This window comes from Diabrotica undecimpunctata, chromosome 5 (genome assembly GCF_040954645.1).
Source record: "Diabrotica undecimpunctata isolate CICGRU chromosome 5, icDiaUnde3, whole genome shotgun sequence".
NCBI lineage: Eukaryota > Metazoa > Arthropoda > Insecta > Coleoptera > Chrysomelidae > Diabrotica > Diabrotica undecimpunctata.
In genome coordinates this window covers 24613588-24757766 of record NC_092807.1, presented here as the reverse complement: position 1 = coordinate 24757766, position 144179 = coordinate 24613588, and the positions used below count along the sequence as shown (strand labels likewise).

The 144179-nt window shown below is 33.5% G+C and overlaps 8 protein-coding genes across 10 annotated transcripts in view; 4 read left to right on the top strand and 4 right to left on the bottom strand.

Annotated features, from left to right (window-relative positions):
• foi (solute carrier family 39 fear-of-intimacy) overlaps positions 1-20207 on the top strand; it is a 72889-nt gene extending 52682 nt beyond the window's left edge. The window contains exons 2-8 of one of the 3 annotated variants that reach the window (XM_072531760.1): positions 5437-5578; positions 7809-8140; positions 14024-14295; positions 14379-14758; positions 15095-15317; positions 17781-18004; positions 18942-20207. In XM_072531760.1, coding sequence (XP_072387861.1) covers positions 5446-5578; positions 7809-8140; positions 14024-14295; positions 14379-14758; positions 15095-15317; positions 17781-18004; positions 18942-19168 — 1791 coding nt within the window. In that variant the 5' untranslated portion in view covers positions 5437-5445 and the 3' untranslated portion in view covers positions 19169-20207. Of the gene's footprint in view, positions 1-5436; positions 5579-7808; positions 8141-14023; positions 14296-14378; positions 14759-14998; positions 15318-17780; positions 18005-18941 lie in introns of all 3 variants that reach the window. The other 2 variants (XM_072531759.1, XM_072531758.1) reach the window with 2 other exon arrangements.
• A 5789-nt stretch (positions 20208-25996) lies between these two features.
• Positions 25997-37504, bottom strand: Prosbeta1 (proteasome beta1 subunit). Its single transcript, XM_072531756.1, has 5 exons — positions 37344-37504; positions 37215-37282; positions 37029-37160; positions 29674-29948; positions 25997-26193 (listed from the first exon to the last, which is right to left on the bottom strand). Exons 1-5 carry the CDS (start codon positions 37413-37415, stop codon positions 26066-26068), a joined length of 675 nt encoding a protein of 224 aa, XP_072387857.1. The 5' UTR covers positions 37416-37504; the 3' UTR covers positions 25997-26065.
• Positions 37505-37813: 309 nt separating this feature from the next.
• On the top strand, positions 37814-91450 carry LOC140441190 (ribosome biogenesis protein BMS1 homolog). Its single transcript, XM_072531755.1, has 12 exons — positions 37814-38001; positions 38943-39791; positions 40584-41076; positions 43828-44150; positions 44355-44548; positions 44976-45471; positions 49167-49456; positions 53229-53364; positions 53419-53565; positions 58265-58440; positions 60636-60791; positions 91202-91450. Exons 1-12 carry the CDS (start codon positions 37950-37952, stop codon positions 91409-91411), a joined length of 3522 nt encoding a protein of 1173 aa, XP_072387856.1. The 5' UTR covers positions 37814-37949; the 3' UTR covers positions 91412-91450.
• Positions 84006-85983, bottom strand: LOC140440564 (uncharacterized). Its single transcript, XM_072530944.1, has one exon. It carries the CDS (start codon positions 85858-85860, stop codon positions 84250-84252), a length of 1611 nt encoding a protein of 536 aa, XP_072387045.1. The 5' UTR covers positions 85861-85983; the 3' UTR covers positions 84006-84249.
• Positions 91451-96819: 5369 nt separating the features above from the next.
• Positions 96820-98994, bottom strand: LOC140440563 (V-type proton ATPase subunit G-like). Its single transcript, XM_072530943.1, has 3 exons — positions 98801-98994; positions 98383-98582; positions 96820-97085 (listed from the first exon to the last, which is right to left on the bottom strand). Exons 1-3 carry the CDS (start codon positions 98883-98885, stop codon positions 97017-97019), a joined length of 354 nt encoding a protein of 117 aa, XP_072387044.1. The 5' UTR covers positions 98886-98994; the 3' UTR covers positions 96820-97016.
• An 835-nt stretch (positions 98995-99829) lies between these two features.
• LOC140441189 (dymeclin) lies at positions 99830-131411 on the top strand. The gene is made up of 10 exons (XM_072531754.1): positions 99830-100106; positions 102834-102980; positions 107786-108039; positions 109491-109649; positions 113322-113519; positions 124301-124482; positions 125546-125671; positions 126604-126903; positions 128868-129194; positions 131146-131411. Exons 1-10 carry the CDS (start codon positions 99967-99969, stop codon positions 131284-131286), a joined length of 1974 nt encoding a protein of 657 aa, XP_072387855.1. The 5' UTR covers positions 99830-99966; the 3' UTR covers positions 131287-131411.
• Positions 116785-118049, bottom strand: LOC140440885 (uncharacterized). The gene is made up of 5 exons (XM_072531252.1): positions 117714-118049; positions 117481-117661; positions 117098-117422; positions 116873-117041; positions 116785-116817 (listed from the first exon to the last, which is right to left on the bottom strand). The coding sequence occupies exons 1-5, from the start codon at positions 117825-117827 to the stop codon at positions 116785-116787; spliced, it is 822 nt and encodes a 273-aa protein (XP_072387353.1). The 5' UTR covers positions 117828-118049.
• A 6001-nt stretch (positions 131412-137412) lies between the features above and the next one.
• LOC140440562 (mitochondrial GTPase 1) lies at positions 137413-138785 on the top strand. The gene has a single exon (XM_072530941.1). It carries the CDS (start codon positions 137557-137559, stop codon positions 138511-138513), a length of 957 nt encoding a protein of 318 aa, XP_072387042.1. The 5' UTR covers positions 137413-137556; the 3' UTR covers positions 138514-138785.
• The last annotated feature ends 5394 nt before the right edge of the window (positions 138786-144179 follow it).

Here is a 144179-nt window from a genome sequence, read left to right as displayed (position 1 = left end):
CCGTCAAAAAAAGTTTTTACCCAATTTAATCATCAGAAATCATCTATGTGACGCCCCTGTCATAAAATATAAAATAATATTCCTTCTTTAATGTTATGCCTATTTTGATAAGCGTTTATAAATATTCGGTGACAATATTAACAAAAAAACAAAAAAAATAACTTATCTTTTAACGCATTATATCTTTTTCCACAGCAACATTTTATTAAGGCATATTTCATTCAAAAGTGTTATGTCCCAATACTTATAATTCACCCTTTATACTAAAATAATTAATTTATATTGTTATGCTCTTGTTTCTAAAAATTAGGTATTATAATTTTTTCGAGTAAATTAAGGCGAATATCGTGTAAAGGCAGATATTATTTTCTGTTGTCGGACAGAGCTTAGATGTTATTACTTCCTAGTAAAAAGAAGAATTTAATAACTTTTAATCATGCATTTTATGCATTTATTAGAAAATATATACATTGGCTGTTTTGGAAACTAGTATCACTTTCACCTACGACAAAATACTTTATTCAAATCAATTGGAATATATGGAATAGCCTTGACCTAGCTACCGAACTTATCTCGATATATCTTAAGAAATATCTCAAGATTTGTTGTTATTTTTCGAAGAAAAGCATTTAAAACAGTTCAAATTATGACAGTGAATAAGGTAAGTGGTATTGTCATAAAAAAGTTCTAAAACTGTTTTCTTGTGGTATGTCTAATTAAATATTGTTTATATGGGGTTAAGCCACAATTATTGATTGTAATGAAAATTACATTGTTAAATTTTACAGGCATGTTTGCGTATCTGAGATTTGTCGAAGTCTCTGTTGATGTATTTTTTCATGCTCGTTTATCCTGACACTTAGTATACTTGCTGTTTCTCCCACATAAAAATTGTTACATTCATAGAGTATTTTATTGGTGCAGTCATTTGATCTTTCTTGTGTGTTGTTGAGTTTGATTTTGGATCGGATCTAGTGTGTTGGTTGTTTTGTTATGCCATGTTGTCGTGATGTACTTATATAATTTTCTATCCTTTTTAATTTTTCTGATAAGCCCTTTACATATGGTATTGTTGTCTTCTTTGAATCCTTTCTTGGTATTTGTAGATTACTTGTTATGTTTTGTTGTTTCCTTTCTTCAATCATGTGAAATTCCTTGTTTATAAATATCAATGGGTAGATAGTAATTTACAACGTCAGGTTCCCCAAAACTTCTATATATGTAACTCAAAGTTGTAGCGCCTACCCCACAAACCCTGTTCTTGGATTCCTTCATATATTTTCCTTAGAATTTTTCTCTCGAAACGTTTAAGCAATTCTTGGTCGTTCTGTGTAAGTGACCACGTTTCAGACCCGTATGTTAACACTAGCCTTATTAGTGTTTTATGGTAACTTTAATTTTTCTGGGTAGTTTTGGGGCCATATGTTTCCTCGAGCCATAATAGCACTTATTGGCAAGCACTATTCTTCTTTTAATTTCTTCGCTGACATTGTTGTCTTTGGTCAGCAGCGAGCCCAGGTAGACGACGGTGTCCACACCTTCCAGTTCCAGATCATCAATTAATAGTCTAGGTATCTGGTTGCCTGATCTAGTACAATACATATACTTGGTTTTCTGTGCGTTTATTTTTAATCCCATTCTAAGTGCAACCGCCCTTAGTGATCGAAATGCTTCGATCAGAGATTCTGTGGACCTAGCAGTAATGTCTATGTCATCTGCATATCCGACCACTTGTACAGATTTATTAAAGATGGTGCCATTCGTATTAATATGGCACTCTCGAATTACTTTTTCTAGTGTAAGGTTAAATAAGAGACACGACAGTCCATCTCCCTGTCTCAGTCCATTTTTACAATGGAAGGGTCTGGAAAAGTCGTTTTGGATTCTGACTACACTCTCTACGCCTGTGAGTGTAAGTTCCGTTAGTTGAACAAGATGAAGCGGCATTTGAAATTCTACCATAGCCTGTAAAAGTTTTTGTCTGTTGACTGAGTCGTATGCGGCTTTGAAATCCACGAATATGTGGTGGGTGTCGACTCCGAACTCAAGCGTTCTCTCAAGAATCTGCCTGACTGTGAAGATTTGATCCGTTGTTGATTTATTGGGTCGGAAACCGCACTGATAGTTCCCAACTATTTGTTTAGCATAGGGGATCAATTTTCTGTACAATACGTTGGACAATACTTTATATGCCACGTTAAGTAGGGTGATGCCCCTATAATTATCACACACCATCATATCTCCCTAAATTAGCGCGCCTTCGATGGATAGGACATGTAATTAGGCGAGATGAAGATGCAATGATCAGAAAAATTTTCGACCGAAGAGGACCAAAGGGAAGACAAGCAAGAGGAAGACCAAAACTGAGGTATCAAGATAACATAGAGGATGATCTAAAATCCATCAGAATTAAAGTACGGAGAAGAGTTGCCAGAGACAGGGGCGAATGGAAGATTGTTCTGAAGAAGGCTTTGGCTCATAACGAGCTGTAATGCCACTGATGATGAGGTAGTAATTTGTTGTCAAAACCTTTATTAGCAGATCTTCCTCAAATGCGTCATTGTATCAAGTGTCTCGGGCTCTAACATATCAATAATGATTTGATAATTATTCCATTTTTGATTTAGAAGAAAGATAGAAGCCACGAAAATAAGACAATGATAATATAAGACATGACAATAAGGCATTAGAAATGAAGAAATCATGGAATGTATAGGGTTGGAAGGCACAATAATAGACTATATACAATGAAACCAGCTCATATGGTACAGGCATGCATACATGTTTTTTCAAGGATTAATTTTTGTTATCAACAAAACAACTCATTAAAGGCAGAAAGTTTCTTTTGTCTCGTATGTTGTGAATGGGAAAGAGAACGGTTTGATTGGTTAAAAAGAAGTTATGAAAGGGAGGAGAGATTGGAGAAAATGTTTGGAAGCCGAAAGGATGGGGAGCTGCTGTTTGACTTTAAGCGAGAGAACATCGAATCCAGGAGAAAAAAAATAGTGCCGATGCCAGTAGTTTTTTTTTAACGGAGAAAGAAAATTTTAATTTGTGAGAAATCGTGTAAATAAAAGGGAGAACAGTACTACTATTTGAATCCTGAGTTGGAATCATAATATAAATATGTATATATATATATATATATATATATATATATATATATATATATATATATATATATATATATATATATATATATATATATATATATTACATTTCAATTGTACTATTGTGATTTTATATACTTATACACTTGTCTTTGACATTATCTTACATATTTTAGTATATTTAGTATAGAACGACTGTGTCAAAAATCAATATTGGTTACATTTAAGTGGTAAATAGATTAAATTGTCTAATTGAACTTTTCTCGAGATCGATTACAAGATTGATTCGACTTGAGAGTCTGTAATGTATGCAGACACAATATTCAATCACTTTATTTTGATGGAAGGATTGTATCGTTTTATAAATTCATGAATACGATTTAATAAACAAATTAAAATATTGTTGACTTGCAGATGATAATATGGGTAGTATTCTTAATAAACGTTAGAATTTGCAACGCTATCAGAAAAGAATTTATGTTTTGTCGACATAGAATTCCTGGATATAAATATTGGGTGTACAAAGTTCAAGTAATTTATTTTAAAAACTAATTATATAAAAGTACTGTGCTATTGACAAAATAAATATAAACAAATCTCCCAAGTAGGTGATCAAGTCCTTTTTCCGCGTAAATATTTTTTTACTTTTTTGCAAAAAACCGTTCCTTGTTAATTAATTTCATTAGGATATTATTCTTTTAAATGTTAGTATAAGTATAGTTAGTATGTTCCCAAATAGGTTGAACAAAGTGAAAAAGCTATCAAAGCATAGACACACATCTGATGACCGTACGGTGTTGGCTAGAGTTTCAACAACTCGTTCTCCTAGAGTTCCAGTAGTTGGTGTGGATTCTTTTCAAGAGTAAATACCTATTGAAATCGTATACATGTCCTGTGAAAGAATCACTTTGTTGCCACATTTTTCTATCTCTTTTTACTGGCTTTATAGGAAGTTACAGGGTAGATCTTCCTTTGAACTTAGTCATTGATTCGTCGATGGACTAATGGGAACTCTCAGTCCTCGCCTTTACAAAAGTTTGTTTCAAACAGTATGTGTTCGATGTATTACCATTTCTTTCAGGATTATTGTAGTAGGACTTAGATAGCAGAAATACTGTCAAGAATCGAACAAGCAAGGAAAACATTCATGAGCATTAAAACATTTTTTACAAGATCAGACCTTAGTCTACAGCTTAGAATCCGAATGATCAGATGTTACGTTTTTTCTGTCTTACTGTATGGCTGTGAAAGTTGGACAATGGACTCTGAAATAGAAAAAAGAATAGATGCCTTTGAGATGTATATATACAGACGAATGTTGAGGATTCCATGGGTACAAAGAGTTACTAATGTTGAGGTACTTCGTCGCATGTGTAAACAAAAAGAATTACTAAGAATAATCAAAGAGAGGAAAATGCAATACTTGGGTCATGTGCTGAGAGGCGAAAGATATGAATTACTTCAAGTTATACTGGAAGGAAAAGTACAGGGCAAAAGATCAGTAGGAAGACGCCAGAACTCGTGGCTGAAAGACCTGAGGAGATGGTTCGACCGCTCATCCGCAGAGATCTTTCGCGCAGCAGTTTCCAAAACTACAATTGCCATTTGGATCGCCAACCTTCGAAAGGAGACGGCGCAATGAGAAGAAGAAGATAGCAGAAATAAACAGCGATCTCCTGAAATAGTTTTTTTTTCATTTTGTGACGAGTAGTATGAGATAGATGGTACTTTATTGTAACACATAACCATAGTACAACCAATCACTGTCATCATTTGGTACATATATGTTTTTTTCGAACAAAAGTTTGTATTTGGTATATTCCATTGTGCAGTCAATTCATTCCTTTCAGACTCGTCTTCATGTATTTCCGCGTTATTAGAACTTTCTTCGTCGGAAGCAGTGATGTTTACATCCACACGGTCAGGAGTATTATCAGGTACTTCATCAGAATCTGGGACAGAATCGTCACCAGGTAGATAATCAGACTCTGAGGCAGCATAAGATTCTTCCTCGGATTCATTTTCAGAAATATTTGAGAGGTTTTCAATTTCTTCTTGAAAATCTTTTTGTGTTAGAAAACGTCTACATATCATAGTAAGTCTGCAACCAAACAATACGAATGGGATAAATACGACCCGGTATAAACTACTTCTAGGACACTAGAGTCCGTTTAGAAATTATGGTAAAATCGATGAAAAAATATCAAAAATAAACAATTTATATCACTAACGTGTGTTAATCAGCAACTAAATTATATAGAATCGATTAAAATATATTTATTTTATATGCATTTGTTTATATTAAAACGTCTTTTTTCTTTTACAGATCCAGATCATGTCGTCTCATCATGTCATATCTGTGTGTATCTTCTGCTTCATATGCGCAACACATACGCCCTGTTCTGCTCATGCAGCTGTGAAACATAACTCCCTTCATCAGAAGGATTATGGGCAACCTTCTTTACTAGGTATGTATTTTTGGAACTCTGTCAACTATATAAAATAATATAAATATATTAGATGTAATGAAAAACATACTGTACTTGCCAGACATGTATCGATATGTTTCTGCATTTAAATACATACATAACATAGTCACACAATTAATCATCATCCGAACATTTTCTAATGTTTCTAAAATGCCGAATATATTATCTATACCTTCATAAAAGTCATTAAAGGGATTATATTGTTATTTTTATAGGGTGAAATTAATATTAACAGCACCATTTATTTCCATCCAAACTACGAATAATGGGTACTTCTCACTGTTATTAAAGGGATTTTTATCTATTGTACCGGGTGGTCCAATAAGCCGATCTCTCGGCTATATATCAGAAACTATTCATGTTATAACTTTAGGAGAAAAAATTCCTTAGTAAAAGTGGCCAAGAGAAATCGCTAGAAATAACTTTCAAGTTTCTGGGTTAACCGCTAGGGGGCGTAACCTGTGAAGAAAACTTTGAAAACCAATTTTTTGGGAAATATGCCCAATTATACAAGTGTTAAATTATCACATAATCATAATAGAAAGAGGCCTAAATTATGCACAAAGTTGTTCAAGTATTTTATCCTTTTATCCGTTTCTTAAAAATACTTATGCACGATTTATCTTGTGAAACAATTGTGGATTTTTCAAGATTTTTTGAGTTTTAGTAAATATAGTGGTTTCTTTTTCACCAATATTTGTTGTTCTCCACCAAGCTTTACATGAGAGAGATTTTGATGCAAGGCTGGATGACTGCAATTGGATGTTAGAGAACTTTAAATGGCAAAACATATTTGGATTTTCTGGAAAAACAGTTGCCTGTTTTATTGGAAGATATTTCCTTACAAACAAGAATAGATATGATATTACAACATGACGGGTGTCCTGCGCACTTTTCAAGACGAGTTCGAGATTATTTGTATGCAAGTTATCCAAATAAATGGATTGGGAGAGGAAGTATATTTTCATGGCCAGCTAGACCTTTAGACTTAACATGTCTGGACTTTTATCTGTGGGGAAGATTGAAGGACTTAATGTACCAAACTCGACCAACCACGCGAGACGACATGAAACAGCGCATTATAAACGCAATAAATAGTATATCAACAGATGAAATTGAAGCAGCTGTTATGTCTACGCGCGAAAGATACATCTTTGTGTGGACAACGATGGAAAACAATTTGAACATTTAATTGGACATTAAGTTTTAGTGATCGAGATATTTGTATGATCTTTCACATATTTAATTTTAAGTTATAATAAAGGGTGAGTCAATACTATACTTACTTATGTTTATGCGTTATACTTATGTTTATGTTTTATTCATATCTCGTGTTCGACAACAGCTATCAACATGCGGTTTGCGCCATTTTGATACGAATTTAATCCAGTTCCATTATAATTTACAATAAATAGGTGTTTCCATTAAACATTTTGAAGAAAAACAAATTTTAATTTTTTCTATTCGAAAGTACCCTCTACCCATGACAATTAAAACTAAATGCAATTGGTTTATAGTAGATGTAAATTAAATCATCCACACTCTTTCTAATAACACTAATTTCGTTAAAATCGTTTGATCCAAATCAAAGTTATAGGTATTTATCCACAAATATTTTCCCACTTTCCCCCACCTTTTATTTGAAAAAATAAAAAAAAGTACTTGAGCAACTTTGTGCGGAATTTAGGCGTCTTTCTAGTTTACTTATTTAACTCTTGGTATAATTAGGCATATTTCACAAAAAACTGGTTTTCAAATTTTTCTTTACAGGTTACGCCCCCTAGCGGTTAACCCAGAAACTTGAAAGTTATTTCCAGCGATTTCTCTTGGCCACTTTTACTAAGGAATTTTTTCTCCTAAAGTTATAACATGAATAGTTTCTGATATATAGCCGAGAGATCGGCTTATCGGACCACCCGGTACAATACCAAGATGATATAAACGGATTCTATCCCAATGCGGGCATTACTTTAGTTTTTTTATGATGCATTTTACTTCGATTTATATAAAAAGATGCAAAAAGTTTACTTGATGCATAAAATATGCAAAATATGCTCTGTACATATTTGCCTAAGTCTGATAATAAGTCTAATGACCAGAGAATAGCTACCATAATAATATGACGTTATATATAATAGTTGTTCCAATTAATTAAAATTAAGTGTTCCTGTCTTACCACTTAAGGGATAAAAATATTCTATTTTTTTAGAAAAATATCAAGAAAACAACCGAGATCTACCGGTCCTTGGTAAAACGGAAAACAGTATTATAGACTTAAATCATAGAAAAGTTCGACGGAGTAGTGAATCGGGCAACGATAATGTAAATAACAGTGACAGTGACACAGATCATCTTAGGAAAATATTTCTGAAGTATGGCGACGGAGAATACATGACGAAAGAAGGTTTCAAGAAGTTCCTAGGCGATTTAAACTTATCCAAACACATAATAACAGACGACAACCCCGGCCACGATGGCCACGAACATCATGACCACGAGCATCATGATACGCACAACCATTCTGAAGATAAAAATAATACGGTAAGTCATATCATCAGTTGTTTCACTAATATTGTTTTAAATTATAGTACGGCTAGGAAATATGTGGAAATTAAAAGAGAAATATTGTTAAACAAAAATTTTTATATGGGTCACAATTTGACGTTTTGATTTACACTTCGGAAATTATTTTCAAAAATATTATAAGAGTTGTGTTAAAAAGGATGTATAACTCCCAAAGTTGTTAAAGAGGTCATGTCTTTTCAAAATTGATAGTTGACAAGTTGACTTTTACTTGACCGCGGTGTTTGTAGACAACAGTCATGCTTTGGCTGAAAAATGTGAGGGTGGATTTTTCACCCCATGGAACTTCAAATTCTGATTATTCTGTGTTTCTACATTATTTTTATGTGCTTTATGCGTTTGTGTATTGTGTGTTGCATTGTATTGTAGACGATGTGTCCCAGACTTTTTTAATCCACTATTGTTGGTATATTCTTGTTGTTGACTTTTTCTTTTAATATTGACAACCAAAGCCTGCTACATTCTGCTGGTGGTTTTGTTACACATTGTTCTTCATTGAGGGCGGCTTTTCTGTTTAATATGTACAAAAAGGTGAAAGAAATAACTGGAACATATAGATCAACTGCAAGTAGTTTACTTGATAAACAAGGAAATATTATAGGCAATGAACAAGACAGACTAGAGAAACGGAAAGAATATATTGAGGAGTTGTGTGATGACGATATAACAGAAATTCAAATCGAAAATATATCGACTGGTCCAAACATAACACTCGATGAAATGGAAAATATACGAAACAAGACATATACCAACAGACTGGCTGCTGTCAACATTTGTAATGACACCGAAAACAATAAATACCAAACAGTGTAGCAATCATCGCACTATCAGTCTGATGGGTCATGTACTGAAAATTTTCCTAAGAATACTGCACTCGAGAATTTACAACAAAATAGAAGTACAACTAAGTGAAACATAATTGGCAGTGAGGGGGGTTGCTTTTTCTTCCTTATCATTATCATCTTCTAGACTCACGACGCCATCTAAAGTTAGATCTAAAGTTTGATCAATTATATCATGGTCACTTAATGCATCATCCACAAGTAATTCATCTATATCATCGTGGCTGAAGGTATTAAAACCATGGCCGTCAATTTCATGTGCCAAATTAATTATATCATCTGATGGTGTCGATGCTTAAATGGTTGCATTGCTTGTTACATATGCTGGCCAAACTTTTTTCTAACAGGCATTTAAAGTTCTTGGTCTTATTTGAGAGGAAGCAGATGCAACATGAATCAAACAATCAAAAATAGAAAATTGCTTCCACACGTCTTTTACTGTTAAGGGCTCATTTTCTAGTTTACTCACGATGGATTTGTAAATTGCCTTTATGTAATATTAAACTTTGCAAATATGTCTTGATCTAGGCTTGTTGTATTGACCGGAAGAATTTCTGTTTAAAAGTTTGGATGTTCTAAATGTGGATGACCTGCTGCATTGTCAATAATTAATAAAACTTTAACATTGATTGATTTTTCCTTCATATATGCTTCTACTTCTGGCACGAAGCAATTATTGAATCATTCTGTAAAAATAGCTGTTGTCACCCAGGCTTTCTTGTTAGCGATACAAATGCATTGGCAGTTGTTTTAAATCTTTGACTTTTAAAGCACTTGGTCTAAGATATTTATTTAATAAGAGTGGTTTCAACATCCGATCTCCTGATGCATTGCTACAAAGTAATAATGTTACTCGATCTTTACTTGCTTTATGTCCACGAGCAGTTTTTTCATCCTTTGATGATCGGCGCAATAGTCCCCATCTTCAATAATTTTCGCTAGCACCTATGGAAACATTTTTGCTGCTGCTTCATCTGCTGTAGTACTCTCCCCTGTAATCTTGATATTATGAAGTGCATTTCTTTTTATAAACCCAATTAGTCATCCTTTGCTAGCTGAAAATTCTTTACCAGTTTGGAAAGTGAAAGTTGGTGGCTCTGACTGTTTCATTAACTCATAAAATTGAAGAGCTTTTTCCTGGATTAAATAACCGCTTACAGGAATTCTTCTTTGAATTGATTCCTTGATCCAAATCGCGATGGCTCTTTCTGTTCTTTCTAATAATACATCCCTTGAGTAAGATGAAAATTTGGCGCTTAATTTTGAACCAGAAATTAAGTATAGATTTTCTTATAGCAACTTCATTCTTTTTAATTGCTCTTACAGTCGACTCGCCTAAATTAAAATGTTTTCCAATTGCCGTAGATCCTTCTCCTGTTCCTAAGCGATCTAAAATTACAATTTTCATTTCCAACGAAATTGATTGTCTTTGATGTTTTTTGGGTCAAATAAAATCTTAAAAAAAAAGAAATAAAAAAAAATTAGACTTACGGTATTGAGATGGCAAAAACCTCTTCAATGGAAAATAAAACTTTACGATACTTACTTGAAACGTTTCAATCCGAAAACCGTGCTGCTTATTATACTGCAACTTGGAAGTAACAAAATTTTAAACAACTTATAAAACGAAGCCCCACTAAAAGAAAAATTATTTAACAATAACAGGTTATGCGAAAACAGGAAATGCGAAACTCGCAATGATGTAATAGGGACATCATATAACAAGGGAATCCACGAATTGCAAACGCTCACTTCAGTGGCGCACCCAGGGGGGTTTTGGGGGTTAAATCCCCCCCAGGACCCTATTTCGACACTGTTACTCACACATTTTAATGACTCAAAATGGAGGTATCATCATAAGAAAAATTTCGGTGACCAACCAAACCCCCCTCCCCCCAGAGGCAAATTCTGGATGCGCTACTGGCTCACTTTACTGAGATCTGGATGTGAATAGTTAATATTTAATACAATTACAAAAGTACAAACCGCACAACTATAAAATCGTATAAAAAGAGACCTTACTTTATTTGTTAACTCCGGAATTTGCGTTTTAAAATTTTTAACTTTATCTTGAATACCTTCTTTATATTCTGTTGAAACATAGTATGATGTAAAATATGTGCAAAAATTTAAATGCGATAAAAGTAATATTATCATGCATTTTATCATGTTTAGTTTCATCCAACTTATTATAATTTATTTAAATAAAAAATTTAATTTGCTAGATAAATGATTCAATATTTTTAACATGAAAAATTTTTTTCATGCTATTAATTTTAATTGACGCTCTTTACGGGAATTTTCAATTAGACGAATATTTCGCCAGTCTGCCCTAACGGAATTTTATAAAATCGTTTTATGTTTTAAAAAATAGCTTCGTTAATTACCGACCTACATTTGCACTGGTTTATGTTTAAAAATATATACTATGTGTCCATCTTCTGCAATAATGGAGTATTTTTAGTTGTCGTACAAGCTTTCGACAAAGTTTGGCACGGAGACCTCATTTCGCTAATTGAATTTTTATTTTATACTTATTAATTTTATAATTGAATCACAAAGTAAGAAAAAGGGTTTCAGATTTTATTTCTGAAAATTTTGTTGGGTTTCATTAAATTGCTTTCAAATCATTTAAAGAGATACCCATTTTTGTATGTGAAAGGTTTTTTATTTAAAAAGGTTTTGAAGTATATGGGAATCTTGTAAAATGAGCTAACATAAGAAACTAGTGGTGGCTCGGATACTAGTTTGCTGGGCCGGAGGACCCGGGTTCGATCCCCTGCACTGACACCAGAAATTTTTCAGTGTCTAATTTAACTCAGCCGCCACCGTGCTTCGGAGGACATGTTACGGGCGTTTTTGCGACCTGAAATGCCCTTATACTAGACCCGAGCCAGAAGGTTAGTGGAAGATGTACAGGTTGTCCAGAATTGGTACGTTTTTCAGGGTATGCCGAAAACTAGAGGAGATAAAAAAAGTAATTAAAGTAACGATTGTCCAATTAAATTATCAACAGCTCCCTACATTAGCGAGATCCATGCATCAGTTGGCGCTACAGCCCTTCGTGAGCCCTGGCCTACCTCAAAACATTCCTCTATTCTTTTCTATCGATGTCTTCTCCATCCCCTTACTCCAAGCTCCCTTAAACCGTCCTGCACATCTTCCAGATACCTGAGTTTAGGTCACCCTCTTCTTCTTCCGACCGGCCTATTTAGCATAGTTATTTTAGAAGGATCACTTTCATCCATCCGCATAACGTGGCCCACCCATCTTTGGCGATTAATTATAGAGTTCGAAATTAGATCGCCTTCTTCACAGACCCTATTCGTTAACTCCGCGGTATATGGTCCTCAATACTTTTCTTTCAAAGATTTGTAGTAACTCTTCATCTCGGATCGTCATTGCCCATGTTTCCAATCCATAGGTGAGCACTGGGCGTATTATTTATTGTTTTATACAGTTTGCACTTTGTTGGTCTTGACATATTTTTCGTTCTTAGTTGAGGATCTAGGCCAAAATAACAGCGGTTAACCACTCATATTATTTTTCTTATTTCTTTGGATGTTCTGGTGTTGCGGTCAACCAGTGACCCTAAGTAGCAGAACTCTTCCACCGTTTCTATAGTTTCTTGTTGCACGTCTAAGTTATTTTGTTTCATTCTTGATATAGCCGGCATATTATTTAGTTTTCTGGGTGTTAATCAGATGTCCGATGTTTTCAAGTGCTTCATTTCGGGTTCTTCCAATGATCACGGTCTCGCTAATGATTCCAGTGACATTAGCGAGATATAGAACGATTATTGAAATATGTCGAAAATGACTGTTATGAAAGGGTTCAGTGGCGTACAAGAAAAATTTAGGGGCTCTTACTAAGGAAAAATGATACCAACTTATGTGTTTTATATGGAACAAACTATATATCTTTACATGTTTTGTTTACATTTTTAATTCTCTTTCACCTGATATGGCAAACTTTGGCACGGTTTCCTTTAATCTTTGAAGATAAGGAACAAAAATTGGAAGCTGCCCTAAATTTGATGTCCGATTATTATAAAGAAAATACACTAAGATCAAGTCCAATTAAAGCATGAAGTGCATCGAAGTATAGATAAATTAATTCTAGGAAGGTATTCGGAACACTGGATATTTGCAATGTTCGTAAATATTTAAATTTTAATTTTGTTGTGAGCTGAGGTCTGATGAATCCTGCCGTACTAACGGAGGGTTAATCGACTTGCATAGCACCGACAAGTTAACGTTATTAAAGGGAGCCTGCCGCATAGAAATGACAAGTGTGATTGCGGAGCAATACAGAACATGGAACATCTACTACTTACGAAACAAATTTAATCATAGTGTTGAGGATCTAAAATACCAAAAAGCAATCATTAATGCCGCAGATGAAATTACTAGTCCAGATATACTAAGAAACGCTTATAATAAATGTAGTCTCTGTCATCTCTGTAGTGCATGAAACCAACTAGTGTTTGACACGATCATGGGTAATATTATTAGAATGGAGGAAACTGCTTTTGATTTCAGTTCAGAACAAGTTATGATGAACTCGTTTAGGCTTTCGCCTGTTCAAGATAAGGCTTGTTTTTTGTTGCGGAAGTCTGGAATAGGAGTCTAGATACGTTAATTTATTAGGAGTAGCGCAAATGCTAAGGGACTAGGGCAGAAGAGACGTTGGGAAGGAGTGGGTCAGCCCTGTGAGTTGTTCAGGGGATGTACGTCAGTATTACCAGCTATACTTGATTAGAAACGGCTGCTAGATTAAGCGTTTTTGGCTTAGCAGGTTGTTATCTGCGATGTTTTGGGGGAGTAGCTGACATGAATGGAACACAGCTAAGTGAGATGTGCCCAATACGGTGGCAAAGAGTTTTTAATTTAAAAAATAACCATAGTAACTATGTAGCTGAATACCTAATAAAATACCTAATTTAGTATTATAAAGTTATGTTTCATTGTCTGTAATATTTTCTTTTGTTATTTTGCAGTGCTTAGAAGTTGAGGAGATTCCGTCGTCAGTGGGACTAAATAGTTCTTACGAAAAAATAAACGAAGACTCATTCTACAAAATGTGTCCCATTTTACTATATAGCTTAGTTAATAAAGACTGTACCAAAATGTTAGATGACCATCATGATATGGACGACATTGCTCCTATTGTAAATAACGGATTTGTCTGGCTGTGTTCTATTCTTGCTATTATAGTTATAAGCGCTTGTGGAGTCTTATCTCTAGTTATTATCCCAGTTATGCAGAAGAGGTAAGTTTAATAAACACTATCAAAAGTGAAGGAAAGTGTTTTTCACCAATATAACAAATAAGTACCATTATTTATGTTTTTAGGTTCTACAAGCCTCTCATACAATATCTCGTCGCTCTCGCCGTCGGCACTTTAGCCGGAGACGCTCTCCTTCATCTTCTTCCCCACGCCATGAGTACTACACACGGTCATTCTCATCATCACACCCATTTGGCGGAAGACTCCTCGCACGATGAAAATATTCAGAAAGGTTGTGTTGCTATGTTGGGCCTCACGTTTTTCTTCGTCATGGAGAGACTAATTTCGTTGTGCGTTAAATGGAGGAAAGGAAAACAGAAGAAACATTCCCATATAACTGTCATCAACGATAGAAGGGAAAGCATAGACCAGAAAAATGAGACACAGTGTATGGACAAATACAATTCCTTTCCTTATTGCTATAAGGATATAATGGATAATCCTCGTAAGTTACTCAATTTACTTAAAATGTACTGTTATTATCTTACTCTCCCATAAGCCAAATAAGTTCTTATGTGAGATTGACTAGGTACTAATCCATAAAAAGCAAAGGCTTATTCCATAAACTATCTCAATTACGGTTTTTTTCGATGCTCGTTTTAATTGAACTATTTAAATAGATGTACTTTTTATATCACTGATTATCATTAACCTATTGTACAAGGTTTGTATTTATTTGTTAAAGACAATACATATTATGACACAGACAGAACGGCCACTACTGTCCTGGACCCCGCTTCCAAATCAGATACTCAAAAAATTTCTAAATCTTCTACCCTAGAGAAAATGGAACCCAATAACCAGAATCTGGATTGTCCGTCTGATATGAACATCTGTACCGAAGCTAATAAGATGTTAACACCTGAACACAAAAATGATGATTATACTGTAATTGTACGAGAACATAAGAGCGAACACCACGGACATTCACATAAACACGGACATGTTCATGCAGCACCTAAAAATTTTTCGTCCGTAGCCTGGATGGTCATAATGGGTGATGGGTGAGTATCAATAATTTGAATATTCCCTATTGCAGTCTATTTGTAAATATTTTAATAAAATTAACGGCCCTCTTTCAGTGCGTAATAGTTTTTAGATGTCTTTCTAGCGCATTAAGTTGGATGTGACGGAAAAAGCGTTCAGATGTATTTGTTTCAATGTCTATGATTATAAAGAAAAGTAGGCCCTTCTAACACCAAGTGGGTCTTTGCTCTCCGGTTAATTTCCTTCATTCATATATCTCTTGTGCCCTTCTCTTCCATTCTCTTATAATTATCGTTCTCAAGTCATCCTCCACATCATCCATCCATCTGGTTCTAGGTCTTCCTTTCTTTTGTTTGTTTGTTTGTTTGTTGGTTTTCAGTACACCATTTTCATACTTGCTTTTGTGTCTTCTAACCTCTTTACATATCTAGCCATGCCAGCCTTTGAGTTTTTCAGCAGTCGTACAATACAATGTCCTTAATTGGGGGCAAATATAGTGGACATAAAAAATTTCTATTGATTGTGTGTAAGAGAAATTGGAATCGTGAGCGAATTCAGTGGTGCCACATGAAGTCAAAGAGAAATCATTAGATCGGGAAAAATAAATCGTGAGATTTCGCTACAGTCGAAATCTGAAGGGGACGGGGATTTTTAAATGATAAATAAAAGATAAATAATCCTATAAAACTATTTTAAAAATTATTTATTGTCAAATATTATGAAACACATAGGTACATATTTAACAAATTAGTGTTTAAAATATTTTAATATATTTTTCAAAGTTGTGTAGAACACCTCACACAAATTCACTTTAATGAAGAAAGAACTGCGTTTGTGCGTTTAATAATTGCGTATTCACCTTATATATAAAAAATGTTGTGGTTCCCCCAAAACAGATTGTTACTAAAATAGAGAAGGTCCTATTTTAGGGGGAACCACCAGTATCAGATATAATTTTAGGAAATTGCCTAAGGGACCTATATTCTTTTATAATATTGCTATGGATTTATCCATTTAATATTGAGCAATGATTGTAAACATTCTTTATAGTTTAAACTTCAATGAAAATTATTAACTGTGTCTAAAGACATATATGATATGAGGTATTTTACCCAAGAGTATTAAGTATAATGAATATACATAAAAACATAATTTTGTTTTCTTAGGATTTAACATTTTGTCAGCACATTATCTCAAATTCACACTTAAATCAATATGTTTTTACTATTAGGTCTGTTGAATGTTTGTTCTTTACACAAAATTCAGTCTATACTTCATATTTATTAAATGCGGTAAAATATACATTACAATTCAGTTGTTTATAAACCACTTTCAAAGCATAAAGAACCTTTTAAGCTTTGTTTATATTATTTTGTGTATATTAATTGAGTTAATTGGAGTAGCCCACTTTGATACAAAAATACAGTCAATTTATGGATATTTCAAGGTGACAAACTAAAAAAAGCTGATTTCTTCCCATGCATTTTATTAGAAACACTTAAGATTTAAAAAAAATTTAAAAATCGTAAGATGTAAGACCTTAATCGTGAGATCGTGAGGAGTGGCATCACTGAGCGAATTTAACAGTACATAACCTTAAAAAAGCAGAGAGAAGTGAAAGTGTAAATAAGATGGATCTCAATAATATGCTCTACTTAAATCATATGTTTAATGTGTTGGAGACAGTTGAAGATCTCCAAAGTGGACTTCTCATACATGCCAATCAGTTTATAAATAAATCAATATATAATTTTTTTATCAATAAATCACTGGTTTGAGTCTGCCTCTATTTCTCTTATTTGCTCTAATTAGGGTTCTGTAAATGATCAATTTAGTTTTTCTATCTTATGATTTGGATGTGACCTATGTGAGTTTCTATTGAATGTCCTCTAATTGGAGACATTCTGTAATATTTTGGGAGTATCTGTTTTGGGGAAAATATAGACAGATCTATGAACATATTCTTGCCAAGAAAATATTTGATGTTGCAATAGGTGCTCGTAACAGTGACGACCTCAGTCCCATTGAGCATATATGAACCGTCCTAGAGTCTAACTTTTCAACCAGAATTAAGCTGTGGATGCAGTAATTGGAGAATAAGTATAAAATATTATCCGGCTAATATTTATAGGTGATTGGGTGTATATATATATATATATATATATATATATATATATATATATATATATATATATATATATATATATTTATATGGTGTATACATAGAACTTGGTAGCTTTCGGATAGTCTTTAACACTAGCTGTCGAGCATCTATTAGGTCAAAACCATATTTCAAACCTCAGCGTTAACCCGGCTAGTCTTACTATCATTTTAGTTTTGTTTTGTAAGAAACAATTACTAGAATTTTATTTTTATATATGTCATTTCTTCGTTGTCCTCTCTCATTATCTTTTTGTTTTTATCTATATTTAATAATCTCTAGGAGTTCGTTACATTTATTAATATTACCTATGTTATAGATTACACAATTTCACCGATGGAATGGCAATTGGAGCAGCGTTTTCAGGTAGTTTAGCCGGTGGGTTTTCAACAACAGTAGCGGTGTTTTGCCATGAACTACCTCACGAGCTCGGAGATTTTGCTATGTTATTAAAAGCTGGAATGACCATCAAACAAGCTCTTTTCTACAATATACTCTCCAGCGTTTTGTGCATATTTGGAAATATTTTCGGACTTATGCTTGGTGAGTATTACAGGCAATAAAATTACGAATATTTGGCAATGTCATTCCCAATCAATATAAAAACTATTGAAACCATATAGACTTACGTGCATAAATTTTTTTAAATGTTATTGTTTAGAAATTATAGGTCAAATCAAAAAAATACTTGAAAATTGTATTAGATCATGTAGTATTCGCTTTAAGATGATAAAGCTGTTTAAATTAATTCAAAGTTAAGTTAGCAGTTATCGAATTAAATGAAAAAATTATCATTTCATTATCAAAAGAAACAGTATTTCAAAAAATATAAAAAAACGTTATACATAACAAAAATTAAAATTATGAGAAACATGTGTGACTTCCTCTTTCTCGAATATCAGCTTGCATAATATGATTAGGAATAGACCCAATCAAATTCAGTATTGTTTATTATGGTGGGCTGCACCACTCTTCTACAATAATAAAGAGCTGTGGGATCGATGTTGGGACAGGAATCTTATCTCCATTTAGCTCATCCCATAACTGGAGGCTTTTCTGGAGAAAAGAGAGTATGGGCTACAGCTAAATAGGAGTAGGGCAAAAATCATTTTTGGTTATGTTTACTGAAAGTACAAGCTGAATAAAGCCGCAAATGTCAACCATGAAATAAAACATTTCGTAATATTGTGATTTACAGTCCATAAGCTAATTCTGAGTAATCGCTTCAAAGGCATTGTTTTTATAGTAAGGTATGAAAATATCTCGTCTATGTCTCTGACAAGAAACATTTACAAAGAAGTAACGTTCTCTTAAATTGTATTAAAATAATAATAGAGATTTAGAAAATACAGAAACACAATTTTTATGTTTCATAAAAAAGATTTTAAGTTGTTAGGGTTAATTTTTGATATTATTTTGAACTATTAAAATTTATTTAATGCTTTATTTTAGATCATGTATAATTCTATTATTTTTGTAGGTAATACTGAATACGCCAGTTCGTGGGTATTTGCTGCAGCTGCCGGTATGTTCATCTACATCGCCTTGGTGGACATGATCCCCGAATTAAGCTCTGCCCACGAAGATGAAGGCAACGTAGGACAAGCTCTGTTACATTTGGGCGGTTTACTTACCGGTTTGGGTGTGATGGCCCTTATCGCATTTTATGAGCATGATCTAATGACGGTTTTCAGCGAAGCTCATTAGGTATGCGACAGTGATATTTTTTTTCTACTTATCAATAAGATTTAAGAGTGGTCTAAAGTGGTATCAGCGATTTTTTAAAGATAGTTGAACTGGTGTCGATAAAAGGAAACATTTTAAAAATGTAACAATGCTGTCTAACGTTATTTGATTGTAAGTTAATTTAATGATTATATAGAGACTGTATGAAGACATACTTGAATTCATGCTTTCTTATATATATATATATATATATATATATATATATATATATATATATATATATATATATATATATATATATATATATATATATATATATATATATATATATATATATATATATATATATATATATATATATAAAAACCTGACAAAAAAAACGATTCAAAATAATTACTTTAGTATAATGTAATACAGGAAAATTAATATTATGTTAATAAAACGATTTCTCTTATATTAAGGCATTTATAATTAAAATTTTTAGCTTGCTCCACCTACTGTGGAAACACTGCATGTGGATTATTACTGTGAAGGCAGTTTTATCAATCGTTTTTCCGAAAGATGGCGCTAGTGCAATATGTGCCAATCTGCAAGTGAAAAGTATATTTCGTTATAAACTACCGTACTGTTTCACTTGCTCGTATTTAGGTCCCCATCAAAGTAAATGTCCATTAAAATTCTACATACGTTCTATATCTATAATATTTAGATAAAAGACACACTATAATATAATTTTTAAAATACATACACCAGTTTAAACCATCTTTTAAAAATCGATATATTTTTTACTTTTTTAATGTGAAAGTAGCTTATGCAAGTAGGATGTTCTATTTTTTTTTATTTTGTATTAACTGCACTTACCTAGACTTTTTTTAAGTTACCGACTGTTTTGTAACATTTTTTTTTTTGATAACGTTAATTATTTTTAGGAATGTTGGATTTATTTTGCCAACTTGTATTAGAATAGAAGTTAAATTCTATTTATTTTACTTTTTTATATTCTTTGTCTTTCCTGAAATAATTCATGTATGTGAAATCTCAATAAAGATTTATGTGTAAATCTAGTTTTTTTTATTTATTATTCTAATATACATTTATACATCAAATATGCAATCATGGTTTGCATAGAACCACTTATAACTCCAAACTTGCCCCTCCATATGTTTCGTCTATAGTGAGTTAGAATGCAGTGCAGGTAAGACAGGCAATGTCTTACGGGAGAAGGACCGACCACGTTGCCGGTTTGCCCCGAGCGGCGCATCAGGACCGGATTTAAGAATCATAGCACTGGAATATACGCGCACACAACAATTGCCTATTGTTCATTCGTTTACCAAATTCCTATCAGTAAACATGAGCACGTGTTGATATTCGCCGTCTCATTCGTCAAGAGGCTATAAAATATACTTTATTACCTTAAGCGAGACAGATTCTCATGTTACAGATCCCAACTTGCCAGCTTTTTAAATTCAAATTGTATCGTGTTAATTTTTAAGTTAATATATTGTGTTATATTTATGTTATAGTTATTGTTAAGTTATTTACTGGTCGTGTTATTTTTTAGTATTTTTAAAAGTGATATAATGATTAAATTTCAAGAAATTCTTACACCAACAGTTTCAAAAGTAAATATTTTTAAAAATCATATGATACATAGGTCGTACATCAGTACGACCCTGTTTGGCTTACACGTGGTTCTATTGACGATTGGGAATTTGTAAAGTGAATACGGTTTACGGTTGTATAAAAGACTATCATTATCGTTTCAACTAAAGCATGATTTAATCATCGATGTATATATCTGTACCATCTGTGAATAAGTCAATCAATCAAAAATATATACTTTTCAGTATGGCCATTTTAAACATTTTAATAGTTTTGAAGAAATTTAAGTTTAATTTCCTTTTCATAGAAATTGGTGGGTAATCATGCAACGAATGACGTACATAATTATGAGCTTTGAGTATTTCACTTACGCTTAAAAACTAACTTGCCTACTTATTTACTCCAAATTTCTGTGTCCTTATTGAGTTACCGACCTATTGTACGTACATAATTTAATTGGAAAAGGAAACTAAAAACTACTGATTATCTGCATCAACCTCTTCCAAATCGAGGTCCAGTCTTAAACTTCATGGATAAGCGGCAAAAGATCAAGTAGGTCTTTCTTTTTCGCCTTATTAATTGGCAGAAGTTTATTTGTGTACCGTTCGCGTCATAAAAAACTGGTACAACTCTTATAACCAGAAATCGTGTTTTTTAAGTTGTGTACGTTGATCTTGTCACATGTGTCATTTTAATTTCTAGGGCACTGTTGCCAGTTAAACGAAAATATATGAAACCAGCTAAAAGCAGTGTTTTGCGACAGACCGCCAGTTTTGAGTATACTAAAAACTAAAACATTATTGAGCATTTTCGATCAGTCACATTAAATTTGTTTGCATCCTAAAAAATTCTCATATTAATTTTGTAATTTTTCATCATCTCAATTAAGTACCTATACATTGATTTGTGTTTTATTATAATTTATGAAAATATTTCAATTCAAAAATAATGATAGATAATCAATCTAGACATAACTTTTAATTGTTATAATAAAACATTACAGTGAGATATTGGATTGTAACTGTCACGTTTTGAAAAGCGTTTTTTTGCCCAGGAATTTTATAATTTATAATACGTACGATTAAGTATAACGTTATGTTTTTCACATTTATTGTTCTTATAATAAATAATAATTTAATCTTGGTAGTTTGCCTGCTACTAAACTTATTGACACAAAGTACAGTTCCCTATCTCTGGTTATTAAATTTATTAGATACGGTTTTTTGTTGTTAATGATAAAAATAATACCTATCTAAAAACTTACATTTTTGAACGTTATTTTTTAGATTTAGATTTTGTGTAATTTTGTTATCTGTAATGGCAACAACGAATTGATTCACGAACCATTGTGTCCAGTCTGAACACAGGTTTACATTGAGAAACAAAAGTGTACCAGTTTTATATGACTGGAAGTGTACAATGTGTTTTCCTCTTCTTTGGAAATTTACAGATTTAAAAGGATTGAAGACATCTAAACTATGTTTATAATGCACTATTCCAATATTACTATTATATTAGAACCACTGCACTGGCTGCCACAGAACCTTTTATCCAAACTTTTTTAAAGATTAATGCTCCTTTTCCTATACTGCTGAAATCCAAGAATTCTTATTGTTTCATTACCACTACTTTGAATGGTTTCTTCATTTTGCACGATCTTACCAGCTGATACCAGTCATTAGGGTGATTGATCTTAATGTGTGTTCTCTTCGTTTCTTTCTCTATAAGAGCATCATCCGTATCACACTCCATGTGAGTATGCTCACTGACCAAAAACTTGTGATTTATAACTTTGAGATTTGGTAGTTGTGTGAAAGCGAAAGTGAATATGAAAGCGACTTTCTGGTTCTTATTTGGCCTCCGCAAGTATCTGAGTAGAAAGTTACCTCTTCCATATCATGATGTTCCGATAAAAGGCGGTAAATACAAGAAGCTATCTGATTGTCACCTCTTCCAGCAGTTGATTCGTCCCACATGAAACATGCAACTAAATTTGTTGCTAAATCGTGAACGGTAAGGTTAAACGTCCACATTTGTCGCTTATAAAAGACAGTGTTCGCTGTTAAAAAGGGGGTTGGAAGGTACTGGTAAAGATCAAAATGGTATGCTCTTTTTTTAGTGTCTGAAGACGCAACCTCCTTATCCACCTGTTTTGCCTTGTAAGCATCGTCTGCGAGCTGATGGTGTTTATCCCTCTTTTGTCTCAAATTCTCTTTCTCCTCTCCTTCTTCAAGAACTTTTAATTTTGTTTCGAAAATATCACATTTAGAACAAGTATCATATTTAGGTTTTTTAAATGCAAATACCTAGCTAATAGTTGTTAAAATACCGGCTCGCATGTTAACTGAATAAAACTAAAACTGACGGACTAGTCTTGAATATCTAGTTACTCCCTATTCAAATGTAAAACCCCTACTATTTTGTTATGTTGATAAATAGGTAATTGAAGATACCAAGAAAAATAAAGCAAAATGCAACGTGCCCAAGTGGGTATTTCTATATACCTAGTTATTCACTGACTGAATATTATGTACACGGATGATCAAGTCAAGATACACTATTTGAAACAAATATTTAAAACTCTTTAATATTAGACAAGTCGATATACCGGTTCTGATACTAAATAAATCGTCAAATCCAAATATTCACGGGCTCCTATCAAGTAAACTCTTTCAAATTTAAATTCCTCAATTATTCACCTGACGAAATTGAAAGAGAACTATTTCAATATTGAGATATCTTGTTTTTACGAAAATTTGACTTATCCACTTCACGGATGGTACAGATATAAGAGAGTTACATTGTCGAACTGAACAATAACATGAAGAAAAATACTATAAAAAAAGTAAAATATATATAAAAAAAAACTCATTTTCGATAGCTTATATTGATAATTTTCAATAGCTTCTATTGTAAACACATTCTTTGGGAAATAAAGATTATTATAAAGTCATTAGGAGAAGCGAATCAATTTTAATCCCCATTGTCGACGCAAAGCAAACATGCCTCTTTGTCGATTTGGGTACTGGCCATTAGACCAAAAATTTTTTGGCAAAAACTATGAAAGTTTAGTTTTGTTTCATTTTCGCCATCGAATGAAACTACATAGATCATGGAGCCGTTGTGACTGGTCGCAAAATTTGTAGTTACCGAAACCGGTACAAAAAAAGAAGAAAAACAGTTTCCAGTCCAATTCACGTGAGAATATTTACGATTAAGGAGTGAAATCTCGAATAAGGACAATTGTCCATGATATTTTTGTTTGGAAAACATACCACCAACCGTCGACAGCATAATGAACAGAGTGAAGGATGCTGAGGACAGCTTTTTCAAAAACCACATTTCGTAGGCTACTAAATGACATGGGTTTTAAATATGGTAAAAGAGGTCGAAATTCGATAATGACGGAAAGAAACGATATCATATCCTGGAGACACAAGTACTTCTCTATTTTTTTTTTTCTAATAACTTTGTAATTCTTGTTGCCAAATCATATCACCACTTACAGGCACATGTTATCGCCTTTGTTGCAAAATGCACGTAAACAAAGCATCTTCTAAAACGGAATTTTCAGATTTCTTCAGTGTTTTACGTACACTGGGGCCACAGTTGACCTGCCTATACCAAACTTCCTTATAATGATAGGGTAGCTGTCACCTTTATCTAACATTTCTATAACCCGCAATCTTTTATTGTTAATGTTGAATGTTTACGTGGCGGCGTAAACAAAAGACTGACGACAGGTTGCCCGACCGGATTAAAGCGATCACCGAACAAGGAATCCGGATTAGCGAGGCCCTACTGTATAAAAAAAAAGATGCGATTTAGAAAGATACAAATCTTTTAAGAGCAAAAATAGAGAATATAAAGAAAATATAAACATTAAACAGACTAAAACATAAAGACATAAATGAGGAGTGCGAAGTTTGCAGAAAGATCATAAAACAAACAGCTAAAGAAGTACTAGGGATCGAAGTTAATACATGAGCGGGTGATTATGATAATGAACAAATTTCTGTAACTGCCGAAGCTGAACTTTATCATTGAACATAAAAATGATGTTATTTTGATACAAACGACGTCATTACATGGCATTTAAATCCTTCTGCAACTTTCCATTTTAGTGGATTGTTTGAAGCCGTTATAAAAAGCGTAAAAACACATTTGTCTAGAGTCATAGGCGAACAGGTTTTAACCTATGAAGGATTTAATACACGACTTAGAGGCTGTCTTAAATAGTCCTTTATGTCCTGTTTATTGGTAATGATCCAAATGATTTTTCAGTGTTAACACCTGGACATTTTCTGACACTAAAACCTTTATAAATAGATAATTCCCATCTGGATTACAGGGATGTTCGTTTAAATAGACTTAAGTCTTTGGCAATTACTGAAACGATTAGATGCAGACTTTTGGTGAAGATGGAGCAGAGAATATTTAACACTCTTCATGAACACATGAAGTGGCATAAAAATGAGGGTAACTATAATATTAGTACACTCATATTAATTAGTAATGAGACCAAGCCTCCCTTACAATGGCAAATGGGTTGGATTATAACTTTAATTTTCGGCCAAAATCGTATTGCTCACTTAGCTATAGTATAAACCGCAAAAGATGAACTTATGTAGGTGATTTTTGGTGGAGATATGCCCTCTGCCATATATTGACTAAAAATGCAAATACGCATTTCGGCAGGTGCGAATGTTCCTTACCTCCACATATGTTTTTGTATTATTTTATTAATTATTTCTTTGCAATATGCTTAATGTGTGTGTGTGTGTGTGTGTTTACGTTACACAACTAATACGGCCCTGTAGACACCGCCCCAAGCATACTTAAGGGACGCTAAGCTATTTTGGCATACTCAGTAACTGTATAACCACTGCCAGAAACACTCATTCACCCCCAAGTGTAAATAGATGCTGTCCAACCAGTCCATTCCAAAGACCAGTACAATGGAAAGAAGATTCATTCATCATCACAGGTTCCATACTTTTAATATGCATATACACAAAATATTGAAATTAATTGATAAAATCACATTTAACTTATTTCTAGATAAAAAATAATACCAGTACTGTTTAAACATTATGAATAATTATAAACTCATAGTTAATTAGTATAATTAATTATTTACGAAGAACTTTTAACATTGAACATAAATATGATTTATTCATATGATTAAATCTGATACCTACTTGTTTAATTTAGGGGCGTAAAAAAGGAATAAATGAACTAAAATTAGTGCAAAACTTATTTTTTTTTATTTTAATATATACCAAAACATACCAAAGCTTAAAAAATAATTAATTAACCTTCATAAAATTTGGGCAATTCATTTCCTAAAATAACTCTTCGTTCAATACCAGCTTCATTGATGATTCCCAGTCTGACTACACCTCCTGAAGAACCATCTCTGGACATAGCAAGTGCCAATGCTAAAAAAATTAATAAATATTAGTATATGAGTTCGCTAGATGCAAAACTTTGTATTTACTGTATAAGTCAAACTGAGTTATTTGCAAAAAACTGATAAATTTTGCAAAAAACCTTAGACATAATAAATGGCACTTTTTTGTGATAGATAAATGCTTTATTAGGTAAAATATAATGATTTTTTTCTTAGAAAAGTTATTGGGTTTGCTAGAAAATGAAGAAAAATTTGAAAATACCGAGTTTTGCAAGTGAACTATGTAAATACAGATTTATGCAACTAACATTTGCAAATACATGATAATAGTCAACCATTAACGATATTAGTAGTTGTTATATTAGTCTGTTTTCTAAACCTAGTGTGTTAGGAATAAGGAAGAAAGCATGTGGAAGTAAACTTTTAGTGAAGTTTATTTTTATCCAAAGTAAAAAAGGTATTACAAATTATAATATGTATATATTTATTGGGCCTGCGTAGCGCAAGCGGTAGGATGCTTGACTCGCAAGCCGATGGTCCGGGGTTCGAATCCCACCGCCGGCAAGAACATCTAGACATTTTAAAAATGTCTATAGGCCCCAGGTCGACTCAGCCTGAATAAAAATGAGTACCTTGGGTAAAACCAGGGGTAATAATAGACGGTTGAAGCGTAGCACTGGCCATGTTACCTTCCTTGTATACCGTAGGCCCTAGATATAGCAGACTACCCTGCTATACTCCCAAAGCCGCGACAGCGGTATAAAACGGGAGACTATTATTATTATATATTTATATTAATCCCTAAACTCAAAGTTCCTATGGGTCCTCATCATCAATATGATCATTTTCTGCAGCACTCTCGTTATTATTTGCTTGTACGACAGTATCAATAATTTTATAAAATTTGAGATCCGGCTGGTCTCTCCAATTTTCTCCAAAATGGTTTCTAAGGAGAGTGCCTATCGACGATTTATCTCCTTTCAATGAACATCCAATCTGTTGTAACTTTGGTTTCAATAAAGAAATCTTTTTCCCTTTTCGTATTATAGACTTGCTGAACCCTATGTCAGAACGATAAAATATTTCCCCCCTTACCGTAGCCATATAATCTTTGTCCTTAGAAAATATAAATCGTTTCGTTGCATTACATTTAAAATGCCACTGGGAAGGTTTTTTAACAACAACGTCACTCGTCTTTCTCCAGTCTGATATCTGCCAGTCTTTACCAAGTCTCAGCATCTTTGAGTGTTTTCCAATTATGTCTTCATATTCTTTTCTGTTTATTACAACGTTCTTCTTTTTTATCTCCCTTTCTATCATACCGAAAATCCTATCTGGTGGCAAAAAGGAATGACCAACAACAGGAAAGTAAACTCCACTTCCTTGATGTGACCAGGTGCTTCATAAACCAACCAGTAGATTATCATAGACATCATCGTGCTATTTTTGTTCTGTCCACCACATCCATCTGCAAATAGGTGAACTTTTTCGATTTGATTTTTAAAGTTGAATTTTATGAGAGTATCATGTACAGCAGAGGCAACAGCATTTGAATCTTTTGGATGTTCAAACTTCAGCCACACATATGACGTCACATTTGCAGAAGAAAGATGGGATTTCGAATTTCCAGCCACGATGGTGAAATTATAAAAATTTATTTGCTGTGAGAAATAAGCCGCCTGGTCGGGAAGCTTTGTCAAAGAAAGATTTTTTTGACAATCAAAAGAAAATAATTGTATGTTATGATTTGATTCATTTTTTAACAAAGAATAAAAGGCTTTAGCTCTTAACGTATGAACTCTCTGCTCTGTTATAACCTTTAACTTTTCTTCTTCTGAATTTTCTTTTCTCAAAATTTCCTTCGCTCTGAGACACGCAGAACAAGCAGCTACTAAGGGAGTGCCGAATGATATGTTGTAGTGTTCATTAACGTATGTTCGGAAATATGATAACTTTACGGAATGATGTGGATGACGTTGACAATACATTCTGTAAAGCTTTGTAAAATTCAGATCACATGGTAAATACAATCTAGTCGATCGTCCTCTATTATAATGACTCTCTGCACCGTTCAAACGCCCCATAAATGTTTGGATAGATAATTTTATTGGATCAAATCTACCTTTTGTTGTATCTCCCTCTCTTCTCTCTTTTGGTATTTCACCCCGGATAACAAACGTTCTTACAACACGCTCTATTCTTTCAGAACTTAAATGAGTTATTCCAAGAAATGCTGTCTTGCATACTCTTAAAAGTCCACCCTCTACTGTAGGAACAAAATATTTAATTGAAATTCCATATAGGTTTGTACCTGATCTCTTGGGCTTTTGACCTTCACAAAATTTCAGCAAAAAAATATCTTGTTTTATTTTGTCAGTTGTTGAATACAGATTATTATGGAAACGCTGAATGTCTCGCATCTTTAAATCTATACAACAATACACTTTCTTTGTATGGTTACAGGTGGGAAAACCGGGTAAATCCTTAGGTTTATGCCTAAAAATATTGACAATAAGTCCCAAACCTATCTAGTTAATTGTAGACACCTCTTACCTCTTAAGTTTCATTACATTTCGTTTCCGTTTTTCTGTTTGTACAACTCGTTTTCTCCCTTTTCCTTTTTCACAAGGTCTAATATGCACATGAAGATCCATAATGTTAATTATTTGCAATAAACTTGGTGTTTTTAGTACTCAAATAACAAACAGTGAAACCGGTAATGGCGAATGATCGAATAATTGACATGTGCACATGAGACGTGTCATGTGACTCAAACAATGTAAGCGATTGGCCAATTGCAATTACACAGTTAAGCAACTGGCATAGGCTGACAAATACAGAGTTTTGCGTCTGATTCAAGATTTCTAATGCCTTTTTCTTAGTAAATACCTTACTTTGCTGCTGAATTTCTACATCAGCAGATAGCTATAACATGTGACAAATAACTGTCAGCTAAAACTCAATTTTTACAATTTTTGCAAATACAGAGTTTTGCATCTAGCGGACTCATATAATGTATTTTCCAAGTAATTTAACACAAAAAATACTATCAATACAATTATTTCAGTTATCCTCTTTACTAATTAGGAAAATTAGATGGCATTCAATAAATGAGATGCTTAAATATACAAATAATGGGACTCTGCGAAGTTCGGATGACAGTTTGTGGAATATATAAAAAAGAAGGCAGAACACTATTGCTATTCCGGAGATAATCAACACCATCAAAATGGAGTAGGCCCATAATATACAAAATATGTGAAAAATTTTACACTTATTTCTGATAGAAATACTCTACTTCACTTAAATGGCAAAAAAAATTGATATTAATATCTTACTAATTTATGCCCCAACAGCTAAAAGTAAACACGATAATGAAGTAGAAAAACTTAACTCTTTTATCAGTAGAACATTTAAATCACTAAAAAATAACCCAATCACGATTATAATGGAAAACTTTATTGTGAAAATTGAACTTATTTATGTAATTCATAAGAAAATTACTTACTATTTGTGACAAACTTCACACATTCTTCTTTGCTCATATTGGGTTTGAAATTGGCATCTACATAACCATAAACATAACTGGAACCTGATCCTCCTATTGACACTTCTTGCCTCACACACATCCCACCAATTGGTATGGAATAGACTTGACCGCCTTTCTTCTTATCCCAACCTGCTACCAGTATTCCAGCCATTAGTGAATCTCTATAATTGTAGCAAAGTTCTTGGAAAATGGCAGCACCTACTTCTACTTTGGGTTCTTCACCAAGTTCCATACTATGAAAAGAAAAAAACGTTAATTTGGAACAGAAGTTTTATAGTAATATGCAATTTTTTTTATTTTAACAGCAGTATAGATAATATTAAAAAAAAATGTTAATTTGGAACTGAAGTTTTATGGTAAAATGTTAAATTTTCAATATAATAGTAGAATAGAACTATCAACCTATTCAAAAGAATCATAATTACAGGAGTCTGTGCAATAAACTCCTCGTTGGTTGGAATGTTATGACATTTTCACACCAGGTTACAAATACAATGTCATGTGTTTGTGGATGTTACATGTGAGAAACAAATAAGAAACATGGGCCTGGTCATCAAGCACAGTGCCTGCTAGCTAAAATAATAGTGCATTAAAAGCAGCATAAGAATGTATCTTTACCCAGAAACTACCAGCCAATCTCTCTCTAATGTGATATTTTTAAGGTATACAAAAGACTCATCCCAAATATATTAAAAAACATAGTCGACCAGAATCTCATAAAATAGCACTACGAAAATAAACAAATAACAAGACTTGCAACTAGTCGACCTGAGCTCACTGATGATACAGTGACTCACATAAATCTGTTGTGAAAACTTTATGATAGCTCATATTTTACCACCTAGTAAAAATTGTTGAGTAGTTGATGTAAAACAGGCAATTCTATATCATGATGAAGAGAAAGGATAGCTGATCCCTCTCCCATCCTCTTTAATATAAACACAAATGAACTACTATCACTGCCCAAGAAAGAACCTTTGAGAAAATGGAAGACAAACTAGAACAGGCCCTCGTTACCATGGTGAAATACTATCTGAGCAACTCATTTAAACCAAAACCAACCAAGATACAAATAAGCTCCTTCCTCCCTGAACCTAATTTTGATTTTTGACGTGACAACGTCTTAAATTAGGTTGTGGCTCGGAGTCACTCATGAAAAAGTGTAACGCCCGCTCACGTCTGTTACGATGAGTCACCGAACGAGAGAGAGGCCCGCCGGACCGGCGAATGCCTTGCGTCTCTCTCCCACTCAAACATGATCGGTCCGCTGCGCGCGCAGCACTAGAGAATTAGGCGCGTGCTTGTGTCTCTGTCTTTCTCGAGCGTTCTTGGCGTTCAAGACACATTACAGCAGAAACACTTCCTTTCATTTCATATTTCTCCTATCATCGTCCTATCCTCAACAAAATCACTCAAATAGAAATTAGTTAAGTTTAAGTTTACATGTACAATGTTTTAGTAAACAAAATATATTTCTATAGTTAAAATTTGTGCAATTCATATTTTCATTCAATTCCTTGTTCCTATTGTGCAATTTAATAATATTCATATCAATAAATATTCTACCGAGAAAAAGACGTCACGTAAAATCTTCGCCCGTAAAACCGACTTTACAGGCAACCGATTTTTTTTTTTAATTTCTATAACCAATCTTTACATTGACAAGTCATAAATGTCATTTCACTCAAGTATGTCTTCAAAAACTGGTATAGTATTACCATCTTTCTAAGAGACTCAATATTCAGCTCAGCAGGGTGCTATTATTCAAGTTGTGAAATTCCATAAAAAAGGGATCCAGTTGTTTTCATAAATTTTGATTTTTACTCTATAGTAGTAATGAAATACATACAATCTACATGAATTATTGTTATTTTTTTCCTTTCTTAACATGTTTGGCCCCATTTTCTCATTGACCTCACAGTATTATTGTGTTTAAATGTAGCCACAGTATGTTTGGTCTAAGACAAAAGGAGTGTCATATCAGTAGGTTATGATTACGGTCACGGGGCTCTAGGCACAATGTATGGAGACTCTTTGTCAGTTGTCACTACTTGTCAAGATCATTGTTAGAACATGGGTTTTGGGACATTGTTGATTCTTGGAGACTTTGTTAAAAAGTATGTTTAAATAAATGTATTAAACCCAATGAAATATTATTACTTGGCGCAGTCTAGTGGAAATTAAACAAAAATCATGGAAGCAAGGTTACCAAATCCATTATCATTTGAAGGCAATGTGGCCGAAAATTTTAAACGATTTAAGCAAAGTTTTGAAATATATCTGATGGCATCAGGAAAAAGTGGTAAAAGTGATGAAGTTAAGGTAGCAATTTTACTCAATTTAATTGGAGAAGAAGGCATTGAGATTTATAACAGTTTGGAATTAACAGAGGTCCAACAAGGAAAGCTAGCAGATGTATTGGAAGCATTTGAGTCTTATGTTACCCCTAGAAAAAACGTGGTTTATGAAAGATATTTGTTTTATAAGCGCATTCAAGAAGAAGGAGAGCCTTTTGACCACTTTTTAACAGATTTAAAAAATAAAGTAAGAAATTGTGAGTTTGGTGTTGAAGCATTTTCAATGGTCAGAGATAGAATAGTATTAGGCACCAATAGTAAGGATGCACAACAAAGCATGTTAAAAACAATTAATTTAGATCTGACTAAAGCTATTGAAATATGTAAAATGCATGAAGTATCCCAAGCTCAAATAAAAGAAGTTCAGAACAGCTTAGAGAAGGTGAAAATTGAATCAATTGGAAGTAAAGTCAAGCAGGGGCATAATTCAATCCAAACAGTCAGGGGTGCAAGTTCTTCTAGAGGTGAATTTAACTGCAGAAACTGTGGGAATGTCCATGGACCAAGGAGGTGTCTAGCATATGGAAAAAAGTGTAGGAAGTGTGGTAAATATGGGCATTTTGATAAAGTGTGTTATCATGGTAGGTTAGTAAGAGAGGTACAAGTGGAAGAAAGTGAAAATAATGAAGTAGATGATTTCCTGATTTCATCAATCACTGTTAATGAAATTAAGAATAAAAATAATAAAGACTGGATGGAAAATTTAAAAATTAATAACATTGATATACCTTTTAAAATAGATACAGGGGCACAGGTTAACATTTTACCCAAGGTTTTTGTTGAAAAAGTTTGCAAAATTAATAAATTAAAAGAAACTAAGGTCATACTTGAGACATATGGTGGTTTTAAGATCATTCCTTTGGGTATAATAAAACTTGTCTGTAAATATAAAAATATTGATCATTTATTAGATTTTGTTGTTGTAAAGGAAAGATCAACACCTATCTTGGGTTTATGTTCTACCATAGAGCTTGATTTAATTAATAAAATTGATAACATAACACTGCATTCTAAAGAAAAATTTGTAGAAATGAATAAGGATGTTTTTTCAGGTTTAGGTAAATTTCAGAAAAAATGTAGTTTAAAGCTTAAAGAAAATGCAGTGCCAGTGGCTAGGCCACCTCGTAGAGTCCCACTTACAATCAAGCCTAAACTTAATAATCAACTAATTGATCTTGAAAAGCGAGGAATCATAGCAAAGGTTGATGGTCCTACGCAGTGGCTTAGTAACCTGGTAATTGTTGAGAAAACTGATAAATCATTACGTATCTGCCTAGATCCTCGTGACCTGAACAAGGCATTGGAACGGGAATTTTGTATAATACCTACTGTTGATGAGATTCGTTCAATGTTACAGGGTAAGTCATTTTTTACAGTTCTAGATTTTAAGGAGGGTTTTTACCAAGTAGAACTGGATGAGCAATCCAGTAATTTATGTGCTTTTGGCACTATATTTGGCACATATAAATTTTGCCGCCTCCCATTTGGTCTTAACATAGCACCTGAATACTTCCAGAAATTAAATTCTGAAAATTTTGCAGATATTCCAGGTTGTATAGTCTACTTCGATGATCTATTAATTTGTGGTGAGTCAATAGAAGAGCATAATAATACACTGAATAAGGTGTTAGATAGGGCTAGAGAACTAAATGTGAAATTTAACCCAAACAAAATACAATATTGCGTTGAAAGTGTTAGATACTTGGGTCATATCTTTGATAAAGATGGGATGAGAGCTGACAACAAAAAAGTAGAAGCGATAAGAAGATTGAAGGATCCAGAAAATAAAAAGGAATTACAACAAATTTTGGGAATGGTAAATTATTTAAGGGCATTCATTCCAAACTTGTCAGAGATTTCCACGCCCTTAAGAGAACTCTTAAAAAAAAGTAATGCATGGGTATGGACATATAGACATTCTGATGCACTAAATAAAATAAAAGAAGTAATTATGTCAAGTAGTGTGCTTGCCAATTTCAATGAGAAGTTACCAACCGTGATACAGACTGACAGTAGTAGTAATGGCTTGGGGTGCTGTCTCTTACAGAATAACAGACCGGTAGCATTTGCATCTAGGGCGCTAACAAAAGCAGAGTCAAATATGAGTCAAATTGAAAAGGAGTTCTTGGCAATCCTTTATGCATGCAATAAATTTCACAATTTTATCTACGGAAGGAAAGTGCAAATTGATTCTGACCATAAGCCTTTGGAGGCATTAATGCATAAAGGCATTGCGGACATAATGTCGCCGAGATTACAAAGGATTAGGGTAAGATTATCTAAATATGACATAGAGGTAAAATTTAAGCCAGGCAAGTTCATGCATGTGGCAGATTTATTATCGAGGAATTTTATAAAAGATGAAGTGGATGATGATAAATTTATTACAGAAATAGTTCATACTATTGACATGACTGATGAGAAGAGAGAACAATTTAGGACTGAAGTGGATGCTGATGAGGATTTGAAACTAGTAAAGAAATATTGTATACAAGGGTGGCCCAAAACTTTGTCAAGAGTAAGCGATTCAATTAGGTATTATTATTATATAAGAAATGAACTATATTTACTTGACGGACTAATATTTTACAAAGACAGAGTTATAGTCCCAAAAATATTGAGAGAGAGCATGCTAAGATTATTGCATTCAAGTCATTTTGGCATTCAGAAAACCCAACAGAGAGCAAAACAGATATTACATTGGCCACAAATGAACAAAAGTATAGAAGACTGGGTAAGAAATTGTAGCAAGTGTGAGATATTTAAAAGTCACAATGCTAAAGAACCACTATTACTTAGAGAGTTGCCTCAAGCACCTTTTGAAAAGGTAGCAAGTGATATATTAGATTATGGTGGACAGTCATATCTAGTTCTGATCGATTATTTTTCTAAATGGCTCGATATAGTGAAAATTAATTCAAAAACTTCACAGGTGGTCATCAAGGAGTTAAAGAAAATTTTTTCAACACACGGAATACCCTATGAAGTCATATCAGATAACATGCCTTATAATTCGTGGCATTGTCAGCAATTTGCTAAAGACTGGGATTTTCGGTTTGTAACGTCCAGTCCCCGCTATCCACGGTCTAATGGGCAGGCAGAACGAGCCGTTCAAATTGCAAAAAACATGCTTAGAAAGTGTGACGACTTAGATATGGCGCTCCTGGAGTATCGAAATACTCCAATAAATGGAACAGATAAAACACCGGCCCAATTAGTGACTAACAGGGTTCTTAGATCGAAGCTACCATCAAATAAAAAGCACAAAGACGTTAATCTAAAGGAAGAGTGGGAGAAACTAGAGGCAAAAAGAAACGAATATAAAAATTATTATGATAGAAACACCAAGGTAAGAAGAGAAATAGTGCCAGGAGAGAATGTAGGTGTCAGAGAGGGTAGAGAATGGAGACCAGGTAAAATTCTGGAAAAAATAGATGAGGCACCCAGATCTTATTTATTGCAGAAAGAAAATGGGGAAGTGGTCAGGCGAAACAGTTATCACTTGAGGCCTTCCCTAGTTAAAGCGGAAATTAAGAAGAATACTGATTTCGCACATAATGATAGATCATTAAACTCCTCATCTGGAAATCAGAGTTGTGGAGTAGAGGAACCTTCAACCTCCCAGATGAATGCTGAAAATAGAACTAGTGCTAGAATCAAAAGGCCTCCAGTGCGTTTTAAGGACTATCAAATGTAAGGGGAAAGATGTCATATCAGTAGGTTATGATTACGGTCACGGGGCTCTAGGCACAATGTATGGAGACTCTTTGTCAGTTGTCACTACTTGTCAAGATCATTGTTAGAACATGGGTTTTGGGACATTGTTGATTCTTGGAGACTTTGTTAAAAAGTATGTTTAAATAAATGTATTAAACCCAATGAAATATTATTACTAGGAGCACATCAATGCTTTGGAGATAACTGTGTTAGGGAGTACAAGGTCAGTTCAATATTTGGATAAACAGTGTGTGAATATAACATAATGACGGTATTAGATTTTTATTTGAATTTAGTTAGTTATTTGAATTTTATTGAATTCAGTTTCGCCAGGTAAGAAACCTTATGATTTCTCTTGTTGTTAGTGTGTGAATATGTAGTTCCAAGTGTGGGAATTTATAATTTCATAAACACTGTGATTATTTTTCATCTACAGCATTCCATCCTATTTCTTCTTATTAGAGGTTTTTTTGTTTCTAAAACTATTTCAATTGTCCAAATACAGTTTCATTTTATATTCACATCTGTTTTGTGCTGTCCTTTTTTTATTAATTGTATGTGTTTATTTTTTGAGACAATAAAGTATTTGATAAATGAGTCACAAATTGGAATTAGTATTGTAAACAACAACTTGCTATAAATTTTGAATATTTCATTATCAGTTGCTAAAAATAAAACACCATAGTCATGATCAGTTATAACTAGGAAATCAAAAATAAATATTGTATTGCAGTTAAATCAATTAAATATGAAGCATTGCATATTCTCTACTACTTAATGTTAAATATTGTAAGAAATCAGTTTTTTTATTAGTTAAATAAAATTTTAAAATATAATAAAACCTACATAATATTAGACTGTTCCCACAGGAAAACCGAACTAACAAAAGAATCATTTCCCCTTTACTATATTGATCTGATAAAATGTACTGTGTCCATCCCAGCAATTATAAAAAAAATTTGATTTGTAACTAAATCTATAGAACATATATAACATCACCAAATCAATCACAGAAATATAAATATTAATCACCAAAAACAGTTTCGTTTTTGAATTTAGCGCTTTGACAAATCGAAATCCAAATCTACAGTATTGTATTCAAACACTGTTCCACAGAACAAATTAAAAGATACTTAGCACACTTTTATAACTATTGTATTTGTCAGAATATTGAAAATGCATATTATGGATGATTTTCCATTATGTTTAATACAGCTCAGCTCCCTATAAAAATCTTACCCATGAAAATTAAGATGATAAGCAACAATGTCTGCAATTGCTTGTGTATCTGCTGCAGATCCGGAACGACAACAGTAGATATGGTCAGTGACTTTGGTGAGTTTGTCTGCTACACGGTTTGCTATGTAAGCCCTAGAAATATAGATCTAAATTATGAGGGTTTTGGCTTAAATTTTTTTTATTTACCCAGTAGTTGTGCGAGAATCTGCTCCTATAACAACGCCGCCGTCAAACTCTGCGGCCATAATAGAGGTCTGAAATATTAGTTTATAATTTAATAGATGATAAATAAAATTATATCGAAATGTAACTTACGCCTGTACTGTGAGCAGCATCTCTCCAATCATCAGGACCAGTCATTGCACCAAACTCATTCATAAGAGGCATTTTTATAAGTTTAATTTCAAGAATACAAGCTGAGAAATTTACTTGTAATTCCTCAATGCAATATTATGCCAGTAATCACAATTTGACATTTGTCTTTTGATTGACAGACGACAGATATTTAATGCATATTGAAAAAGCAAGGAGTCGTGGTTAATTTAAAGGAAAATTTTGGCTTAATCACAGCGTTCTATTTATTATTTATACATCAACAAGCTCAATTAAATTGTCATGTTTTAATTATACTTTCATGAATTATACTTTTATGATTTCCTTTCATGAATTTAAGCTACAGGAAGTTTCTGAAGACACAACTGATCGTAGTTTAAATATATGTAAGCTTACATAGACATGTATTATATGTCTATGGATTTTAACGTCATATTTGTAACCTAAAATTTGATTATATTTTTGACGGAAAACATATATAACCTCAAAATATTCACGTTGCATTAATAAATAAAGTAACAGGAACAGGTTTAATTTAATTTTGCTAGATTTGTAGAGACCTACGTTATTTCCTATTTTTCCTTTAAAATGGAGGACGATACATCAACAAAGAAAAAAGCTCACAGAGATAGACATTCAGGTAAATTATTTATTTTAATAAAAATAACTTGTTTACTATTTTGTATTTAACTTTGCTATCGGAATATTAAAAATTTTGTAGGCTGTTGTGCTTCCCTTAAACGAGAATACGTAGATAATATTGACCTACTTTTATACATATTTATTATGTATGTTATTTGATAATGCATACTTATTTAATAGCTTTCCATCAAAAATTCATCTGTTTGTGATTTTAGAATCCATTTATATTTCATACTTTATCAATAGTATTAAGTTTCTATCTATAAATAATATTAAATATGCAAAGGTTAAGTCAGTAGTTAATTAAAAGTTACACACATGCTTTGCAGATAGGAATTATAAAACTAGATTTCCAATACATAATCAGAGAAGAGAGAAAGACAATGGATAGGAATGACTACAGAGGAATTCTTGAGGAGGTTAGGACTCACACAGAGTTGTAAAGCCAGAATTATGATGATGGATTAGAGAAAAGACCAGTGTTCAGAGACTCATTAAAAATGATCTATAGAAGCTTTGCTTGATTAAATGCACATTTTTTTTAGAAAATAGGGTGAACACTATTGGGACCAGGTCATTTTGCAACCTTCAAACTTGCTAGCTCAGTATAAATGTCAGAAATACCTGGAATTAAATGTATTTAGCAAATAGATCAGATTGCATCTCAAACTCATCATTGTCCAAATGAAGGACAGAGGGTATATAACAAAACTTGCATCTAGAATTAACAAAACATGGTAGTACCTGTTTGGGACTGCCATCAAGTGAGAGTTTAATATTAGGAACATAATTATTATAACAATGTCTAGAAAGTAATTTAGACTGAGACCACAAGTCTAAAAAATAGATTAATTTACAGCACTATCCAGGAGTATCATGTTGCAATTATGACATTTGAGAGCTTTAGGATATATTAATATATAATTTTATTTGTTTTAGGTAGAAAATTGGAAAAGAAGAAAGCAAAAAAAGTAGCTCAAAATGGTGAAGTGGGTGCCAAAGAACGTAATCCAAAAGCATTTGCTTTTAATTCAGCTGTAAGAGCTGAGCGGCGCTTTAGAAGAAAGGAAGATATAGATACCAAAAAGCAACATGTCCCTCTTGTAGACAGAACACCTATTGAACCTCCTCCCATAGTAGTTGCTGTGGTAGGTCCACCAAAAGTGGGAAAAAGTACAGTAATAAATAATTTAATCAAATTATTTACCAAGTTACCATTAACGAACATAAATGGCCCTGTTACAATTGTAACAAGTAAGAAAAGGCGAATAACTTTTTTTGAGTGCAATAATGATGTGAATTCAATGATAGATCTAGCAAAAGTTGCTGATTTAGTATTATTATTATGTGATGCAAGTTTTGGTTTTGAAATGGAGGTTTTTGAGTTCTTAAACATATGCCAGGTTCATGGCATGCCGAGAATAATGGGTGTATTGACCCATTTAGATTTGATTAAAAATAGCAAAACACTAAAAACAACAAAAAAAACTCTTAAACATAGGTTCTGGACTGAAGTTTATCCTGGAGCTAAGCTGTTTTACTTATCTGGAATAATACATGAGGAGTATCTCAGAAATGAAATTAAAAATCTTGGAAGATTTATTTCTGTAATGAAATTCAGACCTCTACAGTGGAGAACAACTCATAGTTATTTAATAGGAGACAGGTATGAAGATTTGACAAATCAAGAGTTAATAAGGAAAAATCCAAAATGTGACAGGAATGTTGCTTTGTATGGTTATATTAGAGGAGTACCCTTAAAGAAGGAGAGCTATGTACATATTGCAGGTAAACTATCAAAGCTTTAATACACTTTATTAAACTATTTTACTCATATACATTCAGGGATTTTGAATGTTCTCTATTATTTTTATGTGTATGAGCAAGGAGCATCTATGTATGTGATCAAATCATTGCTCATTCTGGGGTTCTGGTAAAACAGATAAAGTGCAGTGCATGTTTGTCATGAAATGCAAAGAAACTTATTGAAAAGTACGGGAAACACAAAGTAATCAGAGTGTTATTCAAAAACTAAAAATAATAGTGCAAGTGAACCTCTTATTTGTAATTTAAATATACCAAAATCACAAATTATTAGTGCTGTATGTGTGGCTCTTCAAGGTATTAGCATCATTGGCTGCAAAGAAGTTTTATTTGTGGCTATGTCTCGTCACAATTTGCCTTAAACGAATATGTTTTCATTTTCAATGTTCCAAAAATTTCGGGTCATGCAAGTATTGTGTGAACTATGGTACTACAAAAAATTGAGAAGGTAGGAATCTGTAATTTTTCTGGTTGTAAAGAAATAGGTTTACATAATATCCTAGAGACTGATAGGGACTTTCCAAAATCAAATCAACTAACACCTCAATTCTGTGTTTTATGAAAAATACGCTTTTTTCTAGCTTTAAAAAGTTTATCATTCCCAATTTCTGCCATCAGATACAATTGGAGCAACAGGAGGTTTTTCTTTGTGTGTGCTCACACAATCTAAAAGTTCAGTTTCAATCTCATCAGTTCGTTCATACTGAGTCTGAAAGTCCCTTAGAGCAATATTTAATTAAACATTTTTCTTTTTAGGGTTTGGTGATCTAAAAATTCATGATCTGTCATTCCTCCCAGATCCCTGTCCACTGCCGGAAGAACTCAAAAAACGAGCACTTATAGAGAAAGAAAAACTGATATATGCTCCATTCTCAGGTGTGGGGGGTATAGTATACGACAAAGATGCTGTTTACATGGAACTTGGTGGTTCACACAGTCACACAAAAAGGGAAGATGAAACGGATAACTTTGTGACAAACTTGATAAGTGCGAAGGAGACTTTAGATGAAAAATTAAAGCATTCAGAGCTTCAGATTTTCACTGGTGGTGAGAAGATTACAGCTGGTGATGTTAGTGATAGTGAAGATGAAACTGATAATATTCAGTTATTTGAAAAGATGGATAAAAAAGGTGTGAGTTCTGAATTAGATGATGAGTTAAATAAACTAAGGAAAAAATATGTAGAAGTGGAAGAGGAAGGCAGGGTTAGAAGAAAAGTAGTTTTTGATGATTCATTAGAACATTTGGAGTAAGTTTTTATTTGTAAGATTTTATTAATATAAATAGTGAAATTTTTATTGGAATTATAATAAACTGCTAGTGTAGTATACATTATATAATATACATACTAATTAACTGAGGCTAAGTTTTCAATCTTTGTCTGATATTCAACAATATATCTAACATGTTAGGGATTAAGAGTATAAGTCAAAAAAGTATATTTTTCAGTATCGCACTTTGAAGAGTTTACTGACCAGTGATATTTTAATGGTTTGATTTTATGCAAATCTCCACATCCCTATATTATTAAAAAGTGGCAAATAAAGTATAAAAAGATGAAAAAAATCATGTTAAACTTTAATATTCAAATTACCTGACTTATCTTATTAGATTTACTCTGTTTACTGACTTGTACAATTAAGACCAGCTCTTGTACTAATCAGTCCAAACTTTTTCTAGTAGATTAATATCAAAATGGTATTTGTACTAAGTAGAAAATTTTCTAAAGTCTTGGAAAAATATTTTCCAAAAAGGTAACTTTATAAAAAATCATATTTCGTAAAATAACAATTTACTCTTTTTATTCATACCCATAAATGATTAAAAAAAATATAATATTAGCTACATGACAGGAAAAATATTAATTTTTAGTCACCAAACTCTTCAATATCTGGCAAAGAAGATTTTTTTTTTCGCATTAGTGTGTTTTCAAATTTTTATAAAAATCATGGAAGGTTGGATTAATAAGTGGCAATAGATCCAAAACATTTTTTTTCTTTTCGTGTGTGATAGGAAGGGTGGTTTTATAACATGGCACGGGCATTAGGTTTTCTGGGTCCACAGAGTTTCGTTTAACTAATTTTAGACATCTAAAAGGTTGTTCTTCTTCCAAAGTGCATTTAAAATAGAGAGTGGCCTTTTCATGTGTGTAGCGGAACCATCTAATCTCAGTCCATTTGAATGGGTTTCCATCTTTGTTGTTAAGGTAGAGACCATTTTTATACAAATCCGCAGAATTTAAAAAATCTATATGGTTCAATTCCACAACATCAAATTTTTTTTTGCCTATAGTACGGACAAGCTGGTACCAGTCATGGGAAATCGAGATTTGTAATTTCTTTTTTTGCTTTTCTATCAAGCCATCATCAATATCACACTCTAAATGGCTATGCCCGCTTACCATAAATTTATGGTCGATTACATCTAAATGATTCGAGTTTTGCATAAGGGTTAAAAACATAGCAGATACATGGGAGTTTCTGTTCTGACCTCCACATGTATCGGAATAAAGTTTTACAGATTTAACATTTTCTGGAAGACCAGACCAATTTAATATTTTTTTGAATAAGCATGTTGGTATCTGATTTGCACCTCGAGCACCTTATGCCACATGTAACATCATACACTTCCTAGGCCGGTTTCATGCATAGTGAGATTGTAGGTCCACAATTGCCTTTTGTAAAATGATACAGAAGAGTTCACAAACGGTGTTAGTAGACACTGTTGTAAGTCAAAAGTGTAACACCTCTTGGTGCTAACTTCTTTTGAATTTAGTTTATCCGCATCTTTCATTAGATAAGCAGAATCAGCTTCCTCATGATGTTTATCTATTTCCGACTGTATTATCAATTTTTCTTCATCACTGGACACTTTAAGTTTCATTGCCATAGTGTCAACTTTGTGGCATGTGTCCACTTTTGGAGTTTTAAATGAAATGTTTATTTTATAAAATTCTTTTTGGTAAATACTGCGCAAACAGGATTAGACACAGAGTCTTTATAAAGAGGTAAAGAGGCACATTGTGCTGAGGTTTAAAAATGCAGGTAAGTACTTTTTATCATTATTTCTCCTGGTATAATGGGATTCGTAGACAGGAAATGACTCTATGTGCTTTCGTACTTCATTAAGCTTTTCAGGAGACTTCTTGTTGGCAGTTGGGTCTTTTGCTTTATTGTCGGTCGAAGGTATACCAGAAGTAGAGCTACTTATGCCATTTTTAATAGTCAATGTAATAAAATATTGCATACTTTTATGAGCTCCTCCTGGACTTTAAGATGGAATGTGTGCGTTACCATTCGAAATTTTTCTTTTTCAGGATCCAGAGTTCGTTTTCTTTTCGTTTTATGCTCCCTTGTTTGTACAAGATTAGAAATAAATGTAACTCTTTTGTCCCTACTTCCAAGAGCCCAGTACTCCCTAAAAATATTTTTTCGTACTTCCTCAGGTAATTTATCTTTACATTTCTCATGACAGAGGTCAAGCTCTTTCATTTTTCTAGCTCTATTCACTTTCCCGTCTAATGTTGAATAACCCTCACCTGCATTTCTGGCTTTATATTTTTCTAGTTTTCTTTTTCGGGAAAATTCATATTACGCGACTTAGACGGTACTTTAAAGTAAAAATGACGAAAGTCACTTTATTTTTAGTTCACTTAACATCTTAGAATCCTTTGTCATTACCGAGAAGCTAAATTCTAAAAAGCAGCTAAAAATTTCGGATTTCTTTGGAAAAAATTAGTATGTCTTTTTTCATTAATTGTAACAAATATGTATTCTTATCTTCAATAAATTTTTTGAGACCAAATGTTTTATTGTTTTAATGATGCGTTCTCACTGGGCATTTTTATCGGCCGATTATTTCGGTCAAGATTTGGCAGAAAATACCAATGAGAACACCTGCAAATGATAAAAATCGATAATAATTGACAAATTTTTATAGCTTGCAAATGTTTTCACTGTATTTATATGTTATAAAATAATACAACGTATCTATTTTCTAGGAATGACGATGACGAATCAACGGATGAAGATACTGAGGAACATCAAGATGGTGATATGCAATTTTCTCAAGGCAAAAGTAACAATGAAATACATTCGAAAGTAAAAGATATCTTAGACAAAATAGAGTCTAGCCAGAAAAAGAAGCAAGAAGATGATGAAGAAAGTGAAAATTCGGATGAAGATCAAGACAATGGATCAGAAAGTGAGGGAGAAGATGACGAAGACACCGGAATGAAATGGAAAGATAATTTATTGGAAAAAGCGAAAGATTCATTTTTGGATCGACAGAGTACAAATAAAAACTTAATGAGACTAGTCTACGGTATGTTTCAATTTTTTTTTTTTTTTCTCTAAGAGTTCTAAGAGTTTTCTAACTATAAGATTTAATTCATTAACAATTTCCAAGCCAGTAGCAAATAAAAGAATTTCAGACATCTTTGAGTCAAGCTTTCGATTCATTCCTTGGAGTTATCCTCAGATTTTCTTGTTATGTTATTGTTATCTTCATTAATTTGTGATATTTTAGATTTCCAAGAAGAATCAGCAGAATCAGAAATAAAAAATGAAGATGACGACGAAGGCAATGAAATTGGTGGTCTATTTAAAAAGGTCTCGAAACAACAACATGAACTAAAGCTAAATAAAGATGTTATGAACTTAACTGAGAGTTCGTTAATGTTACCTTGGAATGCTGTCATGAAAGATTGGACTGAATCAGATGTAAGTAAGTTGTTAGGTTTATCTAATTTTTAATTACAATTATTAAAGCTATTTCATATTAACACTAGTTTTTAAATTTATCTATTTTCACTGTTTTCTTCATTTTTATTTATTTAGCAATGAATTTACTTCTTCATGTATAAAGAGAACTTTTGCTATCTTGTTTTTGTTCTTTAGAACTTTTTGGATTGGAAGTCTTGGTTTATTTTATCTATTGTTTTTACTTTTAAGTTTTCAATGATTATTGGCTATAAGCATGTACGGTATGTTTTATAACATCGTCCAGTCTCTTCTAGTCGAAGTCGAAATTTAACCAACATAGCACAAAATTAATTACCAAATTTACTAGACAGTTGGCACTGAATACAGTGAATAGCGTATATATGAATAAGGACTTAAACGATTAACAATTGGTATTTTATTTCAGAATAAAGAACTAATAATAAATTGTTTCGTCACTGGTAAATGGAAAGATAGTGAGGACGCGAATGAACTACTAAAGCTAGACGATGCAGCTGATTTAAGTGATGATTCTGAAGTTTTTGGCGACTTTGAGGATTTAGAAACGGGCGAAAAACACACGGGCGATTCTTCAAAACCCAAGCAAGTAAAAGGCGAAAAGCGTAAACGAGAAAACCCGGAACAAGACACTAAAGAAGATTCCCAAGCCTTAGCTGAAAAGAAGAAAAAACTTAAGGAGAAATTTGATGCCGAGTATGATTCTCAGGAAAAACTTAATTATTATGATGAGCTGAAGTTATCAGCTGAGAAGCAAGCACAGTTAAATAAAACGGTATTTGAAAATATGCCTGATGATATTCGGGTGCAAATTGAAGGTTATAGACCTGGAATGTATGTAAGAATGGAATTTCAGAGCGTACCTTCAGAGTTTATAGAACATTTTGACCCCACTTATCCACTAGGTAAGTCACAAATTCACAGTTATTTAGTTATTAATAAACTTTTTATGCTTTTGCGGGTACAAACATTTTTTTTTAAACTTGTGATTTATAATTTTTATCTATGGATACTTGTAAATTATCCACAAGTAAAGCATGACTATTACCATATGTCTGTTCTGGGATGGGCAAATATCGAACCACGTAGTAATCTCACTTACGTTTTCATTTAAAAGCTTCAGTCCACTTCAAAAATCCTGAAGCCATTTCGCTTGCTTACCCCACGTCCAGACTTTGATTCATCCCATATCATGCAAGAAATAACATTACCTGAAGTGTCTGAAATCGTATAATTGTATGCCCATAACGTGAGCTTATAAAAACTATGCTGGTTACTTAGGACAGGCGTTAGCAGAAATTTCTGTAAACCAAGTGTCAATAATTTTATTGTTCCACCACTTGTTGCTGCTCTTTCCTTATCAAGTATTTTTAAGTCATACCTGTTACTAGCCTCCAGAAGATGTTATTGATAATCTTGTTCAATATTTTCTTTTCTTTCTATGATCTCAATTTTAGCCAAATTTAATCTGTCATATCACACGTGTCAATGTATGGAAGTTTACAAGAACGATTAAATTCTATGTGAAATATTTCGGAATACAGCCAAGGTTTAGCAACGTTTTCTTCGGGTGTATTTCTTTCCATTAACTCAGAATAAACAAGCTGATTACAGTGCCACACCGCGGTTTACGTCGTTACATGTGCAGGTGATATTAACTCCACTAATACTTTTATTTTACTGGGTATTAAGTGTAAACGATTGTTTAGCTCGGAACTACTGAAGGACTTAATACACTTTCACGTTGTCTATCTTTGGAACCACATTATATAGGATTTAATATCGTATTGCATATGAAAGATGTGAAGTCTGTTATGTACAAAGTGAGATAATACTATTTAAAAAAAAAAGAAGTTAATACTGTTTAGCTCTGAGGTACAGATATATAAGTGTGTGATATAGTCCACCTCTACTATTTTCGGTAGTCAAATGCCTTGGAGAGTAGTTCCGTAGTATTTTCCAATTTTAGGTTTGTAGGTACATTTTTTCAAACTTAAAGTGTGATAATAATAATCAGTGTAATACAAAGTAAGAAGACGAATAAAACTTTACAAGCCAACTGAGATTTAAGTTCGAAAAATTGACTAAAGTTTAAGTATAAACAACACAGTAGTGTTTTTAATGGTAAAGGGTAGATAAGAGGTAAAGCTTTTGAACTATCGAGGTGAGCTTTACTCAACTGTCTGAAGACGTTACAAAATAACTTGTCAGTGAAATACAGCTGAACAAGTACAAATGGATGAAGTTTAAACGTTAAGACTTTGCGATTAATACAACACACATGACAGAGCTAAAATCAAAATGGAGTTCAGGAAAATTACAAGAGATGGAGAGGTCTGGAAATCGAACAAGACAAAACAAACTTTAGAAGCCATGTAAGCCAAAAGGGAAAAAACTATGCTTTAAAGAATTGGCAATGGAAAGGTAAAGGTAAACAAAGAAAAAAATTATCGAAAAAAAAAGACAAATAAAATAGTACTGGCTTTACAAGAAACACATCAGAAATGGAATCTCACAAACGTAGAAGATATAATGCAGCAGGGGAGAAGATATAATGCTCGGAGTCGGTTTTTCGTACAAAAAAAAATACAAAATATAATTAAACATTTCAGGAATATTTCACAAATAATATTATGTAGTATAAGAATAAAAATGGAAGATAGTTTTTTAAGTATCCTGAACATGCACGCATTTAGTGAAGATAACAAAGATGAAGAAAATGAATTGTTTACGAAAATGTAGAAAAATATTTTAATTTATTACCAAAACTTCCATTGATTCATTTACCCATTCCAGAAAGCTGGAACCCTGTATCACCTTGTACAGGTCTAGTGGATTGGTACCATATGTTTTTTGAGTTATTTGAAAGTCTCCAAAAAGTGTTTGCAGCTCGTGATCTAGTACCTCGCAGTAATGCAAGAGATGGTGCACTAATTTAGGTTCTCTGCTATGGAATCTGCAAATTAAGTTTCCATGAAACAGTATCATCAAGTGTCCAATGAAAGGTGCATTTCCAACAAGGAATCATGTTATGATTCTGAGCTGATTCCTGATCGAAGTATTTTGTAGCTATTTCATTGCCGTTTAATCCCCCCATGACCTGGAACCCAAACCAGTGTAACACTTTTATCTTTCGCCAGTCTCTCGAGTTCTCACTATTGATTCCCATACTACATCAATTGCTGCCAATTTATCTTGCAATATCTCACTAGCTGTTCCATATCCATTGGTGATGGTTGTTGGGGATCATCATATGAATGATATGCTAATCCAAGAATTATTATCTCCTTTATATTTACTCCCTCTGTGACCTTCATCTTGCAATATCTCACTAGCTGTTCCATATCCATTGGTGATGGTTGTTGGGGATCATCATATGAATGATATGCTAATCCGAGAATTATTATCTCCTTTATATTTACTCCCTCTGTGACCTTCATCTTTACCATCGTTAAAGATCTGGAACAGAAATTCATCAAAAGCAGTATTTTAATATCTCGTTTGATTATTATACAGTTCCTCGCGAATTTGGCAGATCAACTATAGATAAGTTCTCAGGGCTCTTGTATCAAAGCTACATCGAACCTTCTCATAGAAACAGTTCTACCTGCGCTTTCGTACTATGCTCAGTTCACCTGCAGGACTCTGATTGGAGTCATCGAGGCCTCTGATGGTTTTGAAGGATACTTTTTTGTCTGTAATACGCCTTGAAATGGGCAGCCCTGAATGTTTTGTAGGAGACCTCATCGATCGTGTAGACTAAGATTTGTGCATCCTCCCTCACCTTCCGATTGTTCAACAATCAGTATTCCGTCTTAAGGCCTTGATTTTGTTTCCTTGGACGGGTCCTAATTACTTTCATTGTTTCTCGGGGACGCGGGTGAGGACCATAGGACACCTAGATATATTATTGGGATCGACTACAATCAAGTCTGCCCCTCCCTCAAGCACTATGTAGCCTGTTTGTTGATGATCAAGTCTGCTTGATCCTGATCTAGTTGAATATCAGGATGATATCTGTATTACCGCCATCTTGAATATTTTTGCTCGTTAGAGTTCCTAGGTTTTGTAGTGACTCTTTGTTGCGAGGTATAAGTATTCACTCCAAGTCTCTTTTTCCCCTTGGGTTTAAACCAGTTCCCCGCTTTAGTTTTGTGTAGATTTTCTTTGGTCCACGTCGCAGCAGTCGTTTTTACCTCTCTACTGATCTTCTGTTAATGGGCGTTTTTTAGTAATTATTGACTGAGAGTCTGTTAGTCTCCGGTTGTGGATCGAAGTGTTTTGTAGCTGATCACTTTTTCCAATTTTGCCACTGTTCAGCCAGAACTCGCGTCTCTTCACTATTTTGTGCTAGTATACACTGTTGCAAAAATAAATAAGGCAACAAATAAGCAAGAAATTAATGAAATAACAAATAATATGTAATGTTAAAGATAAGACGATCACAAAAATAGTGAAGAGCAGAGTGAGTTGGTGTTTAAAATAAATATAAAGGAAAAGGTACCAATTAAAAAATATTGTACTTGCTGTATATTTTATATTTCTATTATGAATATTAATTTATATTTTTATGTACTTATAGCATTTATTAATTTTTCAGTAATCGGCGCCCTAAATATGGGAGAAGAAAATGTAGGTTTCGTGAATGTTAAAATTAAAAAACATCGTTGGTACAAGAAAATTCTGAAAACCAATGATCCCCTGATAATTTCTTTGGGTTGGAGGCGATTCCAAACAATACCACTCTACTCGAAGCTGGAAGATGATTTAAAGTTTAGATATTTAAAATATACCCCGGAACATTTAACTTGTAACGCTCACTTTTGGGGACCGATCACTCCACAAGGCACAGGATTTTTGGCGCTTCAAACTGTTGATTCCGAGAGCAACGTAAGTATATTTTATTTATGGAGGTATCTTATTTTTCCTTACGCCATCTCATTGAAGTTGTGAAGACCAGAATCACTGAATAAATTTTTAATGGACGTCTGCTGCATAGAGGAATCAATCAAATGCACTATGCAAACCACAAGATAAACATCAAAAATGGAATTATCAAATCTATATGATAAGAGCCCAAAACAGCTGCTTCAACGAAAACGCATTTCAGGAAGGAAAAAACTGCTAACAAAGGTATTAAGAAAAAATGATTATCCATTGTCATTTACAAACAAGGAATTTCACAAGATTGAAGAAAAGAAGCAACAAAACACCGAAAACAATCAAGAAATGCTCACAAGAAGCAATTTGAAGATAATAACAATACCATATGTATTAGATATAAGGTCTTATCAGAAAAATTAAAAAGGATAGGAAATAAATACAACATCACAACAACATTCAAAACAACCAACACACTGATATATATTCTGTCCAAAACCAAACTAACCAACACACAGATTGGGGAAATGCATCGATAGTATGGAAGAAACATACACATCAGAAAAGAATCAAAGAATCATCTCTCGTTTGTTAGATGAAAAAAAAATGTGCAGCAGAGTATGGGCAAAGAATATAGACGCATATAGAAGGATCTTTCACTGTCATTTTTTAGTCTCTGCAAAGGTTATATACATATTATAGAGAAGAAGACGAAGTTGATCAAGATTTTAGTTCCTTATTTGTACCACTAGGGAGCGGTTATGTCAGCGCTATTAATGCTTTCAAAATATGAAAGAGTGGGACAACAAATGCAACTTTAGATATTTACATAGATACCGCGTGGTCGTAGAATAGCATTAAAATTTTGCATTTTATAAAATTAGAGATCAAATCCTACTTATGCACCATACATTTTTTTTAATAAAATAAAATATTATTAAAATAACTTTTAATAACTGAATCTTTTTAGAAAAAATATTGTGATTCAAATTTTTAATTTAAATATGTACAAATGTACAAATAATATAATTAAAACTCTCTTCTTATTAACTATAAATAAAATTAATTAAAACTCAATCACCGGGAGACAAAGCCCAAAAAATTGTAAGGTGTTTTGATCAAAAAACAATTCCTGGTCTCGTTAGTACGCTAGAATTGCTTTTTAGCACATACACCAAAGAATTATTTTTTACGATTTGAAAATTCGAAATTGTGAAGTATAATTTCGGATTTTTAAATTTAAGAAATAAATAAGTAAGTCTCAAATAACGCCTTTCTAGAGCTCAACAAAGGAAGATGAGGAAAAAGGCAAAAATGGCTGCTGGGACATAGACCATAGCAAATCCCAAGAAATCCAAATCAGCAACACCCCCCTCCCAACTTCGGGAGAATAGCACCCCCCTCCCCCACCCACGCAACAAAGTTGCTAAGAAACCAAGTAGCTCTAACGAGCAGACTAGGTCATATAGCATCGTGACAGAAGTATTCAGAATGGTGGTACCACACAGACACCATCCTGATACTCAACTAGATCGGGCTCAAGCAGATTTGATCATTAACAAACTGGAACAAGCACTTGATGAGGCTCCTGTCGGAGGTGAGAATGAACTTCTGCAGTTCCATAAAACATCGTTTAGCGAAGGGACCCTGTGGGTGAACTGTGTTAACGAGTATACAAAAAAATGGACGACTGAAGTGATGAAGACTATGAAGGGCCTGTGGGAGGGAGCAAACTTAAATATAGTTAATCCAAATAATATGCCCAAGCGCCCCATGGGCCTCACTCGCGTCGCCGAGAAAGAGGTTGATGAAGAAACCATCAGGACCCGTCTAAGGAGGCAAAATCAAGACCGTAAGACAGAAGCCTGGTTGTTATCTCTGTTCCACGAACGTACTGACAGTAAAGATAAAGGTCATAGAGGGGGGAGGTATGAATGAGATAGTTCTCGTATCAGCATACCTCCTATATGATGATCCCGAACAATCATCAAGGGAGTTGCAACAGCTAGTGAGAGATTGCGGGAAAAATGAACTGCAATTAATCATTGGCTATGATGCGAATGCGTACCATCTGACCTGGGGCAGTACAAACACCAAACTGTTAAAAAATGGCATGTCTTAGATAAGGTGTCTTGTTCAGACCATCGAGACAGGCAATGAACATATCAAGGAAACTTATCGTAATACTCGTAGAACAAATTGAGAAGCATCAAGCAGACGTGGAATATTGTTTAGATAAAATTAAAGGGACGATAAGGCATACATTGAACGTAGGCATAGCCGCCGAATAATTTCAAGAGGTTGTCATGTCAGCGTTTGAAGATAACTGTCCGGAGAGAGTGAGGAATTTCAACGGGAAATTAGTTAATTTCCATTTCCATTAATTTAAAGTTATAATTAAAGTTATATAAAATTATAATATATTAAAGTTATAAAATTTTATTTACATGTACGAATTTACATACAAAAAAAGACAGTTTGCAAATCAATGGCATTGAAATTTTATTAAGTGTTGATGCATGAGTTAAATAGCTCTGTTCATAGTCCTTTCCCATTTCCCCCTAACTATATCTGTCATGAGGGTTTTAAGCCGAAGGCCACGGTTTGAGTTTATGCACGCCTCTTCAGGAGTGTTTTGAAGTATAATAACCGTGACCAAATCGCCCATTTGAAATGTCCTATATGCGTCTATATCCTTTGGTATGGGGCACTTGGACATGGGAAATCTGTCTGAGTAACAGATAACACTAACGCCCAGTTCCACCAACGAGATTTAAGTGAAAATTTGATCTTAAGAAATAATTTTCACTTAAGTCCGTTGAGTTTTGTTCTACCAACTAAAATATTTACTTAAGTACAAATATTTTTGCTTAAGCTTAAGTCACCTACTATGACGACTTAAGCAAAAATTTTAACTTGGAGCATGCATTGAAATTCATCTTCTGTCATATATTGACAATTGACACATAAGTGAGGTTGATTTTCTTCTGTTGATCGTCGATGTTAGGTTAACTCGCATTTTTTCGGTCTAATTTGATTTTTTATTTTTATATTATTATTTAATCTGTAGTATATTATATCGTAGTATAGTAATCTATAGTATAAAAGTAGTATATAGTATATAATAGTTTATAGTGCATAGTTGTTTTTGTGTTGATGAGATTTTTATTTTTATATTTTTTTTTTGTTGTAAATATCACCGAAATGTATAGTTTATCGTGTATATATAGAATATAGTGTGTACTATAGTTTAAACTATATTTATTTTACACTAGCTACAAAATAAAATATCAAAATACACAAGAACATAGGTCACCATTTACATTTACAATAAATATTGAAATGACATTGAATTAAAGACACATCAACATGACACAAATGTTCTTCTTTTTCTTCATTTTTTGTTGTTTCTGTATTAATAACGAATCAACAATTTAAGAATTTCTGACAATTTTGCAAAGTTGGTATTTCTGAGAACTTAAGTTTTTTCTTGGTTAAGTTAGTAAAAACTTGTATGGTGAAACGTAAATTACAACTAAGAAATTTTTTTGACTAAGCAAAACTTAGGTAAGATTTTACTTAGATCACATTGGTGGAACCGGACATAATACTTTACTAACGCAGATTAATTGTTGACAATTAATTAATACCGACCTCTCGTTCTTTTCGCTAATTGTTAGGAGTCCGGAAACTCGAGGCAAAACATGTCATATCGCCACCTCACCATAAATGACGTTCACTGTAATTGTGATATATTATTGATTTATAATTTTTTTTTCAGGTGATTAAAAAACTTGGATTTAGGATAGCAGCGACGGGTTCAGTATTAGAACTGGATAAGAACACAAGGATATTAAAAAAACTAAAACTAATAGGACATCCGCTAAAAATTTACAAAAAGACTGCATTTATTAAAGGTACTTAATGGTGTACGTTTCGAAAACTATTTTAAAACAATATTATTTTTGCAGGAATGTTCAATAGTTCGTTAGAAGTGGCAAAATTCGAAGGAGCCCGAATAAAGACAGTTTCTGGTATAAGGGGTCAAATAAAAAAGGCTGTTAATAAACCGGAAGGTTGCTTTAGAGCAACCTTTGAAGATAAAATACAGTTGAGTGGTAAGTAATACATGGTAGAATTATAAAAGACTGGGCAAACGGTAACGCAACATTTGGAAATAAGGATACCTTTAAATGTGTTGTCTTACGAGTAGGTTTTAAAGCTTGTTAAGAAAAAATCTTAACAATGGTAAAATACTTTTATTTTCTCGATAAAAGCAATGCATTTTTGTACAAGTCATGACGTAATTTTTCAATTGTTTTGAAATTTTACAGCTAATGTGACAATATTTTGTTATTCTCGTTAATCCTTTCGAAATAGTTTTATTTAATCATGTAAATACAAAACCTACCTTTACAATTAACTATAGAAAGAAGGTTAAATGGGGAGTTGTACGATGATATGACGAGTGTAATAAAGATTGGACAAAAAGTGACAAAAAAGATAAAAGTGACCAAAGGACTTCGCCAAGGCTGCTGCATTGCACCTACACTCTTTAAGATTTATTTGGAGGGGGTTTTGGATATTTGGAAAAGAAAATGTGAACCTATGGTTGTTAAAATTGGAGACCATACACTGTACAGCTTGCATTTTTCTGATGACCAAGTAATACTTGCAGAAGATCAAGATGATATCCACTACATGTTACGAAAAATAGATGAAGAATATACTAAGTGGGGCTTATCAATTAATCCATCAAAAACAGAGTACGTAGTAGTGGGAGGTGAAGGAAAGCACTTAGAACTAGGAAGCAAACAAATTCAAAATACTGATAGCTATAAATATCTCGGTGTAAACATTACAAACAATGGTCGGAATACAAAAGAAATAGCTACTAGAATTGGTCAAGGAAATTCAGCAATACGTCAACTGAATAGTATACTTTGGAATAACCACATCACCCGAAACACAAAAATTAGGATATACAAAACTATCATAGAAAGCATTGCTACATATGGTTCAGAACTTTGGGTAATAAATAAAAATGACTCATCCAAAATAAAAGCAATGGAAATGAATTATTGGAGAATATGTTGCCAACTCACTAGAAGAGATAGAGTAAGGATGAAATCAGAGAGCGTATGGGCATAGACATTGACGTCCTGGAAACTATAGAATGCAAAAGGCTGAAATGGTATGGCCATGTAGAAAGGATGAATGATCAACGATGGCCAAAGAGAATATTACAGTGGATCCCCACCAACCGCAGGAAAAAGGGAAGACCAAGAAGATCGTGGAGACAAGAAGTAAAAGGTGCAATGGAAGATAGGGGTCTACAAGTAGATGACTGGAACGATCGCAAGCGTTGGAAGCTAGGTTGTGAGAAACGGCGGCAGCTGTAATAAACTCGTTATATATATATATATATATATATATATATATATATATATATATATATATATATATATATATATATATATAAGAAGGTTAAATAATTACAAGAAAGAAGAATTGAAAGTTTTATGATAGTTCTGTACCTCTGGGGCATTAAAACTTAATAAGAAAGATTACCTAGGAATCCTTAGTTATTTTTCGTATGTCACTGTTTGAACAACTTAAATTTTAAGCCCTGATAGTGTTGAGATGGGATAAGAGTGATTATTTAAATTTATATATATATATATATATATATATATATATATATATATATATATATATATATATATAATATAATATAATATATATAACCGCGTTGAGAATTTAAAACTCGACGTTTCGGCACCCATTTTGGAGCCATTATCAAGAGTGATACGGTTCGGTTCGAGTTCGGGGTCTCAATCTGCCTACTCCCCTCACTCGAGACGTACCAGTATCGTGTTCTATATTGCAAGAACTGTCTCTCGGCACTGAGGTCTCAATCTGCCTACTCCTCAGTGTCGAGTGACAACCGGTCTTACCCTGTGTGGCTGCTTTTATACTCGCTGTATGCGCGGGAACGGTATGCGCTGACGTGGTCTGAACTGACGTGGCCTGAGCGGTGTGGGCGGGAGGTCGCTGAAGCAGGGGTCGCCATGTTGCCGGCAATCGTTTCGCGTCATCGCGCGTGTTCAAGCTGTTAGGCCGTTTTTCGATTTCGATAGCTTCACGGATGATTCTCGCTTTTAATGAGCGGATGGGAGCGATGGTTTTTGCTTTTTCGAAATCTATTTTATGGCCTGTCTGAATATGATGTTGGGCTAGGGCTGAAGTGGTATCGGAATGTTTGACTGATAGAGTTCTTGGAGATCTTCCCCTAGGTCTCTTTCCTTCAACTCTACCCTCGACTATCAGTTTTTCCATCGTACCTATTCTTCTAGCAATGTGTTCAAATTACTGCAAATATCTCTGTTGCATTTGTTTAAGCAATATATCCTTTACTTTAAGTTGTTCTAATATCGATACGTTAGTGCGATAATCAATCCAGGATATCCTCAACATGCGGCGGTATACCCACATTTCAAAAGCGTCCAGTTTATTTTTATCCGCTTTCTTTAAGGTCCACGTTTTGGATGCATATGTCGCTATGGAAAAAATGAGCGCCCTTACCGCTAATACTAATATTACTTAAACTGTCAACTTCTTGAGTGTACATACAGTTTCTGACATTCCATACATTACTAGACATTTTGGAATTTTTCGATGACATCTCGATCTTTCTAGATTTCTTTAATACTCCTTCTTTTTCGTCAAGGGACTTTTTCTGTATGGAATAAATTAACAATGTGTCCAAAATTTTGGGTAATATGAACAGAGCACTTTGGATCAGTTTTAATTCCGTCTGTGGAAACGATATGTCCTAAATAGTACGCCTCTTTGAAATAGTAAACATTTTTTATATTATTTCTTATATATTTCGTATAAACATATCTTATAATGCTTTAAATTGGCATTTCTCAATCTGTCAAATATCTCACTTTTTCATATGCTCATCCAATGTTTTAGACTTAATCATTATATCATCAAGATAAGTTATTCCAGGTAAGTCCTCTTAAACCCGTCTCCATCAGACGTTCAAACGTAGCCGGAGCATTACAAAGACAAAATGGTAGAACCTGAAACGTGTACAGACCACTGTCAGTTAAAAAAGCTGTTTTGTCAAAATCATCAGGATGTACTGATTGATGGTTGATGTAACCTGGTTTAATCTTCTGGAGTCCACACAAAAGTGAGTAGATCCGTCTTTCTTAGTTACCAAGACTACTGGCTAACACCAGGGGCCCGAAGCTTCTTCGATGATATCGGCATTTATCAGGTCTTGTATTATGTTTTCAACTTCTTTTTGCCATTAATAAATTCATTAATTTTGTCTGATTCTTCAGTTGTTAAGTAATCAACATTTCTGATTAGTTGTTTCAAGATGCTAGCGTCAGCTGAACAACTTGAAGCTGTATTCTTTTTTAAATATTTTTCGCACTTGATATTTTTTCTATATTGGAGTACAGAATGCTATTTGTTGTTATTTCTCTAATATAAAAGGCTTTTTAGACAAATTAGCAATGCTTACTGGAATCATCTCATCTACATTAACGAGGAACTTGGCTATCAAAATTCCGTCAGTAACGAGTCTTTTCCTTTCCAGAACGCCTAAATGTAGTCCAAAACGTCTCGTCAGGATGAGGATTTTCTGTATCCTCACTCATTATAACTCTTACTTGAGGTATAGATTCTTCCAAATTTATTATGATAACTTCTTGTTGTCTGGCGAGTAAGAAAGAATGTGCCGTATAAAAAGCAACAACGTGCTGATCGTGATGTATGGATAAGCTGAACTGGTTGCGAAGATAAAGGCAGCGGATTATATGATATATTTGTTTGTATTTTGAGAACGATTTCCGAAGTGGAAATTGAAACGTCAATAAACGTACTTTAACCTTTAATTGTGGCTTATTCCCATTTAAATAGTAATTGATTATATGATATGTCACAAGAACGGCCAGTGAAGAAACTACTCTAAGTAAAAAGATATTATCGACAGTAATTTATATGTTTAAGATTAATAAAGTGTTGCGTTCCTTTTATCCAGAAGTTCAGAATTACTTTTACATTTTCAATATACAGTATACTCCCTCTATAACGAACACGGTTATTACGAGGTTTCGCTTATAACGAGATACATTAGATGTCCCGTGAAATTTCTATTGAACTATAACCGTCTGTAGCGAGGCAAATTTGGTTATAACGAAAGATATATTATAAATAAGATCCAAAAACGTGTTTTTTGGTAAGTGTTTTTTACGTTTTTAGTCGGGTCGTGGCTATAAATAAATACCTTTTCAAACAGCCCCTCAATAAACTTAACTGCAGCCCGCAATAAACTTCTTTACAATGAATAAATACAACTGTTTCACATCTTTAGAAAATATATGATAGAATGATACTGGACCATTTAAAGCAGTTAAAAATAACAGAGTTCTTAAAATTGCAGAAGCAATAGTTTATGTTATCCTTGAAAATACGATTTATACATTATGTAATTGGAAAAAAATTTAAGTACAGCTTTTTTGTTCTAACGTATATCATTTATAATAAAAGTAAATAACTTTTTTTCAAAAACGCCATTCAAACAATATTTATTAGCATCTTATATTGCTCCGAATGGCTTCACTATAGGAAGTTAATGGTTTAGAAAACTACAGATTCATATGTATGCACAGTATTATGATTGTCTGATATAACGAGATCGGCTTATAACGAGGTAATTAGTCTGTCATTTTAGTTCTCGTTATAGAGGGAGTCTACTGTATTTCATTTACTTGTAAATGTATCTGTTTGTTTCAGATATTGTTTTCTGTAGAACTTGGTTCAAAGTTGATGTACCCAACTTCTATGCTCCAGTAAATACGTTATTATTACCGCCAGAGAAAAGAAACTCGTGGAGGGGTGTTAGAACCACTGGTGAAATTAAACGGGAAAGGGAAATCAGAAATGAAGCTAATAAAGATAGTCTTTACACGGTAAGTTAAAAACCAAATCACAAACACCAATAACATCACTGAAATTCTCGATTCTAAAGTAGTCAGTTACTACAACTAGACATACATTACCGGTTATTCCCCTCTTTACATATGCGGATGAGATTAATGCGTGTTTAACACAATCGTTTTTACGGAGAAATGTCGAAACAGTTCGATTGACCATTAAGATAAGAGTACAAGTGTAAATTGATCTATCGATGCAAATATTTTTCAAATATTTGCTAAATATTGGAAACGGTAAAATAAAATTGCATCCAAATACACAATGCATCAAACTTCTATATAATTTCTGCACTTTTGTTGAGACCAAACATGAATTAATTGTAAGTGTCTTCCCGGCTATACTGAATAATTACTTGAATCATAATTGGCTCAGTGAGCGCGCAATTTTGACGGCAAAAAATGTTGATGGTAACGAAATTAACTTTCAGATTCAACAGTTGTTACCAGGTGACCTGATATCTTATAATTCAGTCGACAGTATTGTTAATGAAGACGAATTTACGTCCAATTTACGAATTTACATGAGACAATATTGTCCCAATTTGGAAGTTATTTTGATAATAATTATCTTTCTTATTTTTGAAGTTATACTTCTATACGAGCGTTCGACGTCGGAAATTTGTACGGGAGTGAATCGGCAAAATCATTACGGTTCATTATATCAATCGGCATCATCAATATGTAAGATATAGGTAAGAGAGAGACAGAAGATATATTTTCTCTCTCGAGAATGTATGAGCAAGAACTGTCAATTTTGAAATACATTACTGTTATATCTAATTGGCAAATTTTTTGCGTGTTTTGTTCATACGCTGGTATATGCGAGTTCGAATCCCAATACGAATTTCCTTTTTTATTTTTGAAATATTTAAAAACCCCATGTTAATCTTATTAAATATATGTAATATACGCAAAAATGCGAAATTTTAAAATAAAATGAAAATTTACAACATAATTCGAGTTGTTGGTTTTTTGTTTTTTTCTTCCACGAACATTTTTTGAAGTTATACTTCTATACGCGCGTTCGACGTTAGAAATTTGTACGGGAGTGAATCGGCAAAATCATTACATATGTAAGATATAGGTAAGAGAGAGACAGAAGATATATTTTCTTCTGTCTGAAAAAAATGTTCCTTTTGTAAATATATTTAATATTTATTAATATTATATATATATATATATATATATATATATATATATATATATATATATATATATATATATATATATATATATATATATATATATATATATATATATATACCCGGTATTTAGGCGTTCGACGCCCTTCCGGTAGGGATCTATGGAGGAGTATCACCTAGCCGCAAGCCCTTATCTCTTGCCGTACTGCTCCACCATAGGCCGATCAGATACCAGCATATTCTAGACTAAGCCGCAGATTCATTGTAGAATTTTAAACTGCTGCGTTAGCCTTTTTGTTTTCTGCACACCGAGCTGGGGATCGAACTGACATCTCTCGCATTGAAGCGAAGGAGAAGCCAGCCGCCCAGCCCGCTTGGCTAATCCGATCGACTTTATTAATATTAATATTAATATTATTATCATGGTAAATTAAACATATGCGTAAGTAAGTTATATATTGTCATTTTTAAATACTTATGAATATTGCATTTTAATTTGTATTGTATTTTATATTAATAACAAAATAAACAATGAATTTTACTGCCGAGTATGTTTTAAAAATTTTTTTGCATTCAACTCCTTTCATATATATAAAAATATACATTTTCATCAAAATATTGATTCAATCTTTCATTTACTATACTCCTATTACAGGTCAAATATTGTTTATATACAGCAAACGATGCACCATGTACCTATATACCTAATTTTGTTTCTCTTTCTGCTCTCTCTTACCTATAGCATTACATATGTAATGATTGTGTAGATAGACGTCCATATAAATTTGTAACGGCGAACGCGTGTATAGAAGTTTAACTCCTACCGGCAGTCCCACTGGACTGCCACACCCGTTTTTTTTATTGTTTTTATATATATTATCTTTTTCCAGTTACTGTACTAAATTTAGTTAATTTTAACGTAGAACTGCATTTAAAATTTTTAGTATTGTGTAATACGTTCATAAAAAACGCACAATAAAAGTCAAAACTTATTTTAAATATTCTTAGAATTTCTTTTCTTTGTTACAGACGATTGAAAGAGAGCCTAAACCGTTCAAGCCGCTTATTATTCCCAAAAAGCTTCAACAGGCTTTACCATACAGAGATAAGCCAAAACATCTGCAGAGGTCCGGTAAAAAGGAGATCGATAGGGTAGCAGTTATAGCTGAACCAGAAGAGACAAAGGTAAGTCGTTTTGTTGTATAGTGAAATATAATGCAGACAATTATGAGAACTTAATGAAGAATGATATTAACAATCTGTAATTTTAGGTTGGCAATTTTTTTTTATATTTGTGTATTAGAGTTGGTGCAACAAACCTCATGTACATTGGAAATACGCATGACATAAAAAATGCATCCTAAAAACATTGACTGTTTTAGTTAATACCGAATTTCTCATGAACTTCAAAAATTTTCCATTCGAATTCTGCATTAGGGAGCTGTTATAAGAGCGCTAATGCAGTCGCGTTTATAATGCGGGAAACAGGGCGCATAATTTCCAAGTTACACGTGACTGTAGTTGCGTCGCGTTGACAGAGCTACGCTTAACTTGTCGTTCGTAAAATTTACCCCTTGGTAGTTCAAAAATAATGACAAACACAGATGACCCCAGACGTATAACTATAAATGGCAGTGAGATAGAACAAATCCAGGAATATATCTACCTAGGCCAAATCCTGAGACTTGACAAAGAGAACCAAAGTGAGGAAATTACTAGAAGAGCAAGACTAGCATAGGCAGGATTTGGAAAACTTAGTTGGATACTTAAGAACCGCAAAATACCCCAATACTTGAGGAGCAAAGTGATCAACAAATGCATCCTTCCTATCATGACATATGGATGTCAAACCTGGACCCTAACCAAGACAAACATGAATAAACTAGCCACAACAGAAAGAACAATGGAAAGAGCAATGTTAGGTATAAGACTGTCAGATAAAAAGAGGAACGACTGGGTAAGATCCAAAACAAAAGTCGAGGACATAGCAACAAAAATCGCCAAACTTAAATGGAGCTTTGCGGGCCACACTGCTAGACAAAAAGACCAACGTTGGAATACTACAATACAACATTGGAGACCTTACGAAAGTAAACGACCAAGAGGAAGACCACAGATGAGATGGGTTGATGACATTAAAAGAATAGCCGGAACAAATTGGAAATATGTTGCTCAGGATAGAGACCGATGGAAGGAGTTGGGAGAGGCCCATGTCCAAACATGGACGACAGAAGGCTGAGAAGAAGAAGAAGTGCTATTGTCCAGTTGGCGCTGCTAACGCGACAACAGTAGCCCTCGTATAACAGGGCCTTTAGATAGGATGCGGATGCATTAAGATACAATTTAATAAAACTATTACGTAAATGAATACGATTACATATAAATTTTAAATCGAAATACAGGGCGAACAATCACAGGCATTTGAAACGCATGTTGGGCTGCGACAGGGAGATGCGCTGGCGTGTCTCCTTTTCAACATAGCTTTGAATAAGGCGGTCAGGGATGCCCAAATAGACAGCAGAGGAAACATTTTTAATAAATCATCCCAAATTTTGGCATATGCAGATGATGTTGATCTAGTTGACCGCACAACACGCAAGCTAGAAGAAATGTATACCACCTTGTCAAACGCCTCAAAAAATATGGGCCTGCAAGTAAATGAAAATAAAACTAAGATAATGGCATCAACACCCAACAATAGAGCCAGAAACACCGGCCACCAATTCACGGTTGATAATTCTACCTTTGAAGTGGTGGACAAATTCACATACTTAGGCTCCCTGATCACCAAGGAGAACGTCATGACGGAAAAAATCAAGCGAAGAATAATCCTAGCAAACAAATGCTATTTTGGACTGAGTAGACATATGAGAAGCAGAAACTTAAGCCAAAAAACAAAAATAACCATATACAAAACCCTTATACAACCAGTGTTGACATATGGGTCGGAGACATGGACCATTTCCAAGGCAGATGCAAATCTCCTGCTTATATTTGAACGAAGGATCCTGAGAAGAATATTTGGTTGCATCTGTGAAAATGGTGTTTGGAGAAGGAGGTACAACTACGAGATATATCACAGATATAAACATATATTTGGTGGTAAAGACGTAGTATCCTTTATAAAAATAGGAAGACTAAGATGGGCAGGACATCTGGCAAGATCACAGCAGAACAACCCTCCTAGAAGAATCCTTATGTCACAACCTGTGGGAAGTAGAAATAGGGGTAGACCAAAACTCAGATGGAGGGATGGTGTAGATAAGGATGGTAGACAAATAGGCGCAGCAAACTGGCAACAGTTGGCAATGGATAGAACTGACTGGCGTAATAGACTTGGGAAGGTCGAGGCTCTTTTATAGGGCTGTAGCACCAATGATGATGATAAATTTTAAATAATTTGTGAGAAAACCTATTACTAAGACAGGTTATTTTTAATATAGGTAATCCACATACGGAGAAAAACGTTACTCTTTATAATAATGTTTATGTAAAATATTTACAATTGATTTAACTATTTCATCATCATCATCCAGCCTTCATTTATCATGTTCACTGCTGGACATATGCCTTGCTTAAACTCCGCCATTCTTTACGATTTTGTGCTCTTTGTTGCCAATTTTTGGTGATACGCCTGATGTCAGCCCAACGTGTAGGTGGTGTTCCTCTACTACGTTTGGTCTTTGCCTCCAATTTGTAATTTTGCTCGTCCATCGTGAGTCGTGCATTCTCGCTCCATGGCCTGCCCAGTTCCATTTCAGTTCCGCTATGCGTTCCACAACATCAGCAGTACTCGTCCTTATCGCAGATCTTTTCTTATTCGGTCCCTAAACGTCACTCCTAGCACCGTTCCATTCGTATCTGTGTCACTCTCAATTTCGAGAGTCATAGTTTCCGCCTCATAGGTCATGACCGGTAATATGCAATGGTCAAATACTTTTGTTTTGAGGCCTATTGGCCCTAATGTGTATGTTGGCCCTACTGAGGTATATTGGCCCTAAGTGTGTCTCGCAGTTTTCCAAAGGCTGCCTACACTAAAGTAATTCGCCTTTGGATTTCGCATGTTCAGTTATCCCTATACGTATATTTCTCCACCAGTTCTACCAATTTGTCTTGAATAGTTAAATGGTTTTGGTTGATAGTTTTGGTCAAGTTCATTTTGAGGCCCATGCAAAGTACAATTCATTTAACATATATCTGTGGCTTCTAAATTATGTGTGATAAGGACTGTAACGCTACCGTGCTACAATAATATTACAAGGCCAGAATCGCTCGTTGTCGAAGAGAATTAGGGCGGGGTTATAGAAACTATATCGTATTTTAAATTCAAGCACAATTAGATAATATGAAATTATAATTTATTATTGGACGCCACCCCTGGTTTATCCTCAAAGGGGAAGAGCAAAAAAAAATTAAGATTTATTGAAAGTGTACAAGAAAACTATTCTTTATTATTTCTTAGCAATGAACAAAAAGAAAACATTAAAAGTTACGTCATCCCAAAGGGATTCCAAAATATTATTTTATGTTAACATTATCATAAACAAAAAATCTTTGTATCGTATTAAATTAAGAATTGGTTATAAAGAAAATGAATGTATATATATATTAACCCCAAATTTCGAAATTTGTTTACATTGAAAATAATATAGTTATTTATCAACTAGGAACAATGAAGAAAATAAACCTTTAAATTAAATTAGAACACTTCACTATATTTTCATTTTTTTTGAGTTCATAATCATTTCTGTTGTCTTGAAAGTAGGTATAATAAAAATTGGTACAACCTTAATCTGCTCTGTTTCTCTTCTTATTTAATGTCACCAAATAAACCATTGATTCAGCTACGTACTATATCAAATCACCACCATCCTAGATAAGAGGGGTTAGGGATTCCAAAAAAAGATACTGCTACTGGGCCATGATCTGGAATAACTCCATAGCAATACTATCTTGCGACGAGTATTAGAAATATAATAGCAGCATTATAGCCTCTCCAATAAGGGTCTAAAAAAATAAATATCTATCTGAAATATGGACAAGAAAAGGATTTATTAACTCACCTCTGAATTGAGACCCACTTTGGAAACACGTCTTAACGGTTGGACGGTCTTAACAGAAAAGAGCGAAGCGCTGTCATGGCGCCTGAATCTGGAAATTGGGCGTGAGTGACAAGTTGAAAAATATGCTCATCTACCGGATATATTTGGGAATTACAGAAGAATCCTTGAGTCGGCTACAGGTAGGTACTTGACAGATAGATGGGGCTATTAGTTTTATTAAAAAAAAATATAATCGAAATATATAATGAGTTTCTTTTAAATCTTTTGAAACGGTTACACAGCCCTCCCCACGATTTCAACTGGGTACCAGCGTGGAATCGGACTAGGCATGGTGGCACACCATACTAACCTTTTCAAAAGTGGGAATAGATATACGGAGAGGTAAGACAAACAGAATGGACAAATGTAGCTACAATCTGGACTCACAGAATCCTTCTTTCACAACTCACGTGGGAACAACTCAAAGATTTCAGAACAAAGCGAAACAGAACGCATAGAATATTTATGACTCAACTATAAAAATGTAAACAAAAAAAAATTGCATTCTCACTCTCAAAATGCATAGGGTATTTCACCTATAACCAATATCATGAACAAAGCGGAATAAAACAAAGCATATCTACAAATCATTATTTGAGACCAAATGCTCGCATTCAATCGAAACAATATAATTAAGATATTATTATTTGAAATTTCATAAGTAATATAAAGCAAAACATACTAGTGTTGTCACCAAGATACAAAACAGATAATTTACTGCGTAGTCGTTATGAGACCTAACACAATAAAACACAAAAAAAAATAATGTTATCGTTTGTTCGGAAGCGTAGAGTCTTTCATCTATGACTTAATCCACGAATAACATAAGAATAATAATACAATCGTATCATTAACGCCATAAGATACAAAATACAAATGTGTCATCGTTTGTTCGGAAGCATAGAGTCTTTCATCTATGACTTAATCCACGAATAACATAAGGTAATAACGCAGCGCGTCATTATAGACACATTTAGAAATACACAAATAAAAGGAAAGAGTTACTAATAGTTCAAAATTGGGTACATTAAAGTTCTACAAAGACAAGCCTTAATAAGTTTACTGGGAAAGGTAGACATCAGAATTTCTGTAAGACACATCTATATTTAGAAACAAAAAAAAGCTGATGTTTAGTTATTAGTATGACAACTAGAATTTGTGATAACTAACGTGTATCATCCGCCTATAATAGGGACAACATTGGTAGGTCAACTTCGGGTAGGGTCAACTTCGGGTAGGGTCAACTTCGGGTAGGGTCTAAATAATTCTAGATTACATAACTAAACAGGTATTGGAGAACTAAAAAAGTTTCCTGACGCGGTAGGCTGTTATTCTAGATTTATTACTGAAATACAATTATGAATGGCTTATCATTCCGACGAGTCAACTAGCGGGAATCCGCTTACTTCATCCCTAGCCTTCCTCAGTGTCTGGCCATTCAGAATATAGGATGTTAGACAGCAATAATCTTTTCAAACATTATTTTGGGGAGTTTCGAATAGAGAGTCGAAATTCGAAGGTCTTCACACTAAGAGTAAAACTTAGGCAAAATGAACAGATACTATAATGAACTATCATTGGTAACTAGACAGAGGAATCTTGATATCTTTGGTATAGATACCAAAAAAAATTACTTGGATTTATAAATCCATAAAATAAGATAAATTGAATTTTGTATCCACTTGAAGACAACTAAAGGTATGTACAATTCATTGTAATATAAACTACCATAAGCATAAAAATATCACATTCTACCAAGGCATTCTAAAAATAAAATGAGATTAAATTTTGCAAACACCCTTAAAATCAATATAGGTTCTTGGTCGGGGTAGCACAAACTCAAGATCTCGATCAATACAAACTAGAGAGAGAATAATACGAAGTAGAATAAGATAAATAAAAATAAAATTTATGTCGAAACGAAATACGACATATATACATATATATAGACATATTGAACACAATAAATGATCAATATTATAATAATAAAAAGTAAAACAGTTCAACGAACTGGGGTGCGAGCCAAACTGAGTTGCTCTGGAGATCGACGTGCGGAGTCTCCTACACTACTTCCAGAGGCTCGTCTCTTTGCGACAACATCTGAGATACACAAAATTATTAATTGGAATAGGGATAGGTCCACTAATCCACTTGACTATAGCAGGATGCTCCCTGACTAATAGTCAACACCACCGACATAAAACAAGGGTTGTCGAGACAGCTCAAAAAAAAAAAAAAATTGAAACGTGTCAACTTCCTGAAGGGAAAGAAGCACTAGGGGACAGATTTGCCGAAGCAAAGTGGTATTCAATGTACTAAGTACTAGGGTATCAGTGCTGTACTGACCCCACGCCAAAAAAAATTTGGAAAGGAAACGAATCCTCTCCAGGATAAAGTTCGCGTTAGCGCAACTCTTCCTGTACACGGGCCACGGAGGGGTTGAATAGTCGCTGGAGAAGGTAGCAAAGATTAAGTACGCAAAGGCGTAAAGGGAATCAACTAAAAAATTAAAAATTAAGAATGGACTGAACATTTTAGAAGAAAGGTATTAAAATTTTAAGAAAACCGATTTATTCGGTTTCAGACAAATCTGAATTATCCGACGAAATACTGACTTTGATAAGTTTTAGGTCTGAATAAAACAAAAAAAATAAACAAAAATCACGACATATTTACATGCAAAATTAAACTGGATGCTCGATTTGATGAATCGACATCAGGTACAGTTCGTTGGCTATTAGTCACAACGACCAATGGCAGATTTCTATAAATATGGCTCTAACCTAACCAAAAGTGTGGAACAGACCAGTGTTAAAGTTTCTGGGAGCGAAAAGAGGGATGCTTCCAGCTCAACATAGGCGGGTGGCCAACTAAATAGCTTTAGCAAGCTTCGCTATGGTTATCCACTAGGTAGACAACCTAAATAGCATCAAACAATATTAAAGTTGACTATGACAGTCAAGCAATGAATGAATTTCCAACCACTGGTTGAAAATTGAACTAACGCAAAAGAAGAAAGACAGGATGGCCATAGTTCCATAAGAATATCCTCTGGGATTGATCACAGCGGAAAATTTCCAAGCAAGAAACTTCCAGAAGGACAAAAGAAGAAAATAAATCCAAACCGTTAATACACAATCTTGGAGAAGAAGAAAGAAAATAGGTTTATGGCATACAAACCATAATCGATACACAAACAGTTTAGTCTAAAACTGTTGTTTCCAAAAGAAACAAAAAAAAATCATAAGAGTCTTCCACGAAACAAAAATTACGATAAGACTTAAAAGGAACGGAAGAATCATTACAATCTTCCAAAGAAATAGAAAAATATTACAGTCCATCGTCAATAATGAAAAAATCATGATGTTGGATGTAACACACCACAACAATAAAAAAAGTTGAACAGTAAAACATTTTTGACACCTAATTGAATCCAATATGGTCGTCATACAAATCACAAAGAAATGTTTACCATTCTTTAGCAGAACTACAACAGAGTCAAAATAATATTAACTTTTAATTCTCAGTGGGTCATTTACGGTAGTACCAGAACTATTTCAATTGTTAAACAAACGTGGTCTTAACGTCGACATAAAGATAAAAGATAAATTCACAATAGGCGGCAGCGGGTTGTTTCACCTCTGTATATACAAAGAGTCACAATAGACAACAGCAAACTACTTCAACCTCACTTGTGCCATATCATGAACACAAGATAATAAATGAAAGCTTTTGAGCCTTAGCCAAAAGTCTCAAAGCAAAAAGATATATGTGGTCTAATAAACTATTAGAAGACCGCAAAAATGTCAACGACAAAAAAAGAAAGCTGCTGCTTATACAACAGTCTGACATCACACAAATAACTCAAGATACAATAATACAGGTCACGTGCCTGTACGTCCTACAGGACATCTCGAGAAAAAAAAGGTAAAACCACAAATAACAATAAGTTCCAGTACCAAAAACATACTTCTACTACATCTGACCACACAAAGACATAAAATTAACATAACAGAAGGAGAATAACAATATTTCCGCTCTATATTCTCAACAAAGACGCCTTAGGCAGAGAGAAACGAAGTTATATCATTACTTCCTTATACATTCAAAACAAAAGAACCATGGACTGTAAAATATAGAAAGCATTTTCCTTTTCAGGAAATAAAATTTTCTTTTCAAAGTACGAAAAAGTTAAACTATGAAAAAATAAATTTTTAAAATAAACGAAAACAAATTAAAAAGAAAATTTAACAGATAACAGATATTATATCAAAAACATCCAAAAAAGTATTCTGCAAAAATCCAGATAACACATTTTAAAATTACGTAGGTCGGGACAGCCTGTATATAGGTATAATTCCCAGCTGTGTGCCGCAAATAAAAACCATGAATCAAGGTCAAGAAATAAAATTCACTTAATTGATTTTTCAAATAACAAACGCTTAGAGCCATTTCGTTTATTTAAAATAAACACAATAAAATAAACACATTGAGGAATATAATTATTATGGTTCTATAAACAAAAAGACTGAACTGCAAGGAAAAAGAATTGAGGACTATACAAATTGTCGAGACATATTAGCCGGAATAATTTCAAGGTTTCAATCAAGCTAAACACTTCGAAATATGGACATAAACAAAATTCATTTCTCTAACATGGAATGTTTATTTTTTAGACGAGTCTGTAAATACACAAATTAATATCGTTCGCATTAAGAATACCGACAAAAAGAAATTAAGCAGTGAATGTTTACATCACATCATTCCAAATACGTTTTAAGTATTTCACAAAATTAAAAATACGACGAGAATATTTCTACGCAATTTTACGAAGATTAAAAACGAATACATATAAATACTTTGCAAAAAATTCTAAAATAGTAGCAGTGTTGATTTAATGAAAAATTGGATAAAACAAATACACAATTTAACCAAAAAAATGGTTCAAAACATACAGACTTAATTAACCACATATACAGGGGGGTACAAAACAACTAATAATATTGAAAAAAAAACTGAAGATACAGGAATATTCAAAAGCCCCACACGCTGGGCGACATTTTGTAACGAAGGTACAAATGGAGCAAATCTAATACATGCCCCACGTCGGAGGGTGCCATTTTTGTAACGCTACCGTGCTACAATAATATTACAAGGCCAGAATCGCTCGTTGTCGAAGAGAATTAGGGCGGGGTTATAGAAACTATATCGTATTTTAAATTCAAGCACAATTAGATAATATGAAATTATAATTTATTATTGGACGCCACCCCTGGTTTATCCTCAAAGGGGAAGAGCAAAAAAAAATTAAGATTTATTGAAAGTGTACAAGAAAACTATTCTTTATTATTTCTTAGCAATGAACAAAAAGAAAACATTAAAAGTTACGTCATCCCAAAGGGATTCCAAAATATTATTTTATGTTAACATTATCATAAACAAAAAATCTTTGTATCGTATTAAATTAAGAATTGGTTATAAAGAAAATGAATGTATATATATATTAACCCCAAATTTCGAAATTTGTTTACATTGAAAATAATATAGTTATTTATCAACTAGGAACAATGAAGAAAATAAACCTTTAAATTAAATTAGAACACTTCACTATATTTTCATTTTTTTTGAGTTCATAATCATTTCTGTTGTCTTGAAAGTAGGTATAATAAAAATTGGTACAACCTTAATCTGCTCTGTTTCTCTTCTTATTTAATGTCACCAAATAAACCATTGATTCAGCTACGTACTATATCAAATCACCACCATCCTAGATAAGAGGGGTTAGGGATTCCAAAAAAAGATACTGCTACTGGGCCATGATCTGGAATAACTCCATAGCAATACTATCTTGCGACGAGTATTAGAAATATAATAGCAGCATTATAGCCTCTCCAATAAGGGTCTAAAAAAATAAATATCTATCTGAAATATGGACAAGAAAAGGATTTATTAACTCACCTCTGAATTGAGACCCACTTTGGAAACACGTCTTAACGGTTGGACGGTCTTAACAGAAAAGAGCGAAGCGCTGTCATGGCGCCTGAATCTGGAAATTGGGCGTGAGTGACAAGTTGAAAAATATGCTCATCTACCGGATATATTTGGGAATTACAGAAGAATCCTTGAGTCGGCTACAGGTAGGTACTTGACAGATAGATGGGGCTATTAGTTTTATTAAAAAAAAATATAATCGAAATATATAATGAGTTTCTTTTAAATCTTTTGAAACGGTTACAGGACAATGTCATCTGCGAAACGGAGATGTCTATTGTTATTCCTCTGTGGTCCCAATTGATCATCTTAAAGGCATATTCTAACGCCGTTATGAATAATTTCGGTGAAAATGTATCTTCTTGCTTTATCCCACGTTTTATTTTTATTGGTCGGGTTTTATCGTGTATCTTAACAGTCATATCTTAACTATTTACATTACACAAATTTTGATTATAAATAAACCTTTGAAGAACTTGAAAAAAAAAATCGTAGCGGAAAAATAAATAAAAATCAATGTATTAATATAAAAAGAATTGGATTTTGATTTGAAATTCAGCAAAATGTATTTGCATTTATAGGCCGTTGTTGTCGTCGCCATCGCTATTAGACAGTTCTGTTTCAGACTCGCTTCATCTTCTTTTGTGATAAATTCATGCGCTTTATTCGTAATAAATTGTGGGCTGAAATACTCTTCTTAAATTTTTTCAACATGCCTGCAAGTATTGGCCTATATCTCTGGCATGGATTTTTTTTTATTTAAACAAATATACCCGCATCAACCACTAAGGGTTATTAGCGGGGGGACGGGGGAATAGTAAGATACATATTGTTACATAAAAATTTTTACAATCTGGTGTATAGTTTATTCATTTTAAGAAAACTTAATAAAAACTATAAGTTTGACGTTAGTACACTTTTTAAATTGTCACTAAGGGCACACGCGATTCTTTCGTTCTGGTACACTGGACACTCGACAAATTATATGTTTCACTGACAACTGAGTGTTGCACTTGGTACACATCGGAGCAGCCTCCTGGTTGAAGATATGCTTGTGGGTAAGGATAGTATGTCCTATTCTGAGTCGGTTGATGATGACTTGGTCTTTTCTATTACTTGGTAAGATGAGTTTGGTTCCTACTTGAGTTTGAGTTTGTTGACAGTGTGATCCCAAGTAGTTTGTCACGCTCTATACATGTGGGCTTTAATATTTACTTTGTTTTCGGTCCAAGGCATTTGATTTATGATAGCAATACTTTGGTCGGTTGTTGCATTGCTTGCCAGAGAATCCACTTCCTCATTACCACAAGGTACCCAGATGAAGGAAATATCTTTTTGTTGAGTCTGTAGATAAGATAACTCTTCTTTGATCTTGAGAAGTATGGCGTGAGTTGTATATAGCTGTTTTATTCCAAGTAATGCGCTCATTGAATCGGTGATGATAACAAATTTGCTTTCATTGATAGAACCACATTTTTTCATGGCCTGGTGAATTGCCGTAAATTCTCCGGTATATATACAAAAATTTGTTGGGATTCGTATGGTAGACTTGACGTTTTCGTAGATGTAGGCTACAGCATGTCCTTCATCACATTTGGAAGCATCAGTGAAGATTTGATGGGTTGTTGGGTATTTGGATATTACATTTTTATAAGCTTGCTGTATAAGGAAAGGATTTGTGGAATGTTTCGGTAATTCTTTTAGAGACGTATCTATTTTTGGAAGTTTGATCATCCAAGGAGGAAAATTTACATGAATAGGCATAGTAAGATTGAACTGTTCTAGATTAAGACCAATACGTTTTATTCGCTCAGGAAATGGTAGTTTCTTTATCACAATGTTTCTGTAAAGATCGAACGATATATTTGTTCTGCAAAGTATTGTTGAGTAGGTTATGTTGTTGTTGGCTGAAATTCTGGCAAGGTAATTTAGTGATAGGAGTTGCCTTCGTTGGCTTAAGGGCAGTTCATTAGCAAGAGCTTGTAAGCTACTTACTGGACTAGTTCTTGTGGCACCAAAAACTAATCTCAAGCACATATTTTGAATGTAGTCAAGTTTTTTAAAGATGTTTTGTTAGCAGTTTTGTAGCATAAACAGCCGTAGTCTAGTTTACTTCGTATTAGTGATGTGTATAGAGTAAGTAAGGTTGTTGTATCTGCCACCCAAGAAGTATTTGACAGCAGTTTTAGTAGATTAATTCTGGATTGGCAAGAATGTTGCAGATTGGTTATGTGACTTTCCCAGTTTAAGTTACGTTCAAAAGAAAGTCGTAAGAAATTTATTTCTTCTGCGTGTTTCAGGACAACTCCATTTAGTGTTAATTGAATATTAGGATATTTTTTTATTTTGCTAAAAATTAAATAAAGTGTCTTTTCACCAGAGAGTATAAAACCCGTGTTTTGCGACCAGCTTTCAATTGTGTGTAAGGTAGTTTGCAGTGTATGTGTTCCCAGAGTTACATTGTTAGATTGTTAGATAAATGACTAAGTCATCTGCATATAGGCTAGTAAATACAGGTAGTTTTATTTGATGTATAATACTATTTATTGCAATTAGAAAGAGAGTAGAACTTAGAGTAGATCCTTGTGGATTGCCGTTTTGAAGTACTTGTCTGGAAGATGTAAATCCATTGGTTCTAAATCGAAAAGCTCGTGTTTCTAGAAAATTTTTAATAAAGGACAACATATGCCCTTGAACATCCCATTCTTGAAGTGTTTTTAGTATAAGATGTCTCCATGTTGTGTCAAACGCTTTTCTTGTGTCAAAAAATACGGCAATAAACTTTTGGTTATGCAGAAAGTATTATGTATACTTGATTCAAGTGTTATTAGATTGTCTGTTGTGGATCTAGCCGTACGAAATCCACTTTGTTTGATACTTATTAGGTTATTGTTTTCGAGGTGCCATTTAAGACGATAGTTAAGGATTTTTTCTAAAAGTTTGCAGGTACAACACGTAAGTGAGGCATGGATTTTATTTAGCCTGGTGTTTGCTATCTCTTGAACATCTGCCAATTTAAAATTGGTGTTTCTTGGCGAAGCTCAATTTTTGAAAAACGCCCATTTTTTAGTCCGGATTTGAAAGTGAGAGCACCGTTTTCAACAAATCCATTTTCACCACAATTCCAACTTTTTTTAACTGTGTGGTAACAATGTATTTAAGTCTCATCACTATGTACAATATTTCTATCTACGAAAAATTGTGAAATACTTTAATTATAATGTTAATGAATAAATGTCTTTCTTTCAGATTTGTATTTTTTGAGATTTCTTACAAATTCTGTTTTTTTTTGGCTTTTATGACAGTTTTTTTCACCAAAATTCTTGTTGTCTTTCAATTTTTACCACCTAATTCCTAATTTTTTCACATTTTTTCTTAAAAGATTACCAGTTACAATTCATTCGTTTCTAAGAGATTCGTAAGCAGCGTTCATGGTAGGTCTTCTTTTGTGAATATTAGCAAATTTATAAATGGTATTTCATATAATGTGTTCCTCATATGGATTAATCGATGACTTGGAGCTGGGTTTGCAAATGCTTTTTTTGAGTGAATTAAATTTAAAACTTGATGGTTTGTTTTCACCTTCTTTGTCCATAAAAGGCTCTTTACCAGATTTTTTTTCTAGTACGTTCTCTCCCACTAGTACCACAATCTCCATGTTGACTTCCCATCAGTCATATATTTTTTCTCAAATTACTTTAGCCCTCTTCTTTTGAAAACGTTTGTCAAATACTTATTCTTTAACTTCCACCACTTTATTTTCTGATGTCCTGCTTGCTTTTCTTTTCGTCTCACCTTTATCTCCGTATCCACTATAACCGGTCGGTGTTGACTAGTTGGAAATTCACCCTTAATCACTTTACAGTTGGTAACCTCATTTAGCTGGCTTCTTCTATACAACACAAAATCTATCTGACTTTCTCTTCCCCGCTACTATAGGGTAACATACTGGTCTACAGTCTTCATAAAGATCGTATTAATCACAGCCATATTTCATGTACATGACACATAGGCAACAAAAATATGTACAAAATAAAAAACAGACATGAAAACATTACTACTGATGGAACCAAAATCCTTGAGGTTGTCGAATCCTTTTTTCGCGAAATTTATGAGAGCACCGACGAAAGGTAAGATCAGCCCCTGCCCAAAATCACAAACCAGGGATCAGAATTAATGCCAAAAATTACTCCCTACGAAATCAAAACAGCACTTTTAGAAATGAAAAAATAACAAATCCCAGTGGCGGCCGGTCAGGGTCGGCAGTGCCGACCCCCACCTTTATAGATATTATAGTTTTTTTAATATTTAATTTAATCAGTATTTCAATAATTAATTGTGGCAGGTAATCAGTTGATGTCATTTGTTTTTGAGAAATAAAAAAATATCTGTGAGATAATAAAGACTAACTTTTAATCATGATTTTTAAAAGAATTCGACCAATTCGACCAGACTAAATTTTATTCATGGTTTTTAAAAGAATTCGTCCAATCTGAGCGTTAAGTGATCCCTGCGTAGACACTTTTCAAATTGATGATCCGATATCGGAGACATCCATCCGCCAGTGAATTCTTAAAAAGGCACGTATTGAGTGTTCGGCAAGCCGATCCCAACCTTGACGATTTACTTGTAAAAATCAACGGAATATTAGTTGATTAGCAACCAAATATACATTTCTTTCCATATGAACTTAATTACCAAGTACGGCAAATTTAAATTTGCCGATACTTCATTGGGATTGGTGATTGGTCGCAAACTGTACATTGCCAGCGCGGGATGAAATGTTATTTCATATAAGAACGTAAGTAGTAAAGTGAAGTGATATTCAGTGCACGAACTAACCTTTCTTTCTGTGATTAATTTTTATTTTCTAAAGTAATACTGTGATACGTTACGTCTGCCGTAAATAGTTAAAGGTTAAAGGGTTTTTTGACATATTAGAAGTTTTTTTTTTAAATTAACGTTTAAACAAATTCAGGTAAATTAAAATAAAAAAATGCAAGCCATGGGAGAAACTGTAAGTAATGATAAGTCTGATATTGTAAATTATATTTTGCATAATGGGTTTTCATCTATTCCATACGAAGAACAAATTGTTATTAAAAATAAGGGGCGTCCTTTGCCTAAAATGTCCCGGCTTATAAATATTAGTGCGGGTAAGGGAAGTAATAGATCATTTTCAGATAATTGGTACAGCAAGTACTCATGGCTTACCGGGAGTGAAATAAAAAACAAACTTTTCTGTTGGCCTTGCATTTTATTTTCGACAAATAGGGGCAAATATCAAAATCCGTGGTGTGAATCTGGTTACGATAATTTAAAGGAATTATTGAGGGCTTTACATAAACATGATATTTCGAAAGATCATACTTACAGCCAGATTAAATTAGATTTATTTGGAAAACAAAATATCTATGTTTCATTAGATAATGCCCAACGTGAAAATGCTATTAAACATAACGAAATAGTAAAAAATAAGCACGCAGTTTTACGTCGTTTAATTGATATTGTAATTTTTTTAAGTTGTCAGGAATTATCTTTTAGGGGACACGATGAATCGGAGCATTCGTTAAATCAAGGTAATTATAGAGAACTAATAAAAATGTTTAAGAAATACGATTTGGAATTTTCTAATTTACTTTCTGACTCGAAGACATTTAGCGGTGTATCTAAAACAATCCAAAATGAATTAATAGAATCAATTAGTTACATTTTGAGTAACTTTATTGAATCTGAGATTCAGGAAACCATTTGCTTTTCACTAGAAGTAGATGAAACTACCGACATATCATGTCATTCACAATTATCAATTGTTGTTCGATACGCGTTACGTGGTAATATCTGTGAGAGGTTTTTAGGTTTTACAGACGTGTGTAAAAGCCATAAGGCAGAATATATTTTTGGTGTTTTAAAGGACAGATTAAAATTTTTTGATATCAAAAATAAATTGGTAGGGCAAACTTATGACGGCGCTGCCGTGATGTCTGGTGAATTAAATGGTCTCCAGGTAAAAGTTAAAACTATTGCACCGCAAGCTTTATTTACTCACTGTCACGCGCATAGAATGAATTTAGTTTTGCAGGATACATGTAAAAAAATTAAAGAATGTCGTCTTTTTTGCCAGTTTAAGCGGATTTGCTTCATTTTTCTCAAGCTCGCCTAAACGGACTAATGTTTTAGAACGGTTTGTTTCGAAAAAAATGCCAACAGTTTGTCAGACGCGATGGAATTTTAAATCTCGGTTAGTTTTCACTGTAGCAGATTTTCGTGAACAGCTTTTGGAAGTTTTTGATTTTATTATTGAATGCGACGATTTTGAAAGTGATGATATCTCGATCCGTGAAGCAATCGGTTTGAAAACTTTATTAAATGATTACTCTTTTAACATACTTTTAAATATTTTTAAGAAAGTGTTTACCCAAACCGATTTGATATTCAATGTTGTTCAAAATCAGTTAACTGACATTATTCATTCCAAAAATAGAAAAAAACTGGTGCAAAATCTCAGAGATTTTCATAATGATAGTAATTTCCAGTATATACGCAGTGACGTTTTGGACTCGCTTGATATTTCCGAACCCCCAAAAAAAAAGACAAAGGCATGACACAGAAACAGATCTCGAAAAACGAGTATATTTTGAAATTTTGGATACTATTATTATGCAAATAGATACTCATTTTTCGAATTTTGAAGATTTGCAAATTTTTGACCTCTTTGATGATTCAAAATTTAAAAGTTACGCCAAAGAATTTCCAAGATATTTATTAGACAGGTTAATTAAAAATTATCCATCATTCTTTAATAAAATAAAATTAGAAAATGAATTAAAAGTTTTATATGCTGATCCAAATATTTTCGGAAGATGGGATAAGTTACAAGATATGTATAATTTTATATACTGTAATTCATTACAACAAACTGTTACCGAAATTAATAAATTATTGTCATTAATTCTCTCATTACCACCAACATCTGCCTCAAATGAACGAGATTTCTCTTGCCTCAAAAGAATCAAAACGTATTGTCGAAATACCATGAAACAAGAGAGAATGTCAAGCTTGTCTCAAATGTCAATAGAAAAAAACTTTTAAAATCTCTCCAAAACTCTAATAAATTTTACGATGACGTTATAACCCATTTTGCTACTTCCAAACAACGTAGTCTAGAGTTAATTTATAAACATGTTTAGGTTTTAAATTTATAGGAAAAAACAAAAAAAAAACAAAAAAGAAGACAACAAAAATCTCCTATGATGATTGAAGTCTTTATTAGACGGTATACCTATCTGAGGAGACAAAAAATACCTTGCCGACCTTGTCTCTCAAGCCACGAGCCGCCACTGACAAATCCCCTGGCGATGACGGAGTAGTAGAATCCCAAACGAAGAAATACGTCGTAGAACAAAAACAACAGACGCCATCGAAAAAATCCCTTCGATAGATTATCACACAACCGATAGACAAAACGTGTTTTAGAATGGAGACCAAGGCAAGAAGCAATACGGAGCAGAGGACGCCCACCAACTAGATGAACTGACGACCTGAAGCGTGTTTGCAACAACTGAATGCAAGTCGCATAAGACAGAGACAGATAGAAAGAGCTGAGGGAGACCTATGTCCAGCAGTGGACGCATACAAGTTGATGATGATGATGTAATAAATGTATGTGCTTATTGACATTTTTCTATAGTAAAGTAAACTCATGTTCTCCGCCACTGAAACGTGCAAATCTGACTTCAACTTTTAAGGCTTGCACATTTTCATTTATTTGTATTGTAATCAAAGTTTGTCGGGGTGGTCATATAATTTTTATAATTCCTTGTACAAAACTGAGACAAGAAGGTATTGATATTTACAATTTTTCTACTTTGAATTATCCTATATAAAGACCGTTGTAATCTTCTACTTAGAACAGGAATTTCGGACTTGAAATGGTGTCGCCCATATCATTATTAAAGGCAGGTATCCCAGGAGTATATTGTGAGTTTCAGACGTCAAGTTAACATTACACCAGCTACTGAAAACTACCAGCTTCAAACGTCACTTTTACTACAGCATGAGAATATCGCATATAGAATATTCTTGTCCACAGATCGTATGGAGTGTTTACTTTGTAAACAGTCTGCACATACAAACAAATGTCCTAACACAAAAACACAAACAACATCGTTGCCGCAATCAAATAATTTATCATCAACATTGTCTACAACTTTAGCAGTTGATACTTATTTCTGAGCAGCTCCAAACAACTACTTTATTACAAACACCAGGTTACAAAAGACTGCATTGATCAATTAATGACACAAATTCTCTTGAAGACCAGGCATCCGATATTGATGTAATGCCCCCTCCAGAGCACTCCACTAGTACTGATAAACCAAAATTAGTTAAGAAGAAACCTTGGATGCAGTCAACAAACGAAGCTATTCTATCAGACAACACAAAGACAATTATACAAAATCTCTGTAATACCAATCCGAATGACTATACATTAACAGTTGATCAGATTATTGCATTCCTCGAGAACTCATTTGCAACGGCAACCCAATAATGGAAGCTCTGCAATTTACTACAGCTATACAGGCCCTGTTAGACGATATGTATACGATATATCCTTTAACAGAAAGATCTGCTAGGGGTAGAATTGCTAGGACAACAAAAAATTAAAGAAATATTTAACCACAGATAGTAGCAACGCTGAAGTATCACAATCATCCACCGATGAAGATTATCTGTCAGATACATCACAAAAATTACAAAAATCTACCTTTTACTAACAATGGTAACACAAGTGACCCTCGTTCTTCCTCAATAATTTTTCTTCCCTTTTTCCTACATCCTTTTTAAAATTAATAACATCCAGTCTGATACAATGGAATTGCAATGGATTTTATCCTCGCCTAGAAAGAATTCAAAACATTATTTCCTCTCACAATCCGGACATCTTTTGTCTCCAGGAAACAAATTTTAAAATCGACCATCAAGGCAAACTTAACAACTTTAAAGGATATCATCATATTCCACAAACTGTACAAGGACCCGTGGTGGTACCTACATTTTTGTATCGATATAGTGATATATACTCCTTCCTTCTTCCATTAACTACAACTTTAGAATCAGTAGCGGTTACTACTTGTGTAGTGTCCAAACAAACTTACCAGTTGCAGCATATACATCTCTCCTGACCACACCCTTAACGAAGAAGAGTTAGTTGATTTAATATTTCAACTTACCCTTCCGTACATTCTTGTTGGTGACTTTAATGCCCATAACAGAATTTGGGGCTTATTCCGTACTTTTTGTAAAGGCAAAAATATTGAAAACAGACATCTTTGTTGTTGTTCAGACATCTTTCTGTTAAATACTGGACTTAATACCCATTTTAACATATCTTCACGATCATTTTCAGCCATTCATCTTAGCCTTTGTGACCCCAAAATTGCACCTTCCCTCTCCTGGGAAGTTTTTGATGACCTACACGATAGCAACCACTTTCCTATCATCATTTTCAGCTATTACAATAAGCAAACCACTACTAGAAGTTTCTGGAACCTTAAACACGCTGATTGGTCAAAATTTAATTCTAAAACCGATATATTATTATCTTCCTTAGTTATTACAGAGAATATTAACACTACTTTAAATTTTTTTAAATAAATGCTTACTTACTGCTGTCGAATCAAATATCGGTAAAAAACCATCTCCTCTACTCACAAAATGGTACGCTGGTGGAACTCTGATTGTAATAATGCCATCCGTTTATCCAAGAATGCTTTAAATAAATATCGGCGAAATAAATCCAAGAAAATCTTCTTATACACAAACAACTTAAAGCTAAAGCCAAATTCATTATTAAGCAAAGCAAAAGAGCGTTATGATAGAGGCATACAACCAAATAGAACGAGCTGCACAAAATAGTGGTCTTAAAATCAATCAGACCAAAACAAAATATATGCAGGTAAGAAAAAACGCAGAAATAAGGCAGCCACAAAATATAACAATAGGAGAATACAACATAGAGGAGGTAAAAAACTTTATATACTTGGGATCCCTAGTCACGTCTGATAATAACGTTACGGAGGAAGTGAAGAGGCGAATATTTATTGCAAATAAATGTTACCATGGCTTAATTAGACACCTAAGATCAGATAACGTCGCAAGAAAGACAAAATGCCAAATATATAAAACCCTAATAAGACCGGTACTCACATATGGCTCAGAAACCTGGACACTTACTAAAAGAGAGGAAACGTTGTTAGCCACCTTCGAAAGAAAAATCTTGCGACACATATATAAGGGCACAAAAGAAAACGGAATATGGCGAAGACGATACAACTCTGAACTATACAAAATATACCAGGATCCGGATATTATAACATTCATCAAAATAGGACGGCTGCGTTGGATAGGACATGTAGAAAGAATGGAAGAAGACGAAATACCAAACAAAATATTCAAACAGATGCCAGTAGGAAAAAGAACAAGAGGAAGACTGTACAAATAAGAACAAATAGAAAATGATATAACAACCTTAAAAATAAAAAACTGGAGAAAAAAGCACGAAACAGATCGGAATGGAGAAGAATCCTAGAACAGGCCAAGACCCAAAAAGGGTTGTCGAGCCAGTGATGATGATGAAAAGAGCGTTATGGTAAAATTAATTTTTCTCACTAACACACAATGCAAACCCCTCTCAACTTTGGAAAAAAAATTTCACAAATCCAAGGCAATAAAACTAACCTTAAGATTCCTCCTCTAATCTTCAACAACACAGTTATCTCTGACAGCCGATTAATTTCCGACACACTCACTAATTATTTTGAAGACAAATTCAATAAAAGTAATATGACATCCCCTCCCAGTTCTTTACACACTCAATTTTTCACCACGTTCTCGTCAACTCCACACGATGTCAAGATTATGAACGCCCAGTTTACCCTACATAAACTGAAATTTGCCTTGTCTTCATGTAGAAAATCTGCTGCTGGTCCCAATGATTATCCCTTATATATTTTTAAAAAATCTCTCTAAACTTCTCGAAATTTATAACCTTATCTGGAACACACATAAATTCTCAGATATTTGGCGCAATTCTATAATCATTCCAATTAAAAACCTGACCAATCCTCTATAACTCCTAAATCTGTTCGTCCGATTTTTTTCACTTACCATCTGCAAACTTCTTGAATAAATGATAAATAAAAGACTCTCTTGGTTCCTTGAAAAGCACATTATTCCCGACGCTCAATCCGGCTTACGACGTCATCGATGTACTCTTGACAACCTTGTTCTTCTTCAAACACACATTTCTCAAGCAATCAACAATCAACAAGATGTCCTAGCAACTATATTTGACATTGAAGGGACATTTGATTAAATCTCCAGAAAAGTAATAATTGACAAACTCTCCTACTATAATTTAGATGGCAGTATTTTCTTATTTGTAAAAAACTTTCTGACTGAAAGAACCTTTAAAGTCCTTGCCAATGGTAAACTTTCTCAATCTCTTCCTCAAAATCAGGGTGTCCCTCAAGGATCTATATTAAGTTCTACTCTATTCATTTTTGCAATCAACGAAATTTACAGGTCTTTTCCTGCTCCCATCAAATATGTTCAATACGCTGATGACCTAATCATTTACTGCCATGGTAAATCATCCTAATCATTTACAAAGTGCAGTAAATCTACTTTAAGATAGATCTAACAAACTAGGATTATCACTCTCAGAGCAAAACCAAATTAATAAAATTTTCCAGAAGGATCTCCGCTTCCTTGCCCCAAAATTCTCGGTTTGATATTTGACACTAGATTAAATTGGAAGAATCACATTTGAACTTAAAACCAATTGTTTTAAAAGGCTGAACGTTCTTAAAACCCTAAGTCATCTTCAATGGGGTGCTGATAAAACTACTTTATTAAGAGTCTATATAGCCCTCATCCGATCTAAGCTCGACTACGGTAGCTTTATCTATTCTTCTGCCTTTCGATCTGACATAGATTCATTAAACTCTGTTCACAATATCGCGCTCCGTCTATGTCTAGGTCTTTCGCTGCAGTCCTATCGAGAGCATGTACCGTGAATCCAATGAACCTCCACTCATCTTAAGATGGCCTCTTTTACTTTCATATGCCGTATCAACATCCGCAAACCTCTTTAATCCCGTTCATTCCCTAATTATCACAATGTCGTCTTCTTTCAATAACAATATCCAACACCGTATTATAAAACCCATACCTCAATTAAATACTCCACTACTTAAAAATATTGACCTCCTTCTCACTAGTTCATTTCCTCTTCCTTTATTCCCCCTGGGCTAAAAATCTTCCTTCGATGGACACACCTCACTCACCATCTTTAACAAACACGAATCTTCTAACATTCTTATAAAGAAAGCAATTGTAGAAATTAAAAAAAAAATCATATGATTTAATTCTCTACATCGATGCTTCTAAAACCACTACTGGTGTTGATTGTGCAGTAACCACTAAATATGAACTTGTAAGATCATTTCGGTTACCCTTAACATGCAGCGTTTACACAAGCCAACTATATAGTATTCTGTTGGCTTTTAAATGCATCTCCCATCAAAACAGACATACTGATATTTGTTCAGAATCTCTTTCATCTATCTATTCAATCAATACAATTTTCACTGACCACCCATTAGTTCAAAACATTCATACATATACGAAAATCTCTCTGCGCACGATGTAATGGTCTCTCTCATATGGCTGCATTCTCATACTTGAATTACTGGTAATGAAACAGCAGATTATTTTACCAAAGAAGCTACCAACCATAGTACTGGAGTCAAATTCAATTAGCTAACGATCTCAAACTCGTTTTAAACAAGTCAGTTGAAGATACTTGACAAAACTTGTGACAAAAGAGAAAAACAACTCTTCATGAACTCTAACCGTTTATTGGTCGTCTCTCCCTGGACCTCCAATTCTTGATGCTCTCAGGAACTCGTCCAACTTGCCAGAATTGTAATGTTTACCTGACTGTAAAACACATCCTCACTGACTGCAAACAATTCACCAACCTGTATAAAGCACTGGACTTGAAACCTACTCTTAAGGAAATGCTCAACAACCCTATAGAGATCACGAAAACTATAGTTTCTAAAAACAGCTTAACTCTACTACAAGATTTAACCTAATAGACATTAGTTAAAGTGATATAATTATTATTTGTTTTCATTATTTATTATATATTTAATATTATTGTGCCTGTACCGATGACCATAGTTGTCGAGGTACTTTATGTAAAAAAGCTTCTTTATAATACAAATTGAAGACAATATTTTGATAGTTGAAAAATAGAACTTTATTAAACAAATTCAGAAGAACAATTAACAAAACAATGAGTATAAATCACTATAAACTTTGGCCCTCCATATATATAACCTTTCTTTCAATATTCCATTTATCTAAAATTGGTGTATATCCTAAGAAATTTAAAATAGAGTAGATTGGTGTTTGAGAAAAAGTTGCAGAAACATTTATCTTTGGTATGTGTCCTAACAATACATATCTAAATTTGCTATCTACTTATTTTCGAATAATTTACTAAATTCACTTTCTAGTCTAAAAACATTAAGCTTTGAAGTCAAATGCCAGGTTTCGTATCCATCTATTTCTATCTTCTTGTAGGAACTTGAATAACTTATCAGTTCTAAGGAATTGTCAAAGTCCAGATCAGCAATGAGTATGGAATTTTCTTGATTTTTGTAATCTGGTTGACAGTTACTATGTGCTGGTCCATTACATATCAAGTAAACATCAGTCAGACTTACATTTTCTATTTGTACATCGTTTTCTTTCAGCAATAACAGCAACACCCGTTCAGATACTTTATTTAAATGGTATGTTTCATTGTGAACAGGTACACTTCGTTTATAGATTCTGGTTACAGGAGACAGTTTGATAGATTTGTCTTGCCAGTACCACATTTTTAATATAAATCCTGTTATATATCCTTTAGATGAATATATGTTAGGTTTTACAACAGGAAATTTGAAAGGAACAGGCTGCATGACTATGGAATTATCAAATGTCCAAAAATTTAATTTTGTCTGATTAACACTGTATAAAGTAACGGTGCTCTGACATTTTGGACAAGTATTTACATTTTCTACAGTAAGTTTCCGGTCGCCTACTTCATAAAATGTTTCAAATCCTTCATTTTTTCCTAGATTGAGTCTTAAATTAGCACTGGAGTTATAATATTTAGATTTGATATCTTCTAAAAGAACTTCATAGGTTACCAAGTTTCCTGGCATTTGTATACATCGATAGCTTATAGAATATGTATTGCAAGATGCCAGACTTATAGATGAACAAGTTGATGGTAGTTGAATATTTTTGAGAGCTTGACCTGTTTTTCCAGATATTATTAAAAAGCCGCTTTTCTTGTATATTGCCAGCAATTCACTTACTCCGTCCTTGTTTAAATCTTCTATTTTAACAGGCATATCTATTTCTGGTATAGATTTTTCTTCTAAACTGTGAGCATGCCATAGAGCTTCACCAGAGATAGTTTCGACTACTTTTAAGCCCCTGCTGTCCACAACCAAACAGTCATTGTATCCATTATTGTCGACATCTATGATACTACAGTTCATTTGTATTGGAAAACTTTCTTGTTGAAAATCCCAAGCTACTGCACCAGTTGTTCCCATAATAGATAATATTCCATTTTTGAATGGTTTCGAATCCGTAAAACTACCCTTGTACATTAAGGCAAGATTTAAATTTTTCTGAAAGACACCTCGAACTAAATTTACACTTCCCAAGAATTCGAGATTTTCATTTATAGATTCCCAGTTTGGTATTTTTAATGAGCATGTATTAAAATCGTTGCAGGGCAAAATCCACAGAAAAGTAATTATTGGTAAAAAACAGAATACTATGGAAATTGCCAAAGCTATTTTACGTTTTGTTGATAGTTTATGGCGAAAAGTCTTGAATTTGTCAATGTCCTCACCGTAGTCTTTCGTGATGTGACCATTTTTCGGCTGTGAAAAACTAACTTTGGATTGATTGACACCGTTTGTTATATAATGCGAATTACCTTCTAATCTATCCTCTTTTTCTGAATCCGAATCACTTATAGACTGAGGTAAAGGAACATAAATACCTTGAGAAGAGTGCGACATTTTTGTATCACCTGTCTGCTGGCGGTTATATTGATTTTGAGTTTACCCTCGCGACATTTCACAACACGAGTTTATTGATTTTTCGGCGCCGTAGTTAAAATGCATACGAACAGATGACGCGCGCATCGGAATCAAAAATAGATTGTGACTGCAACCGCTGGAAGTGGCTATTTTCTAACGAGAAGTTTAATTTCGTTACGCATCAGTGGAAATCATACAAATTTATCTTATTATATACATATTTGTTCCTAATGTTTTTATATAACACGTGTTTAAAAATAGTTTTACTACTTTTGTGATACAACACAATTATTTTGATTATATTATACCTATTTTTATCCGTTAATATGTATACATATTTATATCTTGGCGCCTTGTTAGCAACAGTAGTAATCGTGTATACAGAGCGATACTCTGGGGATTGTGTGAATATAAGAAAAGTTTTTATAACTAGTTTGACTGAACTTTTACACAGTTTTTGTAAATATTTGATAATACTGTTTTTTCTTTTAACAAAATATCGCGTAATGTACTTTATTTTAAAATTTTCAAAAATCATACTACGTGAATTAAAACAAATGTAAAAAATACCAAATCATCTTATGCAGGATATATTACAACATATTAGTAATTGTAATCTACTTACTATATATATATATATATATATATATAATATACAGTGGTACCTCGATATACGAGTGCCCTAATATACGAGTGTTTTGAGATACGAGCCGCGGAGCGAGCGATATTTTGCTTTGAGATGAGAGCAAGATTTGAGATACGAGGAATCGGTTTTTATTCAAATTCATACCTCTTATTTGACACTTCTAATTTGCTTTGTAAATAAAAGGTCGTTTTACTGGTAATAGATCTTTCCGGCCTCGCCATTAAGATCATTTCACGGGTCTGTACGTAACTATTACTTGGACCGACAAATTAAATGGTCATTGGAAGTTAAATCCGACGAAAATTCGGATTCTAATACTAACTATATTGCACTCTTGATGTCGGTGTAATTCACTATAGACCTCAGTCTGTCTGCTTTGCTTGATTCCCTCATTTTCGAAGTATTTTTGATAAGTTGGGTTCACGTTTTGTGCTTTTTGTACATTACAATATTACATTTATTTTTCCAACCATGGGTTCGAAGAAGATGATGTCTATTGAACTAAAACGTGAAATCATTGAAAAACGTGAGCAATGTGTACGAGTAACTGACTTGGCGAGGATGTACGGGCGTACCACATCAATGATATATGTACTGTATTTAAACGGAAGGAGGTGATAAATGATATAATGCCAGCTAAGAGCGTTACAATAATTTGTAAGCTCCGGACTTCTCTCCATAAAGATAGAGAAACTATTAATTAGAAGAGGACATAAGCTCCACACAGTTTGGATTCAGAGGTGGACTGGGAACACGGAAAGCTTTGTTTGGTCTGAGTGTGTTAATGCAAAGATGTTTGGATGTAAACCAAGACCTCTACGTAGGTTTCATAGATTTTGAGAAGGCCTTCGATAAAGTAAGACACCAAAAGTTGTATGAAATCCTAAGAAGCAAAAACATCGACAGTCGCGACATTAACATCATATCCAGGTTGGACTGGGGACAAACAGCAAAAATCAAAGTTGATAATGAGTTAACCGAAGAAATTGAGATTCGTCGAGGTGTGCGTCAGGCTTGTGTGCTTTCTCCACTATTATTCAATATATATAGCGAAACAATATATCAGGAAGCGCTCCTAGAGCAAAATATTGGTATGAACATTAACGGAGAGTTAATTAACAATATACGTTACGCTGATGACACGCTAATAGTAACAGATAACGTAGCAAATTTACAGTTTTTGATGGAAAACATAAACACTCATACCAAAAAGTATGGTCTAAAACTGAACATCAAAAAGACTAAATTCATTATTGTAACAAAGAAGCTATACACCAATGTGAATCTAACCATAAATAATCATCCAGTTGAAAGAGTTACGTCCTACAAATATTTAGGAGTTTGCTTCACTGATACTAATGATAAGACAAGAGAAATCAAGAGGCGAATAGAGATAGCGAGACAATCGTTTGTCAAAATGAAAAAGGTCCTATGCAGCCGGGACATAAATATAAACTTAAGAGAATGTTAAGGTGCTATGTTTTATCCGTTCTGCTGTAAGGCATGGAAGCCTGGACACTGACAAAGATAAACATCAAAAACATTGAGGCATTCGAGATGTGGTGTTACAGGAGAATGTGGAAAATACCATGGACAGAAAGAGTAACAAATCAAGATGTTCTGCTGAAGATGGGGAAGGAATGCGAAGTCATAAAAACCATACAAACGAAAAAACTGGAATATCTGGGCCACATAATGAGAGGAGAAAAGTACTCTCTGCTTAGACTCATAATCCAAGGAAAAATCTCGGGAAAGAGAAATGTCGGACGTAGGAGGATTTCCTGGTTGCGAAATTTAAGGGAGTGGTATGGGTGCAGTTCAATACAGTTGTTCAGAGCTGCAGCCAACAAAGTAAAGATTGCTGTGATGGTAGCCAACCTCCGATAGGAGACGGTACTGCAAGAAGAAGAGTGACAGAGAAGCAGCTTCAAGAAGGAACCTTAACACAAAGCATCATATGTGAGAAGGCACGAGCGATTTACGGAGATTTGCTGAAGCAAATCCCACACACTTCCACAAATGATCAATCGGAAGACTCGTTTAAAGCCAGTCGGGGCTGGTTTGATAACTTTAGAAGAAGAAACGACATTCACTCCGTCGTCAGGCATGGTGGGGCAGCAAGTTCGGATGTGAAAATAGCTGAGGTTTGCATCAAAACGTTTTCCGAATTGATAGAAGCCAAAGGATACATCCCCCAGCAAGTCTTCAACTGTGACGAGATATCTGGAAAAAGAAAATTTTGGAAAAAGATGCCGATTAGGACTTACATAACGGCAGAGGAGAAGACGATGCCAGGTCATAAACCTATGAAAGATAGATTAACTCTACTACTTTGCGCCAATGCGAGTGGTGACTGTAAAATCAAACCTCTTCTAGTGTACCATTCAGAAAATCCCAGAGCCTTTAAGTCACATATGATTTTAAAAGAAAAACTGCCAGTTATTTTGAGGTTAAATCCAAAGGCGTTCCTTTGGATTTGAATAAAAAAATAAAATAATAAACTGTTTGTCCTTGTTTAGTGTAGTGTTATGTTTAACTATATGTTTAATTTTATGTTTATGACATTCTGCGATTGTTGGATAGCCCAAAATTGACGAAATGCCCCTGAAGATGCTCTAGGGAGCGAAAGTACTTGGGCAAGATTTAATTAATAAAACTGTGCTCGATATCTGCCTTTAATTTTCAAAGTTTACTTTAAATATAGTTGAATTAATTTTAAAGACTTTTTAATATGGTAAACTGTTATATCCACTCTATTCTTCCTTATGGTGCCAAAGCTTTGACTGTTAATTTTGACGTAATGAGAAAGCTGGAAGCTTTTGAGATGTGGCTTTTTAGGAGAATTTTAAAAATACCATGGACCGATCATACTATGAAAAATGGTGTTGCACAGAATGGGAAGAGACAAAGAACTTTTGACCACCATTAAAAGGAGAAAGACAGCATATTTATGGCACATACTTAGAAATGATAAATACGAGTTGTTGCAGCTGATTATGAAGTGTAAAAATCGAAGGAAAGAGGGGTTCTGGTAGGCGACAAATATCCTGGCTAAAAAACATTCGCGACTGAACACACAAGAAAAGCAGAAGATAGAGACAAATTCGAAATGGTTATAGCCCATCTTCATTAGTGGAACCGGGACTAGAAGAAGAAGAAGACTGACTGGAGGTGAATGTTGGACTCTACGACAAGCTGAAAGAAGAAAGATAGACGCCACTGAAATGTTCTGTTGAAGAAGAATGTTACTAATTCCGTGGATCGACCACAGGACAGTGGTCATATGTTAGTTTCTTTTTATTTATTTCATTATCTTTAAAGAGTATTCTTTTCCTTCTTTACCCTTTAGTTTGTTAAGCCAGTAACATAGGCACTGCGCTACGACCGCTACTTTTAGAGGGTGATGGGTAAATTTATTTATTTAAATATAGTCTTTGATACTCGCCGAAATACATGTTCTGTCTTGGAATTTCTTGTATTACAATCCAATGCACTGCACGATCGAACCATTTTTATACAATTATTCTAAACCACAAACTCCAAAAAAGATTAACCAATATCAACAATGTAATCTCAGGATGGAACCTATAAATACTTGCGTCCAAAGTAGCTAGTAACAATGGCTGACTCTTGTTTCCGGAATGTCAGTAGTGTAGAAAAAAAATTTTGGGTACATAAGTATATAATGTAAAATAATTATTTATTTTCGTTGTTATTTACATTTGAATAAAATAGATAATGACGTGTAACATTGTATAATTTAAAAAATATTATTTTATAACATAAAAACATATATATTTTACAGGTACGTAGTTGCACATCGCACGCCACTGATGTGACTTTGAGGTTAGAAAATATTACGACAACAAAAGTGTTGGAAATTTAACGAATGTATTGATTTATCAAAAAGAATACATTCAATTATGTACTTAACACATAATGTTACCTGTTTAACATTAAAATATCGGGGATAACTATATTAAGGTTAATCACCTGTCAATTCACTTGTGTAAATAAAAAATGATTATTTTTCGGCCATAAAATCTTAATAAAAAAAAACACTAACAAAATGCTATGCAAATATTACGGGAAACAAATGAAATTTCAAACATTATTTATATTTTTTGTCCCCTAATTTGTTTCCACTTAGCGTACAACACGCGCACTAAACTTTAATAAACCGGCTTTACTTATTTTCCCCAGTTCTACATCTAGTTTATTATTATTCTTCTTCTTCTCATAGCACTACAACCCGGGGTGGGTTTTGGCTGACTGCACAACTTGCTTCCATCTTGAACGGTCGTCCATAGTAGTTGGGTCAGTGGGCAGTCCCATTGTTCTTAGATCTGACCATATATTGTCTCTCCATCGCATTCGTGGACGTCCTAAGGGTCTTCTTCCTGTGGGGGCTTCCTCCCATATTAATTTGGCAAGGCGGTTATTAGGGAGTCTATGGACATGGCCAGCCCATCTAAGACGTTGGGATTTAATCTCTTGGACTATATCGCTCGCTCTATACATCTGCTTGACCTCAGCATTTGTTCTCATTCGGTATTGGTTGCTATTAATGTCGTGATAAGGCCCAAAGATTCTTCTGAGGATTTTCCTCTCAAAACATCTAAGTTTATTATTACTACATCTATAATTTTAACACAAAAACTTGTTTTTTTGCAGATCTCTACTATGATGAAAATGTTACGAGCTTCATACGACAAGAAACAAGAAAAACTTAAAGAAGAAACTAAAGAGCGCTTGGAAAGACATCGTAAAGAAATCGAAGGTATAGAATTCAACAAACTTAAAAAATTAAAGGACGTTAAGAAGCAGGTCCATAGAATGAGAAGTAAACAGGCTAATAGTAAAAAAGGGAAAAAAGGAAGATAATAATTGTTTGTTGTAAATAAAGTTGAATTTTAATAATTTTATTTTAGTTTCATTTGCGTTTTTTGCCTATCGGAAATTAGTACAGAACTGAAAATAAAAATGGAGCAAGATTTAACTATAAAATATACACAAGCTGTTTTCCGGCATTTTTAAATTATTCAAGGAAATGAAAATTATCTAGTTGTTAATGTCTAACGTCTGGGTTGTTAATGTCTAGGGTGTGTCAGTATAGCCACTGACACACCCTAAAAAGATGTCATAGAAGAACGAAGCATTACGAAAAATTGATAAAATCGAAGTGAAAAAAGTAGAAAAGGTCAAAAAACAAATATTTATAACAACCTACTATACAATCAATCCAGATGGATTTGAGGAGCTTCATAGAAAGCCCATAGAAAATGATTTTGTGCTTGTGGAATTTCCTGGAAAATTGGAGGAGGAAAAGGTGTAATATGTTGGAAAAGTCCTGAAAATAAATGAGTCAGAAGAGTATGAAATTTCGTATCTTAGAAAACAAACGAAGGGCACCAGCAAATTTGGATTTCCCAATATTCCAGATGAAGCTATTGTTGCTCAAAAAAAAAGATATCAAGCTCATCATGCCACCCCCAATTCCTTGTGGGCACACTAGCCGACAGATGGCTTCTTTTACGTTTGAGATAGATTACATTAGATATTATATTTTTATGTTTACTCATTTTTTTATGTTCTGTATAATTTTTTTGTTTATTTTGGAAGTGTCTTTTGTGTTCAATAAATATGATTTATAAACTATGTTAGCAACAATCAGTATCAAAATTATGCTATGAGAATGATTAATAATCTCAATAATAATATCCTCAATAAACTTTTTCAAAACACAACAGCCTAAATAAGATTTTTTAACATGCTAGACTATATATTTTCATTTATTTTCTGTCTCACTGTTGGATTTAAAGTGTCTCACTGTAAGGCATATGTGTCCTACAGTTAGACAAATGAACCTATCTATATTCTTGCAAAAAAAATATCAAACTTCAAAGTTACAAATATTTCACTTGAAGAGAGATTAATATAAATGTAACGCCTATGCTGTCGTTTAATTTTTTCATTTTGGATGGATAAAAACAAAATTACACTAAAATAAATTAACTGTCTGTTAATAACATAATAGTTTGCTAATACAAAAATTGCTCCTAAAACAATAAAAAAATGCTATGAGTAAAAAAACATTTTCATACTTTGAACTTTGCTTTGTTTATAAAAAAAATAGGGCCAATCTGACAGTAGCTTGATACATATTTTTCATTTACTGTGTCCCCTATGACTCCAAAAGATATGATATTTTTTTTCACACATTTCTTTTGCTATAATGGGGTATTAGGCTACAAAATCTCATTGTTATTTTTGATTTTGTTATACAAATTCTATATACATGAGGTCTTCTTCTTGTAGTACCTATATGTGGTTAACAACTCTTTTCCTTTCTGCATGAAACATCCTGGTTAGTAACGTGGTCAGTATAGGATATCTTCAGGATTCGACAATAGAGCCACATGTCCAAAGCCTCAATTTTCTTGCAGGTAGCGTCTGTGAGAGTCCATAACTCAACTCCATAGAACAGTAGGAAAGATATAACATCGTAGTAACCTAATTTTTACGGGTACTGATAAATCATGGCATTTGAATAGCTTAGCCATTTTTTGAAATGCAGATCTTGCTTTCTCCTTCCTACATTTTATTTCTAGGGAATGGTCCCAATTTTCATTGACATTCATACCAAGGTATGTAGGTGTATGTTTTTTCTCTCTATTGGTTGACTATTCACACTGATTCTTTCCATTTGCTGTTCCTTCTTAGAGATCATCATACATTTTGTTTTCTAAATGTTCAGTGAAAGTGCATATCTCTGACTCACTTCTGTGATTCTATTCATTACCTCCTGGAGGGCTTCACGACTGTCAGCGAATACCACCGTGTCATCCGCGTATCTGATGTTTGTGATACATTCTCCGTTAATTTGAATTCCGGCATCCTCTACTGCTTCTTGAAAGATTTCCTCAGAGTATATTTTAAACAGCAAGGGAAATAGTATACATCCCTGTAGGACCCCACATTTGATTTTGATATCAGATTCTCCTTCCTCTGTACAATGATAGACAATGTTTCGATTCCAGTAAAGATTGCTAATTATTTTTAGATCACAGGTGTTTATTCTAATATTCGTTAATATCTCCATCAGCTTGTTCGTGTTTTACTGTATTGAACATTTAATGGTAATCAATGAAGCATGCATTGAAATAGTAATTGTTTGCCAAAGAGTGCATACAGTCTGTCCCAAACCCTTCTTTCAGTGCGTCACTAATTTTGACGTCATATAGGATTTTAAGAATGTCGAGAATTATTGCATGACATTTTAGTTAAATCTGACAGTTGCAGGATTGTAATCGGCTAAATGTGAAAAGATTATTTTTTTAAAATGTGAAGTAAAAACTTTAAGAATTCAAATTTTTTTTTACTTTACATATTAGAGGTCCCGTCCTGTATAAAAATTTTTATTGCGCATTATATTGGAACGGCATTTTGTCATAATTGCTATTCTATACATTCCAAAGAAAGTGCTTAATTAGCTAAGATTTATTTATGGATTTATTATAAACACTATGGAATTGGAATGTTTGTTTATTTAAAATAATGCTTCCTCCTATAGAATCTTTTAAGAGTTGACTGCGAGATAAAAAAATTTACTGGCAATTGCATAAAATAGCATCGATTGAAATCAGTCATATTCGGATAAGTAATTTTCGGAAAGTTTCTGTGGCAGTCATTAGTTTAATTTTGTGAAGATTTATCATAAAATCGTGAAAATAGTTTAAATAGTGAGTTATTCTACTAGATTGGGTGTGCAAATGAAAGAGTGTTATGAAGTTTAGGTAAAAAAACAATGGACAGTTTAAATAGTAAAGCAGTTGATTTTTGAGTTAATCTACCAGTATCGGTATGCAGATGAAATAGTGTTAATGGAGTTTAGTTAAAAAACAAGATACCGAATGTAAGTTTATGTAAATAGTTTAAATAGTGAAGCAGTCGATTTTTGAGTTAATCTACCAGTTTCGGTATGCAGATGAAATAGTGTTAATGGAGTTTAGTTAAAAAACAAGATACCGAATGTAAGTTTACCTTCTTTTTTTATGAATAACAAAAATGAATATTATATTTCAAACAATCCACAATCCGATTCAGAACCTAATTCATTAAAATCAATGATTACAGGGGATATGTGGCTGGCATCAATTATATCTTATATTTTAATAAAATGTGGTTCTAAAAAGAACCGTTTTAATACATATGAATATCTTCTAATTGAAAATAATTTAATAATTTTAATATTAGGCTTTGTTCTTTCTCGGTATATCTCGGCATATTTAAAATATTTTTATGACAATAAATACAAAATTAAATTTTCACTGTAAAATGTCTGAAAATACTAACCTGGAATGACAATTATCATTTTATCAGTTGACATTATCATAGTACTGTCACTATTGAGACCATATGTGTCAAATTATATTTATGCGCATCATTGATTGGATATCTATTTAGCGCATTCTAAACTCCAACCAATTATATATCCGTAAGTAGAATTCGCTTTAATATGCAAATACCCGTGAACGATACATAATTTTCTAAGTTCTATGTATAATAATCACAGACTTACGTTTTTTTCTGTCACTTCTAGCTTAATGCGTTAGAGAGAATTCGATCAACTATGACGCACTGAAAGAAGGGTTTGGGATGAACTGTATCTGTACTGTCATCGAATGCCATAGTCTGTGGACTAGTACGCATTTCGATGCGCATCGCCCCGCCTCGAATTTTTCCATTGGCTCTTGACCTGGAAATCCCTATTTATCGCTCGGACAGCGCATATAAATATTGGCGATTTTCAGGTCAGTCCCTCACGGGCTCTTCGAGAGCTTAGTGCTCTCGGGGCTCTGCTTCCTGCATTTATTTACCATACTCTGTGGCTGAGAATTGTTTCAACTTAACTGGGTGTTTTATTTCGACGAAAAAATTGTCATGTAAGAAATATCTTGGCTTTTTCAAGGCAAGACACCGAAGATAAATATTTTCCAAGTCCATAACCCGAAAATGGACTTAAGTAGGGGAGCTCTCGACAGTATATTCGAAGCCCTCTACAGAGCACCCGGAGACAACAGAAGGTGGTTAGACCCTTATTTGTTCCCCCGAGGTGACATGGCGCCCGACAACGTGGTTAAAATCCAAACCCACGACCCAGCTCGAATTCACAGATGGCAACACACCATTGATTTCAACATGGGTTGAAGTCAAGAGAAGAATGGGGAGAACCACGTAGTGTTAGTTAGAAAGCAATACTCTAACACTCCGACATCGAGGCCTTCTGCAGACCTGAAGCCCTAGACGTGCAGACATCTTTGACGAGCCAGGCTTATTCGAAGTTAGAAGCCCCAGATGCCGATGGAAGTCCCGGAGTAGACCCAGTCATCGCCCCCCTACAAAAGTGGTTGGACGACCACGTAGGCTTCGGCACACTGGTACTCTACGAAACCCCGTTGGATATGGCAGATGGGATCCAGACGACCGAGCAGAAGACGAGCCCGTTAGAGGAGTTGGCACACCGACCGAGGATGGACCTGTAGGAGCTTGAGGTGCCGTTATCACCACCCATCTCCCCCTGTAAGTAGTGCGGTGTTGTGTGAATTTCTTTATGAACATTTTACTTGTATTTTATGCATATTTTCTCGTGTATTTTCACATTTGTATTTTTTAATCAATAAATATTTTTTCCCAGCCACAGAGTCTCAGAGGAGGGGAGATGTCATCGAATGCCATAGTCTGTGGACTAGAACGTATTTCGATGCGCATCGCCCCGCCTCGAATTTTCCCATTGGCTCTTGACCTGGAAATCCCTATTTATCGCTCGGACAGCGCATATAAATATTGGCGATTTTCAGGTCAGTCCCTCACGGGCTTTCCGAGAGCTTAGTGCTCTCGGGGCTCTGCTTCCTGCATTTATTTACCATACTCTGTGGCTGAGAATTGTTTCAACTTAACTGGGTGTTTTATTTCGACGAAAAAATTGTCATATAAGAAATATCTTGCCTTTTTGAAGGCAAGACACTGAAGATAAATATTTTCCAAGTTCATAACCCGAAAATGGACTTAAGTAGGGGAGCTCTCGACAGTATATTCGAAGCCCTCTACAGAGCACCCGGAGACAACAGAAGGTGGTTAGACCCTTATTTGTTCCCCCGAGGTGACAGTACATCGGATACAGGTATACAAATGTTATGATTCGTCAGTAGCTTGACAGCAATGGTTTACTAATAGTTGTTTTTTTATTTCTTACCACTTCAGATTAGGAAAAGGTTTAAATTAAAAACAAATGAAAACACAATACTTTTAATATATCACTTAGTACATTTTAACATTATATAAGTATCTTCATGTAGTAACTCAAAAGTTTTGCTGTAAATAGTCTAAAACGGCTACAAAAAGAAAGGAAGTACAATAAAATGGAATGAAACATCTATAAACAGTTAAGTGATTTTAGTCCCTATTAACTACATATTGCACCTGTCAACTATTGACGGTAGTTCTTGTGGACTTCTGGCTTGATGTCATAAACCAACTTTAAGATCTCTAGAATGACCTGAAAAAAAAAAAAAAATAAATGAAAATCAACACGAAAACCTACTTCATTTAATACTACAATCAAATATATTCTATTCAATACCAAGAATAGAAGGGACAAAATTAATTGCGATAAGAGGGAAAGAACAACATTACTAAATATTTAATGTACACAATTAAAAAATTTAAAAATACTTATAGAAAAGAGAGCAACACATATTTGCTCTATACTACTAAGGCTTTTTAGAAAATAATTGGTTATGAATATTAGGGGAAAATAAGTAAAATTTGAAAAAAGATTATAGACTTTTAAGTTACTGGAAGATGTATTGCAGATGCCATATTATGATGCATTAGGAGTCACATAACTAGTAGTCTATATTGTCAAATCACCATGGGTGGACATTGTGTACAACAGCAAAACATTGTCGCCATAAAAATCTACTGAAAACATCACTGCTGTCTGTGGTAGTATGCAGGAGAATCTGAGGCAGTCAATAACATATCACAAGAACTTTGTCTTTCAGAGACCACTTTTTGTGACTTATGCATCCACCTATGCAAAATTTAACTGTCTCAGTTAAATTTTGTATGGGTGTTCATTGAAAAATCATCTTCAGGTAACCATAGGAATGTCAAATCTGTCACTATTGATCCCATTTTGTGCCACGCTGCATTTCGCCTCAGTGTATAGTGATTTTATAATACAGATTATTTTTTGAAGGATATTTTTAGCTTTATTATTACTATATTCTCATATAAAGGAGCAAATTTTGGATATTTTGGATATTTAACAAGTTTATAATCTAAATAAGTAAACAATATGCAGGTAATGTCCCTTATAAAAATAACAAAAAAAAAGAAACCACAAAATAATGAATATTCTATACACAGAACAGTTGAAAACAAAGACATCCATGAATAACAATTATACGCAGAAAATTTGCCCAAAGAAAAAGGAATCGTAAAGAGAAAATAAATGAGAAGTAACAATAGTTTTTTATATGATTATAATATAATTTGAAACTCCACTAACAGTCAGTGTGTATAGTAAGATTTATATAAGGTTTACTCCTAGTTTCACCACCTTGTTTTACTCCTTTATCTTGTTCAAGATAATTGAAGATCTAGAAAGTTTATTTTTCATATCGAATACAGGGTATTTACTAAATACCTAATTGTTATAGACAATTAATTGAGTTATTCAATATTAGATCACAAGACAACAAAAATCAATACAATAACCTTGACTACTCCCATTCAATCATGTGACCACAACAATTATTGTAAAAAATATAAACTAATATCAAACTTACTGGTTCCTTTTGGTTCAAAATAGCTTTATTCATTTCTTCAATCCTCCTCTTGGTGTCTAGCTCAATTTTTGCTGCTACATCTTCTCTGGAGCCCATATGTTTAGCCTCAAATTCACGGAATTGGCGTTCACGTTCTTTACGGTACTTTTCAATTTCATCTTGAGCTTCTTCCTTAGCCTGCTTTAGCCTCCTTGCTTTGCCTAAAGTAAACAAATGTTAATTGGGGCCACAATAAAAATTAGTAAATAAAGTTAAGGTATAAATAATTTAGAAGCAATATATAAATCGATGTAAATTTCCCAACCAGTTTCTGTAAATAAATATCTAATTTCACCTTAGACTAATAAAAAAAACTAACTTCATGTCTCGTGACTGTTACCACCCAAAATTCATGTTTTTTAAATACTATTTTACTTACGTTTTCGGGCCTCTGTAACTTTATCTGCTGCACGTTTCTCAGCTGTTAACAGTTGTTGAACACCTTGGCTTTGATGACTAGCCATCCTGTGGATTATTTAATAATATAATAAGTTTAAACAGGAGCAAAGAATGATATGAACAGAGACTGATAATTGAAGACGAACGACGAACCTCCAATTCCAATCAGTCATATGATCAAAAGTCAATGTTCATTGTTCAGCGCTACCAATATCATTGAAGTAAATTTTCCCATATTAGAATAAAACAGTGATAATGGGATATCACTGGAATAAAACTACGAAATTTAAGTATGAAAAATAAATATGGGACGTTATGTGTTTTTATTAATTTATATTGTTTTTATTAATTTTTCCATAAATAATAGTAAATTATGAACGACTCTAATTCCTTTGATTTGTAATGACACATTTTTCACACAATTTTAACATCTGAACGGTATGTCCGCTACATCGGACATATTTTACAAAAACATTTAAAAATGATAAACCATAATTATAAAAACAATTTTTACATCATAAAAAATTATTTGCTGTAAAAGACATACTATAGAATAGCATATACCTATATACCTAAATAGAAAAAAGAAACAATAAACAATTATTGTTTACTATTTTGTGCTCATCACAAACAGAGTATAAAAGTGCAAATATTTAGTTTCATTTGCCTTATTTTTATTCTATTTTTCTATGGATGATTGTTGGAAAATTATATTTATCATTATATTATTCTTTTATACTGACTGTTTTCACGATCACATTTTATATAAATTACATTAGCTTTATCATATTTCAACTATACAGTATTTTGGTTTTTTTATTTTTCAAAACTTTTCAATCTCTGCGTACTCTTAAATTTATGCAGTTTTTATAAAATGTATACTAATAAAATGGAAAGTAATTTGGTAATATTCAAAAAGTGTAAAACAAATATACCTTGAAAATGACAGTATTTGGTAATTTTTTATTTGAACGTTTGGTATGCGTGCTATTTTAATTTTTATTACAAAATTTAGAAACGTCAAAACTTGATACGTGTACAGGTTATAATGTTTAGAATATGTGTATTTCTCCCAAAATATTTATCTAGTCCTTCTTGTGAAACCATTTTAATTAAACAAACTATATGTGAAATTTAGTAGCAGTAATGGGCAAGGCTATAAGTAAAAATTTAGAGTTGTCAACAAACGAATATTGTGTTAGGTTCGTAGGAACAGAACCCATATCAAAAAATGATCCTTTTTGGAACAGATTTTTGGCTTATAACTTAATTCCTCCAACGTCATTGTAAGTATAGTGTAATTAAAAGAATTTAAATTTTATTGATATAGCTTTCTTTTCGATATGTTGGTATATAAATAAATCTTATATACTAATAAACAGTATTGAAAAGGGACCATTAGTATTAAAAATGAGATCAGGCGATGTTAATTGCAAATAATAATTAATACTAAAGTAGTCCATGAATTCTTATCTGTAATGACTTGGAAAAATTATTTAATAAATATGATTTCATTTATATAAATGTTCAACACCTTTTTAAAGTGCTCTCGCACTTTCATGGGATCATAGGGCCGCATGAAGCCACTCAGGTCTCACCATTTATGGAAAAAAAAGTATTACAGCCTATGGGACCCTTTTATTTGTGTGTATGGTGACACTCAAGGTGTTAAGTTACTCATTTTAAATTGATATTTTTCTAATGTCCATTGTGAGTTTTCAAATTTTCAGTGTGTCTTAGTTTTATATCTTAACTATGATCATGATGAGGATTAAAGTACATAGATTTAATCTAATCAATGCCATTATGATAGTGATGATATTTATGTAATGCACATAATTACAAATACAAAAAACATTAGGGATATTGATAAACTAATTCAATCTTGTCTGTATTGTAAGTTATTAAAAGATGGAATTTTATATTAGTACCAAAGTATGAGCATTTATATTCTTTAATTAGGTAAACTTCAATAGAATGTGAAAATGTAGGCTCTAATGGACGATTTTCACATTTGGTCCCATTGAAGATAGCTATAATTAAGCTGTCAATTAAAGTTCATAGAACGAAATGTTGGTTCTTGATTGTGTTGCCATGTTTTTTTAATAAATCGGGAAATAGCATGTGATTTATAATTAATAAAAATCCAATAGAACGTTAACAAACTAACAGTAAAAAAGAAATTCTTTCAAAAAATAATAAGAATAGTATTCAGGTACTTTCCCCAGATATCTGGTGACCATCTGTAACAATCTGGCAACTAGCGGTTTGAGGATTGCCAAATCTATTAGCTTATTATCAAAGGCAAATGCCAAAAAAATGTTGTAATAATAACTGCAATTTATATGAGAAGAAACAAGTATTTATTCGTTCATGTTGTATAGAAAAAAATAAAAAAATTGCATAATTCATATAATAATATAATAAAAATGTATTTTTGAAAGCTTCTGTATTTGTAATTGAAGCCTACAACATATACATTATAGAGACATGACAACACAGTCAAACGTCAAAAATTTGTTTTGTGAATTTAATTCACAGCTCCTTTGTAGCTATCTTCAATGGGACCAAATGTGAAAATCGTCCTACACTTGTCTGTATTGTAAGTTATTAAAAGATGGAATTTTATATTAGTACCAAAGTATGAGCATTTATATTCTTTAATTAGGTAAACTCCAATAGAATGTGAAAATGTAGGCTCTAATATAGGTAGCTATAATTTCACTAGTAGTATAACTAAATATGATAATATGGACTACATACACTGTAGAAACAAGGATAGATAGAATGCAGGAAGATAAAATTAAAATTTAGAAACTAGAGGACAAGATGTGGACTAAAAATAGCCAAGAAAATAATATAAATATTTTTAGATTGTATTTCTAAGTTATATTCTGAATGTTTTCAATAATATGCCACCAAACCAAAGTATTTTTTGTTCAAAAAGTCCTCGCACCATAATAAAATAAGCATTCCAGTTCAAATAAGATAGGCAGTTTCCTCTTATATCATAATAAATTAGATAAGTTTTCATAATGTATTTATAGTAAAAAATGTTAGTCTAACCCTAATATGACTATGATTTAGATGATTTTGTGAGATGTACAAACTTTGAAACAAACATTAAAAACTTTTATAATTACCCAATTCCCATTAGTTAATTGGAGTTCTTGTTTTATCATGACATATCAATAAATAAGTGATTTAATAAATGAATAATAAATAAACAGATAATATAATATAAATAATAATGACAGCAATAATACATTCTTTCTACAAGAAACCATCCAACATCTTACCGGGTGTTGCCAGGCATTTGTCGGTACTGATTATAAAGAATGCAATGACTCAGTAGGACAGATTATCCACCAAGAACTAGCTGACAAACTGGGACTTCTCCAAACCGACCATCTTCCTTATTATCAATACATCCCTGACATAATTCTTGTAAATGACAACTAAAAGCTATACTGGGACTGCACTGTGCTCACAGACCAAAAATTTTTGGGAGATACTACAGCAAACCAAGTTACCTATGGCTCGATAACACAGAAACAGTCCCACCAGAGCTCAATAGATACTGTAGGTATCTGGGATAAGTGAATGTTAAACTTAGAGGGAGTGTGAGCCATATGGCTAAATCAGAGTTGTCAACAAACGAATATTGTGTTAGGTTTGTAGGAATAGAACCCATATCAAAAAACCGGATAACTGATAACATGGAAAGAGTTCCTCCAGAGCTCAATCCTTTTAATACCTTAGGTATCTGGGATGAGTTAATGTTCCTCTTAGAGGGAGTGTGAGCCATATGGCTAAATCTGGATACATTTTTTTATTATTATTTTTTGTTTTTTAAATACTGACTTTTAAAAAATTATACAGTTATTGATCAAACTGCAAATTAATTTGCCTCTCGCTTATACTATAATATTCTACTGAAAGGATCATATTCAAAGAAATATACTCATTTGTTTTATAATTTACTTTTTTACTCATTAGTGTTCGAATTTTAGAAATGACCAGTTGTCTTTAGAAACAAGAATTGAACCTCTTCTGCAAGCTCTAGTCAAGAACAATCCAACCTCTGGGAATTTTAGTACCCTTATTCAAATATTTCTAGAAAGGTCTACTGAATTGTTGTCATCTACATCAACACAAGCGTAAGTAATATATTTAGAGATAATTTATATTGTTATGTACCACATTGCATACAGGGTGGTTCATTTAGAGTGTACATAAGATTAATCTCTCAAAATAATATTAATCTGCATAACTGCAGCTGATCTACATATCTAAAATACTTAAGGCTTGCTAATACTCTCTGTAAAATCAGAAGTCATATTGTTATTTTTAATGGATTCCTCTTTATATTATTGTATTATTAGATTCTGAGTAGAATTTTGGACATGTTTTGTATACTTACTTTTACTTTTTCGTGTCTGGATCCGACTACAGTTTTTCTGCCCAATATCGGGCTACGTCTACACCCTTTGTATTTGCGAGCCATAAATCATCGAGGGTGCACTGTGATGGGCAAAGTCTGCATACTCTCAGGTTCTGTTTTACAGGGGCAACACCTGTGCGTATGCGATTCAGTGTCCGCCAGGTTCTCCAGTCCAGGTTCATTCCATTAGGTCGTTCTGGATGTAGGGGGAACAGTTCGGGTGGTTCGACGCTGACATTTCTCATAAACCTTTTCCTTGATTTAAGTCGGCTGATTCCTGGTGGTTCGTCAAACCCGGATAATTGGTGCCTTTCATCGAAAGTTTGCCTGAACTTCTCCACATATTGTGAGGCGCATCTACGGTCATCTGGTGATGAGAATCCAGCTACCCGGTACAGTAGGGGTAGGGGGGTAGGCTTCATACAACCGGTAATTATTCTGCATGTTTCATTTAACGCCGTGGTGACTTGTTGGGCGTGTCTAGATCTACCCCAGACGGGACAAGCATATTCCCCTGTTGAGAAACATAAGTCCTCAGCTGTTGTCTTCAAGACCTGGGGGTTTGCACCCCACTTGCTCCCTACAAGTTTCCGGAGAAGGTTGTTTCTCGTAGAAACCTTTTGTCTTGTGTTCTGGCAGTGGAATTTATACGTTAGTGACCAGTCTAGTACTACTCCAAGATATTTGGGCTTATCAATATGTTTCAAGCGTTGTCCCTCCCAAGAAACATTCAGCTTTACATGCGCTAGTTGGTTGTTGAGATGGAATGCACATACTTGGGTTGTAGTAGGGTTTGGCTTTAATGAGTTTTGTTTGTAGTAAGTTGACATCATGTTTAAAGCCTCTTCCATTGTCGACTCTACTTGTGTGAGTGTTTTCCCCTTTACGGCTATACCAAGGTCATCAGCGTAGACAAAACTCTCAGTCTGAGGGTGCATTGGTTGGTCGTTGGTGTAGATGTTAAATAAGGACGGCGCCAGAACGCTTCCTTGAGGTAGGCCATTTTTTTGGGTTCTCCATCTGCTCTTCCTTCCATTTAGCAAAACGTAGAAACGTCTATTACACAACAGTGATCTAATGATATTTACCAGGTCGTAGTCAAGCACAGTGTTATAGATCTTAGTTAGCAGGGTTCTGTGGTTTATCGTATCATAGGCCGCTGTGAGGTCTATCAAGGCTACTCCCACTATGTCTTTCTGCTCAAATCCCTCCTCTATGTATTCTGTTAGGTTCAGCACTTGGCCTGTGCATGATTTACCTGGTCTGAAGCCTGCTTGTTGTGGGATTAATTTTGCATCTAATTTTTCCTGGATGCGGTTTAAAATGAGACGTTCATACAATTTATACAAATGGCATAGCAGGGATATCGGACGGTAGCTACTCGGTAGTTCAGGGTCTTTCCCAGGTTTCAGAAGGGCTACTACTTTTGATTTACGCCACAGTTTTGGAATCTGGTAGGTAGAGCGACAGATGTTAAATAGATCGAGCACCCATTGTCTCGCTTTTTGCCCGAGGTGTTTTATCTGCTCTGTTAGGATTTCGTCCACTCCAGGTGATTTTCCATTTTTTATACAGTCAATACCATTTTTGAGCTCTTCGATGGTAAATGAGTTTCGCAAGAGAGTTGTTTCCTGGTCTTGAGTTCTTATAATCTTTGGCGTTTTGCAACGATTGTTTGTTTTGCCATTCAGAAGCAGTTGGTGGGCTATCTGATTTGGTGTTATTGTACATAGCTCTTTCATCTCTGTGGGATCACCATTAAGTTTTTTGATCATATTCCAAGCCTGCTTACTACTGTGCGTCATATCCATTTTACTTAAAGTCTCGCTCCACCGTTGTTGTCTGGAGGCACTTAGTGTTTGCTGTAGTCTCTCCCCTATCTCTGCCGTAACTTCGCTAAATGGGTCTTTACTATATTCTTCGGTGTACTTTGTCATAATGTCTTTTGCTTCATCGTTCAGACCAGATATGTAATGTTGTTGACATCCTCTGGGTATGTGTTTACATGAGATTCGTTTTACAAGTTTGATAAACGCGTCATAGTTTTTGGGGATCGGGACTATATTTTTCACTTGTGTTTCCAATTCATCAGCAAATTTTGCCCAGTTCGCTTTTTTAAAATTAAACCTTCGTTTGAAAGGAATTTTGGGAGCTTTTATAGCGCTGTAAACAGTTATTCCCACGGGCCTATGTTGCGTCTTCGGTATAGGCTTATATACCTTCCTAACGCAACGGTCCTCTAAAGACATGCTGATGAAGGTGAGATCAGGGTTGTAACCTTTCTTCCATATTTTGCTCTGGAACGAATAGGGCAGTTTTGGGTCATGTAGAAGTGCCAGGTTGTTTTGTTCAGCCCACGATTCCACAAGATCTCCATTCTTATCAGTTGAAGCGTAGCCCCAATGGACATTATGACTATTAAAATCACCCAGAATGAATCTGGTTTTTTGAGAAGCGAAATTTTTTGGAGGGGAGAAAACAAAGTCTCTCTGGGGTGGTTTATACACAGATGTCACTGTGCAGGCTCCTATTTCGACGGTTAGTATTTCAATGTCGTTGTAGCATGTTTTTTCAGCTGATGTTACATCAATATCTCTTCTCACGAAGATGGCGCTTCCATGTTTTGCACTTGAATGTTCAATGATAAGCTGCATTCCCTCAACGCTAGGTCTATGTGCTGATATGTCACGGTGAGTCTCTTGTATACATAATATATCACACTTGTGGATTTTACACAGTTCAGACAAAATTTCCTGTTTGTTACAAGTAATACCCTCAATGTTTATGGTCATCATTGTCAGTGTAGGCTCTGAGAAGAGCCGTTGATTCTCGTTACTTTGTTCGGATCCAGTGGTGGAAGGATTGGCCGCCCGAGGGGCGTTTCCAGGGAGCGCCAGTGACATATTGTTCTTATAATATCACTTGCGTGGAGGCTCCTTCCGTGCTCCCCCGATATTTTGTATAAAATATTATATATCAATAATTTTGACAGACTCACAAAATGTTCAACATTAATAATACAACTACTTGCAAGCATAATATCTTGAAAACACATAAAAATGGAGAGTAAGTAAGAATGTATTTTTTTTTATTTCAAGCTTCATTAAATCAATAATTTTGAATTTGAATTTTATTTTTTTATAGATTATTACAATAAGAAATTGATTGTTTTTCAAAATGACATTGTTTTATTTATTTTCAAACTCAGAAACAAACAATTGTCCAAAATTATTTAACTTACGATTCATTTAGATGCAAAATTTTTAAAAAGTGGCTGTTGAAGCATCTTTGTATTATATGGAGCAGGATCTAAGTTGGTATTCTTCAGCAATTCGAAAAATTGACAAAAGACATATTCTGGAAGCTATTTAAGTATCGTCTACATGATTTGAAAGAAAATATCCATACTTTAAACAGTGTTTTGTGAGTTTCTCTTTTGCTGTTGCAAGAAGATGAAGTTTAAAACCATAAACAAAAAGCTGAATTTTCAAAAAACTGTTTTTTTTAATAAATATGATACTTCTAATGTTAATCCTCGTGCTACTAAAGACAATGCATATTTTTGCATTACATGGTTTTCATCTAAAACAAATATGTAAATGGAGGAATTTGTTTTGACTTCCTGAATGAGAAAGTAATAATGTATACATTAGAAAATCTACCTTTACCAGAAATATGAGATATTTGTATTAGCACTATGGGCAGTCATGGGAAAAAATCTAATTCCAACCCCAACAAGGAAAATTTTTGACTTACATACATAAATTTACACTAGATTATTGTTCAATAATATGACTAATTTAAAATACTAAATATGAGAAACAACTCAGCACAGCACAGCTTGAAATTTGTGTTCAGTGTTGGAGAGATGGATGGAGAGATCCAGTGCATTTTATTCATCACTTGCCAGTTTAAATTGCCATGGGGAGTCATCAGATCACATTTGATGTAGGTTGTAACAGACCTGGTTCATAATATTTCTGAGAACCTGTCTCATGGGTCAGTATAAAGATCTGGATCAGTCATCAAGTTTCCTATAGATAACCCTAACCATATCAATTTTTTATATGGGGTTTATAAAAATATATCTTTTGATGCAGTTAAAATAAGAATTCATGACATCCAAATAGAGCTGAATCATTTTCAATTAAAACAACAAGAGCAAAAGCATTATTAAGTTTGACAGTTTACCAAATGTTCATGTTTTTAACATAATCTTCATGCTTTTGGAGTTTAAATAAGCAGTAATGAAGGGAATAAATTACACAAAACTGTATAAATTTGTTGTAATAAATTTTTTATGTAAATGAACCGTAACTTATACAATTCTTCAATAAATTTATTACTATATGCCACTGGTTTTCAACCATTTCCAAAAATAAAACTTAAACTGTGGATAAAGAATAATAATGAACAAATGACTTATTGACTATATTACTTTTATTATAAATAACATGCATTATAGGTGAACTACCATGTATATGTTATATAGAAAAAAAAAAACATAAACATTTGTTTTAGAAATCTCTTTAACTGGCAACTGTACAACATTTTATTCCTGATAAGATGCATACTGAAATTTTTGACAGAAATTCTAAGGGAAGACGAACTAATGAAGCATATAGAATTCAAAGGCAGTGGAAACACAATGGAAGCATTCATAGGTGCTTTAGTTGGTATAATAGTTGATGTACCTATAGAGGATTCCACATATCTAATACACTTAGAGTCTGCAACTTGTCTTTTAATTTGTCTTTCTATTCAGTATCATTCCGGTAAGTAAATTATAATACATTTTGAGATTTTTAATAGGTTGATACAAAAATAACCCTTTGTTTCAGTTTTCCTTTTAGGATGCATAATATATTTATAGGGTGATTGGTTAGTGTGAGGAAGCTCAGTAAATTTGTTATAGTAAAAGATATAAAAAAAGTTATTTACAAAAATTGCAGAGAAATTTAAAAGAAAGCTATTTTTAAGTGTAATTTATTACTTTTTATATAGATTAAATCAAAAACAAATTTAGTTTCTGTCTGTAATTTTATATTATTAGATTTTAATTTACATAATTTTTCTTTATTACTGTCGTTAATTTTATTTACATAAGCTCTTATTAACACATTAAAATATTTATTTATAAAAGTCTTGTAACTATTTGTACATATGTGGTTGCGTTAGATGTTCATGATTATCTGAAAGAGTAGGCTTATCTGAATCTTCGTAGGCTACACAGGCTTCATGATTGTCCGAATGAGTAGGATTATCGTATGTTCGAGAGAGGCTGCAATAATTTCAATTTGAGAATCAACAATGTCTCGAGAAACTTCACTAAGCAGAGGTGTTTCAATTATTACTGGTATATCATTAATATCAATAGTAGTAGTGCCTTCTGACTCATTACGGAAGTCATGAGTCACAACTAAAAACAAAAACAAAATAAGTAAAAGCTTCCTCCTCCTATTGAGTGGTCAGTTTATTCTTATAAGTCGTATGTTCTTACCTTGTTCCAAAACATATGTTCATCACATATTGGGAGTTCTAAATAAGTTCAACGGAGTACTAAATATTAACAATACTGAAAGTATTACTTACCTAAACCAGCAACTGTGTATGTTACAGCAAGGTCGACTAATTTATGGCCCCGTGAACATATTTCTGTAAAATTATAATCAACAGTATATTGATATTTTTATTTTACAAACAAAACAAAAAAATCTTAATGAATTACCTATGCTTATGCATAAAAATGATAATTAAAATTTATAGGTTAACTATTACCTTTGAGCGAATGACTGTATGCCAGTCTGTATGCTAATACCTCGTCAGTCACAAAGCCGAAATAAAATAGTGAATTCGGTGTCATGTTTGGGTTACGAGATTTTTAAAAAAGTCGGTTATGGGTTATCGCTTTTCATACTTTCAATAATGGGGATAGGAGCTATTAGAAAACCCATTTAATAATCTAAGTAATGAAATATGCCTTACAAGGTTTTTTGTACCAATCTGCAAAAAAACGCATTTTCCGCTTTTTGTGGGTTACGAGGTAGAACGACACAGACGAAATATAAAAGGAAACTTTTTTTTCGTTGTGTAAACTGTGGTAGATGTCATAATGTATTAAACTTTTATTGTGATGCAAGATGTATCTGCTCTGTGTTTATTTCTTGGACTAGCAACTATGCATGTGGAACCTGTAACTTTGTAATAATCAATTTGTTTTATTTAGGTGGTAGATCAGACCAAAGTATCATTTATAGACTTATGATGAAAGGAAAACATGTAATACATGCTCCCATACTAGTCAAACGGCTGATGACCAATTTCATAGATCAGCAAAAAATGCCTCCAGGTTTTTCAGGAACTGATGGAAATAGTATGGTATTAAGTAAGTATATACTATTAATACATATTGTCAATAACAAATGTTGGATGATGGTATAATGCAATTGCTGCTATCTAATGAAATTGAAATTAAAATTGTCGAACCCTCTATTGAAGGGTAATTTGTCTATTCTTTTGTCTGCATCTATCGTGAGTTGCATTCTAGCATTTCTTTATACAGAGTTAAGATAAACTATGGAATCAAGTAAATATCTTTAACACGAAAAGACGATATTTATCAAACATTGCATGCAAGTACAATGACACATAACGCATTTGATGCCATATGTTTTGTTACTACTCTACTTTCGGTTTCTCCAGAAATACCCTTAACTTTTATAATTTAAATGTGACACCCTCTATATTTCTGCAAATTTTGAAAGAATTTGTTATTTCTAATTCATACCTACCAAGCTTGGTGGAAAAAAAAATGTTGAAACGAGAAATACATCACTTTACAGTTAAAGAATAGGTAAATAAAATTTCCCCAATCTACTGAAATTGTGACGCCAGCTCCTATCATTTACATGAGGCTGACATCACAGTTTTCCCAGACTGCGCCACGGAACCTGTTGTCTATCTACTTTAGACACGAGTTTATGTTTTCATTATCATTAGACTTTAGACTATATGGCTTGGACCAGATTGGTTGCCAGCTTGTATACTCAAGCAATACATTTTTACTCTTGTAAAACCCATCCACTACTTATTTCATTCATCACTGAGTACTGGTACCTTACCTGATTTTTGGAAAACTAGTTATTTAACACCAATTTTCAAGTCCGGTAATAAAAATGATATTGAAAATTATAGGGCTGTTTACAACATTACAAAATAATCCCATAAAGGTAAGATGGCGAATGGACAGAGACTCCGAAGCCAATAATGCACAAACACACACACACATAGGGCTGTTTGTAACCAATCAGTACTACCCAAACTATTTGAATGTCTTATAAATAATGTGGTTTAATGGTTTTAAAAGGCTTTTCTAAAGGTAAATCTACATACACGAACATAATATTCTATACTAATTTTATTGCTAATTCAGTTGAACCTAAGTGTCAGGTTGACGCTATCTACACATACTTCTCGAAAGCCTTCGATAAAGTTAACCATCATTTGCTTATTGCTAAATTACAAGGCTACGGATTTGGAGGTAAAATACTTCAGTGGATAAGTAGTTACGTGTCTGGTATGTGTCAGTATGTACAGTCTCTTATTGGGCGTCTCTTATTTAATATATTTGTTAATGATATATTATCAGTCATTAAAAGTAGTAACTTTCTAATGTTTGCTGACGACCTTAAAATATTTCCAATAATCAATAACCTAGTTGATGCCTCTTTGTTACAAAATGATCTTAAAAACTCAGCTAGTTGATGTGAGGAATATATGTTATACTTGAATATAAAAAAAATGTTTTAAAATTACTTTCGGTAGATGTAACCTTAAAAGAGGTTAAAAAGGAAATGTGTGGAGACCAGGAAATTCCTAAAGACTGGAATAAATCTTATATAAGCTCCATATATAAGAGAAGGAATAAAAGAGACTGTTCCAATTATAGAGGTATTAGTGTGACGAGCTCTGTGGGCCGGTTGTACGGCAGAATATTAAAGAAGAGGGTTGAAAAACAGATACAAGATATTGAAGAACAAAGCGGCTTTCGTACCGGGAGATCCTGCCTTGATAATATATTTATCCTACGACAAATAATTGAAAAGTGTGTCGAAAGAAGTAGAGTTTGGTACCATACCATTTGGTATTTATAGACCTTGAGGAAACATATGATAGTGTCCCGTTAAAGAAAATGTTTGAGGTCCTCGAAAGGTCCGGATTGGATTCGACGTATATCCGAGCGATATATAAATTGTACGAAAATGCAGTTAGTTGTGTAAAAATTGGAACCAGAACCTCAAATGAATTTAAAGTCACTAGTCACTAAAGGCCTAAAGCAAGGATGCTGTTTGTCACCGACACTCTTTAAAATATACGTCCAAGAAGCATTGAGGAATTGGAGAAATAAATGTAGATTTATGGGCATCGAAGTGGGACAAGAAACTCTGTATACATTGTTGTTTGCAGATGATCAGGTGGTGGTTGCAACCGATGAGGAAGATATAAATTATATGAATCGAAAATTATTTGAGGAATATGCCAAATGGGGGCTTACTGTAAACATAAGCAAAACAGAATATTTAAAAATTGGAGGAAATACCACAGATCTGAGGCTTGAAAACGCAGTCATAAAAGGCTGCAACCAGTATAAATATCTAGGAAGCATCATATCAACAGATGGCAGAGTTAAGATAGATGTACAAAACCGAATAACCCAAGGGAAAAATGCATCCGAATACTGAATTCATTACTGTGGTCTAATAAAATAAAATTGCATACCAAACTTCGCGTATACAGAGCAATTGTAGAACCAATTACCACATATGGTGCCGAACGTTGGACGATGACAAAGAATGGACGAGATAAAGTAGACGTTGTGGAAATGGATTATCTTAGAAGGTCATGTCGAGTATCGAGAATGGAAAGAATCAGGAATGAGGAAATACGAAACCGTACAGGAATTAGAGATACTCTTTCAGATAGAATACAAGGAAGGCAATTACAATGGTATGGTCACGTAATGAGAATGGAGGAGGAGCGGTGGCCAAAGAAAGCCTTAATGTATGTTCCGCCAGAAAGAAGGAAAAGGGGAAGACCACCAAATTCCTGGAGAAGAGAAATTACAAAAACAATGCAATCTAGAGGCTTAGAAGAGGGAGATTGGAGAGATAGGAAAAGATGGAGGCTGAAATGCGGGAAGCGGCAATCTCCGTAGGACCCCTGTTATATGATGATGATGAGATGTAACTATAAATAATGTATCTTTAGAGGCACGTAATAATATCAAAGATTTGGGTATAAACTTTGATTACAAATTAACTTTTAAATATCATAGAGACCTCAACTAAAGCTTTAAAGATGTTGGGATTTAGTCTTAGAAATTTTAATCAGTTTTCAGTACAAACTTTTATTAAAATGTTTACTAATACTTTAGTTTAGTTCAATCTGTTTTGGAGTATGCTTCTCTCATTTGGTGTCCTTCAACCAATAGTGATATCTACAGTATTGAGAGAGTTCAAAATAAATTTTTGGGGGTATGTGCTTACAAGATTGGTTTTATTAGACGACAATACACATATGATGATATATGTTCAATACTTAATATCTCGTCACTACATCATAGAAGGTTTGAAGCAGATTTATGTTTCCTTCATAAGATTATGAATGGATATGTTGAAGATACAGAGTTACTAATTTTAACGCAACTCATGCTTTGTTCTGGCTGACATTATATTTTTGTAAAAATGGTATATCCATAAATAAAAAAAAAATATAGCATCATATTCGTTATGTGTCATGTACTTTCATGCAAAGTTTCATGAATATCGTCTCTTTCGTTTCAAAGATATTTACTTATTACTTTTTAGTTTTATAGTTTTACGCCCATACAAAATTACGAAATTATTTGATAGAACATTATGATATATTAACTCATATGATTATCACCTTACAATTGAATTATAATTATAAAGATAAAATTTACTACCTAAATACGGGTTCAATAAAATCCATAAATGTGTAATCCTAAATATTTATCTATTATTTTTTTTTTTTTTAGATTTGGCTTCCAATATTTGGTCAGTATTGACTTTTAACAAAAAGTCCAACGAGGAAACTTCAGATTCAGACGAATATTCGTACCAAGAAGCTCCGCTAGCGACCCAAAGTTTACTTTTACTTTTAGTTTTAGTTCATCATTGGACAACACTGTCTAATCCTTACCGAAATAGTTTATTTACCTGTTTAGATAGTCAAGGTAGGTGGTATAATATTATAATATTAGGCATATATATTAAACCTAGACCTAAGATTAATACTATTTTAAAAATTAATATTAAACACCAGTCTACCCGAAAATCCGGATCTCACCAGTTTTTCGAGCCCCCAGACACTACTACACTGATCAATATTCACTTCACTACTACTTGAAGTGAAGTGATTATTGATCAGTGTAGTAGTGTCTGGGGGCTCGCGAGACTGAGACCTCGGAAGCCCTGAAGAAGTCATCAGAGAGGATGTCGAAAGCTCTATAACAGCACTATCACAATGTCCATATCTATCAATATACTTGTTATAATATGACTTGCAGTTTGCCCAAATTAATTCAAGAGCGTTGAATTCGCAGTGTTAAGGAGGTAGTCTCAATTCTTCATGCAGTGTTTTCTTAGTATTCCATCGATTATATAGGTACACATTCTCTTTTCTATTCATTTTTGCGATTTGTAATTAAGGTTTTGTGAATTTTGCTCCATGCTTGGTCTTGTTTGTTGTCAACCAGGTAATAATTTCCATTCTAGTTAAAACAGTGGAAGGTTGCTTTTCTAAATGCTTTTATAAAAGAACACTGTGATATGGAGCATTATCCATAACAATAATTAATAATGGCTCTTCTAAATTCACTTACCCATTTAGTGAAAATTTCATTGTTTATTTCCCTTCGATAATCAGCTACTTTAGATTTTGAGCAATAAAATAAAAATCCTTTCGAAGAATCAGCGTGAACAACTATAAATCGTTTACCATCATACCCTTCTGGTTTGCATACAATTTGAACACTGTTGTCTTGACAGGAAATTGTTTTATTTCCCTTTGAATAAATCCACGTTTCATCCAAAAAAAAAACAAAAGCTCTGGGATGCACACTATTAAGATTTTTTTTTATAAATTTACGAAGGAACTTGGCTCTTAAAGTAGCAATACTGGTGCGCCCAATTAATGCTCTTCGATAATTGCCCCTTTCGTATTTAAATTACAATTCTTTTAACAAAATTCTAAGAGATGTTTTGGCAATAAATACAACTTCTTTATTCCATAATTCATTACTTATACTTTGCAAAGAAACATGTTTCTCTAAAAAAAAACAGATAAGTACAGAATAAATCGCACTGTTCTAACTAGTTCAATATAAAGAAAATAAATACTTTGTTTTTATAAAACTAGAAATTAGTTCAAATACAATTAAAATTAAAAAACACGACATTTGACTTAATATCAGTCAATGTATTCGGCACATATTTCCTTAAATTACTTTCAGCAGTCTTTTTTACAACATACATTTATATAGTTGTCAGTATATCAAAGTATTGATTAAAAAGTACCTTCTGGTTTATTATCAAATTCAGATTGAAAAAGTTGGTGCTTACTTTTAGATAGAGGTCTACTTTTACCTGGTTTTGAGAAAGAATATGATTATTTCCTTTCCTTTTTATAATTGTATATACAGTCTGTCGTGATATTTTTATTTCAGCAGCTACTCTCTTAAATAAAGAATTGTTCAGTGATATGTATTTTGATAAACGAACAAACCTTTCAATATGTTACCTGTTTAACAGATGCAAATGGCTCCAAAGATTCTCCATTCCTTTATTCTAATTCGAAATATTTAAATACATTTAACACAAGATGTTAAATTATTTAACACATGATGAGTGCTTAAAAATTTAATGGTTTACCAGGCATGCCCTAAGTATAAAAACCCCTAAAAATATTTCACTCCGTTGACGTGGTTTTAGCCATATTTAAATAACTAAATGTCAATTGAAAGGTTATAATACATATTATATTATCCACAAACATATAATACATATATGTCTATAATATAATTTGTCATTAGCTAATAAATAAATTCTTAGGTCGTTATAACAACTGTTAGTTAAAAAATATGTATATTCAAATTACGAAAAAGATTGAATATTTAAATGTCGCGAAAATAATTTATAAACACACTACAAACGCTGTCAAAACAAAACTTAAATCGTTCTATGGCTGTCTTTGTTCGATGTACGCTGTTGCGTATGGACAGGAGGCTTAAGTTTATCGATTTAGTTTCTATGAGAAGGAAAGAAACGTAATATAAAAAATAATTCATGAATAATGTCATACTTGTGCAAAGATCCAGCGGATGGACTGTATATTTTAACTACAGTAAAAGCCAAATAAAGTTGCGTTCACGTCATCATTGTGAACATTTGCAGCGTTGTCAGATGGTTCATGAAGTATGAAAATTAACAGAAAAAAACTGAAGTAAACAAAAAAGGAAAAAGTAGCAAATTTCACACTATATTGTTACACAATCTTGAAAATTAACTTTATTCAATACCAACAATATTACAATACTTTTAACTAACTGACAATTATAAACTTCAACATTCAAAATACAACTGTTCCCCAACTGTCAAAACCATCTGTTATATATATTTTCTGACATTCCAAACTTCACTAAACATTTTAAGAATTTTCGATGTCATCTTGAATGTTCTCGAACTACTTCTTCTTTTTCGTCAATGGATTTTTCCTATGTGGGATAAATCTCACGTAACAATATTAAGTGGAATTTGAAAATTAGTGTTTTTTGTTAATTACATTCATGAATAGATCTCACAATAAAGGTGGTAAAGTTATTACTCAGTTACCAAACAATAAATATAATCAAAATAAAACCACAAGTAATAAAATAAATTTTTTTTTAATAATGAACGTATTTTCAAAGACAAAACATGACATTAAAAAAAAACAACATCAACGAACTAAACATTTTCTGAATCTGATTCCACATTAGTGTCACTCTCTCCACTATTAACATTTATTACTATTGGACTAATTTCTTGACGATCAAATATTCTTTCTCTCTCATACCATTTAAATATTTCTGTTTCAGTATGATTGATAGAGTTTTTCCACATATCAGGAGTAATCATGGAAAGTGCCTCATGCCACATGTTTAGGCAGTTGTTAGCGCTGTTACCATCTCTACCAATGTGCCTATTGTAATAATTTTTTGCTATGCCCCAAATTAATTCAATAGGGTTAAAGATACAATGGTAAGGAGGAAGACGTAAAACTTTGTGTCCATACCGTTCTGCCATATCGTCCACTATATACTTGGTTTGTGGTTTATTTCTAAAAAAATGTTTAAAATAAATGACATTTATATGTAAGATGATATCTGTATAGTTACTGAGAAACGATGCGCAACAGTTCTGTTTTGAACATCATATGGGAATAAGGAATGTTTTGTTCTGTCAACCACTCCTCAATAGCAATTTTTGACCAATCTGTATTCGGAGTTTTATGCAATAACATACTGTGATAAGGTGCATTATCAAGTACAATTAGAGAGGGATTCTCTAAGTTTTGCAGTAACTGATATTTAAACCATTTCAAGAAATTTGCCTGGTTCATTTCTCCATGATAATCACTAAGTTGAGTTTTTGAACAAAATATTGCTTCAGCACCCTCTATAAATCCGGTTTCATTTCCAGCATGGAGTATAATATATCTGCAATGATATTATTTAAATGTTCATATATAACAACTTACGCTAATGCAACAAACCTTTTGCCATCCGTTTTAGTGGTTTTAACACTCTTTATATTTTCATTTTGCCAAGAATGACCAATGATCCCATTTTGAAATATCCAAGTTTCATCGAGAAACACGAATTGGTATATACCTTCATCCTTCGCTTCTTTATATGTTCTCAAGAATTGTACTCTTTTACAAACAACGTTAGGTAATTCCATAAGTCCTCGTCGTGGATTATCCTTCATCCACTCAAACCCAAGTTCTTTGAGCAATCTTTTTAAAGAAGTGGTACTACCATTAAATAATTCTTTATCTTTCAGTTGGGACCACAATGATTGAACCGTTACGTGCTGTTCTAAAAGCATACAGAAATAAAATTATGTTAAATGTATATTTGTTATAATCATACTTACTTCTCTGGTACATATTATAAATGGTATCACGAATAGAGCTTGTATTTAAAGTTGTTGTATTTGTTACTCGTTTATTAGTGCAACGCTTTTTCTTTGGTGACTCGAACTGTTCACCTTTTTTCTGCATTTGACATATGGTGCTTACTGTTCTTACGCTGATTTTTAAAGCAGCAGCTACACGCTAAAATAATAGAAATTTTTATAAAAATAATGATATTTTATTCGCATATTACCTCTTGCACAGCATTTAAGGGTAACAAAGGGCCATTATTATTCCTTTCTTCTTCAAAATAGTTAACTAATGAAGCCACAAGTTCTTTGCTTCGACTATTTAGCTGTTTGGGCATTTTGACAAGTAAATAAGTGTTTTTCACGAGATAACCTCAAAAATCGACGATACCACGAGTACAAAAGTCACAGAACACTGATTGAAAACTCAACAAACGACGCGGCAACATGACAATATTTCTGGTAGTGACTAATCCTCCGTCAATAATTGGCGGTTTCTTTATGAACATTTCAACACAAAATTTTACAATGACGACCGTCTAAATCAAAAAAAGCTATATATATACATAGCTGTATATACATTATTTTGTTACAAAAGTTTTTTTATTGACCGGGTTATTTTTAGAAATGATTGTTTAGCAAATTAAAGTAACATACACTTTTCTACAGAAATGTAGCCACACATACAATAGAATTACGACCTTGGTGACGTGCACGCAACTTTATTTGGCTTTTACTGTAGTTGCTTGTTGTGTCATCAGAAATATGGACCCGAATATAATTTTTTCTCATGCCTTTTTTCAGTCGTGACGTATGCTTGTGGTTTAGGTATAACGAATTGACGAATATTATTGCGCGCTATTTGACACAAGTTTAACAACTTTCATGGTTATATTAGCCAAATTTGCACTTATATTGTATTTTATTGGGAACACAAGAATAGCCGAGAAGTTAAAGCTCGGCTAGAAGTTAGCCGAGTACGTGATTGTAGCCTGAGAAGTTAAAACAAATTAAATTCAGATATGTTTCAAAATAAGATTAAATAAAAAATATATATTCATATTAAATACATATCAGAGCGTATATTAAATAACCAAAAATTTGTATAGGTACTTATTTTGTACTTAAATCAAATGAAAGTATTTGCTGGAAGAAAAGTGAAACTACACAGTACGGTATACTTTTGTGACAAAGTCCGTTATATAAGAGATAACGAGTCACCCTGTATGACTCCGCTGGATAAGCGGTGTCAGACAGGGTGACTCGTTAAGCCCACTTCTCTTTAATATAATAATGGACGAAATAATACAAGCAGTACGTGAAAGTCATGGTTACAGAATTTGGAACAAAGAAATCCAAATATTATGTTATGCAGACGACGCCGCATTAATCGCACAATATAATAATATCAGCAGAAAAAACCAAATGTATGACAACATCTAAATACCCACTACGATGTAAAATCGACATTAATGGGAAAATAATAAAGCAGGAAGCAAGGTTTAGATATCTCTGAATAGATATAACTAGTTACGGAGATGTTGAACAAGAAATACGACAACAAAACTTAAAAGCAAGTAAAGCGTCGGGATCTCTTAATGACACAATCTGAAAGAACAAGCACCTAAGACAAGACACAAAAACAAGAATCTATAAAGCAGAAATTAGACTTATATTAACATACACGGAGGAGACAAGACTTGACACATATGAAAATACTTGACGAATATCAGGGAAAAGTCTGTTGGATAGGGAGAGAAGCGAAAACATAAGAAGGGCATGCAATATAGAAGACATAAATGGATGGGTGACAAAGCGGAAACAGGAGTGGAACGAACACTTTAGTAGAATGGCAGAGGATAGGATAGTACGAATAGCACGAGATAAGTCACCAAATGGACGAAGAAGTATTGGCAGACCAAGAAAAAGATGGTGCGATAATTTAAACAATTTAGAAGGCTAATATTGAAGAAAAAACAGGCTCTACAGCCTACATACAAGAAGGAAGAAGAAGAAGAAGAGTTAGTTATAAGCTTCACGTTTTAAAATTAGACAATCAGTAAAATTTTAAAATATACAGGACATCAAAGATATGTTTTTTTTTTTAATAAAACAGCCTGTGTTTTATTTTACTATAAATATATTTAATTGTAAATAAAGGGTATTTAAAAAGTTATAACTAACTTTTAGTACTAACAAAATTATTGATTTTGTTAGTACTTTTTAAATCAATCTAAACGCAAATTCATTATTTGCTTGGTATTTTAAAATGCATCACCCTGCATTTTATATCATTATAACAAAATAACGTCAATGTAGTTTAATTTATCTTAAGTCCTTCCTAGGCCTATACTTAATAGCTCTGGAGATATTTTAAATTCTAGTGGAAAAATGGGTGTTTCATGATTTAAATTAATTAGAGCAAGAGCAATTAAAGAGAGCAAGATATTATTTACGGATCTATTCAGAAAATTCTGTCGAGTCATCACATGTACCCATACCACATCCAGGGACACTTAAAATTAACTGCGAATGATTTTAAAAGAAGTGTAGCTTTATGTGAATGGGCACGACAATAATTTATTGTACAAAAGAAAATTTTTTTTATTCGGAGATGAAGCAACGTTTCACAAAAACGGATGTGTCAATCAGTTAATTGATTGATCGGTTGAAATCGGATCGGAACTTGAAAAAAATAAAATTGTAAACAAACCTGAACCAATATGATTATTACTGAAATTTACTTTACTTTAAAGTGAACTTTAAGATTCCAATTGAAATTATATCTACTGTAAAATAGAATTAATTAAATTCACTTTAATAATTGCAGCGATTTTTTATTTAATGTTCACTTTAAATTGATTTAGGTTTTGTTACTTCTGCTTTATTATGATAGAAATCCACTTTTCTGTTTGCATTAATTTGTGCCTGGAAGTTGGAAACTGATAGAACTTAAATTGACTATTTTTTGTTGTATTTTTACAATTTATAGCAGAGCATTTGCGAAATCCTATTTTCTTCCATAACAATACTAATGAAATGTGCTAAGAAAATTACAAGATTTCGCCATTCCACACACACGATCGTTTCTCTTATTCCCTCCAAGTACTTGCACACAGCGAATAACACAAAACAACTTTGTATTCTTGGAATTAGGAAGTGAAACGGATTTTAAATATAAAATAAAATATAGGATGTTGTTTCACTTAAAAAAAAACATATCTTTGGTACGATACACTGTTAAGGAAGACCTTGTACATAATGTGAGCCTTAAGCTACCTTCTATTTTGGTAAACAACTTTTTCTCCTATAATTACAGATATAACGGACTTTGTCACAAAAGTTGATCACCCTGCATATATCTGATAGGTATCTATATCTATACTATAAATTCAATAGGATTGTCAGGTTATCGCTTAGAAATGATAGATCCTCGAAGGGTCCGAGATGAGAGACGCGTGTAGTTCAATGGTGGCGTGTATATTTTTAAAATAAGGAAAATAATAGGAAACTTGCACATAAAAATATTTTTGCGTCCACGGTAAAATTGTTAATTTATGTTAAATATATTTTGTTAAAATGTTATGTAAAAATATTATATTCAAAATATTACGTCTTAACAATTAATTGTGTACTTTTGTACCTTACGGTGTCGAGGTGCTAAATTATATTATATTTTAAATCCAAAACGTTCTCCCTTATAATAATGAAATGTCACGAATATACTTCTGGTTCGTAATAATTTGTAATAAACAAAACCTATCATTTATAAATATCTTAAATTCATAACAAACAAGAAAGAAAATAACTTAAAAATATAAACGAAACTTTTAGTACTAAACGTAAGAATAACTAATAACTATTGTATCGCCTTGCATTTCCCCAATAGAATATCTTCCACTGCTTTTTATAAAATTTTCCACCGTTAAGACATCAAACTGTAGATGAATTGTCAGATTAACGTTTTGAAAAACCCTCGTTAGTCATAATATACGTTTTAAACTAAACACGACGTAGCATTCAAATTGAGCAATTTCCAAGAACACAAATATAATACCTGGAAATTTCCAATTAAATACGATTAAAATGGAAATAATAGAATTCCCGAAACAACCTTGTTTTTTCTTTTGAACTTTTATTTACAATCAATTTCTACATGAGACTGCCAGTTGGAAGCAGTTATATTTTGTATGGCTTGGTCTAATAATAATTTGACATCTTTTAATTTAAAGGTTGTATTCTTTTGCGCTACCTCATTTTTTATTTGTGCCCATATTAGCTCGATGGGATTCAATTCACAATGATACGGTGGAGTTCTTAATACGGTGATGCCATGCTCGCGTGCCATTTCGTCTACTGCAAATCTGATGTATGAACTCTTATGTTCGCGCACTATATAAAGTAATTGAACCTTTATTATGGATTCATCAAAATCTATATTTTTACTTCTTAACCAATCTATTATATCTGCTTTTCGAGATGCAGAAGTCGGTATTTTTTCCATACGACGGCTGTGATAAGGTGCATTGTCCATTATAATTACCGAACCAGGATCTACAAGAGTCAGTATAGACGAAAACCACTTTTCAAACACATCCGAATTCATATCCTCATGATAATCGCCCATTTTGATTGAGGAAAACACATTTAAACCATCTTGTAAAAAACCTGAATCACTTCCAATGTGCGTTATAATGAGACGTCTTCCTTCGCCCGAGGGTGCTTTTAAGCCGGTTGAAAGTCCCTCAATGAAAGCCTGTCGCGCACTGTTAATATTCAAGTCTTGCCATACTTTGGATTTCGTATGACCCTCATTCAACCACGTTTCGTCCGTATAATAAATTTTTTTACCAAGTCGCCTAAAATCACGAATTTTTTGCAAAAATTTTCTCCGTCATATCACTAATTCGTCTCTCTCGATCAACAAACTTTTCCGATTTCTCTTCACATACCGAAAGTCCATTTCATATAAAGTTCTTTGTAATACTCTCATGGATATTTTATTTAAAGTATCATCTGCGTCTGCATTAACTTCTCGTTGAATAGCCTTTAACGTGGACAGTTCGTTCCTAAAATAAAATCTATGAACTTTTCTTGAAAACAAAGTAGCTATTAAATGTGGAAATAAAGCCTACCATCCATTTAAGACGACAAAAGGACTTCTACAAGGCTGTGCTACGTCCCCTACTCTGTTTAAAATATTCTTGGAAAAGACACTCAAACCATGGAGGAGAAAGTGCGAAGGAATGGGCATACCAGTAAGAGACGAATACCTATACACCTTAAGTTTTGCCGACGATCAAGTAGTCATCGCACAAGATGAAGAAGATCTCAGCTTTATGCTCAGAAAACTAGAAGAAGAATATAAAAACAACGGAATGGAAATAAACTTAGAGAAAACCGAATACCTAACAACAGAAAACAAGAATATGAGAAACCTAGAGATAGACGAGGGAAGACAAATAAATGGAACAGATAAATTCAAGTATTTAGGAACCATAATATCGAACCAGGGAACAACAGAAGAAGATATAAACAACAGACTGAGACAAACAAGAAACTGTATAAGACAACTAAACTCAGTGTTGTGGGATAAGAACATTACGATAACGACAAAAAAGAGAATATATAATACCCTGACAAGAAGTATCCTGACATATGGGTCCGAAAACTGGACAATAAACAAGAGAAATAGAGGTAGAATAAGAGCAGTAGAAATGGAGTTCCTGAGGAGAAGCTGTAGACTTACAAAAAGAGACAGAATTGAAAACGCAGAGATTAAGCGGAGAATGGGAGTGCAATCAGACATAATCGACTATATAGAGGAGAAGAGACTATCCTGGTACGGCAGAAGAGCGGACAGAGGACGCTGGATAAACAAAATCACAGAATGGAGCCCGATTGGAAGAAGAAAGAGAGGAAGACCCCGAAGGTCATTCAGAGATGAAATCGACGAGGCTATGGAGAAAAGAACCCTGCGAGATGGAGACTGGAATGACAGGGAAAATTGGAGAAAACGGTTGAGTGAAGGAAGACAGTGAAAACTGTGGAAATCCTTAGTAGTAGTAGTAGTAACTTTTCTTCGGATTATACTTTTTGTACTATCGTCCAATACAATTTTTGCACGTCCTTTATGGATTGGTTTTTGGATAGGTTTGTTACCTTGAATTATTCGGAAAACCGTACGAGCCGATACTTTCGTTAAATCTCCAGACAATGCCGCGACGTCCTCTATAAGCATATCTGGATATCTTCTACGCAATCTCTCATAAACCGATTTTATCATTTGCTTTTCTCTCACAGATAACCAACTTTTTTTATTTTGTTTATTAACAGATGTACTGCACGTTGATTTTGATGCCATGACGGTACGCTCCTGAAATACTACCACCCACCAGATTTAATGGTTATTTGTGGGTGAGTTTTCACAATGTTGCCGTATTGCATTAAGAATATTACTTTCGAAAAGAAATAACGGTGTCCGCCTGCCTCTCTATTGGCATTCAGGGTATACCTCAATGGCACGGATAAGCTGCAAGGGGTACTAAATAATAAATTTCGCAACAAGGCGAGTGTACCTTCTCTAGTTCGGACTTCCAACAGATGTAACCGTCAAAAATGATAATTGAGAAGTGGTTTTGTGTGCTAATAAAGAAATAAATATATAGCCGCTTACCACCGAGTGTTAACGAACTACAAAATGTCTGCCCTGACAATCCTATTGAATTTATAGTATAGATATCTTACATGTGTATGAAGTAAGCAAAACATTTTTAACAACACATAAATTAATCATATTAAATTATTTTAGATACCAATCCTGTACCACCATCCAACGTATCGTCCTTGTTTAAAATAGATTTTAATTTGTTGTACTTAGCTCTTTGTAAGAAAGCCGCGGGAGATGCGGCTACATTGTTACTATATTTATTATTGCATCGCAATCATTCATTCAAATCTTATATTCTTGTAAGGAGTGATCTGGATCTTCTGGTAAGTAGAAACTATTACACTGTTTTTGTTCGAAGTTGAATTAAACTTTCCATAATGGTATTTATCCGTATTGAATTTACTATAATTTGAGTTTGTTTAACCTATAATGTATCAATCACTTGCTAAAGAAAAGTGGAAATAACCGCCGTGTCCGCGGATCTTAGAAAAATGGAACACGAGCAATATCGATCGGTGATTTGATTCTTGGTTTTGGAGGCTGTAGCACGGAAGGTAGCACGTCGAATTTTGATAGCACGTGACCCTAAAACGTTACCACGGAAAATACCATGACACAAATCCACGATATCATATTGGCAGACCACTGACTGAAGGTGCGCGAGATAGCTGACACAGTAGGAATCTCAAAAGACCACATAGACCATATCCTGCATAAAATTTTGGACATAAGAAATCTGCCGGCCCGATGTGTGCCGCGTTTGCTCACTCCAGACAACAAGCGCAAGCGTGAGACCACTTCAGAGCAATGTTTGACGCCATTTAAGCGCAATCCGAAGGAGTTCTGCATCGTTTCGTGAAAGTCACTATTGGCCGATTCGACGCCGAATTGCTTAAAAAAGGGCCCCATTTGGTGAGAAAAATGCTCTTCCACCATGGCAAGGCAGCAGCTTACACCTCCGCCATCGCCACAACCAAATTGATCGAATTGGGCTACAAACTGCTGCCCCATCCACCGAATTCTCCAGATTTGTCCCTGTGCGACTTCTTTTTGTTTCCATACATAAAAGAGTCACTAGCCGGGCAGAAATTTGAGTCGAGTGAGGAAGTAATCGCAGCCACGGTGGTCTAATTTGCAAATTTCGGGAAAACGTGTTTTTCAGACGGGTTAAAGAAGTTGAAGCATCGCTAGGCCTAGTGTATCGAGCTAAAAGGAAAATATGTTTAGAAATAAATCGCCACTTTTCCAAACTTTTAGTTTTTTTTTTTGTAAGCTAACTGTATTATTTACAAAAGTAAAATCCCACAAGAACGTATCTTTAGAAAAATATGAATTATCATAGAAAAGGTTCTCTGTATTAGTTAGTCTATTTTATTTATTTTTCAGATCGTTCCAATACTGAAAAGCTTATACAACGCACCAAACAGTAATTCCCATCATATTTATATGTCATTAATAATCCTACTTATTTTAAGCGAAGACGATAGCTTTAATGAAACCATTCATGACTTGGTAAGTTGATAAGAAAATTATTGATAGCGAAACAAATCATCTGTTTATATAATACGAGTCGTAGTTATTATAATTCAGAATCATTCATCTAAGTTAATATAATTGTTAATGCTATTTTATACTGGATATTCTATGAAAAAATCAATCCTTAAGATATGTTTTTATACTCTTTAATATTGTTGAAGTATAACATCGCATTAATTAAAAAAATCGATTTTGTTTAATATTTCGGCTTCCAAAGAAAAAGTTCGAAAATATCGAAACAAACAAATTTTAAGCAGTTAATAAAATCTTCATATTATGAACCAGTAAATAATATTAAAATCGATCTCTCTGAATTGCTCATGTTCATCTTTAAGTTCCATATTCTATAGAAGGTTGGAAACCGAACCATTTCCTAAGGTTGCCGAATTTTAGAGTCTTAGATAATGAATTATAATAATGTGTATTTTTTCCCTGTCATAACATGTCCAACAAACATTTCTATGTTTCTTCGTGTCTGGTACTTTAACTACACTGCAAATACAACTAGTATTAACTGTAGGAAAAGAACAATAACTTCTTAAAAATAGGTTACAAAAATGTTATGTCCACAGCTTGCAATCTAATGGCTGAAGACTGAATGAATTGACAGCATCTGGTCACACCATCATACGTCATCGGGTGACGGTAGTACCAGATATTATTTGTGTTACATATTGTCAGTAATGTCGGATTTCATCGTTTCATTCCTAGAATGATGTCATCAAATGATTGAACCCGGTTCATGAGATTTTGTAAGTAGTCCACTGTTGTGTGGAACCAACTAAAGTCCCAAACCAAGAAATTTCATCACATAGTCTGTCCTAGTTAGGATTTTTTCGATTTATCTATATAATATTTTGTAATACATGATTGTTAGTCAAAACTCATTTAATTATTTTTATTTCAAGAAATTGAAAAACGTTCCATGGTACGTAGAACGAGCTTTAACGGATATATCTCTAGGTGGTCTACTGATCATAATAGTAATTCGAACTGTGCAGTACAATATGCTCAAAATGAGGGACAAATATTTACACACCAACTGTCTCGCCGCACTAGCCAACATGTCAGCTCATTTTAGGAACTTGCACCCTTACGTGAGTCAAAGACTGGTGTCCCTTTTTGAGACCTTAGCCAAAAAGTACAATAGATTGATGTTGAGACTCAAGACTGACAATTCTCAGAGAGACAATAAAGTAACTGTAGAGGTAAGTACACCATATTACATTACAATGCAGTTCGTCACTGAAATTTTAATTTTACTAACCACTTCACAACTCCAAATAAGCCTGCGGTGATCGTCATCATCATTCTGGCTTTACAATCTTACGTGGGTTCTAGCCTCCTCAAGAATTTCCCTTTAGTCGTCCCTATCCATCGTCTTCCTCCGCCAAGCACGTATATTTCTCATGTATTCATCGATGTTATCAAGGAACCTTGTTCTGGGTCTACAAATGAATTATATGCCCGAATATCAATGTGGGTATGCAAGTTTCTTCTGTAGGGAGTACTTAACAAACTTCAAGGCGGATGGGGATTTCAAGACAATGTGCTCTTTTTATTATAATAGACTTTAATGTGCGATATAACGGCAATATGTCTCTCTCTCTATCTCTCTCGCTCTCTCTCCCTCTGTAGCTTCCTAACCCTTCGTGTGTCTTCACTGCCTGTACGATTTGCCTCCACCTACTTTGGTCAATCATATCTTATCGCCAGCTGTGTATTCCTATGGCACGCAAATCTTTTAGAACGTTATTATAACTGAGTCTAGGTATGCCTATGGATCTCCTGCTGATCGAATTTTCCTCCCATATCTGTTTGATGAACAACACTGTTCCCACGAATTGGTAGAGGTAATGGATTTTCTAAAGACCTATGAACTTGTAAATAGTTGCGAAAACTGATAAATTCCCACACATTTATGTTTCATCAAAATAACATAAGAATTGAATTGTAAAATGTAATTTAAACAATGAGATATTTAATTGAAGAAGATTAAAATTGTGATCATACATCAAATATAAAATTATAAATTTAATATACCTAATAAATATAGGTAAACTTCTGGTTAATTCTAAATCTTTACTAATTTGTTAAATATTTAAATTTAACCATTTCTATTTTTTTTACAAGAACCAGTTTAATAAGAAAAAATTTCTGTAATTTTGTTACCAAATGATCTCTCTAGTAGGGATACTTAAATATTTGACCACATCTCTGAAGATGGCTTTGTAAGCCGAAAGCGGTCATCTAGGAATTAGAAAAGTAACAATTAAAACTAAAAACTATAGTAATTAAATGATTTGGAGTAGAAATTTATTGGTTAAAACTGTTAGGATGATTAGTACAACTTATTTCAGACGTAAACTTGTGTTCTGCGTCGATATGACTTATAGCTCTTTAGAAAATCCATTATACCTCTAACAATCTTATGAAGTCTAACTCAAGGAACCAATTTCACAAATGCATACAATTATATTTTGTATTCGATGTTCAAGTTTTCACTTATTATCAAAACTAATGAATAGTTTGAATATGTCGTCAACATTTTTTCGCTAGTCTGGGTTAAACGGCTAATGAGGCTGCTACTATACTCCATTCGCTTAGCTCGGGCATATTTTGACAGATTCATTGTCGAAAACCTACAACACAACAATTCCTACTTGTCAGTATTAATAGCTCAAGTATCCTACTATTGCAGACTTCTTTCTTTAAAAAAAGAAGAATTATTCTAAATAGTGGAAGTGTATACTAAACCCATTAAATTTTAGGTAGTATATATTTAAAAAATATATTTTAGTTGTTATAATTTAACATAACTATTTATTATATGGTGCAGATAAATAAATATTGATTGTCAGTAATTCTCAAAGTTCTATTTTATTTACTATTTAGTTTGTTTACTATTAATATTGGCTATGAGTACGTGTGCTTGGTTGTATAGTAATTTCCAGTCACTTTTAGTTTGTCAAAAAATAACTAACTTCGCAAAAAAATAATTACTAAATTCGCTAGACAGTTCGGACTGGGAATAGCGAACCGAGTATACAAGTATTTATTTTTGACAGAAAACAAACTGATAGTACATATTATTATATGATAATACATAAAGTCTTCGAATTTGATCTAGGTTTTTCTGTATCTTTATGGTTTATAAAATTTATTGTTTTAGCTTGACCACGAATCTGACGATGTAGAACAAGACGTTTCAGTTTTGGAAGAAGTATTACGTATGGTGTTAGAAATTTTGAATTCCTGTTTATCGACACAGCTCGGTAATAATCCCAATTTGATTTACACGATGCTTTACAACAGAAGCATGTTCGAATCTTTCAAGGACAACGTCGTTTTCCAAGATATAATCCACAATATCGACATCATCCTTAAGTATTTTTCACAGCTTTTGCATGACAAGTCGCTCGAGCATGAAGTCGATGCTCATCAAGTCTTATTGATAATCCAGCAAGGTATTAGAGGTTGGCCAAAAGAAAGATTAACGGTATGTACATGTTTTTTCTGGTTATTTGTGTAACAAAATTGGTTTAGACATTTAATGATTTTTTTTTTGTCGTATTGTCAAAGTAAATAGTACCGAATATAAAAATTCGAAGAAATAAGCGTGTAAAAATTAAACTATGGAGCAGATTTTATATCGCCAACACTGCTACGTTATGTCAAATGAAAGGTTGGAACAAAATCGAATGTACCGTTGGATCGGGCCTGTTCATTGCGCTGAATTTTGTTATTTAGAACAATAAAATCATTCTTGATTAAAGCTCATATGGTGCAGTACAATGTAGAGACTCTTGCTCGATACGCATACTGTTCCTGATGACTTTCAACCAATACACATGCCTATCAACTCTTCTCAAAATATATCCAAACATTTTGTAGAAAAAGATTATATAAAAAAGTCTGTGCCAGTAAAAGACAAAAAAAAATTATCAACATTCATTTTATGTAATACCAACCAACGTCAACATCGAGGGCAACTTTGAAATACAGTCGATTGAAGTATACATACGAAACTTATAAATTTTAGATTTTAAAAACATCGATTGGCCTCATAAATCTTTCCACACTGCTACTTGAAGGATCTTTTACATCCACCTATATTTATATTTGGTCCAATAGATCTAGGCTTTTAAGAAAACCTGTACAATATTTTTGACCGTTTTTTCTACACTTTCGCTACCTGAAGGATCTTCTACTCCACCTATATTTATATTTGGTCCAATAGATCTAGGCTTCTAAGAAAGCCTGTACAATATTTTTGACCGTTTTCTCTACACTTTCGCAGAAGCTGCTGTTGCTCTGTCCACTTTGCCTATTTTATAGAGATGATCTCAGCGAGCAGTGTCCAGTGGGAACAGCTGTATGAATTCAGTCTTTTGAAACTCTAAGAGTATTTTTGAAACATTTTGGCTTGTCTTTTCTCAGTAGACAACACTAAGTTTCTGTTTGGCTTTAATTTTATTAAAGGATTTAATCCTTTGCCTTTCGCTTCAACCCTGTCTAGTTTTTATGGCTATTGGACCTGCTGTCGAGACTGATTTTAGTCAAGGCCTTGTTTTACCAGGTACTTAAGCGCTCGCTAGACGTCTTTCAGTCCTTGTTTCTTCTTTTAGTCACTACTAGATGACTACTTTTCTATATATTCCTCTTAATCTCCGGTACTATGGCCTGGAACGCAATCTAGTTCCATTTCTTCCTGATCTTCGTGAGTGAGGCTGTGCTGTCACTCTCCCTGGTCTGTTTGGTTTATTTGTGCTTGTCCATTTTTGTTTTACGAGAATTTAGATAATTACGACAGAACCCCACATGCCAGAAGAAGACTAATGAATGAGAGCTGGATGGCTCCCGATAGTAGTAAGAATTTAGTAGTAGATAGTAGAAAGTAGTAGCTCCACAACGCTGTTACTGCACGGCCAAACAGTCGCTCTACTCTGTTTCACCACTGATTTGAGTGGGATTTTTTCTATCCTATCCATCCATTCCGTCTCTTCTAGTCTATTTTACCTACCAACTAAGGCAAGCTCCCTCATCGGCAGCATCAACCACTGACTTACCGATACAGAACGAAATGTTATAGTGAGATCGGGTGGCCAACTTCGGAACTCAATCTCTCCCTTCATTCTGTTCTGTTATAGTCCTTTATAGCTTCTACTCAGTCGTACCCACTTCACAAAATCAGGGACCATGACCGAACCTGAATAGCCTCTCCACTAACGGTGAAACAGAAACATCCGACTCTCATTTCCGAGTTTCACTCTCACGAAAATCGTCTTTAAGCTGTACTTAGCTTGTCCATTTTAAAACAATTGGGACCAAGACTTACCACTCCTTGGAAGAGTACATACACGAATTAAAAATTGTATTTATTATCCATCACAATTTATATACAATCTTTTTTAAGTATGATGTTTACTACATACCTTCTTTGATTCTAGAAATTCCCTGACCTCAAATTTAAATATGTCGAAGAAGATCAACCGGAAGACTTTTTTATTCCTTACATATGGGCCCTGATAGGTCAACAATCAATATTACACTGGGTAACTGATTCGTCACCTTCAATTGTGGTAGTTTAAACTGTATCTTTAACCTTAAGAATCAGTTGTAAATATGTATGTTTAGAAGTGAAAATAAAGTTGTAATGTAATATGTATTTATGTACAAATTTGTAACAAATATTAATATATTTTATAAAAATAAATGTTTGTTGTCATTTTAATTTATTCCCAAATAAAAGAAAAAGTATCTTTAACCCTCCGTCGGTCGCATGTGTATCAAAATGATACAAGTTTGCCAATTTTCAATGCTATTATTGAATCCTAAAGTAAGGAGAACCTACCTTCATAGTACCTTCCTAGACCGGTATAGTCTACCGCTCAATCGTATTCGTAACGTCCTAGTGAGTGAATGTGTTTACATACAAGCATATTGTATCATATTGATACATTGCGACATAACGTGTAAGTGTTGTTTTATTTTGGTCGTATTTTAGGCTATTTTCTCCCTACTTATTATAGGTGAGTGTTATTTTATATTTTTATTTTCAGTATAATGGCTGCAAAGCTGATTTACAACCTAAATAATCCAAATGATGTAGAATATCTTCTGTAGAATTTATTTTACTTTGGAAAAGATAACACCACTAGATGGATGAAAACACCGCGCGCGAAGAAGCGACACTCTGAGCCACATAACCTGGTTACACGTCTCCCAGGAGTGATACATGAAGCTCGACTAGCTAAGTTACATATAGAATGTTGGAGTCATTTATTTTCTGATAAAATGCTACAAACAATAGTCAAGTTCACAAACCAGTACATTCAACTTGAAGTAAGGGATCGCTTTAACCGACAACGTGATGAAAATTACATGGACATGACAGAACTCAAGGCCTTCATAGGCCTTTTATATCTAGCAGGAACTTCACACACCGACAAAATGAGGTTCAAGTTTCTTATGAGATGCCTGCGTTTCGATGACCGCATCACAAGACTGAAAGGAAAGCTGTTGACAACATTGCGCAGATTCGTGAACTCTTCAACGATTTTGTTCATAATTGTAAACATAGCTATTCACTAGGACAGTGTGTGCTATTGACGAAAAACTGGAAGCTTTTAGGGGACGTTGCAAGTTCAAACAATATATCCCTTCAAAGCCATCCAAATACGGAGTAAAAATTTGTTATGTGTGATGCAGTTACTTTTTATAGCTATAGCCTGGAAATATATGCTGAAAAGCAACTCCAAGGACCCCATGAACAAAGTAATAAACCATCTGATGTCGTTAGAAGATTGGCACAACCTATTTATGGAACGGGGTGCAATATAACGGCAGATAATTGGTTTACAGATGTGCAACTTATTACCGAATTAAAAAGTAATAGACTGTCGTATGTTGGCACTATAAAAAAAAATAAAATTGAACTGCCAGTAGATCTGCTAAATGTAAAAGTGCGACCACCACAGTCAACTATGTTTGGTTTTGGAGAACACTCCACTATTGTTTCATACGTACCAAAAAAGAATCGAAATGTTCTTGTTATATTTTCTCAGCATTACGATGATTCTATAGATCAGACGTCAGGACAAGCTATGAAACCTGACATGATCACATATTATAATAAAGCCAAGTCAGGCGTCGACGTTGTCGATAAGCTTTGCGCTTCCTACAACGTTGCTAGAAACACACGTAGTTTTCCTATGGTCGTCTTTTTTCCATGCTGAACGTTGCAGGCATTAATTCCCAAGTGATTTCAATCGAAAATGGACAGGAGAATATACGGGGTCACCTTTTTCTTCGGAAACTAGGCCGTGAGTTAGCCTTACCACAATTACAAAAAAGAAATCTTATGACACAAGGTATACCACGTTCTCTTTCTGAAACACTCAGCAGATTTAGACCAACGGAAGAGCCCGATCAAGAAGCTGGACTGGTGGCTGCAGAAGATGTAGCTCAAACAAAGCGTCGTTGCTGTGCTTTATGTTACACATCACGAAGGATCAGGTTGACCAAAACCATTTGCAAGAATTGTAAACGATATATTTGTGGCGAGCATACAACCCCAGTGTGCACGTCATGTCACTCAAGGTTACAAGAACAAGAAGACTCAAGTGACACATAAGTGAGAGATCGCCACCGCAATGAACTGAAATAAAGATTTTTTTGGTTTGAAATGTTTATAAGAAAATAATATATTTTATGTTTGCGTCATATAGGAAGGCCACATTTTATTTTTACCAATTTATAATGTAAGAAATCAAATCATTTTATACGAATACTTATTAAGTTATATTTCTATGCAAGTTACCGTTTTTTAATAATACATAAATGTTTTAAATCCTACTAAAAGAATAAATTATAAAAATAATAAAAAACACAACTAAAACGCAACATATATCTGACTATGTGTTGGTAAATTTTATAATCACATATCAAACAGATACATTGCGACCGTTGCTGTCAATAGCTTTTTACCCGTAAGTCACGTCTTCGGATTTACATACACAAATAGTTTTTTTGTTATCGCAATGCATTTACACAAACAAAAAAGGAGGAACATAATGAATTATTGGATGTAATCTACAACTACGCTTGATCCAAAAACTATTGCTGTTACTGCCATTTTAAATCAAAGTTAGATGTATCATTTTGATACATTGCGACAGCCTTTATACAAGAGTAAGTTGCTACCGACGGAACGTGAATGACACTTTGATGTGTAGATTACAAAATCACAGTTCAAACCCTAGCCTAGTCAGAAATTTTAATTTCAATCGTAGTAGTTAAAATCCTCAGTATGTCTGAAACAATGAATTAGACGAGAAGTCATAAGTTGATCAAGTAGGGCTAATGACTTGGCGATAAAACATTCGTCGATCATTACCAGAAAACGTTAAGATGCTAGGAAACCGGAATATATATTGCTACGTTATTTTAAAATGCACACTTGGTTCAGTTTTTTATGCACGAAATATCATTTCATCGCTAATTTTAACTTGGAAACCTGTTTAAATAGTAATAAAAATCATAAGCGCCACTACAGGCCATTAGTCTTATTGAGTGATATTGTTTATAATTAAAATTATTTAAACCATCCCAAGTAATTTTTCCTCTAAATTTAAATTGATTTCAATTGAATTAGACTTGTGGGTATGTTTCAGCACTTCCCAAATTAGCTTTGTCGTTCCCAAATTAATATACGTATAATGTATCTCTGTATCTATACAACCTCTGGTTCAGAAACTAAAAAATACTCGGTTCGTAAACCCAGTCCCAACTGTCTAGTTTTAATAAATTTTTTGCTACGGTCCGGTGGTTAAAATTTGACCGACTGTCAGTGTTTGGAAATTACTATACAACCAATCACACATGATCATAGCCAATATTTGTACAAAAAATATTCACATGTAGTTTATTAACAAAATAAAACTGCATTAAATAAAACAAAAGTTTATTTTTGAAATTTTAAGATTAGCATTTACAAATGGAAAGGTTTTAATGATAATTTTTCGACTGTTCTAACAACCATTCAAATTTCGTCATTTTGTGTCATGTGGAACAATTTCACCCAATCATGTCAACATTAGACTGATAATTGCATTCAGTGCAATTTTCAATCCCTATGACAACACGATCGAGTTTGACGACTTCATCCAAATAAATTTCAAAATGTCACGTTTCGGCAATGAGAATGTTCAAAGTATAAATGCGCTAATCAAAGAAAAAATTCCCAGAAATACAACCTACAGTCACAAATATATTTGGGGAATATTCATGGAATTTTGCTGCGGACGAGAATATGAGTTGAATGAACATAGAAGCTTAGAAGAATTGGCGTTGATACTAAAAGATTGGGCCGTCAATATGAGAAAGAAAAACGGGGACGAATTCAAAGAGGCAACGGTGAAGACAATGTGGAACATTTCGTGCAAACTATTGCAAGAAAAGTACTATAAAGACTATAATATTATGATTGACCCGTTTAACAATATAGAGTTTAAACCAGCCCGAGATGCCGCGATGCAATCAGGAAAAAACTACAAGCAGATCCATGTAAACGTAAGGCCAGTTCAGTTTCGTTAAATTGGTCTGAAATTACCAAAATAATATTGCTTTGGGATGAAGATACCCCTGAAGGTCTTATGCGTAAATTTTACCATATTGCTGCTGTAGAATTAGCGTGGCGAGGAGGAGAGGCAGTTGCTTGTCTGGTGGATTTTTTTCAAATCGAGAAAAATAACGATGACACTCCAACAAATCGCATTGAATACAATCCAGTATTCAGTAAAACGTGCCAAGGTGGTTCTAAAAGCTGTGCAAGTAGTAAATGGTTGGTTATCAATAGTGAGAGACAAAGATGCCCTGTACGTCTTTTTCATAAACTGATATCAAAACGAGGCGACAATATTACCTCACCACGACTGTTCTTAAAACCAAATCGACACTGGAAAAATGAAACTGACAAATGGTACGATAATTTACCTGTTGGAAGAAATACAATGAATGGATGGACTAAATCTTCTGCTGAAGCAATTGGCTTGAATGTAAAGGAGAAAAAGATAACAAATCACTCGAATAGATCAACTGCTGTTAGCGAATTAGCAAAAAGTGGTGTAGAAGAACAACAATTGCTAAAAATTACTGGTCATGGCAATCAGAATTCTATAAAACCATACTTGAATCTCGATCAAGAACACCAACGAATCTAATGTTAACTTAAATTTTAATAATTGTACTTTCACTAACTGTACTTTTAATAAATAAATGTTTCGTTATGATTTTTTTTTCGAAAAATTATCCGCCGAATATCCCTCGGACATTGATGAATGCCTCATAATTTCATGACAAATTTCTCAAGCTCGTTGCTTGGTAACAGCACTCGGCCTTCGGCTTCGTGCTGTTACCAAGGAACGAGCTTTCGATTGTCATGAAATTATCTCGTCTGTTATCAATGTCCTAGGGATATTACTACTGACAATGAATATACACTCCCTTTTTTATTGTTTTTTTAACGCAAGAAGTCTGCAATATTAAGTTTATTTGAGGTAGCAATTTTTCTGGTGTATATATTTCAGACAATGACTGTCTGGAATATTCCCATGCTGAGCGAACGGACGTGGAACGGACTATAAAGTTGATTCATTTTACAAAATGACAGTTGGACAGAACGTTTTTGGCAGTCTAAATTTTGACGAATGACAATTGTAATATTAGAAAATCTGTTAAAAGGCACGTTAAACGTCGATAAAGGAAATTAATATAATTACTAGTTGCAATATAAACGGGCGAACCCAAAGTCTTTTATATTAACTATTATATGATATCTGGAGAATCTATCTTTTACTCTGTTTTATTTTTTAGTAATAATTACAACATTAAGTTTAGCCAAATAATTATAAAAAAAACTTACAATGAAGTAAAAACTTTTTTTTGAAAATGGAATAAAATTTTTAAAAATTATCCCAAATGCATTTATAAATTTTCAGAACAAAATCATCAGTGAAAAACGTCTATATAGTATTTGGAACTACACACATGTTGAGGTCAGATGACCCTTAAATTATAATTAATAAGACACTAGGTCGATGATAAAGGATTACATTTTTTAAGGGAACCTACAATTTTCCAGCTCGAAAAAGGGAACCTTATGCCCTGAGAGGTAACAACCAACTGTTCAGTTTTCTTTAAGTTCACAATAAAGACAGCCAATATAACATAAACATTATAAGTAAATGGCAACACTGCCAACGCCAATATTTTGTTCTGTGAAACTTCATTGACAGCTAATTTGGGACTATCTTTACGAGACCAAAAGTGGAATGTGATGGAAGCAGAGATATGTAAGAGAGGTCATATCTTTAGAATGTTGAGTTCACGGTTCGTAGACCAATTCTGAGACTAATGCGATGAGAGGGCCTAAAAACTCTCAGAGCAGATGTACTTACTATTTTGTTACTATGTACGGAAATGTCAACCATGGAGCAAAAAATTTCGGCTTAGCAGTGTTGACATGTTTTTATAATGTAAATGATGTATGCTTCAAATATAAAAAGATAAAATTTTAGAAAAGTACATTTAGAATATCTTCTATATTCTTTGATATTTCTCTCCATAACATTAGACGATAATGATTAATGATACGTCTATGGATACCTTAGACAAGGAAAGACAAATACTCTCTTTCCTTGTCTATGATGGATACTGTAAAGGAAGAAGGAAGAGAAAAAAGAAGAATTTATGTAATAAAAAGGAATTCAGGTTAGAAAATTAATAACAAAACCAAAACATTGTTTCAAAGATGAACAACTTTTAATAACAAACCACAAAAATTATAAATTATTGAAAAGATGACTAGTAAACTATCTCCGAATACTTTCCGCAGTGTATTTAAGACCATCGACAAAGAATTACTACGATGGTTTCCCGGTCACATGAACAAAGGTTTAAAACAAATGCAACATAAATTAAGATCTGTAGATTGTATTATAGAAGTTCACGACGCAAGAGTGCCAATATCTGGCAGAAATGCCGATTTTAAATATACGGTGGGTGGTATTAAACCTCACATACTAGTTCTTAACAAGGCGGATTTAATAGATAAATACTATTTACATTCAATCGAAAATAAGCTTAAACAAGAATATCGACACATAATATTTACCCACTGTAAAAATCAGCAATGCCCAGGTTTACTACAAGTCTTTCCCTTAGCACAAAAATTGATTAAGGAATCTGATAGGTACAACAGATCCAATGAAGAGGATTACAACATCATGATCATTGGAATACCAAACGTTGGGAAATCTAGCTTAATTAATGCTTTAAGGACAAGGTATCTAGGAAAGGGAAAAGCTACAAGTGTAGGCGCTGTCCCAGGTGTAACAAGAAGTGTTTTGCACAAGATAAAGTTATGTGAAAAACCTTTATTTTATATGCTAGATACACCTGGAATTTTATCACCCAATATTTCAAGTGTAGATGCTGGTTTAAAGCTTGCTTTGTGTGCAACTGTTGAAGATCATTTTGTAGGTGAACGCATTTTAGCAGACTATCTCCTATTTTGGTTAAACAAACATAGCCATTTTGATTATGTATCATATTTTAATTTAACTGAACCAAACGATAACATTTTAGAAGTTTTAACACATATCGCCGAAGTTAATAAGAAGACTATTAAATTTAAAGATTACACTAATAACTATGTTATTAGACCAGACTTAGATCAAGCTGCACATATGATGTTAAGAGCTTTTCGAGTTGGCAACTTAGGAAGGGTAATGTTAGATGAAGATTTACTGAGGTAGTACTGTATCCTTGTTTATATTAGTATGTTTTAATAAAATTGTTACCAATATCATTGTTTTATTTATCAAACCTTTATTTATAAAGTTCATTTTAACTGAAAATGTCCAATAAAATACGAGATATTTCTATTGACAGAATATTGGATACTTTGTTCTTCCATTTGTTTTCAATATAAGCAACATTTAAAAGAAATTATCTTTAAGAAGTAATTGTAAAGAATGGTTCTTTTGTATAATAATAAATATTTTCAAATAAAATTAATTTTTTTCATTGTTTTTTCTTGTTAAAAAAAGTACCTCTAACTGAATCACCCTTTATAATGCAATGATAGACTTTAGGATCCCACCTAAGTTAGTTAAGTTGACCCAACTAACAATGCAAAACGTAAGCTCATGCGTTAGAATTGAAGGAGAAAACTCTATGTTCTTTGACATTAATGGTCTAAGACAGGGGGCCGCGTTGGCGTGTCTGCTCTTTAATATTGCCTTGAAAAAGGCAATCAGACAATTAAATATTAGAATGAAAGGAGCTATTTTTAATAGATCGACGCAAATTCTCGCATTCGCTGACGATACTGTTATAGTGGGCAGAAGTATGAGAGACATGGTGCGGTGTTTTGCAAGGCTTGCGGACGCGGCAAGTGAATTAAGACTTGTGGTAAACGAGGAAAAAACCAAATTATATATTGGTTTCTAAAGACTCCCGAAATATCCAATAGATAATTCAAATTAACAACCATACCTTTGAGCAAGTCAAAGATTCACATATCTTGGATCGCTATTAAACTCAACAAACACGACAAGCGACGAAATAAAAAGACGCATAGCAATAGCAAACAGAACTGTTCACGGTCTCCAGAAACATTTAAAAAATAAAAATATAAAACGTGCAGTAAAGCTCAATATATACAAGACCTTAATAAGACCGGTTTTGATATATGGGACTGAAACTTGACCTTATCTCAAAATGATGAAAGACTTCTTGGTATTTTTGAGAGAAAAATTCTTAGAAAGATTTTTGGGGCCGTAAATGAAAATGGGCTATGGTGTCGAAGATACAACTTTGAACTATATCAGTTGTACACAGTGGCGGCTGGTGTGGTAAAATTTTGGGTAGGCCAAGCCAGCAAATTACATATAGCTATGTGTAATCAGTGGCGGATCTAGAGGGAGGGGTCATGACCCTCCCCCCCCCAAAATATTTGAAAATCCACTTATCCTATTGGTGGTAAGACTAAAAGTGACCTTGCACCAGAGAAAAGTAATCACCCTCAAGATCCATGACCTCCCCAAAAAAAATTCTGTAACCGCCAGTGTGTGTAATACATATTTTTTTTTGTGAGAGTGGGAATCTTTTTTTTTTCGAATTTTACGACTTTTTTTAAATATATTTGGGCAACCGTGCACTTTTTTGCAATTGTGTTGTTTGTTTAAAAATATGTTACAATTATAGATTATGTTACATATTTTTTTCATAATTTCAAAGAAAATTTATATTACAATTCGATAATTACGTTACAAGTGACAAAGATGGTTGGCTTAGGCCCGATCGTCTGGTGCCTAAACAGCAAGCATAAACACGACAATATAAATCGTTGTCCGGCAAGCTGCTTAACTTCAAACGCTTTTTGTACGGGGATCTTATGTGAGCTGGGTCGGCCAGTTCCGATCGGGCCTATTAATGATCTTTAAAATGCCTGAATACGATTCGATGCTTTCTGTGGTAATATAATAACATAGTTGTTTTAACGGACGCTAATGTATTGAGTGATTAGTACATTTAAAAGTTATTTACATGCATTAACATAATTTTTGAATATATGTTTTTCAATTTTAAAGCTCTTAAAATTATTGGGTAGGCCCGGCCTATCCTGCCTACCCCCAAAAGCCGGCACTGGTTGTACACCGATCCAGATATTGTGAAATTCGTGTAGAAATCGGCTAACACATTGCTAGGATGTCAGATTACAAATACACGAAGAGATTAACGAAGGAGATGGATTAATGATGTGGAAGAAGACCTACAGATTCGAAGGGTGAGAAGATGGAGGGAAGTTGCCTTTGTGAGCAGGCCAAGATCCACAACGGATTGTTGAGCCACTTATGATGATGAAAGTTTCTGCATGAAAAAAAAATACCAGAAGATACAAATATTCAGAAATCACTGTTGAGCAACTCAATATTTAATAATTTTCTATTTAAATATTGTTCTATTTACTATGAAATATAAAAGTGTTACAAATTATGCTTAGACAATGAAAGTATTTGTAAAATTTAAGAAATACACAGATGTTGAAGTTTTTTCTATAGCAGTTGATTTTAAATACCTCTATTTCCACAATGGATAGCACATAAAGGATAAAAGTTTTTTATTTGCTAACAGCTGAACGACTAAGGATCTGTAAAGAGATAAAGAGCGGTACGTTACAGCTGAACAGGATAACATATTTGTCTGTTATTTGCTGTAACCAAAGAATATAGACGCTTAGCGTCTATATTCTTTGCTGTAACGATGGAAAATTTTGCCCCTCTAGAAATTTACGAGGGGCTTTTTCAAACACAATAAATTTTTCTAAGGGGTGAATAGCATGTTGTTGAGTGTAGTAAAATCTCTTTATTCACTGCTCCACTTATTATTGTTCACAGGAGGGGAGAGTGAGGCAAAATTATCCCTTTAATAACATTTTTTTAAGCTAGAAATAACAAAAATCGAAATAATTAAGTAAAGTTTAATGAGTCAATAACTGGGGTATAGCAGAACATATTTCTTGAAAAAAATAATACCTTGATACTTTCTTTTATTTTGTTGGTTAGACGAGATTGGATTATTGGGTCGCTTATTCTTCTTTTTAAGTGTGCCTCTAAAAGCATTTTGCCTAACTCTAACAAAAACGTCCTTCTTTTGTCTAAATATTGATATTTCCATACAGTGTTGAGATGAACCCATATCACGAAAGCATTAACTGCTTCAATGTCAATAAAGTTCATAAACATCGTAACTGGCCACCTTTTGGATTATCTGTTGCAGGCGTATTCGGTAATCATCTTGTCCAGTGTATCTACTGAACCTTTGTGAACATTATAATGTGATATTATATCTGTTTTTTTTTCTGTCTTCGGAAAGTCAATGTGATTTCCGACTGAAATTCAAAAGCTGAAGACTGAATATCACGATTCCGAGCAGGCATACACTTCGGAGTGATGCACGTTCAATTCCTTCTTAGTGTTGGTTTCTTGTCAATGAGATCTTCTGCTAATGTCAAAGAAGTAAAGAAGTTATCCATGGTAATTCCGTGGTCAGGGTCAAGAATGAAAACCAAATCTAAAACTACCATTCTTCCTTGGTCGCGTTCCGGAGTATTTCCTTGTTTCCCCAAATACCTACTCTTGTAAATTCTTACAATAAGCGGTATCAAAATCTGCAAGATACCAGATCTTAATCCCATATTTTACTGGTTTGCTTTTCATGTAGACTCTAAAAGGACATCTAACACGAAATGGCACTAACTGTTCATCAACGGTAAGATGAGAACCGGAATTATATGGTTTTTGACAATTACTTACGAACATTTTAATCACGTTTAGTATAGGTGCCAGTTTTTAAATTTGTCTACGTGTTCCCAAGTACCTTTATCATCAGTTAGTTATTTGTGAAAACTTGCCTCGGCCTAGCTAAAACCGGCCTCGTTGATTTGTAAAATTCGCCGTGCTCGTACAATATCTTCAGAAATAAACAATCTGAATAACTTCGTTACTTATGCATGTTTGTACACTATGGTGAACACCAACGGCATCAGTTCTGATTATATTTTTTGACTGAATTATTTTTCTTAGAAGAGGATTCTTTATCCAAAACGTTTCATCTTTGCCGAACCATACGTATTGTAGGTTGTTAATATCTATTATTTCCTCATTATAATTGGAATAGCCGGTAATCGCATCCCTTTCTTCTATGATGGTTTCTATGATGTCTGCCAGTTCTGAGCTATCATCAATGGGTTCCGCATCTACGTAGTCGTCCACATAGTTTTCATATTCTTGTACCATTGCATTTATTTACAGGTTTGAATAATTACAAATTTTGCAGTCACACTCAGTAATGGTTTTGTTCATTTTATTCACCAGAATTATAAGCAGCTTCTGCCAACTGCAAAATTTTTCTTGAACTTGACGAAAAATATCTCGCCTTTGTCAAAATGCACTTTCAATATTTTCTGATTTACAACACACTCTTTTCTACTTAGTGGAATTCTCTAGTGTATTGATTATTTGGACTTTTATGTTTATCTTCATCGTTATCGTGATTCAATAATTTTAGGTCACCTCTAGGAGCTAAACGCTTTCGCTGCAACTGTACTTTACTTTCCGTTTGAATACTTTATTAAGACGTAATCTGAATTGGCTTCTAAAAAATCAACTTCTTTAACTAAAGGATCAAACTTACTTCTTCGTACAAATTCTCTTAGTAATACTTTGTCTGAATTTTTAAGTCATTAAGGAAAATAAGTTCCACTAATTGATCTTCGTTGATATGTAAACAAGCTTTCATGGGGTGTACAATTGGTTGCTGTACACAGTAAACTTCCTATAGAGTACAGAGCATCTGGTAGAACATTTTCCCATTTAGTAAGGTCTAAATTTTTGGTTTTAAATGCTAGATTCACTGCTCCATTTACTCCATTACATCTTTCGACTTGACGATTTCCTTCAAGGTTATATGGTATTGTTTTACTTAAAGATATTCCTTTAGAGTGTAAATAATTAATAAATTCTTGTAAAGTAGAGCTAGTTTTCCTGTGAGAATGTATATATGCCGGCATTACATATTAACAAAATAGTTGATTCAAACATTCAGTTACTATCTGACTAGATGTATCTGAGCATGAAAAAGCCCTTGGAAATCTTATAAATTCATCAATGATTGTAAGCATATAGGAATTTCTAGAAGAACTGGGTATTGGACCTTTAAAGTCAATCTTTCGAACGGAGCTGTTGATTTGATTAAAATTTTTATTATCTCTTTCGTACAAAATCTGGGTTTAATTTCTGCACAGATTGGACGTAATTACGTTTTTAATTTCATCTATAGAATAAGGTAAATTTCGAATTTTTATAAAATGGTACATGAGTAGTCGAAGGATGCGATAAATCTAAATGTAATTGATATAACTTGTTTGTATTATTTATATTATTGCATTTTCTTAATAGTACATCAGCTGGATCATTAGCCTTTCCTGGACAATAAATAATATCATATTTAAAACAAGAAAGCTCCAAATGCCAACGCAAAATTTTTTCGTTTTTGATTTTACTTGTATGGTTGGTAACAAACATGAATGAAACTGATTTTTTATCTGTAATTAGTTTGAATTGCTTTCCTATCAGATAATTTCTTTATTTTTTAATGCTTCAACGCAAGTGTTGTAAAAACAACCTGTATAATATTGTAATCGTAGTATAGTTATTTTATCAAATTGTGAGCTCAGGTCGGCAGCTCTCGTGTTAACGTGTGTGCGACTGATGCCCTTCATAAGGGACCCGTCCTCCCCTCGATATGTAACTTAAGACAGACAGTGCCAATTTGCCTCTCGGCAAGAAAAGGCCGTGTGTGTGTGATCTCGAAAATGTGCATGGTGCGTAAGCGATAAATGCGCTTGTAAACCCGG

What these genes read in the sequence shown, in the direction of transcription:
- Prosbeta1 (XM_072531756.1), bottom strand. Translation starts at nt 37,415, where the DNA reads ATGCCTCTTATGAATGAGTTTGGTGCAATGACTGGTCCTGATGATTGG. An exon ending in ATGCTGCTCACAGTACAGGC is followed by an intron (nt 37,283 to 37,343) that starts GTAAGTTACATT and finishes CTAATATTTCAG; the next exon opens with ACCTCTATTATGGCCGCAGA. An exon ending in TGTGAAGTTTGTCACAAATA is followed by an intron (nt 26,194 to 29,673) that starts GTAAGTAATTTT and finishes TAATTTTTTTAG; the next exon opens with CATTGGCACTTGCTATGTCC.
- LOC140441190 (XM_072531755.1), top strand. Translation starts at nt 37,950, where the DNA reads ATGGAGGACGATACATCAACAAAGAAAAAAGCTCACAGAGATAGACAT. An exon ending in AAGATTGGACTGAATCAGAT is followed by an intron (nt 44,549 to 44,975) that starts GTAAGTAAGTTG and finishes ATTTTATTTCAG; the next exon opens with AATAAAGAACTAATAATAAA. An exon ending in CTGTTGATTCCGAGAGCAAC is followed by an intron (nt 49,457 to 53,228) that starts GTAAGTATATTT and finishes TTTTTTTTTCAG; the next exon opens with GTGATTAAAAAACTTGGATT.
- LOC140440564 (XM_072530944.1), bottom strand. Translation starts at nt 85,860, where the DNA reads ATGTCGCACTCTTCTCAAGGTATTTATGTTCCTTTACCTCAGTCTATA.
- LOC140440563 (XM_072530943.1), bottom strand. Translation starts at nt 98,885, where the DNA reads ATGGCTAGTCATCAAAGCCAAGGTGTTCAACAACTGTTAACAGCTGAG. An exon ending in AGTTACAGAGGCCCGAAAAC is followed by an intron (nt 98,583 to 98,800) that starts GTAAGTAAAATA and finishes TGTTTACTTTAG; the next exon opens with GCAAAGCAAGGAGGCTAAAG. An exon ending in TTTTGAACCAAAAGGAACCA is followed by an intron (nt 97,086 to 98,382) that starts GTAAGTTTGATA and finishes TTTTTTTTTCAG; the next exon opens with GTCATTCTAGAGATCTTAAA.
- LOC140441189 (XM_072531754.1), top strand. Translation starts at nt 99,967, where the DNA reads ATGGGCAAGGCTATAAGTAAAAATTTAGAGTTGTCAACAAACGAATAT. An exon ending in TTCTATTCAGTATCATTCCG is followed by an intron (nt 108,040 to 109,490) that starts GTAAGTAAATTA and finishes TGTTTTATTTAG; the next exon opens with GTGGTAGATCAGACCAAAGT. An exon ending in TGGAAATAGTATGGTATTAA is followed by an intron (nt 109,650 to 113,321) that starts GTAAGTATATAC and finishes TTTTTTTTTTAG; the next exon opens with ATTTGGCTTCCAATATTTGG.
- LOC140440885 (XM_072531252.1), bottom strand. Translation starts at nt 117,827, where the DNA reads ATGCCCAAACAGCTAAATAGTCGAAGCAAAGAACTTGTGGCTTCATTA. An exon ending in CCTTAAATGCTGTGCAAGAG is followed by an intron (nt 117,662 to 117,713) that starts GTAATATGCGAA and finishes CTATTATTTTAG; the next exon opens with CGTGTAGCTGCTGCTTTAAA. An exon ending in TTATAATATGTACCAGAGAA is followed by an intron (nt 117,423 to 117,480) that starts GTAAGTATGATT and finishes GTATGCTTTTAG; the next exon opens with AACAGCACGTAACGGTTCAA.
- LOC140440562 (XM_072530941.1), top strand. Translation starts at nt 137,557, where the DNA reads ATGACTAGTAAACTATCTCCGAATACTTTCCGCAGTGTATTTAAGACC.